The sequence below is a fragment of the Cupressus sempervirens genome, chromosome 7, assembly GCF_028749045.1.
Source record: "Cupressus sempervirens isolate cs-2001-9-10 chromosome 7, ASM2874904v1, whole genome shotgun sequence".
Classification (NCBI taxonomy): domain Eukaryota; kingdom Viridiplantae; phylum Streptophyta; class Pinopsida; order Cupressales; family Cupressaceae; genus Cupressus; species Cupressus sempervirens.
Window position 1 is genome coordinate 547,021,583 of NC_143124.1, and position 144,179 is coordinate 547,165,761.

The 144,179-nt window shown below is 32.5% G+C and overlaps 2 protein-coding genes and 1 long non-coding RNA gene across 4 annotated transcripts; 2 read left to right on the forward strand and 1 right to left on the reverse strand.

The window, feature by feature from the left end:
• Nucleotides 1-4,788: 4,788 nt before the first annotated feature.
• Nucleotides 4,789-88,526, forward strand: LOC149547937 (uncharacterized). The gene is made up of 3 exons (XR_016353939.1): nt 4,789-4,934; nt 5,043-5,103; nt 88,292-88,526. It is a non-coding gene; the product is annotated as an uncharacterized LOC149547937 (long non-coding RNA).
• On the reverse strand, nt 86,016-87,789 carry LOC149547938 (uncharacterized). The gene is made up of 3 exons (XM_089791975.1): nt 87,448-87,789; nt 87,179-87,308; nt 86,016-86,982 (listed from the first exon to the last, which is right to left on the reverse strand). Exons 1-3 carry the CDS (start codon nt 87,584-87,586, stop codon nt 86,319-86,321), a joined length of 933 nt encoding a protein of 310 aa, XP_089648101.1. The 5' UTR covers nt 87,587-87,789; the 3' UTR covers nt 86,016-86,318.
• A 10,129-nt stretch (nt 88,527-98,655) lies between the features above and the next one.
• LOC149547939 (transcription factor MYB8-like) lies at nt 98,656-117,409 on the forward strand. Of its 2 annotated transcripts, XM_089791978.1 has the most exons (4): nt 98,656-98,694; nt 116,038-116,150; nt 116,303-116,432; nt 116,560-117,409. In XM_089791978.1, the coding sequence occupies exons 1-4, from the start codon at nt 98,690-98,692 to the stop codon at nt 117,158-117,160; spliced, it is 849 nt and encodes a 282-aa protein (XP_089648104.1). In that variant the 5' UTR covers nt 98,656-98,689; the 3' UTR covers nt 117,161-117,409. The 2 variants fall into 2 exon arrangements, with proteins under 2 accessions (XP_089648104.1, XP_089648102.1); XM_089791976.1 differs by lacking the exon at nt 98,656-98,694 and having other exon boundaries at nt 115,458-116,150.
• Nucleotides 117,410-144,179: the final 26,770 nt, after the last annotated feature.

Consider the following 144,179-nt stretch of genomic DNA (forward strand, 5'->3'; position numbering starts at 1 on the left):
TTATGTTCAATGCTTATTTCTATGATGATTTCATGGTCTTGACTATACCCAGTAGATGATATTACTATCCATGATGATCATTGGTTAAATTGAAATGTTTAATGAATATGTGATGTATTTTTTATTAGGTAATATTGACTCATTATGTGTTGGTGACTGTCTGAGTTTTGTAGGTATGAAGGCGAGAGTGTGGTTGGGGTAGAGGAGGCTAACTCCTTGGAAGGGTTGGTATGAGATCATCTACTTTACACATGCACTTTAGATATAATATGCTTATTGATATTTGCACAATGTATCACTAACCCTAATCTTGAATTATCATGTGATTAATTTTAATGCATGATTATATTGAAATAAAATTCAATTTAGATATGTGGTCTATCTATTCTTGGTATGGACATGAAGTACACTCTAAGAAAATATTGGTTTAGTTAGAAAGATTTTATCTATTTAAATAGTTGTGATAAAAATAAAAGAATATATGTGTGTGTGTGTGTGTGTGTGTGTGTGTGTGTAATTCCTTTAATAAATTTATCTTTGAAAAAGTAAATTTAAGTTAAAAGAGAATAGTGTGAAGTGGTGGAGATTTAATTGTGCACATAATGAACAACTAGATAATACGACTCATCCCTAGTAGATGGGAGTTTAAAAAAATAAGATAATGGATATTTATTAACCACTATGACAGTTAGAGGAAAAATGCCAACTGATTTTTGAGAAAATAGTGGTATTTCATAAAGATTAGGAGGCACTTCTCCAATCATATACGACATGTTAGTTAAGAGAAATGGATGCTAAATGGGAAACTGGGAGAACTTTTGAACACACGTGTGATTGGAGAAGGGGAAAATAAGTCTAAAAATAAATGAGAAAATTCAACTACAATGAGTTCCATTTCTAACCCTGTGACATCTTATATATGCTAGTTCATCAACCAGGATTGCAAACACAACTAGGTTCTTCATCATGAACTTTTGTTGATTGTTTTCTTAGTCATTTATAGAGGAAATGATTATTTTTAGAATGTTATGAATGGAAATCATATTAATACAAAAGGAATGGATGGAAAACCATATTATTTTCACGTTAGACTCTCCTTATTGTGTAGATATGTTCTAATATCAAAACATCACCTTCTGTACTTCTTCTTCATGCCTATGTAGATGAAAGTACTAGAAATTTATTCTTTTCCATTTCTATTTATTATGTTTTAGGCTAGTGAGTAGGAAAAGAATGAGACTTTGATCTAGATTTGCTAGTCTTTGACCTAGATTTGGCGAGTATAGCATAGTTTCAACTAAAGAATATTCACCCCTGACTATCATTAAAAAAATTGTACTATATTTTTAAATCTTGATTAGAAGAACTACAAAGGAAATAACTGTATGATAGATATAGAAAATATCTTGTTACAAATGATGTTCTTGGTAGGAATTTGTGTACTTTCTCTTTTCTTTGAGCTAATAAATCTCCATCATTCTTATCATATAACCATAAAACAAAAGGCATATAGAGAAAGATCTTTTATTTGAGAATTCTTCCCAAAGGTTGTTTTATGGAAGTTAATAGAATTTATTTTACCTCAGTTTGGCACCAATCTACTTAGAGACTTAACAGATTTGGAAGGATTGGCATAGTGCTCCAAAAAATTGCACTAAAGTAGGTAGTAGAAGTGAGAAAAGAATTTGCTCATGGCTTCTTGAAACCATATATGGAGACTCCTAATCATAGACAAACATAACTGGGTAGGAAATTAATGTTGCTCTATGTTTCCTATGCTTCTAATAAATTATCTTTTTCAGCTATATCTCACACTAACTATTTTGTTGATGGAATTAAATACAAAATAAAGAATGCCAATAGTGATTTTGTAGCATTTAAGAGACTCTTAAGAACTAAAGTGATAGGCTTTGTTAGAGTGGTGTTGTTGTTGCACCAAAAGACCAATTTGTCAATGCCTAATACAATCACTCAAGTTATAGCACACATGAGTAGGTTAAGGCCTTGTCATGAATCCCAAGAGGAGTGCTCAACCAATTTACCCCTTAGTGTTACCTGAGGGTGTGAGGACAATTTCCCCCTTAGAGTTACATGAGGGTGTGAGGATTAGAACCTATGAACAAGATTTGATACCACTTGTTAGAGTGGGGTTGCCATTGCACCAAAAGAATGATCTATCAATACCCAACACAACCACTCAAGTTATAGAATAGAAGAGCTATTTAAGCCCTTGTCACAAATCCTAAGGGGAATGCCGAACAAATTTCTAATAGATTTGAACTGTGTGGAAAATGGTTTTTTAATTTATAATTATATCTTACTCAATTCTGCTTCCTAGTTTTCCATTGATGGGATGCTCTCAATGAGTAATTAAATAGCTAAGCCCATATTATTTTCTAATATCATTCTTCATTAAGAAATTATACAATATCTCTATGTACTGAAAGTTTTTAGTATTACAAAAAAAACCATTGACTATCAGATGCCATTGTTAGGCACACCCTTCAAACTTATAGTAGATTTTAATTTAACTAATATCTTAACATAGTGAACAATTAGATTGTTGGAAAAAATATACTAAAATTGACATACATTGTGAAATGATGTACATTTTTCATGTTATGAAAAGTCTTTTGACTGCAATTTCATAAGATATTTTCTTTTTCTGGGATAAATTTTTATTATGGAGAAGTGCTCATTTATCTCAAGGACATTGTGAACGAAAGGACAAACTATTAATAGTAGAAAAAAATCTAGATGTTATTTTTCACTGCTAAGAATATATATATATATATATATATATATATATATATATATATATATATATATATATATATATATATATATATATATATATTTCAATTGTAAATATGTGCTTGGCTTAATGAAATTTCTTTAGTCTATAAATTGTGTGAGTTGTACTTCTTATGAAAATAGCACCGAAGCAAGGAATCTTTATTCTTAATACTCTTATGCATGAATTTTTCTTTTTCTAAAGAGAAATGTTTTAGTTTTTTTTTGAAATGGGTGAAATGTTAAAGGACTAGTTTGGCACAGAAGAGGTATCTTTTGCTCCCAAATATCATGTTTTGTTGCTATATTGGAGCCTTAAAATGGAAGGGTGTCGAATGTGGAAAGTATCAGGGAAGGTTACTTCAATTTGAAAAGATAAAGACTTCTTTTATATTCATTGCTACCTAGTAGTTTATTTTTGGTTAGATGCTTTTTCAAGCCGATAAAATTATTGCATATGTTTGAAATGAGTGGTTATATTATTTTGTAATTACCACATCTATTTGTATGTTTTCTACTAGGCATATGTGCATGTAGAATTAGATACTTGGCTACATTAGATCCATTTGATCCAATCATCCCAAGTTTCTAGGCTTCTCATGCCATGATTGGGGAGTTTTTTCATTTTAGGAAGAACCCTTGGAGAGCTATCCACTCCATGGTTGGGTGGTAAAAGCACCTGAGCAACACTCTCATCTTGTGATAGAATATGGACTTTGATTCAAGGGCTTTGAAGACAAGGATTAATGTAGAGAGATAGAGGTTTGACGGTGTATTTATTTTATGTATTTGTGTTATATCATGATCTTGTACTTATATGAGGTACTCATTGTGTAATGTTCAATGTGTAGGTCGCCATTCCTCTTGGATATATTATTTACTTGTAATGTCATATGATGACATGTTAGTTTGACTATTTGGTTGGTTACTTCATGGATTTTAAACTTTTGTGGTGAATGATATAAACAATCATGTTTTGACACTGGTTGACTTATGTACTTCTTAGCATGAGATGCAATTTATGAAATTTATTCAAGTTATTTGATGGGAGATCAAATTTTATGTTCTTAATGTAAATCTAAAGGAAGAATGAATGTTTTAGAGTTAGTGCATTTTCAGTTGACTTTTCAAACCGACTCTTTCCACTTTATAAGGGTATTTGCATATGTAGCATTGGGAAAGAAAAGTGGTCTTTAGACGTGGTTGCAAGTTTACTCCAGTTTCATTCTCTCAATTTTTTGTCTATTTTAGTTTTAGTTTTTCACTTTTTGTGTTGGTTCTTTTTAGTAAGGGTTGTAGACCTTTTTCTTCTCATCTACTAAACTTGGTTTTTAAGTTTTTGTTAAAGATTAGAACCCTATCTCAGTTTACTTAATTAAAAGATGTACATCAATTCTTCTTTATATTTCTAAAATCCTTTATTCTATTAGCTTATAGTTTGCACGAAAAACAATAAATTTTATGCCTTTCAATATTAGTTGTCTAACTAGAATATCTGTGGAGGACATCTCCATGCCTAAACAAAAACTACACTCAATGATTGTCGGTTGGACCGAACGTAGAGGTGTCTGACTATTGTTAGAAATGATTGATAATAGATGAACCGTATATACTCAACACTCTGGGACACTTCACTTCACTCTTTCCATTATAATTTTATAGCAAAAGAGACGTCATATGAAGTGATGCATTATGAAACGTAGAATTAATATATTCAATCAGGGAAAGTTTATTCTTTATCTGATATCTATTTCGTGAAAATGAACTAACTTGACTGTGCATTTGAGATCTTAAGTACAACGACCGGTCAGCTCGCTGAAGAAACGGTCAAGTCTGCCCTTCCTTTCCAACAATTATACTTCATGCCCGATGCCTACCATTCCGATTTGATGGACAACAAAAATATTTGTGGTGGGAATTAAAGTTGAAACCCACTGACTGTTTTGTAGTTAAATTTATTATTTTCGTGTCCTTTTCTCTAAGCTGACAGTCAAAATCTGTATGCTTTTCCTCCATTGTATGTTCAGTTTGTATTCTTCCTAGGCTTTCAATGCTCTTAAATTTGGCTTAATCCAAGTGAGATTTATGTTCGTTATCAGCTGGAATGTGTCTTGTTACTCGAGACAGTGAAGGAACAGCAAGTAAGTTGCTATTCGTTTTTCTTTCTTATATTATAATAAGCTTGGATTCTCAATTCCTAGAATGACTTGAAATTTTTTTTGTTACAATTATCAACACTCAACTCTCAGTCTTTAAAACATTCACATGGATCGCAAGGTCTTCAGTGCATTAGTTGCATCTTGGAACGAGGTAAGTGTCTTTGATTTTAAATGGTTGATTCCTAGTTACCGCCAGTTTTATGTTTTCTACATACTGGGTTATTGAAAGATTTTAAATCTTCGGTTATGTTATGACGAGAGTATTCCGTTCTGCATATTTTTATGGAAGACTATCTCAAGGATAATGCATTTCAATTAGAAGCTTTGGAATGAAATTAAATGGAGGAAAAACTAGTTTATAAATGTCATGTATTATTACCGACAATATGGGCTTTACAATTTTGCTTTCTTGGGACAAGTTGAAAGGTTTTAGGTGAAATGAGCCGATAAAGGGACCTTTTTTTTCCGATGATAATATAAATAAAAGGATGGAGCTTAAAATTGAGAACTATGGATAAACAATATTCTAACAGCAATTAGATTGAGAAGGCATGGTGATATTGAGTGCTATCATTATGCAAGATATATTATATCTCAACTCCAATCAAGACTAATAATACTAATAATTCATTATGTAGTGTTTGGAGGAACCTTTTTCCTCCTCAAAACCAGTGTCAGAATGATCTCGTCATTCTTATCAATAAGGCATGGCAAAAATGGAATAATGGAAGAATTAAAAATCTACTTCCATTTGGAGATGCCAAACAAAATGGAGAAAGACTAGATGGTTTATCTCTAATAGAGACCATCAAAATAGACACATCAGCTAGACTTAGGTAGTCACCTTGACAGTAGGCTGCGACAATAATATATACATATTTGTCTTACGAATGGACTTAGATGTCAAAGGCAAGTTACTTGACAAAAATTAGAGCTGAAATCAGGATAATTGATTCTAAGATATTGATTTCACACAGTGTCTGAAATTAAAAAATGGGCCTAGAGGTCAACAGCAAGTTGCTTTGACAAAAAATTCAGCTGAAATCAGGACAATTGATTCTAAGATATTGACAGAGTGTTTGAAATTAAAAACAAGTATTGTTTTTTTTACATTTAATTAGTTGATTTAATTATGTTATTATTTTTCCTATAATTGATTCTAAGAAATTAATAATGTTGTTACGGAGAGTACTCTATATTCATTATTTTGAGCAAGATTTTAGGAATGATTAAATCTTTTAATGAAGTTTTGAGAACTTAGAATAAATTACAATTGTATTTAAGATTAGTTAAAAAAATAGTCTGTAATTTACCTTTTTATACTTCAACAAATTTGATCCAAATATAATTTAACTATTTTCTAATTTAGTTATGAAATTTACATTGCAATTAATTTATTTTTACATGATAATTTATATTTATATTTTTTATAAATCTTTATTTAAAGATTGATAAATTAATTAATTGATTAATATATAATCAAAACTATATTCTTAATAAAACTAATGATTTTAAAATATGCCTCTATTTAGCAATCATATATCTTTTGCTCAATCTCCATCTATTATTTTCCCCTTAACATTTATATATACCTTGTCAATTATACTAAAATGTTATGGGTAAAAGTACAAAACTATGTTACCTATTATAAAGGAAAAGGATATCAGAATTTAAATGATTAAGCTTTAATCACATAAAAGTGGCATTTGTGTTTAGAATTTGAAATGATGTAAACTAATGAAATGTGTAAAATTGGATGAAGTTTTAGTCTATAATTTCTTTAAAAAAAATTGAGAGAAACTTTTTGCATTTTCAAAAAAAATTAATGTTCATTTTCCAAATTTTTAAATGATAAAAATATAGAGTTTTGTTCCTACAAAACAAATATATACAAATGATCATATTTTTCTCTGATTTCATAATATGTTATAGTTGAAATGCATATCTAGTTGGTAAAAAACAAGAAAGTTTCATTTTTGTTGTATATTTCTAAAGTTATAAGTGTTCAAAGTCAAACTTATTAGAAATTGATAGGTCTTTTTCCCACCAAATTTTTTCTATCAAATCTAAATATTTTTGAAAACAAGTTAAATATTCTTGAAGAGGACTATCTCTTTATTTATTATTTATTTTCCTTTTTTGAAGTCACACCTTGAATCTTAAAATACCTACTTGTACTATTTTAGGCGTATAACATATTATAACTACTCAAAAGACTATAAAATTTATATGACCATAATCTTGGCTCCGTGATCTACAAAGGGTATTTTTATTTTTAGAATGAACTTCATTTTTAATGGAGAAATTAGTCTTAGAAGTGAATTTTTTTTTTTTAAAGTTCTATTTTTTTCTTATGTGGTTGCCACATAGGATGACACATAGACAATTTCTATCCAAAGGGTTTTGTTAAACATGTAATCTCAATCTAAGAATATTTATATAAAAAATTTTATTCAACAAATAATTCATATTCTTGGGACAACATTTCTCCCATTAAATAAAGCTTTCAACTTTAATGAATGTGCAAGATATTAATTTCTTATGAATGGAATAATTTCACATGATAAATGCAAGATGAATTTTCACCACAATAAATTACACTGGATACAACCAATAATTGGGAATAACTTATATACATTTATTTTACTAAATCATCACTATACATTTGTGAATCTAAAGATTGGGGTACTTTGTATATTCTAATATTATTAATAATAGAATAACTAAAGATCATTATGAACCATACAAAATTTCACAAATTTAATCACTCTAGATTTAATGATCAAGATAAAATTAGAATTTAGTACATTATTATTGGAGCTTGCTGACATAATTTCTAAATATTCACATTTGAAGAAACAAACATGTTAATAGTTTATCTACAATTTTATTTCACATTGACTTCAATGCGAAATCAAAAAATAGGTAATAGCAAAGGAGAATAGGCAAATGGAAGATATTTTTATTACACTAAGTAGTGAAGAGAATAACATTATATCATAGAGTGTTTGAACTTATAAATTCTCTTTTATTTTTTCTAACATCAAATTGTATAGAATATTAATGATATTGGAAACCCTTAACAAGAAAGAAAAATAAGAAATCAAGATCATAGTAAGTAAAACATGTTTTTCCCTTTGAAGATAAGAAATTATGATGTAAATAAAATAATAGAAATGTTGTTGTAGCAAAAACTGTAGATTGACCAATAATATAGCAACACCACTAAAACACCAATAAGACAAAAAAATATGAAGGGGACATGAGTGCTCCTATAGTAAATACTATACCAACCAAGTATGGATAAAAATATAAAGGAGAGAATCAATGTTGCTGTAGTAAATGCTACAACAAACAAGTATGAAAAAATTCCAAAGGAGGGAATTAATGTTGCTGTAGTAAATGCTACATCAATTAAGTATGTGTACATCTTGTAAAACATTACATTAATCATATTCCTAAATATACTATATTATCACCGTTCTCCCAAAATTAATCTTATACATGCCATAAAATAAGAATGCTAAATTATTTTTACCTAGTCATTTCAAAGCTATACATATTTTAAGCATTCATTTGTAAATCTAATGATAACCATAAAGACAATCAACAACTAAAAAAAAATAGAACTACATCCTAAATAATTACAAGGAAAATGATAACAATTTTGGATTTTTCCATTGCCTGGCTATCTTCTCTATCCATTTACAATGGTTTCCTCTTATTACTAGAAACAACAACCTACAATGGGCATGTCCAAGGGGCTTCAAAGAATGTTTCCAAATATAATGGATGAAATAAAATAGGTCAGAGGGCATATTTTGAGGTGATAGTTACCATCATTATTGGAAACCATACCTATTGAACACTAGCATAGAAAAAAATGTTAGGCATAACACACCCAAAAATAGAAGGAACTATGATATCTTTGAGGCAATGAGGAGGCATAACAATCAGATTATTCAGAGGATTCAGAGTCTACTTTGACTTTAGCCACTACTCTCCCTCTGGGAATAGATGAAGGAATATGGAAAACCTAGAGAAGATAGACCAGAGTGTCAAAGAAACTAGAGGTAGGGAAGGAGATGAAATTGGATGTGGGAAGTCAATGAAGTAGAATAAAAGGACCAAACAGATAACAAGGGAGGTGGCTAGTGGTAGGAAACCAACCCTGGAGGTTATGACCAAGGGTAGGAAATGATCGCTCTATCTTGGAATATGAGGGGATTGAATAGCCCTTAAAAGTAGTTTTTAGTTAAACAACTAAATAATATTAGGATAGATATTTTACTTGTTCAGGCAGTTAAAATTTCCCTTGTAAATCTGGATAATATTGTATGTTATATTTGGTTGGGGTCTAGTTATTGTTATAATGAAGCAGATGGAGCTTCAAGAGGACTGGCCACCTTTTGGAAGCTTAGTATGGGGAAAGGGAGCTTTATTCATAGTTCTAAGTACTACCTTATTACTAAGCATAAGAAGGATGCACAGATCTAGAATGTCATTAATTTGTGTTCCCCAAAATCAAGACTTAGAAGATTTTAGCTCTAGGAGGGATTGTTAGACTTTATTTCCCATTCCAGGAACTTCTTTTGTATGGGAGACTTCAACTCTCCATTGTACCCCTCAGAGAAGCTTGGGGGAGTGATTGATTTTATTGATAGTATGAAGGATTTGGCTGATTTTATAAATTCAAATGACTTGATGGATTTGGAGCTAAGAGGTGTTAAGATAACTTGGTCAAATAATAGGAAGGGGGAAGACCTCATTCAAGTCAAACTTAATAGACTCCTTGTTCTAGCTGGTTGGATTGGGATAACTTCTTCCACCCTAATAGGACTTCCTAAGACAGTCTTGGATCATGACTGTAGGTATGAAATAATGTGGCAATCTCACCCAAATTTTAGAAAATGCATCAAGGATTGGTGGAGTATAAATATTGAGGGTACTGCTATGTTTAGGTTCTCACAAAAAAGTTGCATAATGTGAGAAGGAATGTTAAGCCTTGGAAAAAGAGATACTTTGGTGATATTTTTAAGATCAAGAAGGAGATGGAAGGTAAGTTGGAGAATCTCTAAAACATGATGGGGGATGGTTCATCCTTAGATGATATGATTCTCAAAGAGGAAAATTGTAGGATGGTGTGGATAGACACTATGAATAGGGAGGAAATGTTCTGGAAACAAGGATTGAGAATCTTGTGGTTAGACTTGGGAGACAGGAACATGATGTTCTTCCACAAGTCTACCTCTAAACATAAAAGGAGAAATAAAATTGATTTTTCGATGGATGACCACAACAATAAAATGAAAAAGATGGAGGAGATTGGTAACTGGGAAAGTAGTTATTTCCAAAATGCTTACAAGGATGAGCATAGGGTTTTCAATAGGGATCACATGAAGTGGTTGATTGACATCATTCCTAATGTGTTAATAGTGGAGGAGAATATTGTCCTTTCTCATTAGGTCACAGAGGAAGAAGTGAGTATAGCTATTTTATCCATGAAGGCTATGAAATCTCTAGGTCGAGATGGCTTCCCCTGGCTTTCTCCCAACATTTTAGGGACGAAATAAAAGTGGGTGTGGTTAGAGCTAAGAGAGATTTCTTCAGGACTGGGAAGATGCTCAAAAAGAATAAAGAGAATGTTTATAGTTGTAGCCTCAAAAATGAAGGACCCAGTGGCTCTCTCTAACTTTAGACATATTAGATTATGCAACACAATCTATAAGATCTTCTCTAAGATATTGGTGAACTACCTGAAGCAGCTGCTTCATGAATTTATTGGTAAATTTTAGAATGCATTTGTCCTAGGCCGCCAAATCTTGGATGCTACTATTACTACATATGGGGTACTTCATTTGATGGAGAAGAGTGGTAACTTGGGTATGGCTTTGAAGCTAGATATTTCAAAAGCTTATGATAGGATCAACTAGTTCTTCCTATATGAAGTCATGGATAAGATATAATTCAACCATAAAGTTAATGAAATCATCAAGTCTATGATTAAGACTATGAAATACTCAATATTGGTGAATGGTTCACCCTAGGGGAAACTTAATGTGGAAAGAGGCCTCTGATAGGGGGACCCTATTTCTACCTATCTATTTATTATGGTTGTTGAAGTATTGGGAATAACATTCTTGAAGATGGTAGAAAGGGGAGAGATTAAAGATATTAAACTGACCACCTCCCTCCTAGTGGAGGTTATAAAAAAATTTGTGGATGATACTTTCCTAAGTGGAGATTCCTTAGTTACTAAAGCTAAACCCTGGAAAAATGTCTTAGAGATCTATACTACGAATGGAGGCCAAAAGATTAATCTAGATCAAAGAAAGGTGTTGTTCTTCAATATAGAGCCTGATATTCAAAGGAGGGTACTTATTATTCTGGGTTGCAATACGACCTTCCTTCTAGACACTTATCTAGGGATCCCACTAATTGTTAAGGAGGTAAGTAATCAATTTTGGAATACTATTTTTGAAAATTTGTAGAATAAGTTAATTGGTTGGAAGGGTAAACTCTAGAGTAGTGTGGGGAAACTCCAACTTTTGACGTCCTCCCTATAGGTCATACCTGTTTACTTCCTATCCCTATTCAAAATCACTAAGGCTATGGTTGAGAAATTAGAGAGAATCCAAAAGCTTCTCGTGGTGAGGGAGGGAAGGATAAGAATTGCTTGAACTTGGTAAGTTGGGATATTGTGTGTAAACCTAAGAGAAAAGGTGGTTTAGGAATTAGAAAGATTATTGCTTGAATAATGCTCTCCTTAGTAAATTCAGATGGAAATTGTCAATGTTGAGGCTGGTTGGTGTAGAATCCTTAAAGCTAAGTAAATGAGAAACATGAATTACATCTATGGCCTCTAGGAGAAGGATCTACCTGTGGGGTCCAGGATTTGGGTCAATATAATTAGAAATAGAAGTCTACTTAGAGGAGTGAGATGGTTGTTGGGTGAGGGTAGTCAAGTGAGATTTTAGGAGGATTCTTGGTTGGTAGGTAAGCCACTTGTCCAATCAAATTTTGGTTCCCTAAGGGACTATATCTAGCAAATAATGGGAAATAAGGTGATGGACTATATTGGGACTGGCAAGAGATGGTGAAAGATTATTTTTCCTCTAGGTTATCTAGATGGGGGAGTCTGGTGGAGGAACTAGAGGATTTTTTCAAATAATACATAATACTAGGGTTGGCTCAAGAGGATACTTTCATTTGGAAGAATACTTTGTCTAGGGAATTCTCTATTAGTTTAGCTTATAGGATGATTTTTGGGAAGGATATGGAGCCTAATATTTCGCAAAATATAGGGCTCAATCATTTGATTATGAAAGTTAACTTCTTCAGGTGGGTCACTATGCATGGGATGATTCTAGTGATTGACAACCTTAGAAAAAGGGGCTTCCTATTAAAATGTATAGTCCACTGATATAACTGAGAGGAGGGGAGGGGGTGAATCAATTATCCAACTATTATCAAAATTATCAATATTAAACAAGCTTAACCATATGAGTAATATAAGGTAAAACCACAACAAGATACTCATACACAATAACACCAAATATGTTAACTAGGGAAACCCTTGATCAAAGGGAAAACCCTAGTGGGGATGGTATGTACACAAGATGATGTACTAATATAAATGTTCCTTGTTAAATGATGGACCCTGTTAGGAGTCTATGAATACATTCAATACATATGAGTCCCTCTGGGAGAATTTGAATCCCTTTTAGGAGATTCTAACCCTGTTAGGAGTTATGGAAGATAGCTAGACCCACTTCCTAAATAGCTTCAAGGGCAAGACTAATGAATACACTCTCCAAATGATCACTGTATTATTCCTTGCAGAATAATATAATTTTACTATACTATTCCTTCCTCTTTCTTTTTCTTGTCAACCAGACTTTAGCTTCTTTTGATCTTGTAACTAGATCACAAATTGTGCATCCGATAATCCCTTTGATCGCTTACATGCATTCAGTAGGCACTCTGCTTCTTTTTCATAGTTCACACTTTATACAATGATCACCACACTTTACAAACAAGGAAAATATGTTTTCTTTATACCATATCTTCATAATAATTCCTTGATTCTACCTTAAGGCTTTCCTAATTAATTATAATAAGATATTGAATTAATTACAATTATAATGGCATTATTGGCTCATAGTCTATAAAAAGCTTCACACGTGTGATATTAGGGCATGCAGACTCGCTGACATCATCAATTGACTAGCCTTTATCATTGCTTGACCACACATCTTCTTACTAAATCTCAAAGGTAAACTAGCAAGAAAATATCAGGAATTGCTTTCCCAATACTCTATCTCTGAACTGTTACTATAAATTGGGTACAACTTCCATATATCTTTGACTTAGAATCTATGCACTTAACAATGCCAACAAGACATTGTGTTGAACATGTCCATAACTTTACATCACTAGAAAATCAAACCATTGTCCATGCCATCAAGATCTTTATCTGTTACTTAGCCATTCTTTACAGAAACTGTGCTATGTTGACATCAATGAAAAACATAGTCATGAATATAACATGTCAATACTCTTCAATAATTAGAATATTCCCCCAATGTAGTATCATCAAAATTCATGCTAACAATCTCCCCCTTTGGAAATAATGGAAACATAGACGAAAAAATTATATAAGTTCTAATAATACCAAACAATGTTCTGCTACTGTTGCTAACAAGCATCAGTTGTTCACACACTAAAAATAATCTTAAAACAAAAGGTGTACAATAGGTGCATACTCCTTCTTAGACATCAATGTTTACTTCACACTAAAAATATAACAATACATCAGATGTATATTCCTGCTTCCTTTCATGAATATTTCTAAATCACTCTAAAGAGATATCTCTCCTCCATGCCTAGGAGATGTTCTCCCCCATTGACATCAATGTCAAGGACCTCAATCTCTATGTTACTTCATACCAATCGATAAATACCAATTGCAAATGAGATGCTCCAAGTCTAAAACTAGCTTGAGTGTCCAAAGACACTATTCAATACAAAATACTAGGATTCCTCAATGACTTAGATCATCATAGATACTCTCCCATACAGGAAGCATCAATATTTAGTCTAGGCCAACAATAGTGCTCTATACCATTGGACTAATGCACTCTCTACATCATCTACTCAGAAGTAGGTAGGGGCATAACCCAAGCATACCTCTCAAGTACTCAAATGTATCTTTAGGCAATGGCTTTGTAAAGATATTTGCAATCTGATCTTTAGTACTCACATACTCCAATCTAATCTCCTTCTCTATTGTTTTCTCTCTTAGGAAATCATACTTAATAGATATATGCTTAGTCTTAGAATGAAATATGATTCTAAAATATACTCATTGTGGTTGTTTTATCATAGTAAATGATAACATGTTCTTCAAACTCAATTTTGATATCCTTCAGCATCTTCTTATCCATATACCTTGATTACAAGTATTTACTACTGTAATAGACTTTGCCTAAGTAGTACTCTATGAAATACAATCTTTCTTCTTTCTTAACCAAGAAACCAATCTTCCTCCAAGAAAGCATGCTCCACCATTGGTTCTCTTTCTATCATCCATACCTCCTGCCCAATTTGCATCGATATATGCACATAGAGTGAAATCACTCAATCTGTCATACAAAATTCCATAGTCAGATGTCCCTTTCAAATATCTGAATATTCTCTTCACTACTATGAAATGATACTCCTTAGGATCAGTTTGAAATCTAGCTACAATCCCAAATGTATTTGCTATATCTAGTTTGGTGTGGGCCAAACACAACAAACCTCTAATCATGGATATGTACTTCTTCTGCTCTACTATAGGTGTTTTATCTTTTCTAGATAACTTGTGACTAATTATCATAGGTGTACCAATAGGTTTATGAATTTCCAAACCAAACCTATTAAAATTTTTAGTAAGGCTTTGGTAACAAAGCAGATTTGGAGAATATACTCTAAGGCAAGAGAGTGGAATCTTATCTGGAAAGGGAAATACTTAATTTCCTTTCTTTATGAAATTTATTTTCTTCTCACAATGTTTAAGGTGTTTCTTATATTTGGATGGCCATTCAAGACTACAAACAAGTGGACAATAATAGGGTGAGGTGGAAACTAGGAAATGGGAGAAAGATCTATGTTTGGAAGGATAGTTGGAGAGAGGAGGGTCCTTTAAGGGAGAAGATTGAGGAATGGGAGAATATAGAGAAATACAAAAGTATCTATGGTAGTCATGCTTCAGATTGGGTGAATCTAATGTTGATTAGTCCCATCTTAAGTTGCATACAATTAAGCCTCAATTCTTAGAAAGTCTATGGGGATATCTCTAATTTTATTGTTTGGGGAAAAATCTCAAATGACCTCTAATCTTTTCCACCAGTATTATTGAGTGTCACTCTCAAGGAAGCAATCCCTTTTGGATTTCTTGCTAGATTAAAGGTATTAATCCAAAAGTGGGTATTTTTTAGTAGATTATGGTTTAGAATAAAAACCTTTCTTTAGATAATCTTTGTAGAAGGGGCTTTAATATGGTCAATAGGTGGTGTCTATGCAAAAAAGATGAGGAACCTTCTTTTCATATAATTTTGTATATCTCCTATACTTGTAAAGTCAGGAGTCACTTTCTTGCAGGGTGGAACCTATTAGAGTAATAAATTTTTTTCTTTTTAATTTTATTTTTCTGAAGCTAAACTTTAGATATATAATAATTAATTCTTTTATTAATTATTATTATTATACAACCTAGGTTTTACCTTTTAGGGTTTTGATCTGCTTTATAAGGATAGATCTCTCTTGTAACAACACCTTTTGATTAATAGAAATTTCTCTTTCTTCTCATCAAGAAAGTTTTCTCTATGGATCTATAAATCCAACCTCCATATCTTTTGCTTCTTTCTTTCTGTGACAAGTGTTGGCATGTAGTGATTATTGGGAGCTATGGGGTTAATCTTTCATTAAATTTAGCATAGTATTAGAGCTTTAGAACTTCATGCCCCAATTCTACTTATGAGGTTTGGCTCAGTTTTCATATCTATGGTTTTTTTTTTTTCCTTTCAGAGGGTTTTAAGTTTTAGAGGTGTTTTATGGGTAAAAGTACAAAGTTGTGTCACCTTTTAGGTTGACTTATCAGAATGACAGAATTTGAGTATTTCTATTTGAAACTCAATTATGTTCAAACCTATGATCTTGATAAATTTATTCTAGCTAAATTATATACGGTCTCACACTTTTCCAATTAGAAATGTCTATTAAATGCATGTTTTTATACTAGTTAGTATCCAATTACTAAAGAAATATAATTATTTCAGAAAACTTACATTTCAATAACTCTTACTATTTTTTATGATGTCTTTTGAATAACATATAAACACCATACTATAGAGCTCAAAGTCAAGAATATTCACATATAGAGTTCATAGTATTTTAATTAGATGTAGTATTTTGTAATAGAAAATTCTACAGGTACGTATTTTAACACTAGGGTAGATGTTGATTTTGAGAATGAAAAAAATAAAAATAAATTAAATCAATAAAAATTAAAAATTATATGATTTTCTAGAGGGGAGAGTCCTCTTACAAAATTTATAAGTTTTCTTTTGGTTGGAATAGAATTATTTTGAAAATTTTGGTGGGAGATTAAAACTATCAATTTTAATAAGTTAAAGTTTGAATCATTATAAAAGAGAAAATATAGGTTTAAAGCCAATTTTTATTTTTGATTGTTCTAGCTACATATGTTATCTATAATATAATATGAGATCAAAGGGAAAAAAGTTTATTTCCATGAAGTTTTGTGGTGGGAATTAGATCCCTAATTTCTAGCATTTTTTAGCAACTAAAAACTTATCAATAAAAAATGGGAAAATATATCATTTCTTATTGCAAATAATTATTAAAAATTATAATCCTAAACCTCATCCATTTCTACACATTCCATTAGTTTACTTAATTTTCAAATTATAAATAATAATACCAGTATTATGTCATGGAAGGTGAATAATTATACTTTTTTTAGCCTTTTCCTTTGTAAAAGGGTGACATAGGTTTGTGCTTTTACCCTTATATTCCAGATTCGGGGTTCTTTTTTTTGGTTCACATTGAGGCCAAACAAACATCACTATTGAGTTCAAAGCATCCAAAATCCCTTCTTTCCATCTAAAATTTGTCCGGTTTAGATGTTGTTGGATTCTAAGGAAAAAACAATTTAACCCAAGGTTGTACAACCTCGGGCTCAAAAATTGAGATGGTTATATTTTTTATTTTCCAAAAAATAAATTTCCAATATTTTTTAGAATAAATAATGCTACAATTTAAATTAGGTACATGTGATTTGGAAAAGTGCACATGTAATTTATTTTGGAAAATACAAAGGAAGGCATTGTTTGTTTTTTCAAACAAAGCATTTAGGTAATTTTTTATATAAAAGGGTGTGGGACCTTTATGCAAAAGAAGCCCTCTATGTGTGAGACATATAGTCAATACTCATCCTTTTGACCTATTCACATGGAAGGTCCATGCCTTGGGATTTGTAATAGTTGGTCAATGCAACTAGTGGTCCCACCTACGTATGTGCTGTCAGACCATACATTGCGCAGTATTGGTGCCATCACAAAATTTTCACAAGTAGATGTTTTGGTGTTTTATGCCAAAATTTTCAATGGTTTTATTTGTTGGTTTACCATTTCTCGAGGTAGTTTTTCATTTTTTTAGCATGGTGGTTTGCCAAGAATTTTCAGTAGTTATCCTTTGAATGACAGTTTCAATTTTTAAGCTTGCTGATTTTGGCTCATCTCTGCATTTTTTTTTGCCTATTTATGGAAATTATTTACAACATGCTTATATTGTGGCCACTAGTTAATTTAATTGGCTCTGACTTTCAATTTTTTCCACTAGATTAGTATTCCCAGTAACTCAAATTTTTTCAGGGATCCAGTGTCATTTTTTAGGCATTTTTTTTGCCTCAAACACTATTTGACAACCAATTATTAGCATAAATAATGTTGGTAGTCCTATGGGGGAGTATACTAACATTGCTAGAGCATTTGGAATATTATTGGTATTATTAAATATTATATTCATGGCAGTGTTTGCCATTGATGTCAATATACTAGTTATTCTATGAAGAGTGATAGAGCAATAGATAGAGATTGAGATGGTAAGGTTTGAGGATTGATGAGGAGGTCAAGTAGTTGAAAATATGTTCTATAGGTTATCTTGATGATAAGGTTATGAGAACATGCCAAAAAATCAAAGACTGATGACAGATTTTCAAGATTTACTGAATACAGTATACAAATAAAGTTCATGTTCTTGAGAAATAGTTTCTCATTATTCGATTATATCTTCTAACAAGGATAAAATCTGGTTAAGAAAAGTTAGAAAAAGGTAGAAGACATCATGATGATGATGTGATTAAGCATATGAAGTTCAAGGGTGCATGTGTAAATATTTGTGAAGATTGTGAGCCAAAAATATTATGTAATTATAAAAATATGTAATGTAAAATGTATTATTTTATCTTAATAACATCTTAGGATTGTAATTGTAAATTGAGAAAGCCTCAAGGCCAACTCAATAAACTAATTAGAATATTTTGCATAAAGGAAACTTGTTTTCCTTGAGATTAGATATATGATGAGTATGAATGTAAGAAAATTGTAATTGTAAAATACATGCAAGGGAGAAATCTAAGGGATTTGTGTGATGGGAGTTTATGGATCTGGTATTGAGATCAAAGTAGTCTTTAGTGTAGTAGAGGCATAGTAAAAGAGAGAAGTGATTATATTTGGTAGAGATTGTGAGTGGAAAGTTGATCATTTCATATTTTTCTAAAAGGAATATTACTAAGGCCAGTTGGGTTGTGAGTTTGATGGTCTTTCTACTAAAGCTATTTGGATAGTGTATCCTTTTGTATTCCACAACTCTTAATAGGGTTGATACAACTCCAAATGAGGTTGGAATCTCCTCATAGAGATTTAGAGTCTCATAATAGGGGCTGTTATGTATCGAATTTATTTCATTGACTTCTAATAGGGTCCATCCTTTTGCAAGGAACCTATATGTTAGTACATCATTTTGTGGATAATATCTCCACTAAGGTTTCACTCTGATCAAGGGTTTCCCTAGTTTAAAAAATTGGTATTATTATGTATGGTTATCTTCTTATGGTTAAAGCACTTTCTGATTCAATGTTTTAGATTTAATAAGGTTAATAAGAATTGTTTTATTGGATAACTGACTCACCACCACCACCACCCCCCAATAGCTATCTTGATGGACTTTACTTTCTAACAATGAGTATCTAAGTGTTAGGTCCTTGAAGGTAAATTTTAAAAACTTAAGGAGATCTATAGCGAGTCATTTTAGAAGGGATAGTTTGAAGTTTGATGGAACCAACTATGACCATTGGAAAAAGAAGATGAAGACATATTTTCTATGCACGGGCTTAGTGTATTGGTTGATTACTATGTCTGAGAAAGAAGTAATTGAAGAAGAAAAGGTTGAAGATTCTATTGAAAGATAGAGAGAACTATTCATGTGCAACATGCCTAATATAGAAGCACTTTTGACAACCCTTCCTGAACATGAATACAATCATGTAAAATTTTTAAGATTATCACATGAAATTTGGAATTCTTTGTAATCTACTTATGGAGGTGATAAGCATGCTAGGAAGGTTAGATTGTAGAATTCGATATGTTTATTTAAAGAAGCAAAAATGATGGAAGATGAATTTGTAAGATTCTTTTTTGGTAGAATATTAGAAACTGTTGCAGGAATTAAGGCTTTTGATGGAAAAAAAGATGAAGATAAAATTGTATGGAAGATTTTGAAAACTTTGGAACCTACATATAAGAAGACAATGTAGATGATTGAATGCATGAAGAAGTTCAAAAGAGATACCCTTCTTGGAAGATTGGAATAAGTAGAGATAAGATTGAGACAAAGTGGAGATTTTCCTAGAACTAAAACTACATTGAGCGCATTAACTGTATGACTTGCATTGATGAGGAGCATGAGTACTAGTGGAGATTATGCTAGCAACAATAGAGGAAGATCTAGGGAAGATAGAAAGATTGAAGAAGGAATCACCTTACTTGTGAAAAGAGAACCTCAAGGTAAGGATTTTTTTAAAGATTGGACTTGTAATGAATATGGTCATTTTGCTTCTAAATTTCCTAAGTGAGTAAAGAAGTATAGGAGGAATTTCAAGGCTCAGAGACCTAGAGAATGTCTTTATGCAAATGATGAAAATATTAAAGCTAGTGTGGAAAAATTCTTAAGGGAAAGTGATAATGAGAGTGATGAATTAAGATCTGTTGCAATTAAGGGAAGAGTGTCGTAAAAAATAAGAAGTTAGAGAAGAAAAGGAATTAGTGTCACAATTTGAAAAGAATAAATTAGATTGGATCATAGATAGTGGTTTTTCACATCATATGATAGGTGATATGAATAAATATTTTGAGTTCAATAGTTGTGATCAAGGAATTGTTATATTTGGAAACAAAGAAGCTTGTCATGTAAAGGGAATAGGATTTATTATTCTTGATGGTAAAACTAACACTGATGCTAGTTACTTTGTTGATGGTCTGAAATATAATCTTCTGAGTGTTAGAGAGTTGGTTGACAAGGGATGTTAGTTACAATTCATAGAAAGGACACTCATTATCAAGGATAAAGATGGTAAGATGAATGGTACTAGTATAAAATCAAGAGGTAATATTTTTTAGTTAAATCCTACATAGATGAAACACTTGCTTGCTAAAGTTTATAACAATTGGTTATGGTAGAAGAGGTTTTATCATATAAATTTTGATAACATTGTAAAAGTGAGAACTAAACTTGTTGTTTGATTTTTTCCTAAAATAGTAAAGCCTACTAACATGATATGCAAGGAATGTGTTATGTCAAAGTAGAATAAATCTTTTTTGAGCAAGTAGTTTATTACATAAGAAAACTTGGAGCTAGTTAACATAGAGTTGAGTGGTCCTACAAAAAAAAGAGCGCTCTATAATGAAAGCTACTTCATAATTCTTGTGGATGATTTTACTAGGATGATGTGGGTAGTATTTCTTAGAGAGAAATATAAATAATTTGAGAAGTTTAAGGTATTTAAGAATAAATTTGAAAATGAATCTAGATTAAATAATACATGTTTAAGATTTGATAGAGATGGAGAGTTTACTTTGAATGAGTTTAATTTTTTTTTTGAAGTAAATGACATTAAAAGATAGATTTCATCCCCTAAAACACCTAAGAATAATGGTATTGTAGAAAGGAGAAAAAAATCAATAATAGGGCCAAAAAGAGCTATGATGTTTGAGAATAATAGCCCATAGAAATTTTGCTAGAGAAAAATAGTTGACACATCAATGTATACAATAAAAAAGTTCTTATCAAACAAGGTATTTGTAAGACACCTTATGAGCTTTGCTTTGGACATGCACCCTTAGTTAAGAATTTTATAATTTTTGAAATTAACTATTACATTAAGAGAGAAGATGTGATTGGAAAATGTAACCTAAGAATTGATGAAGGTATGTTTCTTGGTTATTCATTGACGAGTAAAACATACAAATTTTTAATCAAAGAAACAAGACTATTATTGAGAGAAAAAATGTGATCATTAGAAGTGATCACATTATAAGCCTTAATAGGCCAACTTTATATTGTAGTACTTAAGCCTGTGGGTATCATCCCCGCCCCAATTTTACTTTCTATTTGGAAGGTTTCGGGGTCACCAAATTGTGTGTAAAAGTGTTATGAATGCTTTAATGTTTTTAGTTTCTCATGCATGCAATTAGATCAGAATACTCATAAAGGATTAATTTTTAATTAAGGATTAAGTTTTATAGGTTATTGATTCACCCCTCCCCTCTTAGTAACTTAGCCTATCATAATATTTCCAACAATTGGTATCAAAGCTTTGTGGTTCTTAGGAATGAAGTTTAATAGTTTGAGCAAAGATCAAATGCTATGGAGGTATTTAGACTTGAGAAGGCTATTGACAATGTGAAACTAGATTTGGAATTGGCTATTGGACAACTTAAGAAAGCAAATGAGAAACTCTCTCAATCCCTAAAAAGAAGAAAAGATCTTGCAATCCAGATGAATGACCAACTCTACATTGAAGAAAGAATTAAAGACATCCATTCAAGTGATTTAGATGAAGCTGATGAAGCAATCAAAGAACTATTTGAAAAGAATAGTACTCTTCAAGAAGAAGTAAGAAAACTAAGAAGAGAGCAAGAAACTCAGTCAATAAGATTATGTAAAGTCATGGAAGAGAAAAACAAGATAAAAAAAGAGATAGAAGGAAACAACAATGAAATTAAACACATATCCCTTCAATAGATAGACTTCACTAATCAGCTCACCAATGTAAATGAAGAAAACATGAATCTAAGATCAAAGAATGAAAGATTGTAGAATGATCTAAACACTGAGAGGAAAACCAATGAGAGGATGATGAAATCTCAAGAAGACATAAATTAATTGAATGAGAAAAGCCATTATAGACAAAATGGAAAAGTAGGAATTGGATATATAGAAGAAGGTGAATCATCCAAGCAAGGAGCTCAAAAGAATCAAAGACCTACTTGCAATCACTATGGTGAGATAGGCCATACATCAAACAAATGTTGGAGCAATGGGAAAGGTAAATTCAATGGAAAGTGCTACAATTTCAATCAACATGGTCATAGGGAAAATGAATGCAAAGAGAAACCTAAGTTTGAAGGAAAATGTCATAAATGTAAGAAACATGGTCACAAATCCTCAAAATGCAAAACTAAGATATTGAACCCAGTAGAATAGATTGTGAAAGCTATATTTGGTTGGGACTATAACACTTGGTGCAAATGTCAATACTATGGATAATTTAGACACATTGGAATGAGTTGTGTGAAACATCACATGAGGAAAAGAGGTGTTTCCAAAAGATGTTTCATTTGTACATAACTTGGTCAACTTGCCAAGAACTGTATGAATATTGGAAGAATTGAAGATGAAAAGAAGGCAAAAGCTGATAACATCATAAAGTAGATGAGATGACAATGGGTTCCAAAATCTTCTAACAGTACAAGTTTGAGCAATAATGATAATGTCACTGAAGAATTGGGTCACTCCACCATTTCCACTTGATCTCTCATAGGAGAACTAGAACTAGGATTCAAAAGATATCTCACATCAGTTCCAATTAGCAAAATGAAAGATCCAAATCAACATTCAAGATGTAAAGGGATCACCAAGTAAAAGATACAAATAATTACCAAGTATGGTTAGGTTGCAAACCTTACCGAGCGAAGTCAGGTTGTAATACCCTACCAAGCAAGGTCGGGAGCTACTATATTTGTTGTCTGGTTACCAAGTCATGGAAGAGTCTTTTGAGAAATCAATGCAAGTGAAGTGGATAATAGTCTATCATTTGAGCAAAAAATTGTACTAAACATTTATGGAAAAAAATTATGAAAAGGGAGAAATCGAAGTCATTTCTCACAACAAATTATTGAGAGCTATCTATGCAAGGTGATCCTTAGAGCATTGAAGCAATTTGAGGGAATTATTATTAAAGATTTTTGTATTCTCTAAAACTTGCCAAGTGAAGATGACATCCACTACCAACAAATTTGAGAAAGGTTGAGTCATGTTAGTTCAAACCCTTGCCGAGTGGGATGGAAGGGGAATGAAGATTAGCTATGTCATAGATATGGAACTCAAGTTCAGGATAGATGTCATCGCTCACAAGATTTATAGCTTGAATAGATTTAATAGTGTGTTATGTGAAGCAATGGATTTAACATACAAAGTGGTCAAGATTAACTTATCACTTGACCTTGCTGAGTTGATTTTGAACTAGTTCAACAAGAACATAGAGAGTATAAGAACTTCCAAGAACAATCCTTGTAAGCTCGGTTCACTTTTGGCTTGTCTATTTTTCTATGTACAAAAGTTCTTCCCATATAAAGGTACAATAGTATGGAGGAAGGATGTACCTATTATTTATCAAATCAATGAGTATATAGCTGAAATGGGAGAGAACTATGTAAGTATTATGGAAAATCACTTTGATGCATTCAAAGAGAAGATGAATAAAAGATTCAAGATTCCCAAAAATTAGTTGATGATTACCAAAATGATGTTTGTTTCATGGTTGATAGTGACAAAGTATATATTTAGGCAATTAGACCAAGGACAATATGGGTAAAACCTCTTGGTTATGAGGTAAACGTAGATGAACCCAAGGACATTATTGAGGCAGTGATTAATGAGCCTGTTGACCCTAAAGTTACATGATTTGGCACTTATAATGAGGAAAAAGGTAGAATTAAACTTGAAATCAAACTCCCTTAGGCAGTCAACAAAGGAAAGAAGAGAATTGCCAAACTGAAAACCAGTTCCACTCTTCTGTTGACTAAAGGAAAAGGGGATACTGTTGAGGATGAAGAAGTAGAAGATGAATAGAAATCAGAGGATGAAAAGCCACTGAAGAAGAAAGGTAAGGGTAAAAGCAAAAACTTGTGTTACCCTTTTGTAAAGGAAAAGGCTAACAAAAGTATAATTGTTCACTTTCAATGACATAAAATTGGTATTATTATTTTGAATTTGAAAATGAAATAAATTAGTGAAATGTGTAGAAATGGATGAAGTTTACGATTGTAATTTTTAATAATTATTTGGAATAAGAATTGATACATTTTCCTAATTTTTAAATATGAATTTTTTAGGTGATGAAAAATGCTAAAAATTAGGGGTCTAGTTCCCACCACAAAATTATACAAAAATAAACTTATCTAACTTCGATCTTAGACTATGTTATAGATAACATATATAGCAAGAACATTCAAACATAAAAATTGGCTTTAGATCTATATTTTCTCTTTTATAATGATTCAAATTTTAACTCACCTAAAATCAATAGTTTTCATCTCCCACCACATTTTTCAAAACAAATCTATTCTAACTAGGACAAAAATTATATATTCTAGAAGAGGAATCTCTCCTCTAGAATGCCATATAATTTTAAATTTTTTTTGATATGATTTAATATTTTTTTCTTTGTCAAAATCGACATCTTTTTGAGTGTTAAAATACATGCATGTAGATTTTTTTAATTACAATATACTATATCTAATTAAAACATTATAAAATCTATATGAGAATGTTCTTGAATCTAAGCTCTATAAAATGGTGTTTATATGTTTTTAAAAAAATATCATAAAAAATAGTAAGAGTAATTGAAATGCCAATTTTTTAAAATAATTTCATTTTTTAGTAATTGAATACACACTAGTATAAAATGTGCATCTAGTAGACATTTCCAATTGGAAAAGGGTGAAACCATATATAACTTAGCTAGAATGAATTTATCTAGATCATATATTTGAACAAAATTTATTTTTAGATATAAATACTCAAATTCCATAGTCTTGATATGTTGGCCTGAAAGGTGACACAACTTTATACTTTTACCCATAAGGTAATTATTACAAAGCCTACCAAGACATCTACTATTGTGTTTACAAGAAGATCATCTAGGAAGAAAGTGGATAATGAAGGAGGAGATGTAATCTTCAAGATGCCTCTACCTACTTTTGAGGAAAGGATGAAAGATTTAGAATCAAGATCTAGCATAATAAATTTCAAGGGACTGAAGCATGAGACTATGACTATAGAGGAGTAGAAGAAAATAGAGGACTTGATAATATCTAAAATGGGTAAATGAAAGTATTATCTAGACCAGCTTACTCAGCACATTCTTGATATTCTAATGGAGAAGATCAAGCCAAGATGGGAGAATACCATGAAAACTACAATAGACATATATGAGAAAACCTTGAGGCAACTCATGCCAAGTTTGGATGACAAGGAGATAAAGGAATCTTTGAAGAAAAATGAAGAAAAGATTACTTTGAGATTCAACACTTGTCTTGTACTATTCAAAGACATTAAACATGTAGTGAAGAATGCTATAGACACATGGAAGAACATTTATCTTCTTCAGAAGCTGAGTGACTTTGTGGTTAGTGTTAGTGACAAAGATGAAGATGATGATGAATAAAAAAAAGATGAGGAAATTGACAATGAAAAAGTTACACATTTTGACAATATAGATGATGAGGAAGAAGAATAGGGTCATTAAGCTACTAAGGAAGATTTACCAGATGTTCAAGATTCTGAGGAGATTGAGCCAAAGAATTTTTTTGCAATGGTCATAGCCTCACTTCCTCATTCTCCAAGAAAAATACTAAAAACATCAATCCCAAAGAAAGCTTTGGTAGGATTGATTGTGACTAACACTGAAAGTGCAAGAACTCAATCAATATTTGCACTTGTCCGACTTAGCACCACATTGACTTAAGTGATAAGCACTTCATCTACCAAGTAGTGAACACTTCCCTCTACATCAATTTTGGTAAATCTAGGTATTTCTACTATATGTATTTTCACAATAAGTGTAGTATCTATAGCTAGTCCTACTATTTCTACAATTGTTTCCATTCCTGGCATGCAATTAATAAGTACAAAGATAGTTAAGACCAAGTCTCAACTAGTACAAAATTTTTGGGTAAAGTAAAATAGAAGGAAGAAGACATAGATATTGATGAGGAGATTGTAATTCCAAATTAGGACATCTCAAATCTTAATCTTGATTAGATGCATGTTTTTGGAAAAATTCTTCAAAAGAAAGCCAAGTAGCAGAGGATTCGAGAAGAAAGAAAAAAGGAATTCCAAATAATAGAAGATGCAAAGAATATCCTTGGAGAGGCATTAAATATAGAGGTTGATACTTCTTAACCAATTTTAACTAGTTAGCAAAGGTAGTCCAACAATTCAATGATGATTTGAATGGACAAGAGAAATTATTGTAGAGAGCTAAGAAGAAGTTTGAGAATAATTTTTTGGAACTTATTGCTCAACATCTACTATTCTAGGCTCATTTGAGACCTCTTGCAACAATGTGTCTTCACTATTCAGTAAACTCTATGATTACTCAAATTTCACTAAGGAAATAAAAGATAAATTGTCAAAGATTGATGAAGATCTGAAGGCAAGTGCACAAAAGTTGCAACTTGACCTGAGCTATAGCTCTTCACATTACAAAAAGATCAGATTCCTAACTAATATGTAGGTAGAATTGCTAAGAGAAGATGCAAGAATAAGAGCTACATTGATAGATATATAGGGCATGATTCTCCCAAACATGGATGCATTGAAGAAATACATTGCATATGCTAAAATGCTCATCCATGACAACAACTTCTCCATTGTAGACCACATGATAGAAGTATTAGTAGAAGTGAAAATTGCATTGCACACATGCAAGGTGTGGCAAGATAATTGAGACAAGACATTGGCATTAATTTTGAAGTACATTCAATTTTCTTGTCACATTTTGGCATTACTATATAATATATATAGCATAAATCTTTGGCATTAATGTCAAAAAGGGCGAGAATATGTATATTGTAGAGAAATTATATATTGTGTAAAGGGGATAAGATGTATAGAAAAGAGGAGAAAATGTATATATCAGATGTGAAAAGATGTATAGTATACTATATATTAAGTATGGGGCAGTATTATAATATTATTCATGTACAGATACTTAGAGGTACATCTCTTACAAAACCAATTTTGAAAAATCTCAAAAATAGTATACTAGATACTGAGTTAGAGACATAAGGTGTTGGATAAAAGATGTTATTAATCATTTTGAATTTAGTTTTGACTAATAAGTGTTTTTTTCACTAATGCCAAAGGGGGAGATTGTTAACATTATAGTCATGTTTGTTATTAGTGACTTACACTTATTTAGATTGTAAGTATCTACCAAGCACATTATATAGTTAATAGTGTTAACCAAGCATTTTAGTATCTACCAACTTCAACAGTTACTACTGAGTCCAAGCAATAGAATTCAGTTTGCACTGAGCAGTTACTACCAAGGTGTTTATCAGTAGTATAAACTAAGCATCTTAGTGTATGTCAAGTTTATCAGTGCAAATTGAGTTGTGTAGTGCTTATCAAGTTCATAGTTGATGTGATGTGAGTCTAGTTTTAACCAAGCCACTCAGTGTTAACCAAGTAACTCAGTTTATACCAAGCTCGTAGTGATAGCATTGATTGAGCTATGCAGTATGAATCAAGTGATTCAATTTATATTTCAAGTTTCATAGTATTCACTAAGTCACTAGTGTAGACCAAGTTCAATAATGCTTGGAAGTGATTAGAATAGATCGAGCTTCTACATCTACTAAGTGCATAATGATGCCAATCATTGACAGTGGATGTTGAGTATCAGAACCTCACCTAGCTAGTCTTTAGAACCTAAGTTCTTGCAATTGGGTTGACTTTGTGGTTTTTATGTAAACTTGTATTATGGCCGACTTTGTAATTTTTAAATTAGATTGGTATATATGTAACGTACAAGTATCACATCCAATGTAATAAATGAAAGTAATGTAATAATCAAAAAATAACAGAAGAGTGAATTACGAGGGCTACAACAGTACAAGGAGCAGCAAAGATTTATCTATCACAGAAAGGTGAATACTATACTCAAAGGAATCTCATTCAAACAAACCAAGTTGCAAATCAAAGATCAACTACTGTTTCATCCTAATAGGTGAATCATTCAAATCCTTTCACAAGGTAGATTTAATAGTCTTATGTAAATCTCTTTACTAAGTGCATACTTCATTGTATGTTTGTAAATCCTTTTGCAAGGTGGACCTAGTAGTCCTTATTGCTCCTAACAGGGCAGATCATCAAAACTGATCATTGTAAGCCTTATCAAGTAAGCTTTATACTATAGTACTAAAATTTGTGGGTATCATCCCCACCATAGTTTTAATTTCTATTTGGAAGGTTTCTAGGTCACCAAATTGTGTGTAAAAATGTTATGAATACTTTAATGCTTTTCAGTTTTTCATGCATACAATTAGATCAGAATACTCATAAAGGATTAATTGCTAATTAAGGATTAAGTTTTATTAGTTACTAATTCACCTCTCCCCTCTCAATGACTTAGCCTATCATAATATTTCCAAAAATAGTAACCTATATTTTAAGGAAATTGAGAATGGTTTACTAATTATTTCAAAGTATTTGTGGATGATACAATCTTTGGAGTTGTTGATGAAGCAAGTGAGAAATTTGCTAGTGAAATGAAGGAGTTTGCAATGAGCATGATTGGTGGGATGAAGTATTTTTTAGGCTTGTAGATTGTGTAGAATAGTGATGGTATTTTCTTATCACAAAATAAGTATTTGGAAGACTTTTTGAAAAGATTTAGTTTGGAAAGTTGTAAACATGTTGGTACACCTATGGTAACTAGTCATTTAAGTTATCTAGCAAATATGAGACACCTACTATTGAGTAGAAGAAAGAGGTTTTCTATATTTGACTCATACAAGACCATATTAGATAATGAAGTCAAGAATTGTTGTAATATTTCAATTTGATCCTAAAGAATCACATTAAGTGGATTTTTAGATATTTGAAGGGTACACCTAATTTTGAGTTATGGTATGATAGATCAAATGAATTTATGTTATGTGCATATACTGATGTCGATTAGGAAGGTAAAATGGATGAAAACAAGAGTACAAGCGATTGAGTATTTTTCTTAAGAGGAAGATTAGTTTCTTGGCCAAGCAAGAAATAAGATTACATTTCACAAAGCATAATAGAAGAAGAGTGTGTAGCAGCATCAAATAATTGCAATTAGATCATGTGGATGAAGAAAATGTTGAAGGATATTAGATTTGATTTTACAAAGATCATTATCATACATTGTGATAACACAAGTATATTGAGTATTTCTAAGAACCCTATGTTACATTCTAAGACAAAGCACATATCTATTAAGTATCATGTTTTGAGAGATAAATTTGCAGAGAAAGAGATTAGACTGAAGTATATCAATACAAAAAAGCATATAGTACACATATTTACAAATCATTTTCCAAAGGATACATTTTTGAGTATTTGAGTGGTATTCTTGGGGTTATGCCCCTACCTACTTCTGAGTAGATGATGCATGTATTGCATTGGTCTAGTGGTACATAGCACTATTATTCATCCTGACTACACCTTGGTTGCTTCCTCTATGGGGGAGTATCTTTTTTTGAGGTGAGTCATGAATGACTCTTGGTAGCTGGTATTTAACAATATCTTTGGACACTTTATCTTAATGAAGATATTTTTTACAGCAAAATTGACATAAGGACACCTTTATCATTGATGTCAATGGGAGAAAAGATGTACATGAAAAACATCTTATGATACATTGAAATGAGGGAGAAGATGTAAATGATACAAGGAAAAAGATGAAAACATGGGAGAAGATGTAAAGAGTATTGATGTTAATAGGAGAAGTATATCAATGGGGGAGAAAAAAAACTGATGGAGAGTTGTTCCTAAGATTTTGATTTGATCGATGAAAAGGATTTGAAAAGAAAGAGTACAACAATAGAGTTGTTTGGTATTCATGGAACTTAGTTGTTTTTCATCTATATTGCCATCAATGCCAAAGGGGGAGATTATTAGCATGAATGCTGATGATATTCCTATGGGGGGTATCCTAGTATTGCAAGAGAATTTGGGAGATAATTGGTATGACTATATGTTCCATTCATGGCAATGTTTATCATTGATGTCAACATTGTAAGTTATTCTATAAAGATTGACAAAGAAGAAGATAGAGATTAAGATGATAAGGTTTGAGAATTGAAGATGAGGTCAAGAACAATTGAGGATATGTTCTATAGGTAATCTTGATGATCAAGTTAAGAGAACATGAAGAAAGTCAAAGAATGGTAACTTTATTTGAGATTTATTGAAGATACTATAGAGATAAAGATCCTAAGAAGTGATTTTTGGTAATTGGATAATATCTCCTAATAGGGATAGGATCTAGTTAAGAATAGTTATACAAAGGTAGAAGACATTATGAGTATGATGTGATTGAGTATGCAAAGTCAGAGATTGTACACATAAATATTTGTAAAGACTATGAGTCAACAATGTTATGTAAATTTGAAAATATGTAATGTAACATGTATTGTTTTATCTTAATAAGGTCCTATTGTTATTGTAAATTGAGAAAGCCTCAATGTTGACTCAATAAATTAATTAAAAGTCTTGGTAGAAAGGAACGTTGTTTTCCTTGATATTAAATATATCATGGGTGTGAGTATAAGAGAATTATAAGTGTGAAATACATGCAACTGGGCAATCTAAGGGATTTATGTAATGCAAGTTTATGGATTTTATATTGAGATCAGAGAAGTGTCTGTTACAACTAAGACACAATAAAAGATTGAAGTGATTATATTTGGTAGAGAGTGTTAGTGGATAGTTGATCATTTGGTATTATTTTGAAAGGAATAATTCTAAGGCCAGTTGGATAGTGAGCTTAGTGGTCTTTCCCCTTAATATTTTTGGATAGTGGGTCCTTCTATCTTTCACAACTCTTAGAAATAGTGTTGGAATATCCTCACAAGGATTCAAAGTCTCCTAATAGGAATTGATATGTAATGAATGCATTTTATTGACTCCTAACACAGTCCATCCTTTTGTAAGGACCCTATATATTAGTACATCATTTTGTGGGTACCATCCCCACCAAGGTTTTCCCTTTGATCAAGGGTTTTCCTAGTTAATAAATTTGGTGTTATTGTGTATGGTTATCTTCTTGTGGTTATTTCACTTGTTGATAACATGTTTCAGATTTAATAAGGTTAATAAGAGATATTTTAATTGGATAACTAATTGTCCCCCTTCCTCCTCTTAGTTATCTTGGTGGACTTTACTTTCTAACATGAATTTTGGTGTATCACTTGACCCTGCAAGCCCTTCTAGCTCAGTTTGGACCTATCTATTATTTTTCTTACTCATATCCTACTCATCCATAATCCATTTTTGGCAAAGGAGATATTATTAGAAAGCTAGTTTTGAGCCTGTCATTTGGGTTTAGGTATTTTTAGTTTTGATATATATGTTGAACATCCAATCTTCAATCTAGGAATGATTTATATAGTTGGAAAGGTCTTTTAGAGATCTTTCAAGTGATACTATTTTTTGCTAGATTTTGAATCGGGTACATTTTGTTCAATTTTTTACATTTTTGCATTCTAGTGGCTATCTTGATTGTTTTAGGTACATGGATTTATTTTGTTGCTTCAAAGGATTTTTTATGGGTTGTACTATCTATTGTACTAGCCTTATGTCTATTATGATCTTTTTAGACATCATTTTTATGTAGTCTAGAAAATATAGTCAGATAAAGTGCTATATTGCATCTCTATTTTATTTTTAATTATTTTGCCTTATTTTGCCTTTTGATTCAAGAAGTGTCTTTTGAAGACACTCAAAAAAATTATTGTATTCTTGGGATTCACCATATCTTATGCCTTATTATACATGCACTACTCTAATTAAAGTTTCATGGGGGGTTGATGTTTTTCCTTTATTTCCATCTTCGTTTGTTAGTGTATTTTCCTTCCATGATGTTAGCCTCATAATGTGTCTACTATTGATCACCTGAGTACACACGTATGTTCTTTTGTGCATCTTGAACATGGTTCTTCAATATGAAGTTCTGTTAGCCCACTTTTCAAGCTTCCTGTCACCTCATCCTTGCCTGCATTAGGAGGGATGCTTCTATTGGTTCTTATATATTCTTTCTTGGTTTGATGGAGTGTGCTATTTATTTATTACTTATTCCCATATAAGTTAGGTAGATGTGGATTTCTCTATTTCTCCTCTTTACACATATTTGGTTGTGCTTGGGTACCTCATTAGGCCTTATTACTAGGAGAGAAATTTACTTTCATTAGTAGTCTCTACATTTTTAGCTACTCTTTAAGTTTATCTTAAGGGTGTAAGGTGTTTTCTTATTAACTCTATTTTACTTAAGCTAAATCTTATGCATATAATAATTAATTATTTTATTAATTGTTATTATGCAACTTAGGTTTTACCTTTTAGACTTTTGATCTCCTTTATAAGGATATATCTCTCTTGTAACAAGAACACTTTTTTATTAATAATTTTTTAAATTTTTCTCATCAAGAATTTCTCCTCTATGGATCTATCAATTCCAGCCTCCATAGTTTTTGCTTCTCTCTTTCTATGATAGGTGTTTGCATGCAACAATTCTTTGGAGATGTAGGGTTGATCTTTAATCAACTTCAACAAAACTTAAATGGGATATTTCATACTAAAGTCAAACACTTTGATTGAAATAATGATTTTTTATGGAAATTTGTGCAACATTGATCCTCTCCTCATATATTTTAGAATATTAGGATAGAAAGAAACCTTCATTTTTAAATGACAAGGAGGCCCTAGCTTAGGTGATTGCTAAGAAAGTTATAAGGGGAATTAAGGAAAATTGTATTATCATCAAGAAAAAAATGTCCCAAGAATGAATGATTTTCTTAGGATGCACCATTACTCTATGAATTCAATATAAAGAATGTTAAACACAAGCTAACAGAAGGTGTGATATGGTGTAGCCCACTTGATGAATGGATCAAGGCTAACTTTAATGGGGCCACAAAAGGAAATCCTATGGAAGAAAGATGTGGAGGCATAATTAGGGATATGTATGGAATTTGTATTGATATTATGGCATGTCCACTTGGCATTCAAATTAGGCACATGGTTGAAGCTAAGGGTGTCTCCTTTTTATTAAGTTAGCTAAAGACACTAATTATAAAAATTGGGTGGAAGGTGACTCAAATAATATCATCAACTACTAAAATAATAAACCATGCCAACATGGAATCTCAAAAAAATATTAAAGAGTCAAGACTGGTCAATTTTAAATTCTTTTCATAATGTCATAATTTCCTATACGTACTGTGTGGCCAACTTAGTAGCTAATTACATTTCTAATTTGGGTGTATGGGTAGTGTTGGATCCCAAAACCATAGATTGGAATCCTATGAGTATTGCCAACTTGATGCTGGGATGTCTAACCAGTTATGGCCAACTTGGTAGAATTGAACAATGAAATTTGAGTTCCCTACACTTCTAGCTCTATGAGGCTAAGGCAATTATACTTGATCTTGAATAAATCACTCAAGTACAAGGATATTTATAGTAGATTGGTAGAACATGAATATAATGAAAGCTTCCTAAATGGCATGAATTGTAGAGAGATTTTAACTTTCAAATTATGAATTGAGAATAATAAATGAACATATGATTTTTTATTTTAAATAAGGGTAAGTATAGATTAATGCAATAAATGAATATATTAATTCTTCAAAGGAAAGAAATGAAATAATTGCCAGCATATGGATTATGAATCAAGAGTTATATAAAGCCCAATGCTTAATTGAATGGGAAAATAGAGTTAATATTATTAGTTAAAATACATAACTTTATAAAGTTCAATGTATTTAAACTATAAAATGATTAATAATCAAGACACAATGGATCAATTATACAAACACAATTGTAAACTAGTCTAAAATGCATTTTAACTCCTATAGTTTAGTGACAAACCAAACACAGATACATAAACAATTGAATATTTTGCAACATTTAAGATTATCAAGTTTAAAATGCAATAAAGACCTAATTCACTTATCCAAATATTAAAATATTTATAAAAAGTAAATAAAAATATTCATAAAGGATACAACTTAATAATAATTTAAATTCTTAATTTTTTATGCAAATAAAATAAAATAAATATTTCTTACTAATCATGCTAGAAATAAAATTCACATTGGAGACACTCCTTATGGATGATCCATTCGATGCAGTTTGACTCTAGAATCACATATAAATATATTTAATCAATAATCCATGATTCACGAGCTTAGTTTAAAAATTCATTCATTTTCCAATGGAAGAATAAAATATATCAAATGTGCATGTATATTAGCATGTAAAATTATATATGAATATGAATTATATTTTTCTATCATATATTTATAAGAAGAATCACACCTTTTTGTAACAAATAACTGAATGTATGACTTCATAATGTAATTTTCATTTTATATAATTGGAAATTTCATAACTTTGGCATGAATAATTTGAATATTTTCCTAACTATAATCCTCTACTTGAATTTTATGTATGTTTTTTCTTCTCCTCAAATCTTCTTCCTTGAGAGCCAAGGGTGCATTTGTTTGTACATAGGCTATTCTTTTCCAATGTACCACAGACATGCATCCTACACGAATTACCATTAGACATAAATCATTGAAAAATATCTACTTAAAAATTATGAATAATGGTCTTGCTTTCTATTGATTGGAGGATGATTCTTTGACGACATTTGAGAATTACCAAATTCCAAAAAAAATGCATAGTCGGGAATGACCTTCATACCATGTCAATTTATCCATGCGTGTATTCCTTAGAAATGTCTAGGCTGATTATTATGCAGATACATATCATATTTGGTATTGGTTTTTTGATGCCTTTGATAATAATATCCTTGAGCATGATTTACACAACAATTTGTGTGATGTCTTCTCTTGGATTGTGAACTCTTGACGGTAAAATTATTTGACCACTTGTATTTATATTAGACTTCCACATATTCCACATATCATATTTATCTTTCATCTAGATTATATTTCTACTAAAATACACCTACATTCCTCATAGAGTCAGATTATTGGTTTTCAACAACGGTATAATGTTTATGCTGCATATTATTATCTCTGGTAGTCACTGATCATACTTATATTTTCTCTCCATCAAAATATGGAAACCATGCTTAGTGTTGCTAGAAGTACTATCTTGATGATCTTTGTAGCATAAGGGAAGATTTAATGCTATACCCATTTATGTAAGCATTAGTACCTTGCTTTGTCTTGGCCTAGTTTTTCACCTTGTTGAGATCCTCAAAATTCATTGTGAAAATCTAATTTTTCCCATCTAAGAAATTAGGGTTTGAAATTCTCATGTTCATTTGTGCCCTAGAAAATCCCTAATATTTGTGCCATATTGTCTCACAATTTCATTAATTGTTTGAAAATTTTAGTGGTCAAATCTTTGTTAGGGTGAGAGATTTGAAAAAACCCTAGATATTAATGAAAAAATACTTTGAAAATTCTAGTACCTTTCTAAGTTTATTCTATAAGGCTTTTCTTTTTTATTTTTGAAACTTTTCACAAAATTATGTTTTTGCCCTAGCCCGTGATTCTATTTTCAACCCATGTGGTAAGCCAATTTCCTACAAATTCCCTATTTATAATCCTCCTGGTGAGCTATTATTGTAGCAATTGATCTCCTTATAAATCTAAAAATATCGCATTCTTGCAATTTGAAGATGCAATATAGTTACCTAAAGTGAGAAAGTAAGGGAGCAACACCTGTTCTGTGGGACCTAAGGAAATGCAGAAACTAGTAATTTAATAACAACCCTATGATCTTTCCAAGATCAATGGTTTTCTCATTCTTAGAGGATGAAAGTGGTCGAGTTTTAACTAAATTAAGAATGCAAAAAATTGATGTGTGTCATTATGGGGCCTGTAATATGTTACCTTCAATGTTCTATTGTAATGTGCTAGTTATCACACTAGGATTGGTTCCTAGGTTAGACTGAGTTCTCTTTTTAGGTTGTTTCTTAATCATCAATCTAAGTGAAAATCAAGGGTTGTCAAATACTCACAAGATGAAGATGTAAGATATTCAAAGAGAGTGAGAATGTGATGGGTTTTCATGTGTCCTTATGGGTCCCCAAACTATAGAATAAAATGTATTTTTCCCAACCATTAATTAGAAGGTAGATTGTGTTGGGTGATGCGGCGCGCTCCCCTAACCACAGGTGGTTAATTATGTGGTGTTCCATGTTCACTAATAGTCATGGCTTTTTGGTGCAACGGCAAATGGACACTACAATTGGTATCAGAGCAAGGTTGTCTTTCAGTTATCCTCTGCAGGAAAGTCTCACGGTTAAGTGGGAGTCTCATAGTTGAGTGGGAGCAATGGCAGATGAGGGTAAGTTAAGGGTTGACAGGTTAAATGGGCAGAACTTCCAGTTATGGAAGATGCAAATGGAAGACTATTTATATCAGAAGGATTTATGGAAGCCATTGGAAGGAAAAGCCAAGAATCGGGGAACTATGTCAGAGGCTGAATGGGATCTTTTGGACAGAAAGGCACTCGGAAGCATTCGGCTATGCTTGGAACCATCGGTGGCATTTAATATTACAAAAGAAAAGATGACAGAAGATTTGATGAAAACCCTAGCGACATTGTATGAAAAGCCCTCCGCTTCAAATAAGGTATTTCTCATGAAGCGTTTATTTAATATGAAAATGACAGAAGGTGGATCTGTTGCAGATCATTTAAATGAGTTTAATACTATTACTAGTCAATTATCTTCTGTGGGTATCAATTTTGATGAAGAAATTAGGGCTCTCTTGATTTTGTGTTCTTTGCCTGAAAGCTGGAATGGCTTAGTAATGGCAGTGAGTAATTCTGTTCCTGGATCTAGTACCCTAAAATATGATGATGTGATCGGTGTTATTTTAAGTGAGGAAACTCGTAGAAAATCCTCAGGTGGATCTACATCAGGAAGTGCTTTAAATGCACAAAGCAGGGGCAGAACGACTGAAAGAGGAAGTAACTCTGGAAATCGTGGGAAATCAAGAGGAAAGTCAAAGGGGAGGAGGTCTCAATCGAGAGGACCAAATGATTGCTGGTACTGTGGGAAACTAGGGCACAAAAAGAAAGATTGTTGGACTCGAAAGAAAAATGAAGGAGATAAATCAGATGGAGACAAAGAGGCAAATGTGGTAAGTAACAAATTCGAAGAGGATGTTTTGCTTCTGTCTTTAGAGAGTGTTGATGATTCATGGGTTTTAGATTCTGGTGCTTCTTTTCATGCTACACCTCATAGAGGTTATTTCATTGATTATGTCCAAGGGGATTTTGGGCTTGTTTATATGGGGGATAATGAACCCTGTCAGATTGTTGGAAAGGGAAAAATTAAGATTAAGTTACAGAATGGGAATCATTGGCTACTACATGAGGTAAGACATGTTCCAAAGCTGAGTAGGAATTTAATTTCAGCAGGGCAACTCGATGATGAGGGTTGTGTAGTTACTTTTAATGATAAAAAATTGGAAGGTTTCAAAAGGTTCCCTTGTAGTAGAAAAAGGTGTGAAAGTAGGCACCTTATATCTTTGTACAGGTCATATTGTTCCTTCTACTTTGATTGTTTCAGAGAAAAATGAATATTCAGGAATAATTACTTCAATTGAGCAGGGAGAACAAATAGCTGCTGTAGATTCTGATACAACGTTGTGGCACAATAGACTTGGGCACATGAGTGAGAAAGGTATGAAAGTACTTCATTCAAGGAAAGTTTTACCAGGTCTAAAATGTGTGAATATGGATTTCTGTGAAAGTTGTGTGTATGGAAAACAAAAGAGAGTGAGTTTTGTAAAGACTGGGAAGGAAAACAAAAAGGAGAAATTAGAGCTTGTGCATACAGATGTATGGGGACCGGCTCAGGTATCTTCCCTTGGTGGCTCTCATTATTATGTTATATTTATTGATGATGCACCTAGAAAAGTATGGGTTTATTTCCTTAGACAGAAATCTGATGTATTTCAAACTTTTAAGAAATGGAAATGCTTGGTTGAAAATGAGACTGGTAAGAAATTAAAATGTCTCAGATCTGATAATGGTGGTGAGTATTGTAGTCATGAATTTGAAGATTATTGCTCCACTAATGGTATTCGTAGACAAAAAACTATTCCAAGGACTCCATAGGAAAATGGAGTGGCTGAACGCATGAACAGGACTATAATGGAGCGTGCAAGGAGCATGAGGTTGCATGCTGGGTTGCCCTTACACATGTGGGCAGAGGCTATCAATACTGCAGTATATTTGAGTAATAGAGGTCCCTCTACTCCTTTGGGCTATGGTATTCCAGAGGAAGCATGGACTGGTAAGAAGGTGAGTTATTCTTTTCTCAAGACCTTCGGTTGTGAAGCTTTTGCTCATATAGACTCTGAAAATAGAACCAAGCTAGAAGCTAAATCAAAGAAATGTGTCTTTTTTGGATATGGCATTAATGAATTTGGTTATAGGCTTTGGGATTTTGAAAATCTTAAAATTATTAGAAGTCGGGATGTCATATTCAATGAGAAAGTGTTGTACAAAGATCTGTTGCAGCAACATGAGAAGAAAGAAGATGATTATGTAGTGCTGGATGATTCTCCAAAAGTTGATGTTCCATCCATTCCTCATGATGTGCACAACTGCAACAACAAATACCACACACACCAGTGAATGTTAGACGGTCAACAAGGCAAATTAGACCTCCACAAAGGTTTTCTCCCTCTTTGTATTCTATTTTACTTACTGATGCTGGTGAACCTGAAAGTTATGATGAAGCTATGCAGGTGGATACTAAGATTCAGTGGGAGTATGCAATGAAAGATGAAATGGACTCTTTGCTGAAAAATAAGACATGGGATTTGTGCAAGTTGCCTGTAGGTAAAAAGGCTTTACAGAATAAATGGGTTTACAGGTTGAAAGAAGAGGAAGGAGGTAAGAAAAGATTTAAGGCCAGGTTAGTTGTAAAAGGATTTGCACAGAAAAAGGGAATTGATTTTGATGAGATATTTTCTCCTGTTGTTAAAATGACTTCTATTCGTACTGTTTTAAGTCTTGTGGCTACTGAAGATTTGCATTTAGAGCAGATGGATGTTAAAATAACCTTTCTTCATGGTGATTTGGATGAAGAAATATATATGGCTCAGCCACAGGGTTTTGAGGTCAAAGGTAAGGAGAACTTAGTGTGCAAATTGAAGAAAAGTTTATATGGCTTGAAGCAAGCACCTCGGCAATGGTATCTGAAATTTGACAGTTTTATGCATGAGTATGGATATAATAGGTGTCATTCAGATTACTGTGTTTATTTTAAGAGGTTGGATGATGATAGCTACATTATTTTATGTTTATATGTTGATGATATGCTTATAGCTGGGTCTAACATGGATCATATTAAGGGGCTGAAACGCCAATTAGCACATGCATTTGCTATGAAGGATTTGGGGGCAGCAAAACAAATCCTTGGTATGAATATTTGCAGAGATAGGAAGAACAAAACATTGACGCTATCTCAAGCTAATTATGTTGAGAAGGTGTTGCAACATTTCTCTATGGAGAATGCTAAAGCTGTCAGCACACCTTTACCTGGTCATTTGAAATTGACTAAGGAGATGTGTCCCAAGACACAGGAAGAGGAGGATAAGATGTCCAAGGTACCCTATGCTTCAGCTGTAGGAAGTTTGATGTATGCTATGGTATGCACTAGGCCCGATATTGCACATGCAGTGGGAGTCGTTAGCAGGTATATGAGTCATCTAGGATTTGAGCATTGGAATGCTGTCAAGTGCATTCTCAGATATTTGAGAGGAACATCCAATAAGTGCTTACACTTTGGGGGCTCTACTACTGATTTACAGGGCTATGTTGACTCAGATTTGGCTGGGGATATTGATACCAGGAAGAGTACTACAAGTTATGTCTTTACTGTTGGTGGGGTAGCCGTGAGCTGGGTTTCTAGGCTACAGAAGATTAATGCTCTCTCCACTACAGAGGCAGAGTATGTTGCTGCTACAGAGGCAGCCAAAGAGATGATATGGCTTCAGTTCTTCTTGGAAGAATTGGGACATCCTTAGAAGGACAATTATTTGTTCACAGATAGTCAGAGTGCCATTCATCTTGCTAAGAATTCAGCTCTGCATTCTTAGACCAAACACATACAATTGCGGTACCATTTCATTCGGTCAGTTTTGGAGGATGGACAGTTAAAGCTAGAGAAGATACATACCAATAAAAATCCAGCAGATATGTTGACAAAGGTTGTAACAAGGGAGAAGCTGAACTCCTCTTTAGCTTCAGTTGGTCTTTTAGACTAAATGTGAATAAAAGAACAGTAGAGTCCAGGGTGGTTTGATCCAGTGGGAGCCCCATGCGGTAGTTGTATTGCTACAGGATCAGTCTCCAAGTGGGAGATTGTTGTTTAGTGTGGAGCCTGATCAGTCCCCAAGTGGGAGATTGTTAGATTGTGGAGCTTGATCAGTCCCTAAAGCGGTTTAATACTTGTATAAAAAGGGCTTAGGGTTGGGTATTTTTATGTGTGGTGATACGAAATTGGTTCTTGCGGCGGTATTGAGCTGTAAGGGATTACAGATTGTAATCAGGTTGTAATCACTAGATTGTAATAAGATCGGACTTGCTATTTGGTGGACATAGCCCAGGGATTGGGTGAACCACATTAAATCTTGGTGCCTTGTGTTCTTTTTTGTGTGTTCTATTATTTTCTGTTATTGGTTATATTTGCATGTAGTTTTTATTTCTGTATGTGGTTTATCCTAACAGATTGATGGCCCTTACATTCTCACAAAATAAAGATACAAACAGTTTAAAATGTTCTACAATATGAGAAACTGACAAGTTTCCTTGTGGGCCCATATTATGTTCAAGTAGCCTAAATAATGAGCATCTTTTTAGCTATAGTTTTAGATGAATATCAATGGTGCTTGTATTCTTGCAAAGTCAAAGTGTGAGAGCTTGATACATAGAATTTGTGGGTCTAGTTTGTGTTATGAGTTGCAAAAAGGATGATATCAGCATAGATCTCCAGTTTGCATGCTTTGATTAGTTCTACATACTATGTATGAAAAAGATTAATAATTTCTCCTAGCCATCAGATCAAGTTAAGATCAACAGTTCTTGCATCCTCACAAAATAAAGATATTTGAAGTTTACCCAATGCAAGAATGCGAGAATTCATCACATTTCTTATTGATATGAGATTATTTTGAAGTGAAGAACCTATAATGGAACAATCATTATTTAGTCAATGATGTCAAACCTGCTACCTATTGGTGAGACAATTGCTTTTTGGTCTGAAAGCTATCATTTAGTTGACTAATAAAGAGGATTTGAAAAGAGGAGATAACAATAGTAGCTAGAGAAAGATTGAGTTATTTGGTAGATAAAAGAAGCACTAAGACCAAGTAAGACATTGATACTATAGTGAATGGTTTATCTACTTAAAGTTTGAAATGAAAGGTTTCTCAAGTTAAGACTAGAAGAGGATCAAGTATGAAAAGTGTCTACCAAGCCTTGCCAAGTAGAAATCAGTGGATGTTGAGTGAAAAATAAGAGGTGCCAAGTAAAGATGAAAATTAGTGCATGCTAAGTGATTGTTAGGATATGCAAGTAAAGTTTAGTTGATGTCGAGCATGAATAAGCTTTAGTATTCACTGAGTAAACTAGTGTTGATTGAGTGGAAGAACAACATAGAAGTTGAGTGATAGCATATTGATGTCGAGTGTCAGTATTCATGTTAAATCATAGATTTGACAAATTTGAATTGATTATTTTATTTTTTTGAATCCTGTGAAGCATATGGAAGATAACTATGATAATTTGGGGGCATAGAATTCAAGGTAAACCATTTTGTGGTGAATTCAAGGAAGATTGAGGAGGAAGTTTCTAGAAGAACCAAATAGAAAAGTGGGTAGATTCATTATATCCTACCTAATCCTACCTAACCCTAAAATAGATGATTATGGTCAAGTAGAAAAAGATCTTAAATCTCCATTTATAGAGAAAGATGGCTAGAAGAAAAGGTTGTCATGTGTAAGAACCTAAGAAATTTAGTAACTCTAGGGTATTACTTCATTCAGTGAATAGAAGCAATTGCAATTGGTATATAAAGAAAGAAGCCTTAAGAGTATGAATGTTTGAAGGGTGAAAAAGCTATCAGAGCTGAAGTGTGTGAAAGCCAAGTAGAATGAAGGACTAAAAAATAGATCTATAATTTCCAAGTGAGTTCTAAATTTTTATCAGGTCAAGCCTTACTAGTACTATCTAATCATTGTATTAGTCTAGGGTGAATCCTTTGGATTAAGGTTGACCTAACAATCATTTGTAAATCCTTTAACTGGGTGATATTCTAATGGAATGGTCTAAAGTCCTCTAAAAAGCTCACTCCTAACAAGGTGATTGAAATCCTTTAACCAAGTCACATTACAGTTTGTATTGTATCCTTTAACAAGGTTGGCCTTTTACAAGGCATCATTTTAGAAGAGTGAGAATTAGTAGCATGTTACTGGTGGTTTTTCCCAAATTGGGTTTGCATGCAAAACCCTTGTGTCAAATATGTTATTGAATCTTTTATGTTTTGTTTTTACATTTTTGCAATGTTGCTTTGACCTAGGATAGTAACCTACAAAGTTTAATATTTGTATGATTTAATAGATGCATGCATAATAAGGCTTTATGGATATGGTACTACTAACCATTGAAAAGTTTTATTTGTACATCTAGACCTTGGATAACTGATTCAACCACCTCCTAGTTATTCTAAAGAATTCCAATAGTTTCTATGTGGGTCCATTTTTTAATAAAGCAACAGGAAAAAATCATAACCATCCATTGCCTGAGGGATCTATGGTGCTTGCATTTTTGCATAAAGAAGATGCAAGGTTTTTAGTCAAAATGAGAATCTGAGGGGATCATACATGTCTTAGTGGGCCCATTTCTTAAAAGGAATGTAAGGACATTGAGAATTTTTTTTGATCAAGGGATGTAAAAGGATCAATGGTGGTCATATTCTTGCATAATAAAAGTGTCTAATGTCTATCCCACAAGGTAAAAGGTAATGCAATTTTAAAGTTTGAATCATAGCCAACAGAATCTTCCCAAATCAATTACCAGTTTTCAAATTCTTAACATAACATGTATAATTTGATAGTTAGAGCATTAATGGTGTTTCAAGGCAACCTCAAGTGAGAATTCTACATAAAGTTTGTAATTTACTCCATAACCTGTTACAAAGTGAAAGAGATTTGAATCATACTAAAGAAAAGCTTGGATTTTTTTTTTCCATAAAGTGAATTGTTTTGAATAGATTGTCTAGCTGAGATCAAAAATTTATGAGTAAGTGCCTCAACTTTTGTTGTCTAAAGATTTCTTATTCCAAAATTTGTTGAATTGATAAAAATGCCCCCACAAAGAGATTTTTCTAGAAAGGTGGATTATCAACATAGGAATGTATATGATGCTTTCCTTGAACAATTGTCCCTCTCTACCAGCTAAACAACAAAAGGAAAGGAATTAGTTCCTAAGAACCCTAGACTGATAATTAGTAAGGTTCTCTATGACAAGGGAAACTGGTCGAGAGATGGAGAGACATCAATAGTCAATTTAGATTTATTTAAAAAATGGTTTTCATAAAGAAAATATGATACCCCATTGAGTAATGTTTGGGAATTTGACATTGGAAAGTTGGTTATCCTTGGTGTTTTTATGGATGATGACTTATTGAAAATGTTGGCAAAAAGGTATGATCCTATGTTGATGGTTGTGAAGGACCACATTGAAGATAACCTTTTTAGGGTAAAAATTAAGGTGATTACATAAGTCTTTATGCTGAACCCTAACCATGCAATGCATGCACAAATTCACTTGGATGATCTGCAATTAAGGTATGATGCTTAGAGAGTATACCTTCGAGCAGGACCATTAAAAGAACACTTTGTAAATGTAGGACATCTTTTATTGGTAACATCTCACACCCTAGAGCCCTTACTAAAGAAGTACTTCAATCCTAGGGTAGATTCCCTTTATATCACCCTTTGCAAAATCTTTGGCATGGATGAGAAAGATCACATTTAAGGCTCTTTAGTCTTTATACTTTCTCAAACTTTACATTATGGTACGAGTTCTATTTTTTATTCTAAATATTACTTAGCTGAGGAGTTACACAATGGGTTGGTTGGCATTAGTAAGGGAAAGGTTGATAAGCTCTTTTGTTGGTATTCAATTTTGATGTACATGTGCTTGTACAAGGGAGCTTCTTTCTTTGCAAAAGGCATGAAACTAGAGTTAGAGGAGAATGGGGAGAAGCTATTGAATCATCTTGGAAGTGCAAACATGATTTGGGAAGTCACAGATGCCAGTTTCCTCCATTTGCATAGATATTTTGTTTCAAGGATGAGAATTTTGTTAACTGGAGATAACCTTAGGATTACCCAACCCTTATTAGATCTTATCACACCTAAAGATCATGCTAAGGGTTTGAAAGATAGCCACAACTAGGGAGATGTTATCCTTTACTCTATTTCAAATGTATTTAGAATCTATGGTTTCCAAGGGAAACATCATGTCCTGCCATACTAGGTGCCCTTAAAGGTAGAAATTGTTGAACTCTTATGGTAGGTAGGAAGACTTGAAGAGAGGGATTTGGTGGGAAGATCTAGGGGAACAATCTTTTCAAATTTTATAGTCATCCACAATTTTGTGCTTACTAAGGGAGAATTGAGACACTTAGGTAAGCTCCTAGACAAATATCAAATGGCCTAGTCTCATTCTCATTTTATCGATCTAGAAGGTTTCCATGATATGTTAAAAGAAAGGACTAAGGCCAAATCATATGAACATATTGTTTACTCTCCTAAAGATATTATTAGGAATGAATTTTCTCTTCAAAAGAAGGAAGTAAAGAAAGAAAAATGGAAGGTATATAGTAGGGTTTTAGATTTTATCAATACCCTAGATAGGAATTATGATGATTAGTTGATACCAAATAATTGGGAGATAAAATAAATAAACTCATTGCACATTTTTTTGGGATTATAAAAACTCTAAATGAGAAGAAGTAAATACTAATAAAAACATACCTAGATCAAGCCAGGGAGGTAGAAAAGAGAATGGCTAATAAATTAATAATAAGCCTAGGTTAGTACACCTTATAGAGGAAAGAAGGCTATGTAGAGGCTAGTAATATAGTTGTACATTGTGTTCTACTCTATAAGAGGCAACATTAAAAAATGCAACCTTCAACACCAACATAAAAAAGGAAAAAATTTGAGTGGGGATCTTCATCAAAGGAAGAAGAACACTCCCCATCTCAAACCCTATTCATTTTGACAGTGAAGACTCCATGAGGGAGAAATTGGAGTAGATAGGGGGGCATAGTTATGTTCTAATAAAAAATCAGGAGTAGAGGAGGGAATTCTTGAAGAACCTCCCATGCCACTCTTAGCCCTCACAGTTGAATACTTCAAATGGAAAGAGATGGATCAAGTGATGGAGCAGGCTACTAGGAAATTTTTGGATGATGACAATTTGATATAATCCAGGTCTATCATATTTTTGTGGAGAAGCAATATTGAAATTTTGAGGAAAATTGTAAGAAAGCAAAATAGAGAAACTTAACAGACATGAATCTTATATGGTAGAGGAAATAAAGACTAATTTGATGCAAGAATTTATTCATATAACCCCTTTAGGAGGAAGGAAACTACTGAAGGATTTAGGAGTGCTCATACTTCTAGAATGGGAAATTGTTAATGCAATGATTTTTGATGCAGTGAGAAAAGAGAAGGAAACCAAATTCAATACTGAGGAAGAGGTCAATGAAGCCCATAAAGGCATGAAGTATAGCAATGATCAAAAGGCCTTTAATAATATAGTCTATATAAAAGATAGATCAAGCAAGAGTCTAAGAAGTTTCAGATGTTGAACACATGAGAAGCTTGGTGGTGTATAGGGTTGGAGAAGTGGATAGTGAGAAAGTTGGTCAAATGAATAAAAAAGTAGCTGATTTTAGTATGGAGGTAGCTACAAAAGACAATAAAAAAGTTCTTGACCTAAATAAATAATTTGAAAAATTACTAGAGCCATATGGTGAAAGGGGAAGAAAAATTTATGGAATGGAAAGAATAATTACAAAATTGTACAAGCAACAAGGAAAGAGAAAAGTAAGTGAAAGACCGAGGTAGCTTCTAATTGCAACTTCCCCTACCACATGAATTCTCACATTTAGAGTTTGGTGTGCAACATGAAGATAGGATCAGAGACACAAATTTTTTTGGGTGGATCATAAAATAAACTAGACTCTTTTGGTTTTAGAGTTGTCAAGGTTAGTAGATATTGGGAAGAAATTATACAACAATGAGATTAGGGAAATTTTGAATAAGTGAATCAGTAGGCAGGATCATATTACTAATTTGTGTTTTATTGTCATTGATAAAACCAATGAACAGATTAAAAAACTATATGACCAAGCCAATGACCTACTAATATTTTTCCAAAAAAGAGACATGTTGCAAATAAAATTAAGAATATTTTTCTCAAAATATCTCAGTTGGAATTTTGATCTTTTTTCCCATGTGCTAAAGTGCCCAAGTATCATAAAAGGTAACTTGGAGGAGTGGGGAAATGAGCTAAAGGAACTAATGAGTATCATAATGAATGATGTAGTTAATAAAGAAAACTATATTTGATTTGTAAGAACTGTTGAAGAAGTTGTTCAAGTCTTTTTTTTTTAATTCTTTCCAAAAAGATTTTGATGAGTCAAAGAAATTGGGAAAAGATATCCTAACAAAAAAAAGTGAAATCTTGGATTTTAATTGGCTGGATGACACACTTTTTCAAAAAATAGATGGAAGAATATTCTTCAACTACACAACTACTATAAGTGGCATCTGAGGATAGGTTTGTAGATAAGGCAATAGTTGCAAAGGAATTGCAATTAGTTGACAAGGTTGTCTAAAGAGATGATAAAGAAAAGGATTAGAAAACTAAAATAGATATCCAAGTGTCAAAGCCAAGTATAACAAAGGAAGAAAAGGTGGTCAGATAGCCTAATGAAAAGAAAGAAGAAAAAGATCAATCACCAGATACAATGGAGGAACAAGAAAATGCCAAAATAGAATTGACCCCACCACAAAGAAATTAATGAAGGAGTCATTATGTTATCGAACAAAAGGTCACAAGTATTCTAGTTTTTCTCATGCAACATTTGAAAGTGACATGTTTGTCTTACATGCAATTCTGTTGTTCTAAGGACAATTGTCCTTTTCCCTCTAGACTTGAAGCTTGTTACAACTCACACTATATAAGTGAGTTTCTAGGGCTAGAGTAGGTTTTGAGCTTCTTTTGCTAAACTAAGTTTTTAATTTTTGAGTCGATCCATACATACTGTAATTCTATTCCAAAATTGAATAGGAAAGTTAGCAGTTGCTAGTCTATTTGTGTTATTTTTTATTGATGGGGACAATCATTCAAATTGTATACAATTACAAAGAAATCAATACAAATGTAGAAAGATAATTGTTCATTATAGATCTCATCTCTTCTCTCATTTCCATTTTGTTCTTTGAGACTTAATAAGAAATGTTTATTAAGTTTCAATTCTAATTCATTTTGAATTATTTTTCAATTTGCTTTTTCTGATAATATAATGAGTTATGTAAATGCATAATGTAAATTGGAAGAACTTCATGGTTTTCATTGAAGATATGATATGTATAACATCTAGAAATAAATATTGATAATCCTTTCACAAAGTGTCAAGATAAGATCTAGAAAAAGATGTATTATCTATGTGAGTTTATAGCCCAATAGATGAGGCACTGGTCATTCTTAAGAGTTGATTTAGTTAGGATGTTTTAAATGATGCAAAATTTCATATCAATCAATATTTTATTCTATTATTAAATCTTAAAATGTAAACCTGTGCTTGACTCATGAGATTTTAGGGTTTGATAAAGTAGCTTTTGTCATCTCTTTACTATTCTAGAGTTTAAAGAAAGAAGATAAACATCGATTATTCTGGAGTTCATGTTGAGAATTTGAATACTATTGAATAAGAATGAATTCCTAGGTAAAACCCCCTAAATCTTGCAGAATTCAAAGTGGAGAAGACCAGAAGGTCTTGTTATTTGGTTTTTAGCTAATTCTTAGGTTTTTTGACATTCTAAAAGGTTGTTAAAATTTTGTCAAATTAGAAGCCAACAAAATGGAAACTCTGTTGGGGAATATGTGAAGAAGCTCATTACTTGAAATATTGGAGTCTCTGGTATAAAGTTGTACATTTGTAGTCACATTTTTAGTAATGTCCTGCCCATGCTTGTATGGATTTCTTTTAAGAGAAAAACCTTGGGAATGTTATAATACCCACATACAATAGGAAGTACATGACATGTGTTATGTCTAAGTAGTGCCTTATCTACAACATAGAGTTTTCATTCCAAAAAGTGCATAGTATAGAAGTTCTTCTGTGTTGGGCCCTTATGTCAAACCTTTTAAAAAAATTTCTCTTCCCATGAGATCTTTCATGTATTTTAGACATTTTAAAATCTTTTTCCCTTCATTGGGTGGTGACTCGGTCAAAGGTTTTGTAGCTAGCACTATACATGTTAAGTAATTATTTCAAATGGTGAACATAAGGAAAAATAAAAGAGCATACATGTAGGCCAATCAAGAAGTACCTCTATAAATAGAATTGCTTCATGTGGGTAGGAAGAACTAGGTGAAGAAAAAGGGAGATCCTAACCACACATGGAAGCCTAAGATAGTTTGTCTACCCATTCATAATATCAACCAGTGAAAGAAACAAAATCTTCTTCTCTTAATTCTGAATATGAGAACACTAGACTACTAGGTGAAATATTCACAACCCCACTACTAGAAGAGAGGATCTACCAAGATAAAATTGTATCTTCTAGATAGGAGACATCTCTTTTAGGCCTAATGTGTCAAAAGAAGAAAACCATAGGTGGGGGTATAAAAACACCTTGAACATTAGACCAAATCCTAGACAAGTCCCATACATTGAGAGGAACCTAATAGATTTAAATGATCTAGTAGATTCAAAGATCACCTCTGTAGACCCTAATGAATTATTGTTAGAAATTGAAATCCTTAGTAAGAAAGTTGTAGAGGAAGATGCCAAATTCATTTGTTTGGAAAAAGAAAAAGAAGATATCACCATGAATGCTCTTATAGAGAGAGAGGCCCTACTTAGAAGGATGAAAGCTCTCAAAGAGTAAAATAGAATGTTAGAAGATAAATCTTCTACTTTGCATTCTTATTCTTTTGGAGATGCTGGAGAAATAAGGCCAAAAATCCAAGACCAAGAATGTCTTCTAAGAGAAAAGGAAGGACCTGTCATCTCACAACTCCAACCCTATAAAACTATAGAGAAAAATTTCATAGATCTGACAATTAAAAATCCTGATAAAGGAAAGAAAAAGGTTGTAGGAATACAAATAAATGAACCCCAGGTTGCCTCTAAAAATCCTGTCATTTTGAAGCTTATTTTGGAGTTAGAAAGAAAAAATAAAGAAAGAGAAGATTTAGCTAGTCCTATAGCAGCTAAACAAAATATCTTAGTCAATACCAATTTCTTCTTCCATAAATATTGGTCAAATATCCCCTACTTATCAAGCTCAAATCTCTATACAAAACTAAGGGGTTGGACCTAGTAACTCAAATGCTCTAGGTTTCTAGAAAAGGCCCATCTACATGGAAATATACAAGAAAATGAACTTTGTAGGTATCCCTGGATTTCCCCATCCAATCTCAAATGAATTAAGAGATAATGTAACTAGATTCTCAGAAAATAATGTTATAACTAGTGAAAAACATCTTAGAAAGTTCACTGATATGTTAAATTACTATGAAGTAGAGCATGCGGATGTGAGCATGAAATTGTTTGTGCACACACTTACTGAAGATGCAAGGGATTGGTTTAGAAGGTTACCTGATGACACCATTGGTTCTTGGGATGATTTAGAGAAACTTTTTAAGGAGTAGTATGGTGGCAATACTAATGCAAGTTTTATGTTGAATGAGTTTATTAACATAAAGAAATATCTGAATGAGTCAACATTGTAAGATTCTAGAAGGGAATCTATAAATTATTTTGAGTCATGATACTAGGTGAGAATGTGTGTCTCACTACATATTTCAATTCTTTTGATGGCAAGATGACCTATTTCTCAAGAGATAAAGATCCCAAAACATTGAGAGATGCTTTCAAGATAGCTATCAATATTGAAAACAATAGAAAAGCATTTGGTAAGTTGGGAAGGAGAGATGATCCAAAATTGTTCAATCTTGGGGGAAATAAGAAAGAAGGTGACAATCATGTTACAACTAAGAAGCGTGATGAAGACAAAATGGATCAATTTTAAATCTACTAAGGAATTTGAATCCTTCACCAAATTTTGCAAATAAGCCCACTACTGGTGAGAAGCCTCACTTCAATAACAACTACAATAAGAATACCATATTGTATAACTATCCCTATACCACACAATAGAAGAATGGCAATCCCATTCCTAACTCTACCTAAATCCCAAAGCATAAGGTATACCATATCCACTACAGAGAAATTCTATAAATATGATGGAGGACATGCCTTGGTGTATTATATGACAATCTCATTTTGCCGCATATTGTGTTGCTTCCCAACCATTTTCTACAAACCAGCAAGCATAGCCTAATAAGGGGAGAAGAACCATGAAGATGTGGTATGTAATATGATTAATTTATGTGATAATGGTGAAGAATCTAATCTAGAAGAGTCTGAGATTGATGTTAATAATTAAAGATATATGTATCAACTACATCATCATTAGGTATTTTCATATCATGCATATCAAGATGATGATAGGATGTGCAACATGATATTAGATGTTGAGCATATGAATTTAGGAAGCCATCTAATGAAGAAATTGATAGAATAATTGGTGAGATGGTTGCCCAAGTTCACAACACCTATAATCTCATAAATAGAATAGTAAAAATAATGCTGGAAAAGAATCTGGTATTTTTAGCAAGTATATAACTCATAAAATGGATGATGGAAATAAATAAGGTAATCTAGGGATAGGCAAAATCAAAGATAGTAAGAATAAGAAATGGAAACCTAAAAAGAAAGTGCAATTCCAAGGTGTAGAGTCAACAAAGATGAATACACATGTTCAAAGAAATCAAATCTTGATGCTATTTGACAAGTGGAGGATGCTACTATTCAAATAAAAGTACCCAAACATAATCTGTTCAAACCTATTGCATATGATCATGTAGACATGATCTATATGTTATCACAAATTATTGTTAAAGTCTCTCTATTTGAAATGTTTAGGATAGAAGAACATAAGAGTAAAGCCCTCTCTTGGTTAGGAGGAAGAAAAAGGATTCATGTCCCAAATACCTCAAATGTATTTGGATAATTCATTTGCAGCACATATAGAAAATGTTGATCCTTTCTTTCTTAGTCTAATTATAGATAGAAAAGCTTTGAAGAATTACATGATTGATTCAAGAGCTAGAAATACTGTCATGCAATTTAGGATCATGGAAGGCCTTGGTCTGAAAGTAGATACAAAGTAGGCTAGGTGTAGAGCCATGGATGCTAGAGAGGTCCTTTTCATAGGAACAATCAATGATTTTCCTTTTAGACTTGCTAGTTTCCCTGATGTTGACTTAAGAATGATTATCTTAGTAGTTGACATTCCTCCACAATATGGAATGTTTCTCTCAAGAAAGTGAAGTGCCACAATGGGGGTAAGCCTACAATGTGATTTGTCTTATGCCACATTTCACATAAAAGATAAAGCCATTATGGTTGATAGAAAGCCAATAGTTATGCACATGATTGAAGATAATATTGATACAAATGCTACTTGTTTTCTAGATACTTAAGTGAATTCTTAGTGAATTCTTTTAGAGATGAAATCACCATTTAGGAAATTGAAAATATTGTTCCACTAATTTTATAAGAAGTAGAAAAATGCATAGATTCTCAAAATCTTTGAACTTTGTATTTTGACAGAGCTAACTCAAAAGAGGGGTCAGGGGCTGGAGTAGTCTTCATATCTCTAGAGAAAAATACATTCAGGTATTCATTCACCCTATATTTCACTTGTACCAATAACATAGTAGAGTATGATGCACTTTCACTTGGGCTAAAGGTGGAAGCAAATCATGGTATCAAAAAAATGCATGTTATTAGTGATCTAGAATTAGTTATGTTTCAAATTAAGGAGACATATGCATCCAAGAACAAAAGTTTGAAACAATACAAGAATGTTATTAGGAATCAAATTGAATCATTTGATACTTTTGGTATTTCTTGGATGGATAGGAGTCACAATAAGATGGTTGATCTTCTGGCTAATGTAGCCAATAACCCTGATGATATATCATTTGCTGGTGTTTCTAAGATTAAAATGCAGAACAAACCATCCATTCCTGACAATATAGAAAATTGGAAAGTATTTGAGGATGATAAAGATATTTTGAATTTTCTGCTTAATGAAGAAAAATACCATGACCAAGAACTGGATTGCAACACTTTGGTTAGAATATAGATGATAAAGAAACTATTTTTGAACAGGAAATTTTGCAATTAAAAACAAACAAAGTGCCCAAAGGACTAGTGGTGCCAGAGAGTATTTTTGACAACTGGGATAGAGTTCATTTAGAAGTCAAAGACAAAAAACCATAGGAGTTTGAAGAAGTAAACCTTGGAATAATTGAATCACCTAAGAAGGTATACATACATAAAAATCTATCTCCTATTATAAGAAAATCTCTAGTTGACTTGCTAAGGATATTTAGGCATGTTTATGCATGGCCATATGATGAACTTAAAGCTTATAGGGAAGACCATTTTCAGCATGTAATATCCATAAAAGAAAATGTCAAGCCTTTTAGATAGAATAAAAGACCTGTTAATCCCACATTAGCCCCCAAGATGCAAGAAGAGCTTATCAAATTAAGGGATGGGGGGATTATTAAGCCCATTATACATTCTTCACAGGTATCTAACCTAGTATCAGTTAGGAAGAAAAATGGTGACATTAGGTTATGTGTTGACTTTAGGAATCTGAATGTTGCTTCCCTGAAAGATAGTTATGGATTACCAAACATGGAAGCCATGCTAGAATAGGTAATTGGATTTGAATGCATGTCCATGATGGATGGTTTCTTTAGATATAACCAAGTGTTGGTTTATGAGAAGGAGTAGTTCAAGACAACCTTCAAAAATCCTTAGGGGAACATATGTATATGTTTGGATGACTTTTGGCCTAATCAATATAGGAGCTACATTTGAGAGAGCTATGGCTATTGAATTCAAGGAATAGATGATAAGTTCATGGTTCTCTATTAGGATGACTTGACAACTTATTTGAATATGGTTGAAGACTACTGTAGGCATCTAGAGAAGATTTTTGTAAAAGATTTGGAGTATAGAATTTCATTGAACCCAAAGAAGTGTACCTTTGGAGTAATAGAAGGAAAAGTGCTTGGCCACACAGTATCCAAAGATGGATTTAAGATTGATATAGAAAGGGTCATCGCAATTGATAAAGTTCCTAAGCCTAAAAATGTCAAAGGTATTCAGTCCTTCTTTGGCCAAGTCAATTTCTTGAGAAGGTTTGTGATCTGAATTAAAGATTCAGATAATAATACCTAGTGTGAAACCTGTGGTATTAAAAAACAATAATAATGAACAATAAGATTGCCAACCAAAAATTGAAAACTCCATTCTATTCAAAATATGAGTTTATACAAATATGGAGGATCTCAAGGGTCACTAGAAGCCCCTTGAAAATGAAAATGAAGAGTCATTGAATGTTTAATACAAATAAACTTATTCAAACTACCAAGATTATCAAAAAACTATATAAAAAAATAGGTCCACTTGGATAAGGCATAACTTTCTAGTCCTACCTCCGATTTGTAAATCATTTACTTCGTTGGAAAGCTGGTCAAAAACTCAAGAACCAAGGTTAGATGTCCTCGAGGAAGATTGTCCCAGAAATGCTCCAAAGGCCTTCAAAAATGCAGTTTACTGAGACATAAAAAAAAAACTGAAGAATTTTTTTATTTTTTTATTTTTCCACTGCCAACTTGATCAGTTTGTGACAAATTTTGTTGAGATTAGTAGACTTATTTCCAAAATGCTTAAGAAAGGAAAAGTGTTCAAGTAGGAAGGTGAACCATATATTACTTTTCAAGAAATCAAAGATGCCATAAAAAATGCACTAGTTCTAAGAACACTAGATTATGCAAAGCCAATTCATGTATATTTTATTTTACCTCTTTCCACACTGTAGCAACAATTTTACTTTAGAAGAATGAATAGGGATATGAAAAAACCAATGCATTGTTTAGAAAATTAGTTCAGCCTGTAGAATTTAAATATGAGATTATTGACAAGAAGACATATGCACTTGTCAAATTTGTAAAAGCCTTAAGATGTTATCTAGTTGGTGCCATTGTTATTGCATTTGAACCTAGTGCAGTAGTCAAAGATATATTCTCCCAACAATAAGTGTCTAATAGAAGGTGTAGATGGATTAATAGAATCCAAGAGTTTAACATCAAAATTCAAATTACTAAACTAGTGAGAGGCCAGCAGTTAGCAAAGTTTATGGCTCAATCAAATTTGGATGCTAACCAAATAAATGTTGTAGATGAAGACCACAAATTAGAAACATGTGATATAGATGATTGTGATTGGTACAAGAATGTTATATACTATTTTCAGCATATGGAAGCTCCATCTCATTTAATTGATAATGAAAAAATGTCCATGAAGTTGCATGCAATTAGATATATCATTGTTCATGGAAGCTTATGGTGGAGAAATTTTGAAGGGATACTATTAAAATACATTGATCATAAAGAGTAAAAAAGGGTACTCATTGAAATGCATTCAGGAGTTGTTGGCATTATGTTATATTTGTCATTAGTGACAACACTTACTAAACTCTGTATAGTTACTGAGCTCATCACTCAGTATACAATTTATACCAAGCATTCAGTGGTTGCCAAGTAAGTTCATTAGTTAAGTAGTTTATACAAAGCATTCCAGAAGTTATCGAGTGAAAGCAGATAGTGCGCAGTCCAAGAGTTATCACCAAGTAGTTAGTGGTCACTGAGCTTTGTAGTACTTACTAAGTCATCAGTTACTGTGATGTGAAGCTAGTGTCTACTGAGTGATGGATGTGTAGTTTTTATCGAGTGCTAGCAAGGTAAACATAGTTCAAATTAGTTTCCACCGAGTGATACTATATCTACCAAATCTCCAATGGTCATCAAGTTCGAAGCTATGTTGTGTGACTAGTATGGACTGAGCCTCTACTTCTACCAAGTGCATGATGATACTGAGTAATGCAATGGATGCTAAGTATCAAAATCTCACCAAGTCAGCTTACAAATCCCAAGTTTCTACTATTTGGCTGACTCAGTAATATTTTGTTTACTTGTGTTTCAAGCGACCTCATAATTGTAAATATTGGAATGGTATATATGTAATGTATTATATTCTTTGCAATATATGGATGTGTGGATATGTAATGTTTTAAGAAGAGTGAATGCAAATCAGCAGCAGAGCAGGTATTCAACAAGGTCTACAAGGAGCATTAAAGTTATATCTATCACAAGAGGTGATCTGTACTTCAAGGATCTAATCAGAAATGAAGTTGTAAGTTAGATCTACTATTTCATCCTAAAAGGTGACTCAGTTTTCTAAATCTTTTAACAAGGTAGACTTAATAGTCTTTCTTCAAATCTCTTAACAGAGTGCATACTTCATTGTATGTTTTGTAAAACCTCTAACGAGGTGGATCTAGCAGTCCAAATTTCTCCTAATCGGGCAGATCATCATAAATGGTCAATGTAAGCCTTAATAGGCCAACTTTATATTGTAGTAGTGAAGTTTTGTGGGTATCATCCCCACCCTAGTTCTACTTTCTATTTGGAATGCTTTTGGGTCACCAAATTTTGTGTTCATGTGTCATGAATGTTTATCTTTCATTTTCTTATGCATGTAGTAAAGTAGATCAAGTAAAGATGAATGATTTACATTGTTAAGTGCTGGATTTATGAAAGTTTTTTTTAAGGTTATTGATTCACCCCTCCCCTCTTAGTAACCTAGCTAGTCTTGATTATTTCCAACAATTGATATCAGAGCTTTGTGGTTCTTAGGATAAAGTTTGATAGCTTGAGAAAAGATCAAGGACAACGGATATATTTAGACTTGACAAAGCCATTGACAATGAGAAGCTAGATCTGGAGATGGCCATAGCTCAACTCAAAGAATCAAAAGAGCATCTTTCTCAATCCCTAAAAAGGAGGAAGGAACTTGAAAAATAGATGAATGACCACTAGTATGTTGAAGAAAAGATTGAATATTTTTTCCCCTCCAGCAGTTCAAATGAAGCACATGAGGCAATCAAAGAACTCCTAGAAAAGAATGGCTCTCTGCAAGAAGAGGTACAAAAATTGAAAAGAGAATATGAAATTTAGTCAATAAGATTGTGCAAAATCCTAGAACAAAGAAATAAGGCAAATGAAGACTTGGAGACAAGGAACAATGAAACTCAAAGTCAATCCCTTCAATAGAAAGTCTTATCAATTGGCTCTCCAATGCAAATGAGGAAATTATGAGTCAGAGATCCAAAAATGAAAGTTTAAAGAATGATTTAATCAACGAAAGATTGAAGAATGATCTAAATTCTAAAAAGAAACTCAATGAAATGATAATGAAATCCCAAGTAGACATGGATCAATTGAATCAACAAAGTGAGCAAAATCTCTATAAGCAAGAAGGTAAAGCAGGACTTGGATACAAAGAAGAAGGTGAATCTTAAAAAACAAGGTTCCCAAAGGAATCAAAGACCTACTTGCAATCATTATGGTAAGTTAGGTCATACATCAAACAAATGTTGGAGCAATGGAAAAGAAAAATTCAATCGAAAATGTTACAATTGTAGTCAACATGGTCATAATGCTAATGAATGCAAGGAGAAACCAAAATTTGAAGATAAATGTCACAAATGCAAGAAACAAGTTCACAAGGCATCTAAATATAGATCGAAACCATTCAATCCAACTGAACAACTTGTAAAGGCAATATTTGGTTGGGACTACACTACTTGGTGTAGATGTCATTATTGTGGAGAATATGGACACATTGGCATAAACTATGCAAGGCATCACTTGAGAAAGAAGGATACTACAATAAGATATTATACATGCACTGAACTTGGTCATATAGCTAAGAACTACATGAATATAGGAAGATTTGAAGATGAAAAGAAAGCTAATGCTGATAATATCAGGAAACAAATGAGACACCAGTGGATTCCCAAATCTACCAAGCAAGACAGTTCCAATGATGACCATGTCACTTAAGAAGTGGGTGACTCCACCATTTCAATTAGATTCTTAAAGGAGGAACTAGAACTGTATCTTCAAGTCACATCTCAAGTAGCTCCAAATGAAAGAATGTAAAAGATCCAATTTAGTATTTCAGATATAGAGGGATCACATGAGATCAATATTTATCGAGCAAGGTTGGTCATAGACTCAATTGAGCTAAGTCGAAAGTAATAAAATTTTGTTTAGTCATAGAGTCACAAGCTTGTACCAAGCACAGTGAGTGGATGACAGTCTGTCACACACTACATTATGGTACCAACATTAATGGATAATTTTCATCAAAAAGGGTAGAATTTGACTTCATTTTTCACCGTGACTTGAGAATACTTAGAGCAGAGCGATTTCCAGTGCTTCCAAGCAATCTCAAGCAAATTTGCAGCGAAGATTTGTTCAATTTTTTTTTCCCTCATTTACTATGCAACCATGGCATTCGAAAGTAGCAGCATTAGTAAGGCAAAAAGAGGTTCTGAAATGTTGGTAAAAGGCATGGATTAGAAAGCACCCAATTTCAAGTTAGTTCCAGCAGTTGCGGAGTCACTAGATCCAAATGGAGCTCAATCTCAAATTCCTCCAAAAGTACTCCTAATTAACAATATTTGCACTCATTTTAAGTGTTTTGTTCAAGAAATTAGAACCCTAGAGATGGACAGTGCCCTAGGAGAAATGTGTGTTGATGGATCATTGAAACCCGAGCATAAGCATCTAGAGGTCAAAGGGTTAACCCATATTTTGCATATGCCAAGGAATTTTCAAATTAAGTGGATTAGGTATATCCTCAATTGTGTGCATAATGGTCAGTTGTGGTTAGAACAGTCAGTGTTGATCATGAAGAAAATGATACATAAGACCATAGGTCTCCTTATGCTAAATAAGGTCAAAACTACCAAAACCCTAGGTTGAGATGAGCTTCAAAAGAAAACCCTAGTAGAATGGGATGGTAGAGGTTTGAAGATTAGTACAATATTAGACGTAGAATTAAGGTTTGGTATTCACATCATTGCACACAATATATGTAGCTCCAATCATTTGAATAGTGTGTTGTGTGAGGCAATTGATCTGGCATATAAGGTTGTAAAGAAAAAAATTGAATTTGATCTATCAGAGTTATTGTTGAAGCAGTTGAACAAGAATATGGATAGTATCAGGACATCAAAGAACAACCCCTGTAAATTTGGTTCTTTGTTAACATGTTTTTTCTTTTATGTTCAAAAGTTCTTTCCATCAAAAGGTTCAGTAGTATGGATGAAAGATACTCCAATTTTGTATTAGACTAATGAATTCGTTATAGAGATGGGTGAAAATATTGAAAGTATAATGGATAATTATTTTGAAGTGTTCAAGGAGAAAATGAACAACATGTTTAGGATTCCTCCTAAGCTAGTTGAAGATTATAAAGATGATGTATGCTTTAAGGTTGATTGTGATAAAAGTGTATATCCAGGCAGTCAAGCATAGAATTGCATGGGTGAAACCTCTTCTATATGACATTAATATTGATGACACAAAAGATATTATTGAAGCCCTAGTCAATGAGATAGTAGATCCAAAGTTACCTATTTTTGGAACATACAATGAAGCCAAGGCTAGAATAGAGCTTGAAATCAAGCTACCTTAGTCAATAAGCAAAGGTAAGAGGAAGGTAACCAAATTGAAAATTGCAAGTGTTGCTCTCATGCTTACCAAGGTAAAAGGAGAGGATGAAGAATAATTTGAAGAAGAAGAGTAGGAATCTGAGAAGGAGGAAGAGCTAGTGAAAAAGAAGGGTGGGGTAATTATTACCAAGCAACCCAAAGCCTCCACAATTGTATTCACAAGGAGATCCAAGAAGAAAGGTGGCAAAACATTTGTGTTCAACAAGCCCCCACTTACCTTCGAAGAAAGGTTGAGGCAAATGGAAGAAGGTACATGCATCACAAACTTCAAATCCTTAAAGTTTGAAACTAGAATAGATGCTAAGAAGATGCAAATTAAGGAACTAGTGCTCAATAAGATGGGAAAATGGAAATATTCCCCTGATCAAATTTCCCCTCTAATTTCAAATCAATTATTGGTAAGATTGCAACCAAGATGGGAATCAGCTGTACAGACAACAAAAGATATATATGAGAAATATTTGAAAAAGCTACTACCTAATCTTATAGATGCAAAAGTTAAGGCAGCAATGAAAAATAATGAAGGTAAACTAATGATCAGATTTCATACATGTTTGATTTTGATCAAAGACATTAAGCATTTTGTTAGAGATGCTACAAACATATGGAAAAACATCTATCATTTGCACAAGCCCAGTGAAGATCTAGTAGAAATCAAGGATGATGATGATGATAGTGACAATGATGAAGAAGATAACACTCGATGTGTTACTTTTGATGTTGAGGACTATCAGACATTAAAGAATGATGATGAAGAGAAAGAGGAAGAAGTTGAAGAGGAAGACAAGGAAGGAGATGAAGAGAATGATCCAATGAGAATAGCAACACAAGTTATAGCCTCTCTTCCTCACTCTCCACCAAAGACTGCTACATCATCTGGGTTGGAGATAGCTTTGAAACAAATATGATCGCAACTAGAATAGACACATCATCTATTCAATCACTATTTGCTTCCTTTCAACTCTAGGTATCAATAATGGAGGTGTCTACCAATTCATCTATCGAGAAACAACCCTCCTCTTCATTACCTCCTGAGTCAACAACATCAGTAGCATCCAATTCTAGAATTTTGTCAAATTCATCAGTAGCATGTACAGTAAGTTCACCATCATGTTCTATAGTTTTGACTACTATAGCTTTGATAGAACAAATTTTTATTCTAGTAATTTCTTCTATTGTAAGTACTCTAGCTTGTGCTCCACCTGTTGTCACCTCAATTTTTGGTAGCACATCAATTTTGGATTCTTTTAGCACACTAGCAAGTATCTCTTTAGTTGGTCCTATTCAAGTTTTCTCTGCAAGTACAACTATCTCTAAAATTATTTTTATTTCTAAGTCCAAGGAAGTAAGGTTAGAAGTAGAACCAAGGACACCTCTAAAACTTCTACTTACTAGTAAGGAAATTGATGAAGACATAGATCTAGACAAAGAAATTGTAATTCCTAAATTGGATCTGGATACTACTACAGTTGAGGAAATGAGACTAGTTAGCCAGCTTTTGAAACAAAAGGCAAGGTAGAAGTAGTTAAGAGAGGAAAGAGACAGAGAATATCGAATAATTGAAAATGAAAAGAATATACTAACAGAGGCTATAGGTGTTGATGTGGACTCATCTCAACACATTTTCCTACAGTTGGAAGAAGTAGTCAATAAGTTCAATGAGGATACTTCTGGTCAAGAGAAGTTAATTGAAAAGATAGAGAAAAAGTTTGATAATAAGGTGATTGAGCACATTGCTATTAACCAAGTAGAGCTATCTTCAATTTTGAGTAATCTTGAACATTCTTTTACCAATGTAACATCTCTTTTTGGCCAACTATGTGGTGTTATCGAGTACACCAAGGAGATAAAAGAGAAATTGAATATGATTGATATAGATATGAAGGCCAGTTCTCAAATTTTGCAACTTGACCCCAGCTCAAGCTCAGCACATCACATTAAGGTGAGATTTTTGTCAGATATGCAGGCAAAATTGTTGAGAGAAGAAGCAAGGATCAGATCCACATTGATAGATATCCAAAACATGATTCTTCCAATCATGAACACAATGCAAAAACATATTGCATATTCAAAGACATTGGTCTAGGATAATAATTTCTCAATTGTAGACCATATGATTGAACTTTTAGCAGAAGTTTAAGTGGCACTCTCCACCTACAAAATTTTGCAAGACAACTAGGATAAGACATTATCTCTTATTTTCAAGGTACACTTCAAGTTTCTCTCACATTTTGATGTTTCTATTTGAATATATTGCATAACTCTTTGGCATTATTGTCAAAAAAGGGGAGTAGGAGATATGTGGAGACAAAGGGGGAGAGAATAGTTTGATTTATGTACAGAATAAAAGAGAGAGACTATGTATATATTATGACTTATGTATGAAGGAGATATATGCAAATGTATATACAATAGCTTTACAAAGATAAATTTTGAAAAATCAAAATTAGTATGTCAGTGTACATAAGTCTTGGCTTATAAGTGTTTTTGTCACTAATGCCAAAGGGAGAGATTTGTTGGCACTATGTTATATTTTTCATTAGTGACAACACTTACTCAACTCTATATAGTTACCGAGCTCATCACTTAGTCTAGAGTTTATACCGAGCATTCAATGGTTGCCAAGTAAGTTCATCAGTTAAGCAGTTTATACTATGCATTCCAAAAGCTACCGAGTGAAAGTAGACAATGCACAGTCCAACAGTTATCACCAAGCAGTTAGTGGTCACCGAGCTTCGTAGTACTTACTAAGTCATTAGTTACCATGATGTGAAGCCACTTTCTACTAAGTGATGGATGTGTAGTGTTTACTAAGTGCCATCAAGGTAACATAGAAATTAGTTTCCACTGAGTGACACTATATCTACTAAGTCTCCAATGATTAGCGAGTTTGAAGCTAAATTGTGTGATTAGTATGGACTGAGCCTCTACTTCTACCACATGCATGATGATGTCAAGTAATGCAGTGGATGTTGAGTATTAGAAGTTCACCAAGTTAGCTTACAGAACTCAAGTTTTTACTATTTGGCTGACTCAGTAATATTTTGTTTACTTGTGTTTTAGCTGACCTTGTAATTGTAAATATTGGAATGGTATATATGTAATGTATTGTATCATTTACAATATATGGATGTGTGGATATGTAATATTTTGAGAAGAGTGAATGTGAATCAGCAGCAGAGTAGAGTATTCAACAAGGTCTACAAGGAGTAGTGAAGTTATATCTATTACAAGAGGTGATCTATACTTCAAGGGTCTAATCAGCAATCAAGTTGTAAGTTAGATCTACTATTTCATCCTAATAGGTGACTTAGTTTTCTAAATCCTTTAACAAGGTAGATTTAACAATTTTTCTTCAAATCTCTTAACAGAGTGTATACTTCATTGTATGTTTGTACAACCTCTAACAAGGTGGATCTAGTAGTCCAAATTGCTCTTTAAAGGATAGATCATCAAACATGGTCAATGTAAGACTTAATAGGCCAACTTTATACTGCAGTAGTGAATTTTTGTGGGTATCATCCCCACCCTAGTTTTACTTTCTATTTGGAAGGTTTCTGGGTCATCAAATTCTATGTTCATGTGTCATGAATGTTTATATTTTAGTTTCTTATGCATGCAGTAAAGTAGATCAATTAATGGTGAATGATTTACATTGTTAAGTGTTGAATTTATGAAAGGTTTTTTAAGGTTACTGATTCACCCCTCCCCTCTTAGTAACCTAGCTCGTCTTGATTATTTCCAACAGGAGTATGTGAATGTCATTACTGGAAATGACTATTGCCCATCAAATAATGAGAGTTGGCCTCTAGTGGCCAAGCTTATTTAAGGATGAACATGATCTAGTTAGGAAATGTGATTCTTGCCAAAGATTCTTTTGAATGTTGAAATTCTTTGAAAATACCCCTTTGAAGTTAGTAGGAGTGAAAGTACCTTTCCAACAATGGTGAATGGACTTCAGAGATGAAATATCAACAAAGTTTAGTATTAGTTATTCATAGATACTAGTAGCAATAGACTATTTCACAAAATGGGTGGAGGCCATTCCTACCAGAAAGGCTACTAGTAAAGTGGTGAATAATTTATTATTAAATAATATAATAACTAGGTTTGGGTATCCTAACAAGATTATGATTGACAATACTGTGCATTTTAGATCAGAAGAATTCATAAGATTTTGTGACAAATATAATATTAGAAAGTCAACATGATCTCCCTATCATCCACAAGGGAATGAGAAGACTAAATCAACTCATAAAATTCTATTGAAGATCATTAAGAGGACATTAGATGATAATAAAAGGCATGGGATTCCAAGCTTCACTTGTCAGTTTGGGCTAGCATAGTGATAGTTAAGAAAGAAATAGGTTCTTCACCATTTGATTTAGTATATGGAATCCAAGCTAGTATGCCTCAAAATAATTTAATAGGCCTATATAATTATATCTAGATGTATGATGATGATATCATAGATGACATGCAAGAGAGAATGGAAGAATTGGTAGGATTGACTAAAATCGGGAAGGAAGCCTATGTTAGAAATGCAAAGTTATAGTTGCATGCCAAACATTTATATGATAAAAAGGCAGTGGCTAGAAAATTTGAGCTTGGAGATTTGATCCTAATGTAGAATGCAAGAATTGAAGAGAAAGGCAAGCATGGCAAGTTTGATCCAATATGGCTTGGTCCATATTTTATTGAATCTACATGGGGCAAGGATTCATATATTTAGAAAAGAATTATTAGGTGATATTCTTGATTTTCCAGTTCATAGAAAATTCTTGAATAAGTAATTCTATTGAAGGTACCCTTTTTTTCATGAACAGTAGTTTAGGGCTATGTAAAAATTATAAATCTTTTATAGTTGTTTAGCTCTCTATATCTATTTATTGTGTTTCCTTGTGTGTGTTTCTCTCTAAAAAGTAGTTAATTTTGTCAAGTGTGTGGTCTTCTTCTACCAAAGATTCTAAGCCCTCGTATGAATATAGATTATTCATCATCCCTAGATAGAGTCACTGTTTGCCTAATTTTTCACCTTGATGAAATCCTCTAGATTCATTGTGAAAATCTAGTTTTTCCCATCTAAGTAATTATGGTGTGATATTCCCATGTTCATCCATGCCCTAGAAAATACCTAGTTTTTGTGCCCTATTTTCTGACAATTTCATTAAGTATTTTGAAAATTTTAGTGGTCACACCTTTGGTTAGGGAAGGATGTTTGAAAAAACCCTATATATTAGTGAAAAAGTACTTAGAAAATCCCTAGTACCTTTTTAAGTTTATTCTATAAGGTTTTTCTTTGTTATTTTTAAAACATTTTCATAAAATTATATTTTTACCCTAGCTTGTGACTTTATTTTCAACCCATGGTTGTGTTGTGGTTAGCCTATGTCCTTCAAGTTCCTTGTTTGTAACTCTCCTAGTGACTTATTATTGTAATTGTTGATCTCCTTGGAAATCTACAGATATCACATTCTAGCAGTTTGAAGATGTAGAATAGTTACCCAAAGAAAGAAAGTGAGGGATCAACACCTATTTTGTGGGACCTAAGGAAATGTAGAAATAACTAGTTTAATAACAGCTCTATGATCTTCCCAAGATCAATGGTTGTCATATTCTCACAAGAAGAAAGTGTTTGAGTTTTAATTAAAGCAAGAATGCAAAAATTTGACATGTGTCCTTATGGGGCCAGTAATATGTTACCATCAATGTTTTGATGTAATGTGCCAGATGTCACACTAGGATTTGTTCCTAAGTTAGATAGAGTTTTCCTTTTGAGTTGTTTCTTAATCATTGATTTAATTTAAAATTAAGGGTTGTCACGTCCTTGCAAGATAAAGATGTAAGATGTTTAAAGAAATTGAGAATGTGATAGATTATCACATGTCCTTATAGGTCCACAAAGCATGGAATAAAATGTATCTTTCCCAACCATTGATCAAAAGAAAGATTGATGGCCCTTGTATTCTTGCATAATGAAGATGCAAGTAGTTTAAAAAGTGTGACAATACGAGAAACTGACAAGTGTCCTTGTGGTCCCATATTATGTTCAAGAAGCCTAAAGAATGAACATCTTTTTAACCATAGATTTAGATGAAGATCAATGGTGATCATATTCTTGCAAAGTCAAATTGTGAAGTTTTTAACTAAAGCGAGAAAGTGAGAGCTTGAAATATGGTATTTTTAGGTCCATCTTGTGTTATGAGTTTTATAAATGATGATATCAATGTAGATTTCTAGATGGCATGCTTTGATTCATTCTATGTACTGAGTATGCAAAAGATTAATAATCTATCCTAGCTGTCATATAAAGTTAAGATTGAAATGGCTATCGCATCCTTACAAAATAAATATGTTTGAAGTTTACCCAATACAAGAATACAAGAATTTTCCATGTGTCCAAGTGGGACCATTTTTTAATACAATAGCAGATGGAGATCTTAACCATACATTGCTTGAGGGGTCTATGATGTTCACATTTTTGCATAAAGAAGATGCAAGGTTTTTAGTCAAAGTAAAAATGTGAGGGGATGATGTGTGTCTTAGTGGGCTCATTTCTTAAAAAGAATGTAAGGAAAACAATGATTTTTTATGATCATGAGATGTAAAAGGATCAATGGTGGTCATACATTCTCACATATTAAAAGTGTTTGAGATTTAACCAAAGAAAGAATATGAGAGTTCGACATGTGTACCACTAGGTAAAAGGTGTTGAAAATTTGAATTTTGAATCACAACCATCAGATTCTGCATAGATCAACAGCCAATTTTAAAATTCTTAACATAACATGCACAATTTGACTGTTACAGTATTAATGGTGCTTCAAGGAAATCTTGTGCAAAAGAATTTTTATAAAGTTTGTAATTTACTCCATAACCTCTTATAAAGTGAAAGACATTTGAAGCATACTAAAGTAGAGCTTGGATTTTAGGTTTCTACACAATGAATTTTTATGAATAGAATGTCTAGCTAAAATTTAAAAAATCGTAAGTACCTGAACTTTTATTGTCTGAAGATTTAATGTTCCAAAATTTGTTGAACAATAGAAATGCCTCCACAAAGAGATTTTTTTAGAAAGATAGATTATCAACATGGGAATGTGCATGATGATTTCCTTGAACAATTTCCCCTCTCTACCAATGAAATAACCAAAGGAAAGGAATTGGTTCCTAAGAACCCTAGATTGATAATTAGTGAGGGTTTCTATGACAAGGGAAATTATTTAAGAGATCCAAAGACATCAATTGGTGGTTTGGAGTTATTTAGAAAATTATTTTTTCAAAGAAAACATGACAGCCTGCTGAGTAATGTTTGGGAATTTGACATTAGAAAGTTGGTTTTCCTCGGTGTTTTTATGGATGATGTCTTGCTAACAATATTGGCAAAAAGGTATGATCCCATGTTGATAAGCTGAGAACCACACCAGAGATAACCTTTCTTGGGTGATAGCTGAGGTGATTAGAGAAGTTTTTATGCGAAACCCTAACCATGCATTGCATGAACAAACTGACTTGGATGCTCTAAAATCAAGGTATGATGCTTAGAGAATATAAATTTAGAGAGAACGATTACCATAACACTTCATAAAGGTAGGGCATCTTTCAATGGTAACATCTTAGACCCCAAAGCCCTTACTAAAGAAGTATGTCAATCCTAAGGCATAGGCCATTTATATCTCCCTTTGCAAAATCTTTGGCATGGATGAGCATGATCACATACAGTGGTCTTTAGTCTTGATTATTTCTCAAACTTTATAGTATGGTATGAATTCTAATTTTTAATTTGTAGCATACTTGGCTTGAAGGAGATACATAATGGGCTGGTTGGCATCAGCAAGGGTAAGGTTGATAAGCCCTTTTGCTAGTTTTCATTTTCTATCTACATGTGCTTGTACAAGGGAGTTTATCTCTTTGCAAAAGAAACAAAACCTTAGTTAGAAAAGGTGTTGAGATTTGATTGAAAAGATCATTTTTGAGAGATTGTTGAAACTAGATTGAAAGAGTGAGATTGTTTAAGAAGATTATTTGCTTCAATCATTGTTTTTTCATTGATGTCAAGCCTACTATTTTTTGGTAAGACAATTGCTTATAATATTCAAGTACTATCAATTATTTGATTGATGAAGTGGATTTGATTAAAATATGTAACAATAGCACCTAGAGGAAAGGTTGAGTTATGATTATGTAAGGAAGTACAAGAATCAGTTAAGACAGTGATGAAATGATATGTTGATAATCTACTTAAGGTTACAAATTTTTCTTACACTAAGAAATATTAGAAGAACAAGTTACACAAAGTTTTTCTGCCAAGCTTGTTTGAGTTGATAGTAGGTGCCGAGAAAAGTAAGTGCAAGTGGAGCAAAAAATTAGTTGGAGCCAAGTAAAAGTTCATTCTAGTGTATGCCGAGGAGAATGGTAGATGCTGAGTAAAAATTAGTTGGTGCCAAGTACCAAAAAACTTTAGTTTGTGCGAAGTGATTTCATAGTGGATGCCAAGCAATGCAGTATGTGCTGAGCATTACAAGCTTGATAATGTTGAGCTGCTGCATTATTTAAAAGATTGAGGATTCGATGAATTTGAGCCAACATATTTGTTTTCTTGGATTATGTGAACTAGGTGAAAGATAAGGTTGATGAACTAGTGGCACAGATTTCAAGGTAAACCATTTTTAGGTGACTTCAAAGTGGATTCTAGGAGAAGTTTCTAGAAGAGATATGAGATATGAGGTAGATACATTGTATCCTAGACCTAATCCATTTGAACCCTAAATTGGATGATGAAGAATGAGAAACAAAAGACCTTAATTTTCTAATTATAGGAATGGCTAGTCATGAAGCAAGGTTGTCATGTTCGAGAACCTAAGGAAGACAAGGAGTCAACAATTTTGCTTCATCAAGTGACCTAAGAGAAGAGCCCGAAATGGCATGTTAAGCAAGAACGCTTAAGGAGATGAATTCTTGAAGGGTAAACAAGCTATTAGAGCTACAAAGTATGAAGACCAAATAGAATTGAGGATTGAACAAAGATCTGTAATCTACAAGTGAAGTTGTAAGTTGTATCAGATCAAAACCTTATTGTCACTCTCTAAGAATTGTATCAGTCTAGGGTAAATCCTTTGGATTAAGGTTGACCTAACAGTCATTTCTAAGTTCTTTAACTTGGTGACATTCCAAGTGAATGGTCCAAAGTCCTCTAAAAAGGCTCACTCCTAACAAGGTAATTGAAATCCTTTAATAGGGTCACATTTAATAGTGTGTATTGTAACCTTTAATAGGGTTGGCCTTTCAAAGGACATCACTTCAAAAGAGTGAAAAGAGTAGCATGTTATTGGTGGGTTTTCCCAAATTGGGTTTCCATGTAAATAATTGTGTCAAGTATGTTGATGAATCTATTATATTTCATGCTTTACATGAGTAAAAGCATAATCTTGTGTCATCCTTTTATAAAGGAAATGGCTAAAAAAAGTATAATTGTTCATCCTCAATGACTTAAATTTGGTAGTATTATTTAGAATTTAATAATGAATTAAAATAATAAATTTTTTAGAAATGGATGAAGTTTAGGATTGCAATTTTTAATAATAATTTGGAATTAGAATTGATATATTTTACTAATTTTCAAAGACAATTTTTTACTTACTAAAAAATGTCAAAAATTAGGGGTCTAGTTCCCACCACAAAACTATGTGGAAATAAACTTATTTCCCTTCAATCTTAGATTATGTTATAGATAACATATATAGCTAGAACAACCAGAAATAAAAATTCTCTTTAGAACTATATTTTATCTTTTATAACAATTCAAATTTCAACTCACTTGAAATCAATAGTTTTCATCTCCCACCACATTTTTCAAAACAAATCTATTCTAACAAAAAGAAAACTTATACATTCTTGAAGAGGACTCTCTCCTCTAGAACATCATGTGATTTTAAATTTTTTTATATGATTTAAGATTTTTTCCTTTCTAAGCATTGACATCTTCTCGAATGTTAAAATATGTACTTGTAGAATTTTTTAATTACAATATACTATATCTAATTAAAACACTATAAACTCTATATGAGAATATTCTTGACTTTGATCTCTATAAAATAGTGTTTATACATTATTAAAATAATTGTTAAAAATATTAAGAGTTATTGAAACATCAATTTTCTGAAATATTTTTATTTCTTTAGTAATTAGATACAAATTAGTATAAAACATGCATTTAATAGACATTTCCATTTGGAAAAGTGTGAGACCATATATAAATTAGCTAGAATGAATTTGTCTAGATCATATGTTTGAATAAAATTTATATTTAGATAGAAATATTCAAATTCAATTGTTCTAATAAGTTAGCCTGAAAGGTGACACAACTTTATACTTTTACCCACATTTCTACAAGTTGCTTTGATAGTAACCTACAAGTTTTAAGTGATTTCATAATATTATGGATGCATGCATGAGTACAAATGTTTTATGGGTTCACTAAGCTATGAGAAGTTTTATTTATACATATGGACCTTGGATAACTGATTTAGCCCCCCTCTAAGTTATTCTAAATTATTTCAAAAATTGTTATTAGAGTCATCTACTTGAGAGAACTAGTTTAAAGGTACTAGAAGCACAAAGATCGAGATGTCTAAAAGAGAAGTACCCAAGCTCAATAGAGATAACTTTCTTGCATGGAAAATTTTGAAGGAGCTACACCTTAGAGGACTTGGAGATCGTGCACAATCTACCATTTCTGTGGAGCATGTTGATTTTGTTGGTGCCTCAACTACTAAAGATATGAAGAAGAAGAAAGAACACAACAAGGAAATGTTGGAGATTGCCTCTACCCTAAGTTATGCTGAATTTGATGATAACAAAGGTCTTGATAGTGCAAAGAAAATGTGGGATGCCCTAACCATGATCTATGGAGGAGATGCAAACATTCTAAGAGCCAAAGCCGAAAGTCTCAAAGGTAAGTTTGATGATATGAGAATGGAAGAAGGTGAGAATATTGCTCAATATGTTGAAAGGATAAAAGAAGTTGTCAATGCAATAAAAGGACCTACTGGTAATATAGATAATGACACTATTTTAAGAAAAGTTTTGAGCACATTGTTACCTATATATACTATTTGAGTTTTTGCAATTCAAGAACTAAGATGTATTCTAGGGAATAAGTTATCACTTGAAGGTCTGTTAATTAGACTCACTGCTTTTGAGCTATCTAACTTTGATAATTACAAGCTTGAAAAGATTGAATCTACTTTCAATGCTAAAGTATCATTAAACAAACTTGATGAGAAGAAGAAGAAGAAGAAAAAGAAGATGTATGTGTTTAATAATAGTGATACAAATGAGGAGGATGTCGAACTACTTGAAGCACTACTGGCAAAAAGATTCCACAAAGGTAAAAGAAAATTCAAAGGTAAGTTACCCATCATTTGTTTCAATTATAATGAGGTTGGTCATATTGCTACTAGATGTCTAGAGAAGAAGAACTACAGAGGTGGTGACAAGTACAAGAGTAGAAGAGATCAAGATAGAAAAGATTACAAATACAAAGGGAAGGAGTCCTATTACATTGCTAAAGAGGAAAAAAAGGATGATTTTGACAAACATGATGACGAGGTGGTATATGTTGCAATAAATGAAAAATTTGATGAAGATGAGGTAACTACACTTGTGACTTGTGTGAACAAGAATGATAGATGGATCATTGATAGTGGATGTTCACATCACATGACTGGAGGCAAACGTAAGTTCATTACCCTAAATTGTTATGATGGAAATACTGTAAAATGTTGGTAATGATGCACCATGCTTGATAAAAGGAAAAGTTTTTATCAAAATCACAAATAAGATTTTATGTGACAATGCTTGCTATGTTGAAGGATGTAACTATTATTTTTTGAGTGTGTCACAATTGAAGAATTTGGAATGTAAGGTTGAGCTTGAAAATAATATTGCTAAGATATATGACACAAATGGGAAACTAGTTGGAAAGGGTGATCAAACTAGAAGTAATCTATTGTATCTTGATATAGAGGATGCTACTTGTCTTGGTGTAAAATTTGATGATGTATGGCTATGGTAAAAGAGGTTATGTCATGTTAATTTTGATAACTTGGTTAGTATCAATAACATGAAGAAAGTTAGAGGTTTTCCTAAGTTGAAGAAGCTTGATAATGTAATGTGCAAACAATGTTTGTTAGGCAAAATGAAAAAGTCAAGTTTTAAGAGTAAAACTTATACCTCTAAAGGAATACTAGAGATTTTTCATACTAACTTGTGTGGACCAATTGATGTACAGAGCTACAAGGGAGATAAGTACATTATAGTATTTGTTGATGACTATTCTAGGATGATGATAGTTATGTTTCTGAAATAGAAATCTGATGCCTTTCAAAATTTTAAGTGGTACTTATCAAGAATTGAAAAGGAAACAGGTAAAAATTTGGAGTGTTTGAGATTTGACAGAGGAGGAGAATTCACATCAAATGAGTTTGAGATGTTCTGTAATGACAGAGGGATCAAAAGATAGACATCTACCCCTAGAACACCTCCACAAAATGGAATAGCTGAAAAGATAAATAAATCTATAATGGGCTGTGATAGAATACTCATGATGGAGAAGAATATTGCTTTGGAATAAGAGAGAGAAGCTATAAGTACAATTGTCTATACCTTGAACCATGTGTAAATCAAGAAAGATACTCCTTCAACACCTTTTGAACTATGGTATGGATACTCATCCAATGTAAAATACTTTAATGTATTTGGAAGTAAATGTTACATTCTTAAAGATGTTAGGAATGACAAGCTTGATGAAAAAAGTGAGGAAGGTATATTTCTAGGATACTCCATAAGAAGTAAAGCTTATAAATGTTTAAATATTAACACTAACAAAATCATGGGAAGTGCAAATGTGAACTTTGATGAATAAATAGAAGTGTATGAGGATGAACCTATGAAAGAACTAGAAGAATAAAAATCATTTCTATACATTTATGAAGGTATGCCTTCTGAAGAAGATGTTGCAAATCAAGTTACAAATCAACAACAAGTTTTAGTGGTTGTCGAGTCACACCCCATGAATGCCAAGTTGCATTTAGGAACCAAGCTATATTTAGATGCCGAGTTACAAAATGAATTAAATGCACAATCTAATTTTGAGATTAGTGTACATGAAAGAGATGTTGAACTACCTAAAAAAGATGTACACAATGATACTCAAGTTGAAAGAAAAAAATGAAGAAATAAGAGCTGAACCAAGATTGTCCAAATGTGTCAAAAGATATCATCCTGGTGCTCAAATAATTGGAGAAAAAGATACTAGACCAAGGACAAGAAACAGATTGAGAAGTGAAACATGTTTGCTAAGCATGGAGGAACCCAAAATAGTGAGAGATGCATTAGAGAATATTGACTGGAATAAAGCCATGGAAGAAGAGATTGAAGAAATAGAGAAGAACAAAACATGGAGTCTAGTTCCTAGACTAGAAGAAAAAAATATGATTGGTACCAAGTGGGCATTCAGAAATAAGCTAGATGAAAATGTTGAAGTCATAAGGAACAAAGAAAAATTATTTTGCAAGGGATATGCACAAGAAGAAAGAATTGATGATGGAGAGACATTTTCCCCTATTGCTAGATTGGAAGGAGTAAGAACTCTACTTGCTTATTCTGCATACAAAGATTTCAAAGTTTATCAAATGGATGTTAAATCTACATTTTTGAATGGTATATTAGAGGAAGAAGTTTACATACAATAGTTAGAAGGTTTTGTTGATGTTAATAGTAAGAACATGGTATGTAGACTACACAAGGTTTTATATAGTTTGAAACAAACACCAAGAGCATGGTATGAGAGACTTTATAAGTATCTTGTGAAGATTGGATTTGAAAGGACTAACAATAACAACAATTTTTATATGAATAAAAATAAAGGAAAAGGTATTTTTTTATCTGAAATATTTGTTGATGATATCATATTTGGAGGTCAAGATGCTTTATGTAAGAATTTTGTAAATCAAATGAAGCAAGAATTTGAAATGTCTACATTTGGAGAGATCAAATTTTTTTAGGGTTTGCAAGTATATCAGATGAAATATCGTGACATGACACAAGTACACCTATGGTGACATGACACAAGTTTTCAAAGAATGATGATTCAATTGAGGTAACTCAAACATTGTATAGGTCTATGATTGATAAATTGTAGTATGTAGTACATGGCATACTTGATATTGCATTATCTATAGAGATAGTTGCAAGATTCTCTACTAATCAGAGGGAGAATCATTTAATGGCTATGAAGGGAATAATAAGATATTTGAAAGGAACATAAGAGTTTGGTCTATACTACAAGAAGAATGAAAAACTTGAATTGAGAGCCTACACTGATGTTGATTGGGTTGAAAACATTGATGACAAAAAGAGCACCAGTGGATGAGCATTTTTCTTAGGAAAGAGACTAGTTACATGGACTAGCAAGAAACAAAATTGCACCACACAATCTATTGTAGAAGTTGAATATGTTTTTGAAATAAAAGCAGCCAAAACAAGGGGGCTATCCCATTACAAACAAGTTGGATGACTACTAGTAGATAACCATCAGAAGAGAACTAACCCCTAAAGCTTTTTAAAACAAAAATAGAATTTTATGCTATAATAATTATAGTAACTACATGCTTTAAATAAAATGCATGTTAGAAAGCAACATAAGTAAATAATAAAATTATAGAGCTAACTATAGGCTATAAACAAAATGTTTGTTAACCAATAGAAGTCACTTAACAAAAACAAAGGTGTCATAGCCTTAAAATAAAAAAAGTCTATAAACCAGCAGATTAAAAGTATGCAAAAAAAAGAAGGGGGAGGAACCCTTAAGATTTCTTGACCTCTTTCTTCCCTAGGAGGACATTCACCTAGTCTTCCACTAGGAAGTCATAAAGTAGCTTGGAGTCCTCCTCGAGTAAGTCCCCTTCAACTTCCCTCAACAGGCACAAAGTGGTAGCTACCACATTAGTGACTTTAACCGTAAACTTAGTTAACAGTCCCATTCTTTCCTCTAGCACCTGGATTCTCTCCAACACCTCATTGCCAGCCTTATCTGAAGTACCCATACTACCATCTGTGCCAGCCTGCGTATCCTACATAATAAGGGGGTTAGTGGCCTTTTTAGATCCTACCTTGATAGGGGAGTAGATCATAAGAGGGGAAGGTATCTTGTCCACCATTTCAGGGAATTGATCTTTAGTTAGGTCCACACACCAGGGCACAACCAACATCGAGACATGTGACACCTCCTTATTCTCCTTGCCATTACTCGAGATTGACCTAGAGGAATAAAAAATCTCTTCTTCAACCCCCTTCATACCTCCCTTACCAAAGTTAACATTTTTCTCCTTCATTCTTTCTTTGTGGCAGCCCAAACCTTCAGAGTCTGATTCCTCCTCATGTGAGGCTTCCTCCCTTAACTTCCTCTTAGCCTGAGACTTAGCCAATCTCCCCAACCTCCTCCTTCCCCCTCTCTCCTCATCCTCTGACTCTATTTTCATTTTCTCCTTACCTTTTCCTTTTTTCCCCCTTGGGGAGGGATTAACTAGGGACCTATTTGGAAAGGACTAAGGGGTGTGGACTCTGGGGCTAGTAATCCTAAGGGGGGCCATTTGGGGCTTGGGGTTCAAGTGAATAGGAATATCAACTTCAACAGTCCTATGGGGAATTAGGGCAAGATGAAATTGGTACAGCCTAAAAATAAGACCTTGATGCAAAATAGTAAAATTAACCCCCCTTCTCATTTTATCTCTCACATCAACAATAGAATCTTCAAGATCATGCAGTAGGAAGAAAGGAATTGAGATGCTACTGTAAATTACAAAAACATTGTGTGGATCAAATAGCTACTTGAAGGAATGAAGGAAGAGATCATAGAACCAGTGATACTATATTGTGATAATATAAATGTTATCAATATATCAAAGAATCTAGTGATGCACACAAAGACAAAGCACATTGCAATCAAGTATCATTACTTGAGAGAGTTTTTTCAAGATAAAGAGGTGAAGATGGAATATGTCAACACAAAGGAACAAATTGCTGATATCTTCACAAAAAAATTACCTAAGGATGCTCATGATTATCTAAGAGGTAAACTAGGGGTGATACCCCTATCAAAGGCTATCTAAGTAACAAGAGGAGTGCCTTACATCAAACAATCTAATATTCATATGTTACACATTGATACAAAGGATCTTACTTTAGGAGCTGCCTAAAGTAATCAAAGAACTGAAATTTCAAATCAGTCACAAGCAAGGTGACAAAGGGAGAAGCTAAAGAAACTAAAAATCCTGTATCTACATATTAAGATGACAAGATTTGGCATATGTCTTTGGAATTGTTGTCAAAGAGGGAGATGATATTGATGATCAATAGTATGATTATTGATCAAGAGCGAGATATCAAGAGTATTGTCAAAGAGACTGAAAGTGTTACTAATCTTAGAAGGAGCTAATTGATGATATTGTTGATCAGAGGAGAACAAAAGTATGATGAGGGAGATAGAGAAGAATATAAGAAAGAGGGAGAAATCCTAATCTATCTAGTAAGAGGAAGATACAAGAAGAAACATAGAGGGAGTTGTAGAATTTTGTAACCTAATTAGAAGATGGAAGCTGCTGATAGAGGGAAATATTTCAATACAAGGAATTATTTTCTTGTTGGTATTGTCTTATTGTTTTAATCTAGTCAGTTTGGTTGAACAAGATGTTTTCCATTTGAGTGATTTAGTTGATCAATTTGGTTTGCCATCAATTCCAAAGAGGGAGATTTTCCAGATTTGATTGAAAAGATCATTTTTGAGAGATTGTTGAAACTAGATTGAAAGAGAGAGATTGTTGAAGAAGATTGTTTGTTTCAATCATTGTTTTGTCAATGATGTCAAACCTACTACATGCTAGTAAGATAACTACTTATAAGATTCAAGAACTATCACTTATTTGATTGATGAAGAGGATTTGATCAAAAGATGTAACAATAACACCTAGAGGAAAGGTTGAATTATGATTATGTAATGAAGTAAAAGAATCAGTTAAGATAGTGATGACATGATGTCGTGATAATCTACTTAAGGTTACACAGATTAGAAGAAGAAGAAGTTACACAAAGTTTTTTTGCCAAGCTTGATCGAGTGGATAGTAGGTGTCAAGAAAAGTTAGTGTAAGCTAAGCAAAAAAATAGTTGGAGCTGAGTAAAATTTCATTCTAGTGTATGTCAAGTAGAACAGTGGATGCCAAGTAAAGATTAGTTGATGCTGAGCACCTGTAAACTTTAGTTCATGTTGAGTGATTTCATAGTAGATGTCAAGAAATGCAACATGTGTCGAGCATCAGAAGCTTGATAATGTGAGTTGCTGCATTATTGAAAAGATCAAGGATTCAATGAATTTAAGCTAAAAGGTTTATTTTATTGGATTATGTGGACCAAGTGGAAGATAAGGTTGATGAGCTGGTGGCACAAATTTCAATGTAAACCATTTTTAGTCAAATTCAAAGTGGATTCTAGGAGAAGTTCCTAGAAGAGATATGAGATATGTGGTAGATACATTGTATCCTACCTAATCCATCCAAACCCTAAATTGGACAATGAGGAAAGAGTGGCAAAAGATCTTAGTTTCCTATTTATAGGAATAGTTGGCCATGAAGCAAGGTTGTCATGTGCGGGAACCTAACGAAGACAAGGAGTCAAGGGTTTTGTTTCATCAAGTGACCTAAGAGAAGAGTCTAAAATGACATGTTAACCAAGAAGGCTTAAGGAGATGAATGTTGAAGGGTGAACAAGCTATCAGAGTTGCAAAGTATGAAGGCCAAGTAGAATTGAGGATTGAACAAAGATCTGTAATTTGCAAGTGAAGTTGTAAGTTGTATTAGATCAAAGCTTTACTATTATTATCTAACAATTGTATCAGTCTAGGATAACTCCTTTAGATTAAGGTTGACCTAACAGTTGTTTGAAAATCCTTTAATTGGGTGACATTCCAAGTGAATGGTCTAAAGTACTCTAACAAGGCTCAGTCCTAATAAGGTGATTGAAATTCTTTAACAAGGTCACATTTAATAGTGTGTATTGTAACCTTTAACAGGCTTGGCCTTTCATAGGGCATCACTTCAAAAAAATGAAAAGAGTAGCATGTTACTAGTGGTTTCTCCCAAATTGGGTTTTCATGTAAATCATTATGTCAAGTGTGTTGATGAATTTTTTATGTTTCATGCTTTACATTTCTGCAAGTCAATTTGATAGTAACCTACAAGTTTTACGTGATTGTATAATCTTATGGATGCATGCATGAGTATAAATGTTTTATGGGATCAAAAAGCTATGGAAAGTTTTATTTATACATCTAGACCTTGGATAACTAATTCACCCCCCCCCCCCCCAACTTCAATTATTCTAGAGTATTCCAAAAAAAGGATGGGACAAGCTACCAGTTCAACTTTAGAGTGTAGACATGACTTTGGAAGTCACAAATGCTAGTTTGATCTATTTTTTATAGATATTTTGCTTCAAAGATGACAATTTTGTTAACTGGAGACAACCCTAGGATTTCCTAACCCTTGCTAGATCTGATTAGACCTAAAGATCATGCTAAGGGTTTGGAAGGTGGCCACAACTAGGGAGATGTTATCATTTTCTCTATTTCAAATGTATTTAGGGTATATGGTTTTCAAGGGAAACCTCATGTTTCCATACCAAGTGCCCTTAAAGGTATGAATTGTTGAATTGTTATGGTAGGTAGGACTTGAAGAGAGGGAGTTGGTGGGAAGATCTAGGGGAACAATCTTTCCAAATTTTATAGTCATCCACAATTTCATGCTCACTAAGGGAGGATGGAGACACTTAGGTAAGCTCCTGGAAAAATATCAAATGGCTCTATCTCATTCTCGTTTTATTGATCCAAAAGGTTTCTATGATATTTTGAAAGAAAGGACTAAGGCCCAACCTTATGAAAATATTATTTACTTTCCTAGAGATATTATTAGGAATGAATTTTCTCTACAAGAGCAGGAAGTAAGAAAGAAAAATTGAAGGTATATAATAAGGTTTTAGATTTTTCCAAAGGCACATTTTGCTAGGATTATGAAAACTCTAAATGAGAAGAAGGAAATACTAATAAAAGCTTACTCAGATCAAGCCAAGGAGGTAGAAAAGAGAATGGATAATAAAGTAATAATAAGTCTAGGGTAGTACACCATATAGAGGAAGGAAGGCCATATAGTGGCTAGGAATATAATTGTACAACCTATTCCACTCTATAAGAGGCAACATTTAGAAAGCCTACCTTCAACACCAATACAAATTTTGTAGAAATTGAAGCAAGGATCTTCATCAAAGGTAGAAGAATACTCCCCATCACAAACTCCTATCTATTTTGACAATGAAGACTCCATGAGGGAGCAATTAAAGCAAATATTCGGGCATAATGTTGTTTTAATAACAACATAAGAAGTAGAGGAGGGAATGTCTAAAGAACCTCCTACACCACTCTTATCCCTCATGGTTGAAGACTAAAAAGTGGAAGAGATGGATCCTAGATGGAATACGATACTAGGAAATTTCTAGATGATTAAAATTTTGTAAAATTCAGGGCGGTAATCCAATTTTTGTGGAGAAGCAATATTGAAATTTTTGAGGCAAAGTGTAAGAAAGCCTAAACAGAGATACCTAATAGATAGGAATTTGATATAGAAGAGGAAATAAATCCTAATTTTATTCAATAATTTAGTCAAACAACCCCTTTAGAGGGAAGGAAACTACTGAAGGATTTAGGATTGCTCATAGTTCTAGAATGGGACATTGCTAATGCAATAATTTTTGTTGCAGTGAGAAAAGAGAAGGAAACAAAATTTAGTAATAAGGAAGAGGTCAAGGAAACCCATAAAGTGGTAAATTATAGAAATGATCTAAAGGCCTTAGTAATATGATCTATACAAAAGAGAGATTAGACAAGAGTCCAAGAAGTTTCAGATGCTGAATACATGGGAAGCCTAGTGGTGTACAAGGTTGGAGAAGTGGAAAATGAGAAATTTGATCAAATGAATAAAGAAGTAAATGATTTTGGTGTGGAGGTAGCTGCAAAAAATAAGAAATTTTTTCTTAAGCTAAATTAAAGATTTGAAAACATGCTAGAGGTATATGATGAGAGGGGAAGAAAAATTATGAAATGGAAAGAATAATATTAAATTTGTAGAAGCAATAAGGAAAGATAAAATAGGGGGAAGGACACAACCAAATTCTAATTGCAACTTCCCCTACCACACCCCTTCCCATTGGTCCTATTATGTAAATCCCTAGCACACTCTAGCATCTAGAATTTTTTACTACAGATGAACTAAATGAATAGAAGGCAAAAATTTGGGTGTTGCATGTAGATTTGGGTGTGCAAAAAGAAGATAGGATTAGAGATAGAATTTTGTTTTAGGTGGATAGAATCAAGGAAAGAGAAAAGTGAGGGAAGGACCAAGGCAACTTCTAATTGCAACTTCTCCTATCACACCACTTCCTGCATTTAGAGTTAGGTGTGCAACACGAAGATAGATTAGAGACAGAATTTTATTTTTGGTGGATAGAATAAATTGGACTCTCTTCTTTTTAGAGTTTTCAAGGTTAGTACATATTTGGAAGAAATTAAAGAGAAATGAGATTACCCTGACATAAATTTGGAATAAGTATATCAATAGGGAGGATCAGATTACTGCTATGTATTTTACTGTCATTGATAAAAATAATGAACATATTGAGAAAACATATGGTCAAGCCAATGACTTACTAAATTTTGACTAAAAAGGAGATATGTTGAAAACAAAATTGAAAATATGTTTCTCAAAATATCTTAGTACAAATTTTGATCTTTGTCCCCATGTGCTAAAGTGCCTAGGCATCAAAAAAGGTAAGGAGGAGTGGGGAAATGACCTGAAGGAACTAATGAGTATAAGAATGAATGATGTATTTAATAAATAAAATTGTATTTTTTTTCAAAGAATTGTTGAAGAAGTTGTTCAAGTCTAGTTATTTTGTTTATTCTTTCCAACACACTTTTTATGAATTAAAAATATTGAGAAAATATATCTTTAAAAAAGAGAGAGAAACCTTGGATTTTAACTTGCTACATGACACACTTTTTAGAAAATGGATGACATAATATTCTTTAGCTATACAACTGCTACGGGTGGTATCTGAGGATAGATTTTTAAGCAAGGTGATAGTTATAGAGGAATTATTGTTAGTTGACAAGGTTATCCAAATAGATGATAAAGAAAAGGATCAACAAACTGCTACAAATATCCAAGTGTTAGAGCCAAGCATAATAGAGGAATAAAAGGTGGTCCCATAGCCTAAGGAAAAGAAAGAAGAAAAAGATCAATCATTAGGTACAATGGAGGAACAAGAAACTACCAAAATAGAATTAGATCCACCAAAAAGAAATTAATGAAGGAGTCATTCTATTATCAAAAAAAAGGTCATGTAAATATTTTGGTTTTTCTCATGCAACATTTGAATGTGAAATTTTTGTCTTATATGTAATTCTTTTGTTCTAAGCACAACTATCCTTTTCTGTCTAGACCTCAAGCTTGTTGTAACTCATAGTATATAAGTGAGTTTCCAAGCCTAGAGGAGGGTTCGAGTTTGTTTTGCTAAAATAAGTTTTTAAATTTTGAGTCGGTCCATCCATACTATAATTCTATTCCAAAATAGAATATCAAAGTTAATAGTTGCTGGTCTATTTGTGTTATTTTTGTTGATGGGAATAATCATTCAAATTTAATATAGTTTCAAAGAAATCAATACAAATGTGGAAAGATAATTGTTCATCATAGATCTTGTATCTTCCCTCATTTCCATTCTATTCTCTAAGATTTAATAAGAAAAGTTTATTAAGTTTCAGTTGTAATTGAATTATATTTCAATTTCCTTTTGTTGATAATCTAATGGGTTGTGTAAATGCTTAATGTAAATTGGAAGAACTTCATGGTTTTCATTGAAGATATGATAAGTGTAAGATCTAGAAATGAATATTGATAATCTTTTCACAAAGTGTCAAGATACAATCTAGAAATAGATGTATAATCCCTATAAGTGTATATCCCAATAGATAAGGCACTAGCCATTGTTAAGAGTTGATCTAGTTGGGATGTTTTACATGATGTGAGAATTCATATCAATCAATCTTTTACTATTATGTTACTAAGGCTTGAAATTTCAGCCTATGCTTGACTTGTGAGATTTTAGGGTTTGATAAAGTAGATTTTTTCATCTCTTTACTATTCTAATGCTAGAAGAAAGAAGGCCAAACCATCTATTAGGCCCCATTTGGTTGGGGAAGATGATTTTTTGACATAACCAGGTTATCTTATAACCAAGTTTTCGAAAACCTGGTTTTGTGGTTTGGAAAGCTAATGGTCCGTTTGGTTGACACAAAAGATGAATATACTGTGGACCCCACAATATTATTAAAAAAACTGTCATAAAATTCAAAACTTGGTTTTAATTTCAAATTCCACCTTTTTGTTGGAAGAAACTTCTTCCAATTTTTGACCAAAATTGGAAGATGAAATTGAAAACCAGGTTATAATTTTAACCAACTAAACACCAAAGTTTTTTTGCAAAACCTGGTTTTGCCTTTGATAACCCGGTTTTGGCCCTCATCTTCCAGCAACCAAACGAGGCCTTATTTATGGAGTTCATGTTGAGAATCTGAATACTATTGAATAAGAATGAATTCCTAATAAGTCTACCTAAATCTTGGATAGTTCAACATGTAGAAGACCTCAAGGTTTTGTTAGTTGGTCCTTTTACTTTTCTTCTCAGAGTACTCATAATGGTTTTGAGCTAATTCCTAGGTTTATTAACATTGTAAAAGATTGTTTAAATTATGTCAAATTAGAAGCCAACACTTTGCATTCCTATACTTTTTGTCATACATGATCAATATTCAAATTTGGTCACCATATCTGAATAAGATACTTAAGAAACTTCAACAATTACTTTTTGTAAGAACTCTAAATAAGGCCCTTTTGTTACTCCATTCATTAGCACTGACCTTGACTGTTATTTACATCATTATTTCTTTAATATCAACTGGTAGTAAAAGTCAGAAAGTATTACTGTAGGTGCTCAGGACATACAACTATGCAAAGTTAGATATGTTTGAAATATTTTCTCTAAGAAAACTTCTGTTTTTGGTTGCCATTTAAATTGTTCCCATATTGACATTAGAGAGTGGATTAATGATCTAGGAAAGTTCTTCAATCTTGACTTTGCTAACCATAAACATATGTTAAAATAAATATAACTTTAAAATAATATAATTTTTTTTAAATGTAAAAGATGTGTTACATTATATACTTCTTCTACTATAAGGAAAATAAATTAAATTTTGTAAATTTTTGAATTAGTTAAGGTGGTCACACACAAGAGTTTTTTTATTTCAAAAATACTATAGTAGAAAATTCATAATTAATTATTTATTTTGAATAAAAATTTCCAAAAATATGTGTCACATTTGGGCATGAGTCTACTTCTTATATCTAGAATATTATTAAAAAATATGATTATTTTATTTTGATTAAGGTGGCCAGTAATATGCCTACTTATTTTTATCCTAAAATTTTTGTACTATTGCATTAAAATTCAAAATTTTGACAAATCATTTTTTTCTTTTGATATGTAGGAGATATTTCTAGAGCAATATAAATAATGATATTGTTATAAGGATTTTAACTATGTAGTTTTTGAGTCAAACTCATTGACCCATATTTCATGAGTAATTCAACATGATTCCATCTCTCATGAGAATAAATAGAACACTTAACACTCATTAGATCTAGGTGATGCTCATAGAGGTGAAGCACCGAGACTTTCCAGGAGGTCACCCATCCTAGTACTACTCCAGCTTAAGTGCGCTTAACTATGGAGTTTCCTCCATGGTTAAACCCACTCTGCTTGTAACCCATTTTCAAAACCTTCACCAAGTGTTGTGCCTTATGAACCAGCCCTTACTCTTGATGAGTTTACATTCAGGAATTTTGGGGCATCTTCGTGGTCCTCGTGTGGATGACTTGACTATCATGGCAAGTTCTTGTGCCCTACTTGAGGATTTATAGGGATTTCCTATAGATCATCAATTTATTGAATTAATTTCTTACTCTTTAAATTCATTATTCTTATGTTGGTATTTCTATCTTTCCATAGAAGTATGCCACAATAGTTTCCTTAGAGATTTGGGATGGATAATTACATGTGAACCCATAGTCCTTTTCAATTAGTTTTGTTTTTTTCCACTAGTTGCACTACTCCATGAATTTATGATACCTTGTATTAGAAAATTTTTTGGCATCTTTTGTTTACACAATCATCATGATATTTCATTTGTATTTGGTCTAGTCTCTCATCTATATCAAGACCCTCTCATAAGTCATTGGAAGGTATCCAAGTATATATCTTAAGGTGCATTAAGAGAGCTACATAGTTTTGCATTTTCTAAATATCAAGTGCTACTAAGACTATTGGTTTTCTTAACTTATATTGGGCTATTGATGTTGATGATCAAATATTTCATAGTTCATTTTCGTTTTACTTTCTAATTATGTTCAACAATTTAAAAGTTCATTTTGGTTCTTTCTATTCTTGTAAGATTAAATTTTCTATTTTATTATCAGCTAGTGAAGTTGAGTATTGATGGACAATCCTTGCTAGTCAAGAAGCTCTTTGGCTTTTACAATTGATTATTAATTTGACTTTTTTGAATCATCACACTGCTCTTTAGAATAATTTAAGTTCCATACATATTTCTTGCAACACTATAGAACACCAACTTACAAATCATATTGAGACGCACATGCACTTCCATTGAAAAATCAATAAAGATGGTATTCTTTTTCTTGCGGCATTTGCCTATGGATTAGTAGGTTGTGCATAAATCTTCACAAAACCTTTAGCTGTTCCTTGTTATCACTTGTTCAGATCAATTTAAGGGGTGAATGAAGAAGTGGTTGGGGACTCTTGATGAAAACTTGTTTCTTTTAAGTTTTGGCATCAATATTTTATTTTATCTATTTTTCAAGAGGACTTTTTCTCTCACAAAGTTTTTGTCCTTTTTTTTTATTGTGAGGAATTTTCATTTTTTTGCATTGTAGTTATACATTAGTACCCAACACATCAATTTTTTCAAGATCCACAATAGATCTCATTTTGTGTTTTCATTTGTTAATTGTATCTCTTACATATTTCTTCCTATATTACACTTAAATGGAGGTATTCCTATATGCATTTTATCCATACACAATTTCTTGATTTACTTAAGAAATATTGTTTATAGTTTTACATTAATTAGGTCAACATTTTTAAAACGTGAAATGGTTACTTCTTACACCAGCTCTCTACTCTCTTTTCTGCTATATAAGCATTACGTCTTTACAGTGTATAATATCTAATTCTCCAATGCATTTGGAGTGATGAAAAGAATTCTCTCGAACCATTTCTCTTCTTCTATGAAGGTTGTAAAGCTATAAATATATATATATATATATATATATATATATATATATATATATATATATATATATATATATATATATATATATATATATATATATATATATATATATATATATATATATAAAGCTTGGTCATTGCTTCTATATCTTAGCTCTTCTGGTCTCTAGATTTCGATGGCGGTGGATGTGTGAAAAAACTTCATTTTTATTACAGCTATTGGCTGGAAACCTTCAGTGTAATTGCTTTCCAAATTTATTTAATAAAAGAAAATAAATAATTTTACAGTTATCTACAGCTCTATTTTGAAGGTTCACACATTAATATATGAATTTCTTTCAGCAGGCATGGCATAAAGGATAAAGGTAAGGCAGAAAAGAAAACTAAGGAAATGCCTTGAAAAACAGAAACACACTAATAACAACCAGAAACTTAAAAGAAATCACTATAGCTATTCGCTTTGTCTATGGACCAGCAATGTCTTCATAGAGAACTCCAGAATTTAGCGACTGTCTCAGACTACTACGTCCGTCATAGCTGTTGAGTTAGACTATCTTCAATTTAGATTGGAATTATTACCATTAATTATTTGCTTCATTGGAAAAACTGGAATGGTTATAGCAGGAAATTGTCCACAGATAAATATTTTAAGCTAATCAATATTTGACCATCAAACTATCATTTTGTTTGAAGGCCGCAATTCGGGAAAAAGAAAAACTTTTTTGACCAGTGATACCGCAAAGCAGATATTGCAATTTGTTTAGCTAGGGTATAGAAGTACCAATTCAAATCCACGAACTACCTCAAGCCACTGAACTTTTACAAATCAAAACTGTTTCTATACCATAGAAATAAATAAATCACAGGTACTTTATAGAAAAGTTGGTTTCAAAATAAGAATAATGAATAAAATCTTTGTGCCTATTGCAATTTCTGCACAGTTGAAGGTTTTATGCTGGCGGGACAAGAAATGTGGACATCGTCCAATCTTATGAAAGTGTGAAATAGAGGAAAGTATACCACGCGACACACTTATATACATTTAAGTGGGCACCGTAGGTGCTCAAAACATTTTATTTTCAAGAAAACAATCACAAAACAAACCCATGATACTCTTGTGTCAACAAGATGGATGGTAATGTGTGGTGGGAGAGCGGAGTGTGGACCAGAAATGATAGCTAGGGCTTGGAAGTTCAGATTCATTTGGGCATGACAGCTCTGAGACAGAATTGAATCCAGCATTAGCGCCCTCTCGCAACTCAAACTCCTCATTGATAAATGATTCCAGATTCCAAGGGTTAACATATGAACTTGTATTTCCATAAGTTGTTGCCATTGGAGTTGCAGGAAGGGAATAAGGAAACCAGGTACTCTGTGTTTCTTGTTTTAGGGTCTCTGAACAATTGGATTCACTGATTTTAGTGTAGGAATCCTCTTCACCTACGAAAGCGAAACTGGTGGGTTCACTAGTCTGTGGATGAGAGATTTCTGCTGGAGCTGCTGAAGAAGAATTCTGGTCCAACTTAGGATCTGCTATTGTGAAATATAAATCTTTGTCATCTATTTCAGGAATGACACTTGCCTGTGTTGTAGTGTATTGGAGAATGGTTTCCTGCATACTGCTGGCTTGAGGGATCCACCATATGTCCTCAGATTCAGAGAGTGGCCTGTGTGTACGAGGATCAATGCCCTGGCTAATAAGCTTTTTGCTTAGATGACTATGCCAATAATTTTTTATATCATTATCAGTCCTTCCTGGTATACGTCCCGCGATCAGAGACCATCTGTAGCAATTTGAAACACGAAATGTTTTCGTACTCTTTTAGTTTCAGTCTGATTTTATAATGACTTGCTTCGATTCAAAAGGAAAGTTGACACGGGAAATGTTTTCGTACGCTTTTGCTTTCAATCTTATTTTGCAGTAACTTGTTTCAATTAAAAAAGAAAGCCAAAAAAAAAAAAACGGTATGATTTGAAGACCTGTTTCCCAGAAGTCGATGGAGCCTGAGAATTAAATCTTCTTCATCAGGTAGAATATGTCCTCGTTTGATGTCAGGTCGAAGATAATTCATCCATCGCAATCTACAGCTTTTTCCCGACCGAAGCAGGCCTGAGATGAATGAATCTATGAGAAATTAACTTATAAACAAATTTCAAACCCTAAAATGTCAAGGCAACGTAGACCCTAATCCTAATTCTAGAGTGATGACAACTCTAGATATGGAAAGAAAGAATCAACCAATTAGAACCTGCTTTCTTCGAAAGAGATCTCCAGCGGCCTTCGCCATGAGCTTTGACATAATTTGTTAAACGCAGGTCTTCTTCAGGCGTCCATGGTCCCCTTTTAAGTACAGCTTTTCTACTGCAAGGACTCTGGCAGGTCACCATGTATTTCTTCTCTTGTTTTTAATACCAAGCTTAGCAAACTGACCAAGCTTTACAGGCCTAGAGATGCACAAATCTTTCAGCGAAAATACCCTCGTTTTCTAACAATGAGAGTTGTATTTAACAGTTGCAGTAAAATTAAACACGCTTGTAGATCATCTCTTCTCGATAGGCGGCGGGCGGTGATAACTTATCCAGTTGCGTAGGACATTCTCCTATATAGGATTCCTTGAATGAAATATAATTTTAGAAATATGAAGCTCCTATTACACGTATGCATTAGCACCAGAGTAGCCTTTATTAATGTATACTATTTTTTAACAAACGTTAATTGCGATTTTGATAAAGATATTTTGGTTTTTGAAAGCACCTCGAGGTGCTTTGAAATGAGCTATACATATCCAAAAATGTAAGTGGTTTAATATACAGTTCCTTGGGTACCATATCTATAAGGGGCTTCACAATAGATGGAAGTGTATATAAGGTGCTTTTATAATGGGTATTGGTGCTCAATCTTAGTTAAAATGTGTTAAATAATAAAGCTAATTTTTTTTTTTCTGATTTTTCTTTCAACCTTGAGCATAGTTATGTCTTGGTTTTTTCTTGATATCATTGTGAAGTTTTACTGTTATCTTGATCCAACATACATAATGTTCATTCTTTGTTGTCTTGGTTACAATCCTAATCAAGCGTCTATGAATTTTGAAGGGTGTCTAATGGTTTATGACATTCATAGATGTCTATGACCATTCACTTGATGTTGGGAACTTCTTATCTTCTTATACATGTATTATTATAAAATGCGGTCTTATTTGTTGTTAATCCAAAGTGTGGAAATATGTTTTGAATTCATGGAATAGATTTTTTTATTTTATTTTATTTCCTCCAAGAGATTATGAGATGATTAACTTTGAAGAGAATATATGTTAAGGTTATTTGAGTATCATAATATTGAATTTGGACAAGAATGATGATGAATATAAGATAGAACTTAAGTATTTATAAAAAGTCTTTGTAGATTAAGGCATTATTATCATGTCATAATATAGAAACATATACATTCACATTGAGAAAAGTAGAATGGAAACATATCTATTTTTGATGAATAATTCTTAGGCAATTTTATTTGGTTCCTAGGATCAGTTTTGGTACAAATGGTCAATTTTTTTGATGTCCTATATATATTTAGATGTATAGACAAAGATGGTATTTTTTATTTTGATTAAATATATTTTTGTTATTTTTTACAATAAGATATACTCATTCAATTTACCTCGTTGATGTTATAGTAATTTATAACTTTGTATCATGTTTTGTACAACACAATGTCTTATTTTTCTTCAATGATGTATGGTGTATTAGGTATGTAATGGCTAGAAAATATCAAATATTATGAATATGTATGTATGAGAAGTTGTAGATAAGTGTAAAGCTAGTAAGACATAAGAAGTTTATCAATGAGATGGCATAATTAGTGAGATAGTTGTAGAGCCAATGGAATGTTGAAAATACATTTTTCAGATGAAGTCTTTTAGACGTTTCAAGTAGATTTATTCTACAAGAATTTTTCCATTGATTACACATATTATTACAATTTTATGTGCATGTCTCATCTTTGGATTATTATCTCCATTCATTTCACTTAGCTTGTTGTATAAATTTGTCTTTAAAATTTTATATATTGTTATGATTAGATAAAGAGGGATAGGCCTCGAAACTTTGGACTTCACAAACATATCGCTTGTCTGAAAAATATAAAGATAAAGGTTCTTAAGAAGTGAGACCTAACAAAACAAAACAAAACAAAAGAACTAAACTACTAGAAAAATGACTAAAAGGAACCTATAAGGACAAAACCAACAAATAACATGAATACTAAGACCAAAAACCACACACAAACATGTACACCTAGCCCAAAAACTACAACTCTTGACCACTACTTTCTCAATTCCTTGAGCTTACCCAAAAAAGAGGGCTTCTTGGAAGGCCCAGATAAAGACACATCCCTCACATTGACATCTTTCTATTATTTCTAGCCTAGTTCATAGTTTAATCACCCATGTGAACTTGAGTTCATCTTGATGGTCAAAATCACATTTTAAAATTTCTTCCTCATTCTATGCAGTTGGTTGACCCTTTGAGGCCCAATCTTTGAATCATGTTAAGGCATCATCATTTTTTCATTCATTCATCATTTCTACACTTCTTACCCACTTCAATTCATTTCACTTCCATATCATCCTTGTACTTGATTTGACATAATTTTATTGCTTTATCATCCTCGGTCAAATTTAGTCAAATTGGGGTATTCTATCACTCCTTAGTGGCCACTCTTGGATTTCAATAACTTATCTTTCATCATGGACCTTGCTCTGTCTTTGTTTGATCATATCTTTCTCATTTCTGCATCCCCTCTACCTCATTTTGATTTTGATCCTGAGGGGCCGAGAATATTCTATAATCACTACGAATTTATTGCTATGTCTATCTATTCCTCAAGAGCATATACTTGAATTTTTCATTTTCTCTTGATCTATCTTCTTTTCTTGATGTTAGTACTCTTCTTGAGTTTTGATATCATCCCCCTCTCTCTCCCCCAATGTTCAGTATTGTTACTACTAGGTTGTGCATTTAGGATTTTCTATCTCACTCTACATTTCTATCTTCAAAGTTAGATCTCTCTATCCATGGTTGCCTACTCATCTTCTTCATTCTTTGATGTAATTTGTTCCCAAATCGATCATACACTAGTCAAAAAGGGCCAAATGTAATCACCCAAAAATGGGCATCTAGACCATTAGCCCACTTCTTAGCATTTTTGCTAAATTATTAAATCATTTACCTAGATGAAAACTTTTAAAATCAATTCATTTAATTTTATTCTATAGTTTCACCACTATCCTAAGTTCATATTTAATTAAATGGAACATGTCCCTCTTTATTTAAATAAACGACCCCTTTCACTTCTAATCCTAAATTTCACACATAAAGTCATTTTTCCATTTTAAAAATAAAAGAAAAGACTTTTAGTCTCACATGGAGATGGAGAAGTCAACTCTTTCTTATTGGTGGAAATGATCTTGCACATGGATCATGCAAAACTCAACCCTCCACCCTTGATTGGATCTTCTTGTTTCATGATCTCAACCATCCATACTTATTTAAAATGGAGAGCTCTCTCCTCATCTAGGATCCATCTTCTTTTCATTTTGTGTTCTGCTGCATGTTCTTCTATAGATACTCATGGAGCTTGTAGAGGATCTTGTGGGTTCATCTTCATACTTGCATAGCATTATAATTTAGTATCACATATAATTAACATAGTTTACTTTATTTATAAGAATAATACACTTAGCTAATTAGAGGGGTTGTAATAATTTCATATTATTATCTTAGTTAGCATTCTTTGCATTTCATATAATCTAGTTGCATTTTGCATAACATTTCATGGTAGTTCTTGGACACTAGCACTCTTGAAACTCCCATTTCATAGTGTACTTACAAGGGGATGCATCTCGTAGGCTCACGTGAGAGCCCTTTATTTATATTTTTCATTCCTTTGCACTGCATGACTAGGGTGCTCTAGGTCTCCATTTGAGATCTCTCAAATAGAAGGACCTAGAGGAGTGCACATTCTAGAGTGTACATTTAGAAGATGGTTAATGTAAGAAAGGATTTGAAGGACATATATGAGATTCAAATAAAATTGTTAGAGATTTCAATGGCTAGGGTGTGAGAAAAGTTTAGGGTTTTTCATAGTTAGTTGCAAGGTAACTGAGAACAACTTTGACAAAATCATGAAATTGAATATCAAAGATAAAAATTGATGTAAGACCTTTCCAAAGACGCATCTAATTCTCCTAGGGTAGTGTGAAATCAAAGAGCCATGTTGTTAATGAGAAGATTATTGTAGTTAAGAAGAAAGCTTTTACTACTTTTTCAAATCTAACCACTAGACTTTAAAGCACCAATAAGTGTGTGACTCTGATTCACACTATGGTTAGTAAAATCTACAATACCAATGATGGCATTGTCCAAAAGAGTGAAATTTTAATGAAATATCATTGAGGTCTTTGGGATTTTTTTTTCCATATTTTCTTTTACTTTGTCCAACTATTGGTTAGAGTATATCTCTTTCTAATGGGATGTTCTTGCTCAAAATATTTTTGGGTCCATTCACAACATATTTCCCTTTAATACAAAATAATGAATGTTACTAGAGTTGGAAAATATGTTAGAGATTATTTTTCTAAAAAAATTTAAATAATAATAAAAAGATCACCCCTTGTGTTTTTGGGGATTATCCACTTTGCAAAGATATTTCATGGATGATAGATGCTTTAGGAACATTTCTCAGACACCATAAAAAATCTTATAAATACTCAGGGATAGTGGGTCATCCTTGAGATGCATTGGAGATGCCCCACACATCCCAAATATTTGAGGGACAAAAAACAACCTCTTTTTTTCTCACATCTAACACATTGTGCAGCTTGTCATTATTTTCCCTCAAGTTTTTGGGCTACTAAGCCAAGTTTGTGTCATCAAAATTTTATTTTCATCATTATGTTTAAAGTCATTTTATGTTTGTACTGAAACTTGTAGGCTTTGAGCATTTTAATATATGTTATATTATTTATATCATATGTACATTGACTTAAATAGTACTACTCATTTGTTTGTCTCTCATAATTTATGTGAACTTTATTCATTGTGGTTTATTAAGAGCAATATTAAATTTGATATTTTAATTGTTTCCAATTACAATAGCACTTTTATAATTGAAGAAAGAATGATAGATACTATCTATAAAAGTTGCACATTTGAGAATACTTATTTTAGCCTCAAAATATTTATTGAATGTTGAATTCAACATGTACACCAGTACTGGTTTTATTCCAGTCTTGTTCTCTCAAATTTTTTATCTATTTTAGTATCAATTTTTAACTTTTTATACAGCCTCTATTTGAGCAAGGTGTCACTAGTTATGAACCTTTTTCTTTCCGTCCACTAAACTTAATATTAAGTGCTTAATCAAAAGACACACAACAATTATTCTTTATATTTAATATTTCTAAGATATTGTTTAATACGATATTATTCTAGGTTAAAGTTTTCACATATAACAAAGAGTTCTACGCTTTTCAATATTAGCTGACTAATTAGAATATTTTTGTAAAAGATATGTATGCCTTCGCTAAATGATTGTCGGTTGGATCGAATATAGAGACGTATAACTATTATTAGAAATGATTGATGATATACGAACCGTATATACTCAACATTCTGGGACACTTCAGTCCGCTCTTTCCATTATAACTTTATAGCGAAAGAGACGGCACATAAAGAGATGCATTATGAAACGTTGAATTAATATACTTAATCCGTGAAAGTTTATTCTTTATCTGATTGTAGAAACACGTACGATGAGTATTCCGTGAAATTTCCAATTCAGTTCTCAACTGAAAGAACTAAATTTGTACATAATCGCCATTTGAAAAATAAAATTGGTATTTGATATCCACGCATTCTACCTAAGTACAACGACCAGTCAGCTCGCTGAAAAAAAACGGTTAAGGTCTGCCCTTCCTTCCCAATAATTATACTTTGTGCCTGCTGCCTACCATTCCGAATTTACGGACTATAAAAATATTTCAGTGGTGGGAATTAAAGTTGAAAGCCACTGACATTTTTGTAGTTAAATTTATTATTTTCGTGTCCTTTCCTCTAATCTGACAGTCAATATCTGTTTGCTTGTCCTCCATTGTATGTTCAGTTTGATTCTTCCTAGGATTCCAATACTCTTAAATTTCGCTTAGTTTAAGTTAAAGATTAATGTGTTTCTATTATAAGAGTGCGTTGGAGGAGTTTTTCAACATGCTCTGGGCAACTCATAATTTATGTATCAGCTGGAATCTGAGCGTTAGATTGTGGTGACTGATCAGGAAAGTACTGCACATAAATTTTTTTTTGGGAAGTAGCCGATATGGTAGCCGACATATTATGGCCGACATATGGCCGACATGTTATAATCCTAAAGCGGTTTAATACTTGTATAAAAAGGGCTTAGGGTTGGGTATTTTTCATATGTGGTGATACGAAATTGGTTCTTGCGGCGGTATTGAGCTGTAAGGGATTACGGATTGTAATCAGGTTGTAATCACTGGATTGTAATAAGATCGGACTTGCTGTTTAGTGGACGTAGCCCAGGGATTGGGTGAACCACGTTAAATCTTGGTGCCTTGTGTTCATTTCTGTGTGTTTTATTATTTTCTGTTATTGGTTATATTTGCATGTAGTTTTTATTTATGTCCGTGGTTTATCCTAACAAGTGGTATCAGAGCAAGGTTGTCTTTCAGTTATCCTCTGCAGGAAAGTCTCACGGTTAAGTGGGAGTCTCACAGTTGAGTGGGAGCGATGGCAGATGAGGGTAAGTTGAGGGTTGACAGGTTTAATGGGCAGAACTTCCAGTTATGGAAGATGCAAATGGAAGACTATTTATATCAGAAGGATTTATGGAAGCCGTTGGAAGGAAAAACCAAGAATCAGGGAACTATGTCAGAGGCTGAATGGGATCTTTTGGACAGAAAGGCACTCGGAAGCATTCGGTTATGCTTGGCACTATCGGTGGCATTTAATATTACAAAAGCAAAGACGACAAAAGATTTGATGAAAACCCTAGCGACACTGTATGAAAAGCCCTCCGCTTCAAATAAGGTATTTCTCATGAAGCGTTTATTTAATATGAAAATGGCAGAAGGTGGATCTATTGCAAATCATTTAAATGAGTTTAATACTATTACTAGTCAATTATCTTCTGTGGGTATCAATTTTGATGAAAAAATTAGGGCTCTCTTGATTTTGTGTTCTTTGCCTGAAAGCTGGAATGACTTGATAATGGCGGTGAGTAATTCTGTTCTTGGATCTAGTACCCTAAAATATGATGATGTGATTAGTGTTATTTTAAGTGAGGAAACTCGTAAAAAATTCTCAGGTGGATCTACATCAGGAAGTGCTTTATATGCACAAAGCAGGGGCAGAACGACTGAAAGAGGAAGTAACTCTGGAAATCGTGGAAAATCAAGAGGAAAGTCAAAGGGGAGGAGGTCTCAATCGAGAGGACCAAATGATTGCTGGTACTGTGGGAAACCAGGGCACAAAAAGAAAGATTGCTGGACTCGAAAGAAAAATGAAGGAGATAAATCAGATGGAGACAAAGAGGCAAATGTAGTAAGTAACAAATCCGAAGAGGATGCTTTGCTTCTGTCTTTAGAGAGTGTTGATGATTCATGGGTTTTAGATTCTGGTGCTTCTTTTCATGCTACACCTCATAGAGGTTATTTTATTGATTATGTCTAAGGGGATTTTGGGCTTGTTTATTTGGGGGATAATGAACCCTGTCCGATTGTTGGAAAGGAAAAAATTAAGATTAAGTTACAGAATGAGAATCATTGGCTACTAAATGAGGTAAGACATGTTCCAAAACTAAGTAGAAATTTAATTTCAGCAGGGCAACTCAGTGATGAGGGTTGTGTAGTTACTTTTAATGATAAAAATTGGAAAGTTTCAAAAGGTTCCCTTGTAGTAGCAAAAGGTGTGAAAGTAGGCACCTTATATCTTTGTACAGGTCATATTATTCCTTCTACTTTGATTGTTTCAGAGAAAAATGAATATTCAGGAACAATTACTGCAGTTGAGCAGGGAGAACAAATAGCTGCTGTAGATTCTGATATAGCGCTGTGGCACAATAGACTTGGGCACATGAGTGAGAAAGGTATGAAAGTACCTCATTCAAGGAAAGTTTTACCAGGTCTAAAATGTGTGAATATGGATTTCTATGAAAGTTGTGTGTATGGAAAACAAAAGAGAGTGAGTTTTGTAAAGACAGGGAAGGAAAACAAAAAGGAGAAATTAGAGCTTGTGCATACAGATGTATGGGGACCGGCTCAGGTATCTTCCCTTGGTGGCTCTCATTATTATGTTACATTTATTGATGACGCAACTAGAAAAGTATGGGTTTATTTCCTTAGACAGAAATCAGATGTATTTCAAACTTTTAAGAAATGGAAATGCTTGGTTGAAAATGAGACTGGTAAGAAATTAAAATGTTTTAGATCTGATAATGGTGGTGAGTATCGCAGTCATGAATTTGAATATTATTTCTCCACTAATGGTATTCGTAGACAAAAAACTGTTCCAAGGACTCCACAGGAAAATGGAGTGGCTGAACGCATGAACAGGACTATAATGGAGCGCGCAAGGAGCATGAGGTTACATGTTGGGTTTCCCTTACACATGTGGGTGGAGGTTGTCAATACTGCAGTATATTTGATTAATAGAGGTCCCTCTACTCCTTTGGGCTGTGTAATTCTAAAGGAAGCATGCACTGGTAAGAAGGTGAGTTATTCTTTTCTCAAAACCTTCGGTTGTGAAGCTTTTGCTCATATAGACTCTAAAAATAGAACCAAGCTAGAAGCTAAATCAAAGAAATGTGTCTTTGTTGGATATGGCATTAATGAATTTGGCTATAGGCTTTGGGATTTTGAAAATCATTAAATTATAAGATGCCGGGATGTCATATTCAATGAAAAAGTGTTGTACAAAGATCTGTTGCAGCAACATGAGAAGAAAGAAGATGATTATGTAGTGTTGGATGATACTCCAAAAGCTGATGTTCCAACCATTCTTCATGATGTGCAACAACTGCAACAACAAATACCACACACACCTGTGAATGTTAGACGGTCAACAAGGCCAATTAGACCTCCACAAAGGTTTTCTCCCTTTTTGTATTCTATTTTACTTACTGATGCTGGTGAACTTGAAAGTTATGATGAAGCTGTGCAGGTGGATACTAAGATTCAGTGGGAGTCTGCAATGAAAGATGAAATGGACTCTTTGCTGAAAAATAAGACATGGGATTTGTGCAAGTTGCCTGCAGGTAAAAAGGCTTTACAGAATAAATGGGTTTACAGGTTGAAAGAAGAGGAAGGAGGTAAGAAAAGATTTAAGGCCAGGTTAGTTGTAAAAGGATTTGCATAGAAAAAGGGAATTGATTTTGATGAGATATTTTCTCCTGTTGTTAAAATGACTTCTATTCATACTATTTTAAGTCTTGTGGCTACTGAAGATTTGCATTTAGAGCAGATGGATGTTAAAACAACCTTTCTTCATGGTGATTTGGATGAAGAAATATATATGGCTCAGCCACAGGGTTTTGAGGTCAAAGGTAAGGAGAACTTAGTGTGCAAATTGAAGAAAAGTTTATATGGCTTGAAGCAAGCACCTCGGCAATGGTATCTAAAATTTGACAGTTTTATGCATGAGCATAGATATAATAGGTGTCATTCAGATTACTGTGTTTATTTTAAGAGGTTGGATGATGATAGCTACATTATTTTATGTTTATATGTTGATGATATGCTTATAGCTGGGTCTAACATGGATCATATTAAGGGGCTGAAATGCCAATTAGCACATGCATTTGCTATGAAGGATTTGGGGGCAGCAAAACAAATCCTTGGTATGAAGATTTGCAAAGATAGGAAGAACAGAACATTGACACTATCTCAAGCTGATTATGTTGAGAAGGTGTTGCAACGTTTCTCTATGGAGAATGCTAAAGCTGTCAGGACACCTTTACCTGGTCATTTGAAATTGACTAAGGAGATGTGTCCCAAGACACAGGAAGAGGAGGATAAGATGTCCAAGGTACCCTATGCTTCAGCTGTAGGAAGTTTGATGTATGCTATGGTATGCACTAGGCCAGATATTGCACATGCAGTGGGAGTCGTTAGTAGGTATATGAGTCATCCAGGATTTGAGCATTGGAATGCTGTCAAGTGGATTCTTAGATATTTGAGAGGAACATCCAATAAGTGTTTACACTTTGGGGGCTCTACTACTAATTTATAGGGCTATGTTGACTCAGATTTGGCTGGGGATATTGATACCAGGCGGAGTACTACAGGTTATGTCTTTACTGTTGGTGGGGCAGCTGTGAGTTGGGTTTCTAGGCTACAGAAGATTAATGCTCTCTCCACTACAGAGGCAGAGTATGTTGCTGCTACAGAGGCAGCCAAAGAGATGATATGGCTTCAGTTCTTCTTGGAAGAATTGGGACATCCTCAGAAGGATAATTATTTGTTCACAGATAGTCAGAGTGCCATTCATCTTGCTAAGAATTCAGCTCTGCATTCTAACACCAAACACATACAGTTGTGGTACCATTTCATTCGGTCAGTTTTGGAGGATGGACAGTTAAAGATGGAGAAGATACATACCAATGAAAATCCAGCAGATATGTTGACAAAGGTTGTAACAAGGGAGAAGCTGAACTCCTCTTTAGCTTCAGTTGGTCTTTTAGACTAAATGTCAATAAAAGAATAGCAGAGTCCAGGGTGGTTTGATCCAGTGGGAGCCCCATGCGGTAGTTGTATTGCTACAGGATCAGTCTCCAAGTGGGAGATTGTTGTTTAGTGTGGAGCCTGATCAGTCCCCAAGTGGGAGATTGTTAGATTGTGGTGACTGATCAGGAAAGTACTGTACATAATTTTTTTTTTGGGAAGTAGCCGACATGGTAGCCGACATATTATGGCCGACATATGGCCGACATGTTATAACCCTAAAGCGGTTTAATACTTGTATAAAAAGGGCTTAGGGTTGGGTATTTTTCATATGTGGTGATACGAAATTGGTTCTTGCGGCGGTATTGAGCTATAAGGGATTACGGATTGTAATCAGGTTGTAATCACTAGATTGTAATAAGATCGGACTTGCTGTTTGGTGGACGTAGCCCAGGGATTGGGTGAACCACGTTAAATCTTGGTGCCTTGTGTTCATTTCTGTGTGTTCTATTATTTTCTGTTATTGGCTATATTTGCATGTAGTTTTTATTTCTGTCCATGGTTTATCCTAACACTGAGCAACTCATGCTCATAGTTATATAATGTATCAGCTGGCGTCTGTCTTGTAATTTGGTGTTTGTTTTTCTTAGCTAGGTGTATGTTGTAAATAGCATGGATTCTCAATTACTCGTATGACTTGAATTTGTTTAAAATAGTCACATGGATCCCAAGGTCTTCAGTGCTATGCTAGCATCTTCATATGAGGTAAGCGTCTTTGATTTTAAATGGTTTGATGCTTACTTACCGCCAGTCATATGTTTCCTTCATACTCATCTTTTTAAAGGTTTTAAATCTTATGTTATGACGAGAGGATCGAGTTCTATTCTGTATATTTTTAAGGATGAGTATCACAAAGGAAAATGCATTTCAAGTAGAGGATTTATAATTAAATGAAAGGGAGAAAAAGAAAGTGTATAAAATGTGATGTATTATTACTTGCAATTTTTCTTTTTGGGACAAGTTCAAAGATTTTGAATTTTTTTCCTAGAATTGGTAATAAAATAAAGGGGTGGAGTTTAAAATTCAGAAGTGAAGAATTTAATTACTTTAATTAGTACAGATAAACAATATTCTAATAGCAATCAGATCGAGAATGGATAGTAATATCAGGTGCTATCATTATGAAAGATATATTATGTCTGAACTCCAATCAAGATCACTTCAAATTAGCAGCAAGGAATAATGGCCTGAATAGTCATTGTAGGAACCTTTCTCCTTCATAGAATCATTGTCGTCAGGCCCAATGCATAGCACTAATTATTAGAAGTAGTCAAACTCATGTGGCTGGTTAGTTACAACAAAACTGCCAGTCTGTCATACTTCCAGCCATTGACTATTAGTGCTGTCAAAATAATACCAGATCCTCTGCAATGTACAAGGAAGTTAGTTTATTTTCAACATGAATTCAGGGAAGCTCTACAAACCTATAGGTGTTGGAAGTCTCTATAAATAGAGAGAAATTGTAACACATTGTGTGCAATCAGATCAATGAAATAATTTTGTTATCTGCTGTCACCATGTTTCTTTTTCGTTTCTATTTTTTAATACTAATAGCACTGATAGAAGTTAAAAATCTACTTCCATTTGGAGACACTAAACAAAATGGATAAAACTATATGATTTATCTAAAATAGAGACGATCTAAGTGGACACATCAACTAAATTTAGGTAGTCAAATTGACAGAGGGATGTCAAAACAATATAAGCATATTTGATTCCGAGATGCTTTTAATATTAAAAGCAGCCGAAATTGGGTGTCTCGGCCAAAGAATACATACATAGTGCAAGAGTCATTGCAGACAAACAGATTAGAGAACCATAGCCAACAGACTATACACCAATATATAATATAAAAATAATAGTATTGAGCATCAACATACTAGCAAAACAGGACCTGCAGATAGCAAAAACTAAAGCCATGCACTCTAAACTAACAACTAATCTAAATATAGTTTCGAGAAGGTCCATAATTAGAGTCATTAAAACTATAATAAGATTGTTGTAAAGCCAGTCATGTAGGGCTTGAGAATTTAAAGAAAAGTAAAACATAACAGAAATAAAAATTATGACATAGAAAGGGGATAAATCCTCAATCATTTTTCTCCTCTAGTTTGGGCTTAGGCATCAACACATCAATCCAGTCATCAGTTAAGAAACAATAAAGCTTCCCCGCATCATCATTGTCTATATGGTCCCCCTTCTCCTTCTCTTGTTGTAGGAGATAGAGGGTAGTAGTATCAACATGCATGAACTTGACCCCATAATTAGCCAAGATTGTGAAAGGGGTCTCTATCGTGATCATTCTATCCTTCTGCTTCCCCAGCTTGATCCACATCTTCTCCAACTCCACTTCAACCCGCTAGAAAAAATTCTTGTCCAAACTAGTAGGGTGAGAATTTGTGATAGGGGGTTGGAGTAGGGGATGAATTTTGGTGGGGTACGGGGGAGGTAGTAGGGCAGAACGAATTGGGGAGAGCGATAGGAGGTTGGGGCTTGTACAGGATTTAAGATTTCGTTTTCTCAAGGCAAAGGTAGCAGTTAAGGGGGAGTCCAAAGTTTTATTTTGAGCGGTTGAATCCATAGTACCGATGCTAAAGTAGGAAAGACATGGGAAGGTTCTTGAGAGGCATCTTCAGTGTTAGCAGGAGACTTAACCGAATCATTATTATCCTCCTGAAAGTAGTTAATCCTCCTAGCATTATATCTATGATGGGGTTGTTTCTTTTCTTCCTCACTATCTTTGGACTTAGAGTCTAAATCAACCTCCTTAGTGCTTTTTTATTTATTTATGTATATCTTTCTACTAGGACTATTAAGCAAGCAATGGGATCTCCTCCTACCTCTCATAGACTCAATACTAATATTTCCATGGTTGGCCTTCAACTTAGGGTTTTATTTAGAGAAAAATACCATGTGAGTGCCCTTAGTTTTCCTGCTACTATATAGAGAGGAAGCTTGAGACACACTAGGATAGTAGAAATAGATAGAGGAGAAGTTTTATGTCCTAGAGGATGAGTTAACATAATGCTCCTATGAGGGCATATAGCTCTATGAAAATTATATAATTTAAAAATCAAAACCTAGTGAAAGATGTTTTAGTTTTTGCCTCGAGCCATACATTTTCTAACATCCATAACTGAAACTTATAAATCTATTAATAAGAAGAAAGGGAACAAATTTCATCATGATAACGGAAGTGATTCAATAGAGGGAAGTAGTAATAATAACTTACTTTATGTCTCCCTCAAGAATGAGGTATTTCATTATCAGGAAGCAGACATTAGCCCGTGAGCTCGACAATTTCTCTCTGCTAAAGCCAATATAAAGCTGAATTGACGCCTCACCTTCTTTAAAGAATCAGTTCATATTGATCTTGTTTACTTTCTTAGTTACCCTTCTCCATTTCTTTCACTTTATAGATAACACGGTAGCCTGGGCTATAACTTCCTTATTAATATCAAACATAATGCCACCAACGGTGACATGTCATTCTTGCCAAGTATTCACCAATTGCATAGAAACCAGCTTGTCATTTCCTTCCATGGCCTCCATAAATAGAAGGAGGTTACCTTTCATAATCTACATCCACACGCACACCATATCCCACTAATCTTATTTGATATGTCACAATTTTGTCCAAATTGTTGCCCATGTCGACCAGGACTTCCTGATCTTCAAGATCGTCCAGCTTGGAATTTTTAATAATATCTCTATTAATGGTGTTTTTGGTTTTGCAGAATAAACTAGCCTTATCCAATAAATCATTTTTTTTTATTTATAAGAATAGATCTTCAAAAAGGTTTGGCTAACAAAATTAGGATTCTAATCATTCTACAAGGAAGAATGATAGCACATTGGCCCTAGAAAAAATATAGAGAAACATGCCTTTGTCATAAATGCTTCAATTTTGGAAGCCAATATAATCATGCCATTGTAATCTTTTTAACTTATCATTAAATTGATCCCACCTTTCGTAATTAATGGTTTTGTTCCAAAACTTTTCGTGATCATTTTTGGGAAGTTTCCATAAAGGCTTGTAGGTGATGTCATATTCTCCCCTCATATTTATGAACAACTTAAATTTTCCATGCTCAAATAAATCCAAAAGGGTGTAATGCCGCTAGCTATAAAGATTCAATAAAATCATGTTCTGCTAGTCGTGACTTGTCCTTCACTCTCAATGAGAGTGATGATATCAACAAGGATCAAAACTAGTTGTCTCCAACATCAAAGACTTGCCATTTTGAATCCCAAACAAGCCAACTTGTTCACCACATAGTTTCTCTCCTAAAAGGTTTGTCAAGCTATCTACACCCTCATTTTATCAAGATACATCTTGGCATCCAATTAAAAACCTATCAAGGACCAACTCATCACTGACCACTAATTGAAAGCTCCAACAATTAGGTTAGAATCCCTTTCCATTACTACATTAGTCCTTCTTGAGTGGGTTGTAGATTTGATACTCCATTCTAGGTCCAAGTCCTCCACTGTAATAGAATAGTTATTACCAAAACTTCCCACATATGCTAGAACCATTTTTTAGCTGCACCATCAAAGTTGATATTGATCCATCCACCTAAGGGGGGACACCATTTCATCAATTAGTCCTAGCCTCTTTTTTACAATTATCAAAACCTTTAGCCTTGTGAGGTAGGTGCCAATCCTTTGTCACCTTACAATCCCAAAGGGACAAGGTTCTATCATGCTTTCTCCAAGATAACACCTCAAATTTTTCTCTTATCTACTTAACTATCAGAGTAGTAACACTTTTTGCATTTAACTTAGTTTCCCTAAAGGTCATATTATTCCTTTCCTTCCATATGCACTAGAAACCAAGTGGGGAAATGATTCTACAAATAAGGATAATGAGAGGATGTATGGAGGATGGACCCAATCCATAAATTTATGCATGCCATTCCACCAGTCCCATGAGTGGTTAAACTTTTGCAAAATAGTTGCCCATATATATGCTGCAAATGTGAAAGAGACAAAAAAATGGTAGATATATTCCTCCTCCCTCTTACAAAGGAAACATCTATTAGGGAAGTGGAAGCCTCTTCTCTTGAGGCTATCAATATTTAAGATCTGTTCATGAAGCACAATCCACCAGAAGAAGAAGTTTATCTTATATGTTAACTTTTCAAACCACACCTTCTTCCAACAAAGTCTTGGAACCTCTATATCAATATATAGAAGGTAGGTATATCTAAAAGAGAATTAACCTATACTATTTTAATACCATATTATCATTCATTACAGGGAAGTGTAGGGATCCTAAAGGTGTTGATCACTCCTTTAGTTCCTTAATTAGAGATAAGTCCTAAGGATTACCTCTCCAATTTATATTGACAAAAAAAGTGGAAATCAAGTCCATATTAAGTCAACAAAAGAATTAGGATTATTATACTCTAGGACGACAAAACATCCACATAATTAGTTTATTCATGTATTTAAGCTACAAGGAAAGGGGAAAATTCAAGATATTTCTACACATCTATATTAAGGATTTTTTCCTTCCTCCACTATCTACTGAATCAGTATCCATGTCATCCCCCACTTCACCATCATCTTAATCTTATAGATTTTCCTTCTACTTCTTATTCTTCCTTCCTTCCCTTTTGGGTGTTTTAGTAGACATCTTATTTCAAGAGATTGAATCATTTCCCTTCCCATTAATCTCATTAAATGCCTTCCAAGAGCCTTTATAATAAAAATACTCCACCAATCACTATCAGAAAAATGCTCCTCCTCTTACCCATTAGATAACTTAGTATCATCCTCAAAGGTAGAATGATTAGATATATAGTGATTAATAGGGTTATCTTTATAATATTTAATAATTAAGAGAATGACCCTTTAATAAAGAGTGGGATTAATATCCTCTTTATCCCTAATAAGTTCTTTATGCTTGCATTAAGGAAACAAGACAAATAATATGGAAGAGATTCCTTTTGATTATGGAAAAGATGGTTGAGAAGGATAGAGTTATGATAATAAACCTATATGTATGTATCATCCAAAGTTTTATTATGGATGAAGGCTCTTAACATTCTCCTACTTATTTATTTATAACCAATGGTGATTCATAGGTCTTGTCAATTTTAACATTTTTTTCCCTTTAGTACTATTCCATAGGGAATTTCTTAATATCCTAGTTCATCAACTTCATATCTATATAAAATTTATCACCTTTACATGTGATACTTGTAAATTTAATAATTATCCCTTCATAACTTTTGATTTTCCTCTCACAAATCATCATCTTATGATCTTTCCATTCCTTCTTGAATAACTTTGTAATAGTACAATTTGAGCCATGGATAGAAGTACTCATTTGACCCATCAACAGAATCTCCCAAACCCTAATTTTATTGTTCTATTCCTTGTACAATAAAGGAACCTTTCTCTTACTCTAGTTCCCCTTATGATAGTTATACTACTCACTTACAACATAGAGAAAAGGCAGAAAACTATCACCTAGAAAAAGCTTACAACATAACCTAACAAATTTGGAACTAAGATTCCACATAAATGAATAAATAAACCACAAAGTGTGTGGTGTATCATATGAATTTCTATCTATACTATGAGAAGAAAAATGAACTTTAATCTTCATTATGTCTCATACTATGAAGAATTTTATTATAATCATCAGATAAAATGTCAAATTTGTCATGTACATTATCATAATTCAAATAAGTCTTCACTTTAATGGGAAGATCTGGCTCACCATATTATGTGCATTGGATACTTGATTTCACTATGACATTGGATACAAATATACCCATGACATTGAATTTTCTATAACCATATAAATAAAATATTTCTCAAATGAATTCATTAAAGTTAATGCTTCATAATAATTTTATTAATATATCATGAGAGAGGGGAAAGGCCCTTGATTGATCTAATAATACTACTTGAATAACCTTGTAGATAAACCATAGTGAAAATCATATCATTGGTTATCATGAGAAACTAAACATACCCCATATCTTCAGTAAGGTGGTTGGTCTAAGATCTCAAGGGGAGCATTACCACTACAACACATTTTCCAAATTCATTTCACATCACTCTTCCACACCTAGTCACCCAAACATTACCTTTTCCCTCCCCAACAAAATTAACTTTTACCCATCCTACTTGTGTGTATCTACATATATATCCTTCCCATTCATTATCCTCGAAGTGCAAAGAGGATTTAAATATATTCCATAAACCTTTTCTAATGTAGAAATTAGAAGAGGATGATTTTTTAAAAAAAAATAATGATCTTCTGTCTTAATTTTGCTACATACCACCTTAAGTGGAAAAATTTGGTGCTTGGAAATTTAATTATTTCTCTCCATCCATATTCTCTTATTGCACTATTTGGAAGAGGACAAAAGAAATCATTTGGCAGAACACTCCTAGACAGAAGAGTGAAATATACAACACAAATCAATCTTACTCAAGGGGTGTGTGCTCCAAGATAGTGTACAATTTAGTCGACACCCAAAAAAAAATGTAAGTAACTCGATCAGGTTATATGAATTATTACAAATAAGCTAGGCTTGGTTACAAGCCTAGGAAAAATACATAAAAAATAATACCTGATCAGGTTTTAAAGAAATAAAAAAGGCTCCACTCTAGAAGCCATAACTTTCAGATCTAGACCTCAATTGACTCCATTTGAAATGCATTGGAAATCTAGTGAACATATATAAAACATAATTAAAGTAAAATGATAGTAGGAAATAAATATTTTCTTTTCCATCCATTATAATCAATCATGGTCTAAAATATATAGTCATTATTTTTCGAACATGGATCAAATAGGTAGGTAGGAGCATTATCATAGTTTTAATCTTTCTATCACATATCTCCCTCTCTCACTCCCTCCATCTATTTCTCACACAAAAAATCACTCACTCATTTACTCACTAACTCCTAATATCTCTCTCTTAGTAACTCTTATCCTCTTTCATTCTCACACCAACTCCTAACTCCCACCTCTCTCTCTCTCTCTCTCTCTCTCTCTCTCTCTCTCTCTCTCTCTCTCTCTCTCTCTCTCTCTCTCTCTCTCTCTCTCTCTCTCTGGCATAAGAGAGAGAGAAGGGTTAAGAGTTAGTTAAATAATGCAAGAGGTTAGGATGTAGTGAGAGAGATAACTTAGGATTTAATTAGTGAGTGATTGTATATGTGTATGTTTTTTTGAGAGAGTGTAATTTAAAATGTGTTAGCATTTGTGTTTACCTATTGATTACACATTTGGATCAAACAATGACTAGTTGTTTTAAATTATGTTTAATTTGAATTGATGGAAACCAAAAATTTTAATCATGTGGGATTGTTCTATCTATATCATATTCTAGAGCTCTTCAATAGCTTTTCACCATATTTTGAAAGTATTCAATTGGACTCTGTATGTGAAAGTTATGGCCTTCAAAGTAAAGCCTACTTTTAGCTCTTCAAAACTTGACTAGGTTTTGAAAATGTAAATTTTACTTTTTCAAAACCTAATTGGGTTTTAGATGTTCTTTTCCATTTTCATAACCCAATTGGTTTATTCAAATCCTAGAAACCCAATCGGGTTATGGCTTAGTAATATCGTAGGGAAACATTCCAAAGGCTTGGGAGACTATTTTCCCTTAGATTTTTTTTTTCCTTCAGACATTTTTTCATCTTCTAAGATAAATTCTCATTTTTCTCTTCATTAGGTTTGCCAATGGTAAAGTGGATATCTCTAAAACTACTACCATAATATGACATGTCTTTGTATCTTTCTAACCATATAAATTTTAATATTTTTGGACAAAATTAACATTGCGAAGTTTCATTACTTTTACCAATGCCTTGATATTCCTCATAGACATATTCTACCATATTTTAATGCATTTTGATATACTTAACCAAATTCAAAATAAATTAGATATTATTGTTTTACACTTGATTCTATACCTTTATTAAAAATAAAGTTTCCATTTCTGATTATTTTGATGAAAGTTATGCTCAACAAACGAACAAGTACAAAAATTACAGGATGTAGCAAGTTCAATAATTGATAACAAAAAAGTTCTCATCGAAAAATAAAAATACACAAATTTTACATATGACTCTTAACTATCATCCTACCAAAGGTGTATACAAAATATAAATATGTCTTTTGTCCTGTGCACAAAAACATCTATGTTATATTTTCTAAAAAATTAGGAACTATTTTTCGTGTGCATAGGGTCTAACCCACCTTATCTTATCAATTTTGTAAAAAATCTAGCATTTTAGAAAGTATATTAAAAGAACTACAATTATTTATATTTTACACATATTTTCATTTTGGGTGGATGAGCCTCAAATGTCTTGTCCAAGTTTAGATTTACTTTATTTTGAAAAAAAGAAAAAAAGGAGTCCACTTATACCTCCCATTTTTGTACATCATCTTGGTGCACTCACCGCAAGATGATGGACTAGATAAAGGAAGAAAAGGAATAATAAAAATATCCTCATTCATGTAGAGATGACATTTGAAAGGCAAAGAGAAACCTCAAAGATAAATATTGTAAATGATTAAAATCTAGTTTTGAAGAAGGATCCCATTTTTGGAATGACCTCCTTAATCAAAGAATTTTCCGAACAGGGAGAAATATCATGGGGAGAAAATGGAAAAAGGACAACTAAATCTAGAAAATTGTTGAAATTGAAGAGTCTTCTATCTAATTTTCTATATCCTTAGTATTAGGGTACATGAAAACATAATTAAGAAGATTCATTATGGGACTAAAGAGAGGACTTATTGAAATTCAATAAATCAACATAAATCCAATCCAACAATCCTCCACCTTTAAGCTATATCTATCTCTAAAGAGGTTAATAAGGGGAAAATGATCTCAAAATCTCCTAAAACATAACTAGAGGGCCAAAAGTATTCCCAAACGTTCATATATATTTTTTCCCTAGATTTTAGCTAAGACAAAGGGAGAACTTGATTCTATCTTTTAATATCCTATTCCAATAAACCTTGCTTGGGAGCACCTAGCTTGAGGAAATCAAGTTATGAAAGGGAGACATGAAGTACAATTTTTTTCCCTAAATATAATATGCCATTCTCTTGAGCTGCTATATATATGACATATTTTATTTTAAAGATGTATTCTTCATTAATGGATTTAATACTTCTTAGGCCCAAGTCACCAATATTAGTTGGTCTATAGAATTCTTTCAACATAATTATAGGCAATATATTTGTAGCCTACACCCTCATCCACGTAAATGATTTTGAAATATTCTGAATAGAATCAAAAATTTATATGTAATTTTAGAAATAATCTTAGCATCAAGGGGAAGACTTTGTATAATAGACTTTTTCAGTTTGCCAAATTCACTTTAAAAATCACCCCTCCAACTAAATTATTTCTTGTGGAATGTATTAACTAAACCAGTCCATAAGGCATCTTAGGGATTCCTACAAAGATGGAGACCTAAATAGGAAAACAATAATTTCTTGATATGACATCCTAGAATAAGAGAAACTCATCATTGTCTATTCTTCGTGGCATCTATAAAGAAAAGGGACATTTTATTTGAGTTATTCATCTCACACAATGCCTTGCAATAACAACTCAAGTCCATACTAAGATTTCTTTCCTCTTTGAAAATTGATTCACCAGTAAGGATGGTTTAATCAAAAAAATTATTTGTGATAATTGATTAGATTACATGAGAAAGGTCTAGTATCAACAAGTTGACCTTTACTAGCAAGGGTTGAAATATATCTTCCCAAGCATCCAACCATTACCACAAAAAGGATAGGTGAGATAGTATTATCCTATCTTATGCCTCTTGATAGTAGAGAGAAAGGTATAGCAGACCCATTGACAATGATCAGAAGAGAGGGAGTAGAGATCAGTTAAAATATTAAATGGGAGATCTTATAAGTAAACATAGAGTCCAAGAGAACCTTAAGGAGAAAGCACTATTGAACACATTCATAAGGCTTGGAGATTTTAACCTTCATGAGAGAAGCTTGGTTCCTAGAATCCTGTTAGCCATAATTGATCATGTTGATTAATGTATATGTAAGAATCATATTAGCTCTTATGTTCTCATTGATGTCAATCCTTAGTTGGTTAGACATTATGCTAATTCACTAGAGTTCTATATCATTTGATTGATGAAGAGGTTTTGATTGATGAAGATAATTTGAAGAAATGATTATAATGTAAGTTTTGATAAATGTATGGTATTAAATAGGCACTTGAATGAGTTAGACTCTAGCAGTACAATGTTGGTTCAATTAGTTTACATGATCTTAAGAAAGATGTATATGCAGGATACTTTCATTAGTCAATGAAGGAATACAATATTAACCAAGATACTATAGTTATCACAGAGCACCTAAAAAAGAAGTGATAAAGCTTAGTGTTAACCGAGTAATTTTAGTCTTAATTGAGTAACTTATTGATCGAGAAAGTTTTAATGATCACCGAGCATGAACACAAAGAACAAGTTTGTAAAATATTAATCTAAGGAGCTAATATTTCTTGAAAAAAATGAGAATACTTGAGAAGCATAAAAGATAAGGAAGAAGTTAGTTATGAGATTAATAATTGAAGAGATTCAAACAAGATCTAATGAGGAAGATTTAAAAAGGAAGTCTATTTTTTGAGTGTCTAGATTCATTGAATTAAAATCTGATGGAGATCTATGATTGTAATTAGGTCAAAAAATCTAGAAGATTCTATAATAGAAAAAGTTATTTATTTAAAGGGATGAAAAAGATGTTTATAGTTGCTAATCATTGTTGATTATTGTTGATGCAAATTGAAGTGGAAGAAGAAAGAAGAAGGTAAACTGAGTTTAATAATAGTGTGAAGATCAAGCGGAGGAAGTGCTAAGTTAAAGTGTGATTGTGTGAATCATCCAGAAAGGGAGCGGAAGGAATACATAGAGAAAAGTATTGATTTGAATAAGAAAGTTAGTGCTAAAACCTAACAGATCATTTCATTGTTAATGTCTTACCATTATAGAAGAAGAATATTTCAACTAAGTGGACATAGCAAGTCTTTAAAATCCTATATGGTAACATTCAATATTAATGTTTGTAAGTCCTTTAGAACATGTCACTCTTTAGAAATGTCAAGGAGTGATAGATCTCTGAAGATCTTTGGTGAAAACCCTCTAACAATATCAGATTAAAAATGTGTCTATAACCTTTAACAATTTTGGCTCCTAATAGAGATCATTTTAGAAGAGTGAAAATATTCGGGTTTCTAGTTCTTGTGTGATTTTTCCCTCTACAAGGTTTTGACATTAAATTCTTGTGTCAAATGTGTGATTATTTATTGTGTTGAAAGTTTATTTCATGTTAACTATTTACTACTGCAACTTGGTATAAGCAAGATGATTACTGTGATACTCAATATATTAAGAAATAGTGAGATAATAGTTTGATTTAAAGTTATTATAAGTTTGAATTATGTTGGTTGATGTGGTTACCAAAATATTGATTTGATTTTTTAGGAAGTTGAAGTTGGTATAAAATTGTTTTTAAGGCTTGTAGTACAATTGGTGATAACTTACTCACCCTCCTCCCCCCCTCCCCCTCTTAGTTATCTAACAATTGGTAATAGAGTTGAGTGATTGAAGAAATAAGTTTTAATGAACTAAGATAAAGATCCAAAGCTACATAAGAGAGATGTACGAAAGCTAAACAAGGAGAATTTCTCCTCATTACAAAGGAGGATAATGCTTTATCTATTCTCTATTCTCTCTTGAAAATCAATACACCCCTCCCATTATACCTCTAACAGTTGAGAAGATGATCTAGAAGAAGGAACACAATTGTCTCATGATTGATATTGCTTCTACATTAAATGATGTTTAGTTTTATGATGTTAAAAAATATACTACTACTAAAGAAATATGGTATAGGCTGAAACTTGTGCATGGACATGGTGATAATGTTCTCAAATACAAAGTGAAAAGCTTAAGAGGAAAATATGATGACACAGAGATGAAAAATTGAGAAAATATTATGCAATATATCAATTGAGTGAAGGAAGTTGTTAGTGTTTTCAAAGTTATTGGAGGTACCATCACCAATCAAGAATTTTTAAGTAAAGTTATAAGAAAACTATTTTCTATTTATGCTATAAAAGTATCTATAATTTAGGAATTCATAACTATTCTTGGTAATGATCTTTCTCTTGATGATTTAGTTAGTTTTTTTAATGCATTTGAGTTATGTAATTATGATAATAGTGCTCCTAAAGATTGAGAATGATTTGAAGTCATCACTAACCATTAGAAGTCCAAAGAAAGAGAAGAATACTAAGGATGAAAATGATTAAGAAATAGAGGTAGAATTGGATAAGATTGAAGCATATCTTGCAAGGAGGCTACCAACAAGAAAAGAAAAATTCAAAGGTAAATTTCTTGTGATATATTTAAAATGCAATGAAGTTGGTCATTTTCCTCCTAGTTTCCTAACAAGAGAAGGAGTGATAAAAATGATAAGAAGGTGAAAAAATAAAATAATAATAAGGACTACAAGGACAAAGGGAACAAGTCATGCTACATTTATGAAAAAGAGCACACTGAGTTAGACATGGAAGATAAAAAGGAAGGTCTCAAAGAAGTGGTGTATGTTGTTGTTGACGAAGATCCCTAATGAATAAATGTATTGAGGAAAAATAATCCCTTATTTCTCATGTTAGTAAAAGTAAAACATGAATTATTGATAGTGGATGTTCACATCACATGACTAGAAATATAAGTAAGCTTGACAAACTTAAGGAATATGACGGTGGAACTATTAAACTTGGAAATGATGTTCCATGTCCTATGAATGGTAGACACATGTTGATGCTAAATGATAAAATTAGATGTGATGATGCATATTGGGTCCAAGGATTAAAGTATAACTTGTCGAGTGTTTCTCAATTGAATAATAGAGGTCAGATGATGGAATTTAATAATATAAAAGTAATGATCTATTATGATAGAGAAAATATCATTGATATTGAAAAAGAACACAAAGTGGTCTATGTTACCTTGATCCTACTATTAGTACATGTCTATTTGCAAAAGTTTAAGATTTGTGGTTGTGGTAGAAGAAACTATGTCATGTCAAATTTGAGAATATGGTCAAAGTAAGAAGAAAGAAGAAAGTAAGAGGCTTACCAAATCTGCATAAACCTTAGAATGCTATGTGAAAATAATCTAAACTCAACAGGATGACTAAATCTATTTTTTCAAGAAAAAAACATCCAACTAGTGATATTCTAGACCTAGTTCATAGTAATTTGTATGGACTAATCAGAGTTTAAAGTTATTATTGATATTTCATAGTATTTGTTGATGATTATTATAGAATGATGAAAATAATTTTTTTGAAGTTGAAATATGGTGCTTTTCAAATATTCAGATGATATAAATCTAGAGTTCAAAAAGGAAACTAGTAAACAATTAAAATTCCTGAGATCTAATAGAGGTGGTGAGTTTGTTTTAGACAAATTCACTAACCTCTAAAATGAGAATTTAATCAAGAGAAATATATATAAAGACATCTACACTAAGGAATCCATAAAAGAATGGGATTGTTCAAATGATAAATAGATAAATTGTTAATTGTGATAGAATGTTGTTGATTAAAAAAGGTATTGCACAAATGTTTTAGAGAGAATCCATAAGTAGTGAAGTATATACCCTCACCCAAGTTCAGTTGAAGAAAGGAACAAGAAATACACCATATGAAGTATGGTGTGGTCATACACCGATGTAAGTTATTTCAAAATATTTGGAAGTAGGTGTTATATCTATAAAGATGCAAGGATTAAAAAATTTTATTTTAAAGGCGATGAAGGCATATTCATAGGTTACTCTACTAGGAGAAATTCTTATATGTGTTTCACTAATGATAATAATAGTATGATGGAGAGTGCAAATGTGATATTGATGAGTGTGCTGACTAAAATGTTGAAGAGAGACAAAAGGAACCTGATGATTAAAAAATGTTTTTTTATGTGTAAAGATGAAAATTGTACCACACCCAAGTAGAGAGCTACTAAGTGTTACCCTACATTATCCAAGTCACAAATTGAACAATCTGAGAAAAATGTTGAGCCTCAATTGAGCAATGATAATGCTCAAGATCAAAGAGTTGAATATATCCTAGCAAAGTATATCAGAAAGAACCATTCACCTAAAAGAATCATTGGAGAAAAGAGTGTTGGAGTAATGACTAGTAGTAAGTTGAAGGATAATACCTATTTGCAAGGTAAACTTTAAGAAAGCCACCTCCAAAAAAAGATATAAAATATTGGCGAATATTTCATTATTTTGAAAGAAACAAAATTATTTATATTGGCAAAACAATCAATTTTTTATTCTAAATATGATTAATTTTGGTGATTATTTTTGAATCATAATTTTTTTATTATAAAATATTAGCGAATCTCAATAATAATAGGAAGTTCATTAATCACCATGGAATATTACAAATCAAAATTGAACATTTTTTTACCTTGTGGAATGTTATGAGAATCGTTACATATACTTTAAATCAATAGTGAATAATAAATATTGGTGATATATCCCTAAATTAACTAATAATTATGATAATTATTGGTGTGTTCAATTTAATTTCTCCAATAATATATTATATTTAGGTTACTCAAATCTATTCATGTAATGAATATTGTGGCAAATATTTGAGTTTAAATTTTTCAATAAAATAAATTCTTGAGCGATTTTAAATATTCTAGAATTGAATTTTATAAAACTATGGTGATTTAGGTTGTATCAAATCTTAAATTATTAGCCAATATACTAGCCAAAAAATTCTAAAATTAGCCAATTTACGAATATTAGCCACTAAATTATACCCTACCTATTTGATTATTGATTTTGAGCCAAGAACTATGTGAAATAGTGAGTACTATTTCATATTTTAGAAATTAATATTGTTTGAACTTATATTATTAATATTATAAATATATTTGTTACAATTGTCTCACCTATCTTTTTATTTTATAATATAGAGTTATTAGAATTTTTTGAATTGAAAATATTATATGTAAACTACAAATATTATTATTAAAGATTTTGAGTTAAGAGGATCACATTCTTTTTAATATCTACTAGTTCAATGATTAGAGATAGATACTAGAAATATAAAAATTGGATATAAGATGATGTTGTCTAATATGATGCAATGCTAATATTAGAGTATTTGTTTCATGTCTTTAAATTTTTCTTTTTAATTTCTATATATAATCAATGGATTCCTAGGTTTTCTTTAATTTCTAGCATGATTTCAAATGAATGATTGGTTGTTATAATTCCAAATTAAAATTGTACACATATGTTCTAAACAATTATAACATGGTATACATATGCATATGCATTAGGATATCTCAAAAATAATTATAACATTGAGAATAGTATAAGTTTTGATTTTAAAATTCAATTTTGTAGTTAGAAAAATTGAGAAAATTTAACTTAGAATCGTGAATAATCCATGAATTATGAAAAATCTTCAAGGATAAATGATTATAATATCAATACATGAGGATATAATGCCCAAGCTTATGCAAGAATATCTAAACTAGAAATTAGTTATTACATTCACAATATACTAAAAATGATATCAGTAAAAATCCATTAATTTTTGAAAAGAAATATATTGATTTATATGAAAAAAGAAAATAAACCATCAATAACATCTTAAAGAAATCTATTGTACATAAAAAATTACTCAACATGTAAACACTTTAAAAAAATATTAATAAATTTTAATGGCAATAAAGAATAAATAATTTTCTAAATTTAAAGTATTTAAGTGCAAAATTATAAAACCTTTCTTTATTTGATTAGAAAAGTAAGAATCCAATTTTAAGTCTCTAACCTATCTTTTGATTAATATTTATAAATTTTTATTTATACTAGGCATTTCATCGTTAAAATTTCCTCATTTCATTATCTTGTTATATTTTTAGTGCCTATAAATATTATTTTCAATTTTTTTCAGTTGTAAGGATCACATTCTCTTTAATATCAACTATTTTAATGGATTTAGAATGATAATTGAATATGGATAGTAATTTCCAAATGCACATATGAGAAATTAATTTGTAAATGTGAGCAATACAATCCTAGGTTTTTTATTTCTAGCATGGTGTCATATAAATGATGTGATATAACTCTGTACGATATTGTCTACATTTGTATTAGTATAGCTTAAAATTAGTATTGAAATAACCATAATAGTATAAGCTTGATATTTAAAAAAAGATTATGTTTAATATGTACAATTTAAAAATGGAGGTAAGTTATAAATAACTAATTTGTGAACTAGGATCAAGCTTAAGGATAAATGATCGTTGGATGACTAAAGATATCATCTAAATGCAATGTTGAACAAGATGAAAAAAATGGAAAGGAAATATCTAGATTGATATGCATAAAATAAGACTACCATCAACATCTTTTAATAGAATATCTTCAGAATCTTCTACACATCTAAAACTATCCAAATCCAAAGCTCAAACATTTGGAAAAACTTTAAATATATTTAAATAATTTTATTGAAAATAAAAATATCCACTTGCCTAACCTCACATTATTTGACTAGGAAAATTAGAAATCCCCACTTAATGTGACAACAAAGGTTACCTAATCTATTCCATCATAAAATATCGTTCTTAGAATAAGTTTGCACGACAAAAGTAACCTTGTTAAATGGAGATAATCCATGTCGTGTACGGCAGTTGCAGTAATTGCATGTTCTAGAGCCAATAGTTACGTGTCTTACGATGGCACAACGAACAAAAGAGTGCACGAGCTTGCAATGGGCGGCAATGCATTGCCTCGTACGCAAGCCGCCTAACAAGAACACATAAAGATAGAGAATCACAATTCATAATTCAATTATTGCAACTATTAATATGCAATACAAGTCTCTGTACTGTGTGAGATAGCACGGGCATTTCCTTTCAGAAGTGATCTTATCGACAGTTGGGTATAAAGCTTGAAAGAAATTAAATCCATGGGACGTATTCCTTGCAGCAGACAAGTCAAATTTAAGAGAGGACCATGGACGCCTGAAGAAGATCTCTGTTTAACAAACTATATCCAGGCTCATGGTGAAGGCCGCTGGACATCTCTTTCCAAGAAATCAGGTTTGCTTGTTTTTAAATTCTTTCGAAGAGCAATTACTTACAATGTTTGAAGATTCAGGTTTAGGGTTACGCCTACGTCTTACAGCTGTGTTCCAGTTTTAGGGTTTAGGGATTTATTTGATTTTAGGGTTCTTTTCACATAAAATTTTCAGGTCTCCTTCGATCTGGAAAGAGCTGCAGATTGCGATGGATAAATTATCTTTGCCCTGATGTAAAACGAGGACATATTTTAGCTGATGAAGAAGATTTAATTCTCAGGCTCCATAGACTCCTGGGAAATAGGTCAAACTTTTTCCATTCAAAACATTCCTTGATTTTGTCTTCGCCTTCTTCTTTTTGGATATTTGATAAAAAAACAAGATTGTGTATTAAAGTATATGAAATCATTTCATGTCTTAAATGATCTCAGATGGTCTATGATAGCTGGACGTTTACCAGGAAGGACAGATAATGATATAAAAAACTACTGGAACAGCCACCTGAGCAAAAAACTTATTAGCCAGGGCATAGATCCTCGCACACACAGGCCTCTGTCCGAATCTGAGGACATTTGGTGGATCCCTCAAGACACCGATGTCCAGGAAAACAATAAATCACAAGAAAACACCAATCCAGATATAAATGACAAGGATTCAAAACATGATCAGATTAATTGTTCTTCAATGGCTGCACCAGAAATCTATTGTTCACAAAGCGCACCCAATGCTGAGGAGGTTCCCAGTGTTGAAATGAGAAAGTCTAATTGGTGTGAGAATCTGAAACAAATGTCAGACGGCAGCTGCTTTCGTTATTCTCTTCCTCCTACTCCAATGGGAGCATCTTATGAAAATGGGAGCTCATATAATATGTACTCTTCGTTTTTGGAGTCACTTCTCAATGAAGATTTAGAGCTGCCAGAGCCAAGCGTTGGATACAATTCTGTTTCACAGCAGTCTGAGTTAGCAAGCCCTGGCTATGATTTTTTGTCTGCACTCCAATCTCCAACTATTCATTACCATCGTTCTCATTGACGTAAGGATATCACTGCATTGCATTCTAGATATGGTATTTTGTATTGTTTATTGTATTGCTGTTTATACTGTTACAATTGAAACTTGAATTATCCAAGGGCTTGTCCTTTCTGTTCATACTGTTAGTTTGGTTACTTATTGTGTTTAACTCTTTCATAACCTCAATGAAGTGTAAATTTTCTGCTGAAGAAAACAAATTACATGCAATTTGCAGGGAATACAATTCATGTTGGTCTTGGAAAGTCCAAATTGATTTTCTGCCTGCGAAAAACACAGAAAATATAACTGTCAATCTTGGTATTTCAGAAGGCTTTATTCATTTTTCATGCTTGAAGATTCATTCAACGATTTAAATTGGCTTTTGCTTTTGTAAAAGCATAATGTTTTAAGGAATTTAATTAGCTCTTAGATTTGAAATGCTACTTCCGAACAGTAGATAAATTGACCGCAGGTTGCATTTTCATATTTCCGGCACAGGATTGGAATGTCACTGCCCATTAAAGGTGACTGACGTAGGTGTTCTTGAAGTGGATGCTTCCTGGGATTACAAAAATAAAACGTGTTTAAAAAATCATGACTATTCATGTTTATCAGTTATCTTGTAGTAGTTTAGGTGATAGTAATTTGTAATTTTATGAATAAGTTAATTAGAGAGATTTAAAACTATATGATTTTAGAAGAAAATTCAAAATTTAAAATATTTTACTTATTTCTGATTAATGATGATTTTAAAAATATGACTAAAATCAATATAATAAATATTAGTAGTAAGAACGTCTTTTTTGTTGAATTAATATATTTTAAATAATTTTGTAGTTATAGTTATTATTATAGACTATTAATAAGTTTTAAAAATATTATTTTTAAATTTTTATTTTTATTATCAAAGATAATGCAAAATGTATTAAATATATTTGAATGATTTTTTATTTATTTTAAATTTATCTATTTTCATATAATTACAATGCATCTTTTATAATACAGAAAATGAGGATAGTCTCCCTCCATAGTACTTGTGATCTTCCAAAATATGGTTTAAGATTTTACTGTGAACAAATGTATGACTAGATTTCCTTGAGAGCTAAGTTCATAACATACATTTAGATATCTCGACAGTAGATAAACCCAAGGAAATATTTTATAATTAATAAGGAGAAGAAATGTTTTAGTTGCAGAGATGGGAAGAGCAAATAGCAGAGTCTCTTTGATTTATTCAGACTATAATAGAAGACACTAACAATGTGATGAAAACCCAAGATTGTGGTTTAGATTACTCGGAAAGAATACAATTTTAAATATAATAAAAGCTACTATAGAGAGGAGAGATTTGAATGTAGAATACGGGCGGGAGGTAGGTGACTGCAACAGGACATGACAGTGCTAAGTCAACACTGACTTTTTAGGGATCAGATTCTAATGGAACCCATTGGATGGTGTGCTCCCCATGAACTAGGTAGGAAAGATGGAGAGGTCCTACATCATAATGTCAACAAGATATAGGCTATGGAGAATCCAGTTTCTACAAAGAAGTGGTCCTCTCTTTTGGAATTAAACCTGGGACGAAATCTTCCGTTCCTCCCATGACTTGTAAATTAGATCAGAAAGTGGGTGAGTTTTTAAATCTTTATACTTATAATTGATCCTTTGATAGATCATTGTATTTCTATTATGGGTATTGTGTTGGCTGACAAATTTCTTTGGCCGGCATCGAACGTAATAGTTAGGTCAACGCTTGAAGGAAAATAGAAACTCGAAGACCAAAGACCAAGTTGACATTTCTTCTCTCCCGAAGGGTTTGCTTTCATTTGTCTTTTCAAATAAGGAGGACCTCAAATTTGTTCCTTGTCGGATCCCTTAGGATATTTGGAAAGTTGGCTTTGGCTTTTAAAAATGGGGACCCAAAATGGACTTCATTGATACTTATTTCCACATGCCTCTAGTTTGGGTTCTCTTTCCAGAAACCTTTTTGAAGTTTACGATGAGGATGTGTTGAAAATTCTGGTCTTTTAGAGAATTATATCTCATAGATCTCATAATCTCATGACTATGTCTGAAACTAGGATTGTTTATGTTCTTACTAGTATTAATATTCTATTGAAGAAAATTGATATTGTGTTCAAATTTGAAAAATAAAACCAAGAAGAGGAATTGAAGGACATGTTTCTATTGTAAAAAATCTTGGTAGTAAGAAACACATTGTCGAAAAAGGTGATGATTATTGCAAAAAATTTCAAGCTACATATAAGGATTGTCCCTACACAATCAATGCCACATCAGCAGTCTCCAGCAGTCTCCATAAAATATGGGAAATTTAGCAAGAGTTAAAGTCATTTGAATGTTGACCAATCAACATTAGTTGATTAACTATCATTAACTTTTAAAAAAATGATACATATACATATAGGCTCAAATTCAAGAAACCATAATCTCATACTAGATTACCAATACTATATAGTCGAGATAGTCGATACTAGATGGTCTAACCATGATGACCAAGTTGAAAAGAGCTCTAGAACCCGTCTAAGAACATAAGGGCGAGAATATTGTAGGAGTGCTTTACCACCCTACCATGAAGTTGCTAAGCTTCCCTAGAATCTTTTCTGACATGAAAGATACCCAGCCTGACATCGAGGGAGACTAAATAAGTAAAAGCAAGAAAAGTAATGGAATTGTGCAATACTTTGTCTACAATTCAACCAAACAAATAACACATCCTTGCAAGACAGGTAACATAAATTTTTGTACCCAAATGCATGATAATATATTTTAATCATTTACATAGGAAAACTAATCAAGCTCAATAGGTTTCTTCTCACAAGTTCATCAGAAAGGCATATCACACATTAAGGAAAACTCTTTCCAAAAACTAGGACTTCGTTAATGGCAAGTAGCAAAATACATCAACCAACATAATATTTCATCCTAACTTATCTACAATAATATCATAGTTGATCACACATCATCAAGAATAACTACTGCAAGATAATATGACTTTCATATATTACATTGTCATGAAAATCCTATCATGACACACACATTGTATTAACTAGACAATACAAAGACATTCTTCATACACATGCTAAGATAATTTTAGTGTTATTGAGGTTACCAACACCACTTCACTAGTGTGAGGAAATACACAACTTTGTCATTGAAAAGTATATATTTTAACAAAAATTCCTCTTCGACTCCTTGGAAGACAAAAGATTGCACTCTTCAAAATTACAAATCAATCACTTCAAACTGGATTATATCTATAGCCCTCATAGCTCTTTGCTATCTCTATGTAGTTCAATGTTGTTTCAATTTTGAACCTCTAGGTTTGAAAAGAAAACATCATCAATGTGTCTATACTGATTCCAATTCAGCCACACATGCATCATGCAAATATGAAAATGAACATTCCATTATAGAATAAGACATGTAATAGATTTATTCAATGTCTGAAAATCTCAATTTAAAAACCATGTTGTAGACAAGAACTAATATCTTCTCCCTAACCTTGCTAGTAGTAGACACCAATAGTTTAATTCCTATTTACCAGTTTGGATACACTCTTAGGATAGGTCAAAGAAGTTTTCATAAATAGTTATACATTCCCTTTAGTTTATGTTCACATATTTTGAAGAATCTATTTGCATCTTTAAAAAAAAAAAGTCGTCTCCCTAAACAGACTTACCAATACTACACATATACAGAAGTAGAAATAAATTTTTAAAAAATAGACTAATAAATGCTAAATGCTACTCAATCCATTTCAATTCTTTGATGTTGTTTTCAGTTCTAGCTCAATCCCTCAACTCTAGGCATGTGATGTTATAAATAGTAATCCATTACTGATTTGTTCTTTGAGTATCACATGAAAGAAATTTGTCAACATAGCTTTCTAGGTTACTGAAGCTGTTTATCAATACAAGTTTAACCTACAGTTTCTAGCCAAGATGACCATCGTGAGTGATTCCATATTGCATCGACCTTAGCTGATTGTTCCGTTATCAAATTCACTAAACGTGTCTCATTCACTAAACATGTCTCAAATTCTATTCTCCTTGGCATTGCTCAATAGTTCACCTAGCGTTTACACATCTAAATCATGTTTTTGGCAGTTTCTTTGGCTTCTAATTGATTCCAATCTCTATTTTGTCAACCATCTATCCAAACCATTCTTAAGATGGCAATGTTTTAGATGTTTGAATCAATCATGGACATTACTTTACTTGAAAACTGATGAATTAGTTAAGGTTTTTAACAACAAAGAAGATGGAGCAACATCGGTATACTAGTCCTATATCAACAATTATGTAAATATATCCTTATATTTTCTCCCATGAATACCACAATATATCATTCAAGGCACCAGACGACTAATGCAAGTTTGTACTAATGGTCGAGCAATGAAAAAGAATGAAAAACTTGGTAAATTCATTGTTTCCAATAACCCCCCTTTCTATGTCATCTCCCAAAGCTTTCTTCCTCCTTCCAGTCGTCACCAATGTCCCCATTTCACCCTATCGGCTACTGTAGAAGAGAGATTATGTTTTGCTCACTTGGTTGGGAGCACCACCACTGCCTCATGCAAAAAGAGGATACACAAACATCATCAACAAAACAATGTCAGATGGCCACTCTACTGGAATTGGACACGTAGATACCCCTGCAATTTATGAAAAGCCAAATGGTGATTCTGTCACCTTCTCCCAAATGCCCATCCTAACAACCAATATTGATAGTTCAAACAGGGCTTAAACCCCTGACATTGTTTCCCTCAATTTTGATGAATTTCAAACAATTATTCATGCTCTTCATTTTATTTTAGAGTAGAAGAACTGGATACATGGGATCGAAATTGACTACTTGTTGCATGTTCTATAGCTTATTATAAATATGTATCATGGAAGAGAATTAGGATAAGGGCATCATGTTCCAATAACCACCCTCCTTCAATTCTTTATTAGTGCAACTGTATTTGCATGTGACAACCAAGATGACTTGTCCAAACTGAATGGTAACTGACCCAATCCACTATATCTAGAATTAACAATAACAATTTCTAATCATTAATTATAATTATAAAATTGGTTCATTTTGCTATCCATGTGGAAATGTGATGCCGATTATTCAGCAAGAAGAAGTTGGTTGTGACATCCTTCCCCACTTAGAGAATGCATCATCCTAATGCAGATATGTAAAATTTCAAATTCATACACAATTATATATACAAGGTAATGAATCTACAAGATCAAGATCTAACTTCCATTTACACAATAACACTTGCATCTACATTCAATTCTATAGAAAAATATTGATTTTTAGCTAGTGTAATTAAAATAAACTTTTCTTTTCCTTATATGAAATCCCCATTTCATTAACACACTAACTTTCATGGATCTATCTCTTCAAAGACAATATTAACACATAGTTGAAGTAATAAGTAAAGATAAAATAACACACATTTTATATAAGCACATGTATAAGTAATCATTTGAAGAACACTTTCTATGTGTGAGTGTGTGAATTCCATTGCCATTCTATAGTTTTACAAGGATTGGCTACCTCTCTTTGACAATATTCTTGCCTTTCTTATAATGTGTTGTTCCCTCTGTTGTATTATAGGAACAACACCAAATGTCAGTCCAACATATATCATAAATCAAATCAATTTTCCAATGAAACATATAATCAAATACTTCCTTCTTTTAAGAAGTCTCAAAATTAGTAACATATTGCTTCAAAATCACATGATATCACACAAATACCTATGCACTTACCATACCTTAGCATCACCTATGGATTTTTCCTTGCTAGTAGGTATGTCTTATCTGCATCCTACCATACTCATGCACTCACAATACCTTTAGCTCATTCACAATATCAGTATCTCATGGAGATCAATTCAAATATTAGGAATCAAAATTTTGTTCAACTTTATGACTTCTTAACTCATTCTTTTAATCACATCTTGATCATGAGTAACATAAATAATCAGCCAATTATACTATATGCACCATCTAATATGTGGTGCTTGCTAAGTGAGTACTCATCCACATCAATAGGTCAGTGCCCACAAAATATAATCAAGTGATGAAATCCCCTTACATCTAATTCATCATCATTTGATTCATCATGAAATATAACGACATGCACATATAACATCATCAATTTAATCATTATACATCTAAATGTTTGCAAAATTTGACATCCATATGTATTTACATTATAATGCATCATTTAGCTCAATATTAATGACATGTATCCAATGACTATGAAAAGAAAATGAATGATATAAAAGCCACAGTGTGAAATGTATCATGCAACATTGAAGCAAATTTCTTCATCATTAGATAATAAACCCAAATCCCAATCATATATATCGACCAAAGGTGTAAGTCAAAGACATAATTACCAAGTCTATATCTAACAACATCTCGACTAAGAGTCCAAAACATACAACTCAAGATGACCAAATCATCGATTGTCATTCATCGACCAAGTTGACTTAATAAAATGAGTCAACAACTAGAAGTCACATGCATGGTGAATCATCACATGTTCATAACACCAATGAAAAAATTATTAAAATAGATAAAAGAGAGATTTATACATACCTTTTTGCATTCTCATAGGGAGACCACATATCCATACACTTGGCACATAGGCCAAAAAGTCAAGTCAGGGTAGTCAAAAGTTTACTACTAATAGTTGAATCAACAAGTAGATACAATATCTTCCAATTAATGATAAAAGTTCATTCAACTTTCCAACTTATATGTTGAAATGATAGGTCAGCCAGTAATCATTACATTTCATAAGCCAATTATCGACCAAATTGTCGAGCACAACATATCATCATGTGAATATTCCATACATGAATATACTGAAAAAGTTGACATACATGTCAATCTTTATTTAATCATATGTAAGAATAGTGTCTGCTAAACAATTTTCAAATCATCAATTGTAAGAAATATAAAACTAATCAAGAAAAACCTTAGTTTGAATAGTCAGCAACTATTTAAGTCATCATAATCAAGGATTACAAAATAATTATCCATTTAGGAATGTAACACATGACATTATCTAAGGATGTTGACCTACATGTCATCCATCCATCAAAATGCATGATTAAATAAATACATGAAGTATAATTTAAAGCATCATACCTCAATGGGCATCATAGAAAATGTCAACCTACACGTCAAACAATAAGCACATCATACAAGTGCAATATCATCTATCATATGATCAACACCATTAAGTAAATCATCTAGGTATGCTCACTAATCTCTTACAAGGATCAGTAAATCCAATTTTTCTATCAATCTAGTGAACTTAGGCCCTCAAGCCCATCTTGTCACCATAGTGCGCTTAACCAACATATAAGCACATGTTGTGATGTATGACCTTCTTACCATGAAATTAGATGTCACATAATATATGGTTGAGGTGCTTTCCTACCCAACCATGAAGTGAATACTTCCCCTAGGATTCTTCCTGACACAAAGAATACCCCAAACCTGGCATGAAAAGCCTAGCTTCCTGGAACAAGATGGATTAGATGGATCTGGTGTAGTTGTGAAACACACTACATTGCAACCATGTTCCTAGTAGCCTAAGTAGGGAATAAAAAATAAATAAACTACACATCTACACATATATCGTAAAACCAAATAAGCATAACCATTTACATATATGCAATATCTGGAAAACAAATGGCTTGGCCAAGCACTTAAAAACCAGATTTACTTGTAGAAGAAACAAGAATAGCATGTATCCATTCTACAGAACTGGAAAATAGAGAAACTAAATGTGAAGTATCCATCTCTCTATCCCATAATTGCTACATTACACCCTTCCATGAAGGAAAATACATAACATTTTTGTAGTACCATTGTTACACTGGTAGGTAGATTGGAAAAATGAAAGCAAGACTTCTATCCCTCCCTATTTGTCCACATTCGACACTGACACTGGAAGGTAAACTCTCCAAAATAATAAAAATAACATAAGATAAATGCAAAAGGAAGAATAGAATGTTCTTCATAATCTACTCCCTTATACATCCTATCAATGCTCCACAATGAACATTACAGATGACATCACTTCCAAATCACAGGACTAACATAATGAAAAAATATGCACACACCCTAGCCACCTCAAGATCAAAGAAATCTTGAAAACAAGATTCATAATTCTCAAGTCAAAGTCCAAAAAAGAGATACAAAACCAGAATAAAAGTGAACAAGAGTCATAGTAAATAGGTCACATAAGAAATTGGTGGCTTGGTGTTCACAAAGAACATAAAAATTTCACGATAGTCCTTCATCACATCTAAGTTCATGAAATTGAACATAATAAAATGAAAACCCAATTCACTTCAAGCACAGTGACTCTCACTTGTCACCAAGAGGGAGTAGATGTTTAACGACACCTTGCATCCAAGGGTTGCTAAGAACATAACCAAACTTCTCATGCATCAAATGCAATTTATCTTGATGATCACACATTTCTAAATCCATAATGGAACATGCAATACTTTTGCAAATGAAATCCACGTTCTTCCTACTTAGAATACTAGGTTACTCAATGAACCTCATGAATGTGGCATAAAATAGAAATAAATTCTTGCACAACATGTGCATCACATGTCATCTACATAATAAAAAGACATTTTTCATTGCTATCACAAGCCAAATCTTCATTTGGTAGGCTCTCATAACCTAGTGCAAAAGTCAACCATCCTTTGACTATCTCAATAGTTCAATTTTAATAATACACATATTATACCATCACATGGTTTAAAGTAAATATAATCATAAACATATGAGGTACACAATTTTCTAGTCATTCCATAAACTTTCCATTTTGACAATCTTTAAAGGAATGCAATTTTTAATTCACAATCATGACATGCATAAGGAACATCATATCCTTCTATGTCAAAGGTAATCATAGCTAAGAGATGCAATATGCAACCCATGCCATCATTTCATACAACATAAAGTAAACTAGTTGACTTACAATTGTATGTCTAGCATAGTGAACTCAAGGCCCAAGTGTGGAAGCAAGAGCTCTAATACAATATGCAAGGACTGCCCCTGCACAACCAATACCACATCAGCAATCTCCATAAAATGCGAGAAATTCAATGAGAGTCAAAATCCTTTGAATATTGAATAGTCAACATTAGTTGATTAACTATCATTAACTTTAACAAAAATAATACATATACATATATGCTCAAATTCAAGAAACCATAATCTCATACCAGATTACCAATACCAAATAGTCGATACCAGATGGTCTAACCATGATGATAAAGTTGAAAAGAGCTCCAGAACCTATCTAAGAACACAAGGGTGAGAATACTATAGGAGTGCTTTACCACCTTACCCTAAAGCTATTAAGCTTCCCCAGAGTCTTTCCTGACCTGAAAGATACCAAGCCTAGCATTGAGGGAGACCAAATAGGTAAAACCAAGAAAAGAAATGGAATTGTGAAATACTTTGTCTACAATTCAACTGGACAAATAACACATCCTTGCAAGATAGGTAACATAATTTTTTTTTAGCCAAATGCATGGTGATATATTTTAATCATTTACATAGGAAATTTAATTAAACTTAATAGGTTTCTTCTCATAAGTCCATCAAAAAGGCATATCACACATTAAGGAAAACTCTTAAAAACTAGGATTTCATTAATGGCAGGTAACAAAATCCATCAGCCAACATAATTCTCCATCCTAACTTATCTACAATAATTTCATAGTTGACCACACATCATCAAGAATAACTGCTGCAAGATAATATAACTTTCACATATTACATTGTCACAAAAAACCTATCATGACATACACATTGTATTAACTAGACAATACAAAGACATTCTACATACACATGCTAAGATAATTTTAGTGTTACTGTGGTTACCAACACCACTTCACTAGCGTAAGGAAATACACAACTTTGTCACTAAAGATATATATATATATATATATATATATATATATATATATATAAACAAAATTTTCTCTTCGACTCCTTGGAAGACAAAAGATCACACTCTTCAAAATTACAAATCAATCACTTCAAACTGGATTATATCTACAGCCCTCATAGCTCTTTTCTATCTCTATGTAGTTCAATGTTGTTTCAATTTTGTACCTCTAGGTTTGAAAAGAAAACATCATCAGTATGTATATACTGATTCCAATTCAGCCACACATCCATCATGCAAGTATGAAAGTAAACCTTCCATTATAGAATAAGATGTGTAATAGATTTGTTCAATGTCTAAAAATCTCAATTTAAAAACCATATTGTAGAGAAGAACTAATATCTTCTCCCTGACCTTGGTAGCAGTGGACACGAATAGTTTAATTCCTATTTACCAGTTTGGATACATTTTGAGGATAGCTTAAAGAAGTTTTCATAAGTACTTATACATTCGCTTCAGTCTATGTTCACATATTTAGAAGAATCTATTTGCATCTTTTTTTTAAAAAGTCATCTTCCCAAGTAGACTTACCAATACTACACATACAGTAGTAGAAATAAATTTTAAAAAATAGAGTAATAAATGCTAAATGCTACTCAATCCATTTCAATTATTTGATGCCATTTTTAGTTTTGGCTCAATCCCTCAACTCCAGGCATGTGATGTTATAAATAGTAATCCATTAGTGATTTATTCTTTGAGTATGACATGGAAGAAATTTGTCAACATAGATTTCTAGGTTCCTGAAGTTATTTATCAATACAAGTTTAACTTATGGTTTCTAGCAAAGATGGCCATCATGAGTGATTCCATATTACATTGACCTTAGTTGACTATTGCATTATCAAATTCACTAAATATGTCTCATTCACTAAACACGTATCAAATTCTATTCTCTTTGGCATTGTTCAATAGTTCACCTACTGTTTAGACATCTAAATCAGGGTTTTGGCAGTTTCTTTAGCTTCTAAATGATTCTAGTCTCTATTTTATCAACCATCTATCCAAACCATTCTTAAGATGAAAATGTTTTAGACATTTGAATCAATCATGGACATTACTTTACTAGAAACCTAATGAATGAGTTAAGGTTTTTAACAACAAAGAAGATGGAGCAACATCGATATACCAGTCCTATATCAATAGTTATGTAAATATATCCTTCTATGTTCCCCCATGAATACCACAATATATCATTCAAGGTGCCAGATGACTAATACAAGTTTGTACTAATGGTCAAGCAACGAAAAAGAATGAAAAACCTAGTAAATTCATTGTTTTCGATAACCCCCCTTTCTGTGTAGTCTCTCAATGGTTTCTTCCTCCTTCTAGCCACTGCCAATGTCCCCATTTCACCCTTTCGGCTACTATAGAAGAGAGACTATATTTTTCTCACTTGGTTTGGACTACCACTGCTACCTCATGTAAAAAGAGGACACGTAGACAACATCAACAAAATAGTGTCAGATGGCCACTCTACTGGAAATGGACACATAGATACCCCTGCAATTTATGAGTATCTAAATGATGATTTCATTACCTTCTCCCAATTGCCTATCCTAACAACCAATATTGATAGTTCAAATAGGGCTTGAACCCCAGACATTTTTTCCCTCGATTTCAATGAATTTTGAACAATTATTCATGCTCTTCATTTTATTTCAAAGCAGAAGAACTAGATACATGGGATCAAAACTGACTTCTTCCTCATTGCATGTATTCTAGCTTATTATAAATATGTATCGTAGAAGAGAATTAGGAGAAGGGAATCATGTTCCAATAACTTCCCTCCTTCAATTCTTTTCTAGCGCAACTATATTTGTATGTGACACCCAAGATGACCTCTCCAAACTGAATGGTAACTGACCCAATCTGCTATATCTAGAATTAATGATAATAATTTCTAATCATTAATTATAATTATAAAATCGGTTCATTTTTCCATCCACGTGGAAATGTGATGTCGATTATTCTGCAAGAAGAAGTTGGTTGTGACACTAGATGTGAAGAAATCAAAGAATAATATAACTTAGAAACCTAAAACTTTTAAATTTGTAGCCTCAAAAAATAGTAATCAGATGAAAAGAAGAAGCTTAAACTAATGGTGATAAAGAGGAGCTCTTTTTTTCTTGTAGGAAAGGAAAAAATGACAAAGGAAAATATGCTTGTTTTCCTAAAGCTGAAGGTGGGGTGAAAGAGGCACAACCTAAAATAGATAAAGGGGAGATTTATTCTTACCTCAGGGGAGGAGGCATGGAAGAAGAGATACCTCTATCTCTACAAACAAATAATGAAGAAATTGCACTGGTAAAAGGTAGAAATTAGGAAGAATTAAAGACAATCTTTGAGATTGGAAGAGAAGGACAAGGGAGTGGCCATGTTGGTGGATCTATTGATGAGGCCAAAGATTTTGGGCAATGTGAATGAACCAAAACACACTATGGAAGAGGGGGAAAAAGAGAATGACCAAAATCAAGAAAATATGTTTCCTTCTGGAGTGGGGTACTTATTGGGCTTTGATAAAAAATAATAAAGATTAATCACTTGATGAAGCCAAACAATTCATCAAAAAAATTTAGATCTCATAGATCTCTTTACTATGTCTAAAACTAGGATTGTTTATGTTTTTACTAGTATTAATGTTCATAATCTTACAATTCTATCTAATAAAATTGATATTATGTCCAAACTTGGAAAATAAAACCAAGAAGGGGAATTGAAGAACATGTTTCTATTATTAAAAATCTTGGCACTAAGAAACACATTGTCCAAAGAAGGCAATGATTATTACTAAAAATTTGAAGCCTGATGTAAAGAAATCAAAATATAATGCAACTTAGAAACCTAAAACTTCTAAACCTATAGCCTCAAAAAAGAATGATCATATGAAAAGAAGAAGCTCAAACTAATGGTAATAAAGGGGACATCTTTTTTTTCTTCTAGGAAAGGAAATAATGATGAAGGAAAATCTTCTTGTTTTCCTAAAACTGGAGGTGGAGTGAAAGAGGCACAAACTAAAAGAGATAAAGGGGAGATTTATTCCTACCTTGGGGAAGGAAGTATAGAAGAAGAGATATCTCTATCTCTACAAACAAATAGTGAAGAAATCACACTGGTAAAAGGTAGAAATTAGAAAGAATTAAAGAAAATCTTTGAGACTCGAAGAGAAGGACAAGGGAGTGACCATGTTGGTGGATCTATTGATGAGGCCAAAGATTTGGACAATGTGAATGAGCCAAAAGACACTATGGAAGAGGAGGAAAAAAAAAATGATCAAAATCAAGAAAATATGCTACCTTCTAGAGTGGGGTACTCATTGGGATTTGATAACAATGATAAAGATTAATCACTCAATTAAGCTCAATAATTCATCAAACTTTTTTTATTTTCTTTTAGAGGTGGATATTTTAATTTCATCAATCCTATCTAATGATTATTCTTCCAATATTCGAAATAAAAAAAAAGAAGAAAAAAACAATATCAGATCATTATTGAAGGCATAGAAGGGTTTTCACAAAAATAAGTGGGAGAAAGAAAAAGGAAAAGGAGATTTCTTCCTCCTTGTCATCCCAAAGCGGTATGGCTAGTAGGGGAAGGATAAATTTTTGTGTTAGATCCCCAAATAATTTCCTTGGTAGAAGATCTACAAACCAAATGGGGGAAATAGAAAGCATGCATAATATAGAAGATGGTAAACAAGTGACCATCCTTGACTATGTACTCCTAAAAATGAGGTTTTTTCTATGAATAGGGGATTGAGTAGCCCCCAAAAATAGGATATATTTGGAAATATGATTAGATATCATTAACCTAAGGTGGGTTTAATTCAAGAAACCAAGATGGATAAATGAAAGGCATAAAAACTCAAGATGTTAAAAAATTGTGGTGTGGGTGGAAGAAGCTCTAATGGTGCATCTAGAGAAACTATCTTCAAAGGTAAAGTTTTTATGGTTGAAGTCTTTTTTTATTTTTGTTAAGCTTTAATATATTATATATGAATTCACCTAGGTGGTCCCTAATATTTATGCACCTAGCAATAAAGCTACCAGGAAGAAATTTTAGAATAAGATTGCACTGTCATTTTTTATATTAGTTGGTTAGTGATGGGTTATTTTAATACCCCTCCTAGAAATTGTGACAAAGAAGGAGGAGTTTAGAATCGGCTATATAGAGGACTTAATTTAATGGAATTTATAAATTAGGAAGCTCTTATTTTTGTTGATCTCCAAGTGATTAACTTAACATTGTCTAACACAAGACTGGAATAAGATATGATTCAAGCTATCTTCGATTGAGCCTTGATATCTCATGATTGGATACAATAGTATCTTTCTCCTCTATCCTCTTTCTCTAAGATTGGTTGTGATCACCTTCAAATTATGTTTCTAACCAATCTTTATTTTAGGAAGAAAAAAATTCTATTCATATTTGAAAAATGTAGTTACTTCACCCTCACTTTTAATATATTCAAAACTTGGTGGCATATTTATGTGGATGGCATTAATATGTTTACGGTGGTTTAAATATCAAATTATATTAAATATTATTTTTAAAAATGGAATAAGAAATATTTTAGACACATTTTCAATTCCAAATCCAATATTTAGATTGATCTTAAAGATATTCAAGAAAAAATCTAGTGGTTGGGCTATTTTCCTATCTTGAGTGATGGAGAAAATGAGGTTTTGGCTAAGTATCATGACATCATTAGAAGGGGGGGAATTTTTGAATGTAGCATTCAAGATACATTTGTTTGAAGGAGGAAGAAAAGATTATTAAATTCTTCACATAAATAATTTATTGATAATAGGGTCCATAAGATGTCTTAATAGTTGTCATTTATGGCAACATGTACTCATCATTTCATTTATGTATTTCGAGTTTGAAAATTGTCTAAGTGTTAGATAGTTTGCAGCAATACAAAGACAAATGTGATGTGTATGGATGACACACTTCAAGTTCTCTTATGCACAGTTGAGGAAAGCTTTGTGATAATTTCATGATGACGTGTGCCAGTACAAAGTTGTGTATGGATTGTACAATGCAAGTGTTAATTGAAACACTGGTACGAGTTTTTGACAGAGTGAGACATAGTATATTTGTAATATGAGTTGTATGGATTAAGGAATTAGTTTGGTTACAAAATAATTACTAAGTCATGATGAGTTAACTTTGTGGATACTAATCCATAAGTTATTTTATATTATGTCAAGCTTGTGAAGATAGAAAGGTCGACTAAGAAGTGGATTACTAATTTGGGAAGTATAAGTAATGATCTTATCTTGCGTAGATAAGTGAGGAAAATATGAAAGTTGTATGACATGAGAATTATTGCATGAATAACTTGAAAGTTATATAAGTCTTATGTGATGCAAGATCTGATGTATGATCAGAGAAAGTGTAAATTATAGCAGTAAAAAAGTATTATATGTATTTTTACTCTTACGAAGAAACTTTATTGTATAAATGCATGTTAGGGTAGTGAGTTGTTCTTGGATATATTGTATTTGATATACCAACTCCTAATAGGGTTGATGCAACTCCTAATAGTGTTGATGCTTCTGACAAGGCCTACATCTCTAATAGGGACACAAGACACTATATATACTTCATAGAATCCTAACAGGGTCAATATCATTAATAGGATCATTTTGTTAAGTGAATCATCTTGTGGGCATCGTCCCCACTATGATTTTCTCTTGGCTAGGGTTTCCCTAGTTAACAAATAATGGTATTATGAGTTATCTATGTGTATGGTTATATTTATTGTTCAATATTGTTGGTTTACTTTTATATGCATGTTATAAAGTAATTAAAAATATTCAATTGTGAGCAAAAGTTTGTAGAATACTAATTCAACCTCCCGTTTCTTAGTATTATCTATTTCTAACAATTGGTATCAGAAAATAATTACTTTGAAGAGGCTTAAAAACTTGAGTAAGATACCTATGAATATGGAAAAGTTAAAGAGAAACCTAGAAGAATATCTTGAGCAGATTGACCTTCTTACAGAAGAAAGAGATAACCTGCAAGATTGGTATGAAGTTGCAAAAGTGTACATTGGCAAATTGAAAGACAAGATTGATGATTTGAAATGTAGTAAAGAATAAATTATGTAGAATAGTGATAATGATGAAGTAAGAGATCTCAAGAAAGAAAATAAAATCTTGAAACATGAGCTGAAAATTATTAAACTTAAGTTGAGTCTTAAGACAAATGATGGTAAAAGTGAACCTAATCTAAAATCTAAGGATACAGACCTTAGATCATGGTTAAGTCAATTGACATCTAAATTAGATTATATTAAGATAAATCATGTTGAATTGGAAAAGTATAACATTATTGTAAAAGGAGAGTTAACACAAGCCAAGCAATAATTAGAGAAGCTTTATACAAGTTTTGAGAAAATTGATGAGCAAATATTTCACCAGAGACCTTTTAATGATAAGATAGGTCTTGGATACCTTATTGGAGAAAAATCATCTAAGAAAGTTGAAATTAGAAGAAAAACATATCTAATTATTGAATCTCCGAATGGGTCTAATCTAAGGTAAAATCTAGAACAATTGCATTTGTGGTCAATACACATTTCATGTGTAGTGCAATTTGAAATGATTTAAGGATCGTGAACAAGATTCTATGTACCATTTGTTCATGCAAAGTGTCTCTAGTGAATTGAAGAGCAATTTAACATCGAATTGAAGTGCAAAAAGAAGTGTGTGAAACACAAAGTTGTAGAATCCCTAAATGTAGTTATAAAGGTACTTTATGAAGATTGAATTAATATTTTTTGGTGCTTATAGTCACATTAGGATGGCTAGTCAGATAGTTTACGATGTTAGTGAAAGACCTAGATATGTATTCAAGAAATATCAATTTATTTCACTTATAGACAACCTATTAGGCACATTTTCACAAGTTTTTATAGAATGTGCTTCATGTTGAAGATACTAGAAGCTATATCCACTATAAGATTGAGAGTATAGGTGATGAAGATATTAAAAAGGATTTAGGAGTCATGTGCAACAATGACCTAGAACTCTAAAATTTGAGTATGAACACCTAAGTGAGTTGAACATAGTAAAGTATAAGTTTTATACAAAGTTTGATAATCATCATTGGACCCAACTCATTCTAAGTACGGTACATGATGAAATGTTTTGGTTAGGAGATGCACATTTCATAGTTGATAATGACCTAATTCACAAGGTCATAGGTTTGTGTAGTGCCTACCCCTAGTTCGCATTTCTGTTATCATTGTCAAATTCTTTTAGGTTGATTTTATGCTTTGATTAGCTTTAGAGATACTAGATTTGTAATATTATGATATTATTTCATGACTTTGATTACAAATGTATCAGTTATTGTTGCTTAGTTGATTTCATTCATGTGTCGTTAATGATGTCTTAATGATTCCTAATTAGTAAATGTGGTTTCTTTTGTAACAATGTTAATGTGATATCTTTAATGATGATTATGTTGTATTGATAGAGATGCATTATTACATGTGCGCATTTGATATTAGACTTGTGATTTTTACGATACTTACCCCATACTTGCATGTGTATGGTGCGCGTGTTTATTTTATCTTTCTGTCTGAAGTATTTGATGTGGTTAAGGGAGGGAGTCGTAGTCACCTGCTAGTCGGGATCTACATGATGAACCACTCCCTGCCATTGTCTGTTTAGTTTAGATATATTATATACATGTACATGCTCATCTTTTATGCAGGATGTAGGTACCGGGCATCGAATTCCCTGAATTGCCAGGAAGAGCGTGCCCTATTACAAATACTCAAATGGTGAGAATGGGAAGATAATGATCAGGTCTAATCCTAGCCTTAAGCCTATAATACTTGTCCTGCAAGGAGGACTCGTAACAGACTGTCTACCCTTTTTAAACTCGTGAGTATTTTTTTGCGTATGTTGTTTTGTGAGTCTTTGATGTATTTTCTATTAATTAAGTCTAATTAATAGATTAAATTAATAATTTAATTTAATGGAGAATTATTATGATATTATGAATATTTAATTAATTGAGAAATTAATTAAATATAAAGAATTGGATTGGAAGATAAAAGTTTTAAGATTAAATTTAGAACATGATAATATTTATTTAATTTATTAATAATATATATTTAGAGTTCATTTTTAAATAAATGCTAAATATTATTGTTATTTAAGTTAATAAATATTTATCAAATTAAACGTTCAAAATATATTATAAAAGAAAAAAGATATTAATTTATGGAAAAGATTTAAGTTCGCATGAATGAATTTTAAATATAAGAGATTAATTTAAAAGATAAAAAAACATGTGAACTTAATAAAGTTTTTCTAAGAAAGTGTGCATGAGATTTTAAAAGGTTATTAAATTAATTTAAAGTAAAGTAAAGTGGAAAGTTAAATAAAGTAATTTAATAATTCACTTAAAGTGCGTGAAGGAATAATAAAAGAATATTTTAATTTAAAAAGGAAATTAATTGTGGATGAATGAATTAATTAAATAAGAGACAATTAAATATTGGAGATAAAAGTTAAAGTTTAAATTTAGAACGTGATTATATTTATTTAATTTAATAATAATATATTTAGAGTGCATTTTTAAATAAATGCTAAATATTATTGTTATTTAAGTTAATAAATATTTTATCAATTAAGTTTCTAAAAATGAAATTTAAAAGTGAAAAAATATTTAATTATCATAAAGATTATAGTTCGCATGATTTATGCATGAGTTGAAAATAAAAGAAATTAATTGAAAAGATTAAACATGAGAAATTAATAAAGATATTTAATCGCATTAAGTGCACATGAGAATTATAAGTTATAAATTGATTAAAATAGAAGTTGAGTGGAAATTAAATAAAGAGATTTAATAATCCATTTAACGTGCATGAAAATATGAAAGTTAAGATAAATAAAGGTTGATTTTAGAGTTAATGAAAGGGGATCAAGAGACCTCTGGGGTAAACACACAATTAGTGCCCCGATTTTAGGAAGAGAACTCCTTATCAAAATTTGAGGATTCATTTTTCAAGAGAGATTTTTGGGAGACAAGTTTTCGGACACAGGTTTTGGAGAGCAACTAGAAGGGTTTGGAAAAGAAGAGAATTTGTCATGGCTTGAAGATTTTGCGTAGGAATTTTCATCTAGCTATCAGAGTTTAGCATCAATACGAGGTAGGATTTGAAATCCCGTGAATGCATTTCAATTGAAAAATATCTGTTTGCTCTGTGTTTGTTTGGGTGTTTGAAATTCTATTTGTCGTCTTAATTATTTTTTTTTCAAATCTGATTGATTGAAATTAGTCTCTCATCATTTCTTTTTACAGAAGAAAATTGTAGAGAAAATTAATTTAAATCTCGTAGGGTTTGAAAGAAAAAGGAAATTTTAATATAGCAAAATTTGATCATTGCCCATAATCGTCCCATCAGATTAAGATGATAATTGTTTATTTAAAAAATAAATAAATAAATAAATAAAATAAAATAAAATAATTAATTAATTAAATAAAATAAAATAATTATTTTTCAAATATATTATAAAACATTGGGTTGTTTAGTTTTATTAAATTATGGAATTAATAAAAAAATAAATTAGTATTGAAAGAAAAGAAAAAAAAAATGTTTTACAAATATCATATATATTTATATATAAAAAAAATAATAATAATTAATTATATTTAATTGGGGAGGGGCGGTTAAACCAACCCCAACCCCCTTACCTGTTCAACGCAGGAGACTGTTGTACGTAGTCATACCTGCGACTGCAGTCGTAGGGCCGACTACGACAGCACCCGTGCGCTGCGACTCGTTAATGAGAGCAGACAGCGATTAAAAATCGCTTTATTGTATGTTTTAAAAAAAACAAAATTTTTCTATACGCATTTTTTTTAGATTCAATTTTTCATATGTAAATTAATCATATTTATAATAAGATGTTAGTATGAGATTTTAATATTATTTAAGTATAGTTATTAATAGATTTTAATATATTTATTAATTTAAATTATAATACATTTTAGAATATAGTTAGTAATTAATGAAATTATTCTATTTATAACTGGAGATTAGTGAGAGATTAATCTAGGTATTTATGTAATTATTGATTAATTAATTCAATTGTAATTAAGTTAATTAATAATTGAAGTTACTCAATGAAATTTTAGTTTATCGATAATATTGATTTAATAAATTGTGAGTCATTTTAATTTAAATCAATATAATTATTCCCCTAGTTATTCTTTTTGGAAAATTGATTTAATATGATGAGAGGATAATTTTTATATTTTATTCAAAGAGATGAATAGGTTAATAAGGGTAAACTTTTAAACTTATTACTTGGAACGTGTTTTAAATGGGAAACTGAAACTTTACTTATTATGTCTTTTCAAATCAAACCCAAACTGTGAAATTGTACTGTTTTCTATGTATTGTCTTTACTTGTGGATTTTGGGGTTGACCTAGTTTGACCAGTTTAGGATGTACACCAGAGGCTTTGTCAAATTTCTATTTTACCATTTATGGGGTTGGATGTCATGATGTGTTTTGACTTTCATATTTGAGATTATATTTATGAGTTTTATTTGTGGAGCTTTTATGTGTACTCGAATGGGAGAACCTTCTTGTTATCAGGTTGCCTATTAAGGAACCCAGTTTGATCTTTATGGGTGTTGTGGTATGGGACACAACTGTGTTTTTATGTGCTTAGGAGAGGTTGTTTAGGTACGTGACTTGGGAGTAGCTTGCATAGGGGTCCGGGACCCAAAGTGGTCAGTACCAGGGTAACCTAATGCAAGTTATGTAATAAGTGATAACCTAGTAATTAAAACTTTTGGGGGGAGAACACACTAAAAAGATAAATTAGAGATTTTTGATCTACCCATGCCTTTAGTGCTTGTATAGACTAAGGATGGGAATGAGATGAGTGCCTCGTCTTCTTAAGAGGGCTTTCTAGTTTCCATATGTGTGATGTTGAGGGTTCAGGGTTCAGAGTAACCAGTCCAGGGTAACTCAACGCTTGAGGGTCCGAGGTCTCTTAAGAGATCAGTCTAGGGTAACTCAAGCAGCCATGTGATGAAACTCCCTAGTATGTAGCCTGAGTCTCCTTTGTAGATCTTTGTGGATTTTGTGTACCTCTGGTGCTGTACTTATTGTTGGATGTGGTGTACTTTTTATTGTCGCATGTGTTTATTATGGATATTTACTTTCATTGAGGATGATTGGTGATTCATGGATGTTGTACTTTTGACATGTGGCTTTTGACTTGAGGAGGATTATCTTTTGTTGACTTTATCTTGTGATTTTGGTATTTGGTTTATACTTGGTTCGTGTATGATGTTTGGTTATGTGGTGTCGGTATTGGATTGAGTGTTCTTACTTTTGGATTATTTTATCTTCTTGAGTAGCATGTGTTACCTTTGAGGTAGTTTTGGCTATTAGGGGTACCTTGCCTAGGAATGTTTTATGTTTGATAGCCGTATGTGGATCATTCATTATCTTCCCTGCACGGTGGGAGTGGAAGCCTGACTAGGTAACCACGCAGTTGGGAGGTAGTGCCTTCTTACCATTTGGGTCCCCCTTCACATTGCTAGCTGTTGGATGTTCGTTGCAGAAGATGTACCTTTATCATTCTTATTTCTTATCTTAGAGACTTCTTTTCAAATGATGTATATATGTTATCATGTATTCTGATGTATTGAATATATTCTCACATACCCTGCGACATGTGCAGTGGATGTTATTAATTGGATGTACTTTCATTGTATTGTTTATACTTATGCATTTGCTTATGCGAATGTGTATCTGTTATTCCTTTATGATCTTGAGGCATTGTACTTGGAACTTAAACTAATTAATTTAAAATTATTAAATGTGACTCAACGTAAAGGAATCCTTGAGGAATTGAAACTGTATCTGTAATTGCAAATGTGTATTTGATATGTATGTTCTTATTGCTTCCACATTAATGTTATTTGATGTTGTTTAAACTTTTAAAAAAAAAATAGTTCAGTAAACATTGTAACATCTTAGGTTTAATTCTCTTGGGTTCCCGAGCGGGGCGTTACAGTTTGAGTAATGAGGGATGCAATGGTATAAATGATAAGAATGTGAGAAAGACTATTGAGGCCAACCTATTTACAAAATTTTATGGAAGGAACATGAAGGTAGACATGATTCAAGATAGAGGAGTAAAAGTTTTGAGTAAGATATTAGGGTAAAACTTTGACCATGGGTCGAGGGTTAACTCAGTACCACTTGGATTCTTGCATGGCGCATATGTAATGGTAGTTTAGGGAAGAAAATTAAATATGTGTGAAATTATCAAATTACAATTGTTATACAACATTGCCAAACTGAAGAAGACCAAGATCATTTATTTATCTATGCAACAAAGAAGTTCCCAGGAATGAATAATTGGGAGAGGAATGAGTGTGAAATGAATATGGTGACTCAATGCTATAGATAAAGGGTAGGAAGTGTTAGAGACGGTGACATTGATAGAATGATGGAGGACTTCTAGAATAAGATGAAATAAATGTACAAAATACCTTCCTCCATGGTGAAGAAATACAAGGGTGATATATTCTTCATGGTGGAAATTCATAACACCTACATGGAAGCTATGGAATCAAAGGTAAATTTCATAGAGCCTATGGGATATGACATGAGCCCAAAACTTATTGAAGGGTATGCATAGATCATACTCTAATTTGAGGATACTGAGTTCCCTAGATAAGGAACCTATGAGGAGAAGATGAGAATAGCTTATTTGGAATTACACAACAAAGAGATTAAGAAGAAATTGGAGAAAGTAATTGATTCCATTATTAAGGAATTAGGTATGAATCATGAAGAAATCAATGAGGTGAAAGGTATTACACTAGAAATGAAGGCAAGTGGGAAATTTGAAGTGATAGTAGCAACCCCAATTGTTGTTGTAGGACCTTTAGATGATGTAAACATTGCAAAAACATGTGCACAAGCCCCTATAGAAAAATATGTAGTAGTGGTGTAAGTGCAACTAGTTAGGACAAGAAGCGATCAGCCAAGGAGGTAGCCAAAGGGGGAAATACTTGTTGCATAGAGGAAGCTAGAAAGACTAGTAAAAGTTAAGCAAGGACTAACACCATCCACCAAGAAAAGGGTTGAGAAAACCTCAACTAGACTAGGAAAGAGAAGGAAGACACTAAACGTCAGTGATTCTAAGGATTCTAAGGATGAAACTGAAGATAGACCAGTGGAGCAAGCCACACAAGAAGGTAGACCATTAGTGGGGAAGAAAGCATGCAAACCAAAGGTAGAAAACCTTAATGTGCAAATTATTAATGATGACAATTTTGTATAGTTGAATAAATATAATAGTTTGTACAATAATATGGATAGAAGGCAACTAGTGAATGACATAGTGAGGAACATGATTCTAAGGTATAAGAGGTTTGGAAATATTGAGAATAAGATGCTAGAATACAATATATAATACATTATTTATTAGGAAAAAAAGAGTTACAAAAGAAGACACAAAGTTGAGAGAGACTATGATAAAAAATTGTGTGAAGTAAGCTCTAAGGAGGATTTAGAAAATTTTTTGAAGGGTGTTGAGCCCTTGCCAAGGAACAAAAGAAGAGAAATTCTTCTGATGGGAGGAAAAACTATGAGGATGTGAGGAAAAAAACATAGGAGGTCACTGTGAAATACATGACCTCTATGCCTACAGTAGCAAAGGTGAGTGTGTAGTTCAAAGTTGAAAGCCCAGTTTATGTGCAAGCAAGAACAACTTCTAGTGATGAGGAAGACTTATAAGAGACACAAAAGGCACTCTCACCACTACACATTGTTATGAGTACTAAATCCATGCAAGTAGAAAATACACATATCATAGTGGATATAAAAGAAAACCCATTTGCAGCTTATGGCTAGTCCATTATTAGCAATATCACAACATACACCAGCTCTGAAGAAGAAGAAGAAGAAGAAGAAATAGGTTGAGGAAGAGAAGAAAGAAAAGGAAAAGAGGAGAGAAGAAGAGAGAAAGAAAGAAACAAAGAAGATAGTAGAAGAAAAGAAAAATAAAGAAGAGGAGGAAAAGAACAAGTAGATAGAAGAAGAAAAGATAAAGAAAGAAGAAGAGGAAAAGGAAGGAAGAAAGAAAAAGCAAGAGGAAGAAGAAAAGAAAAGGAAAAAGGAGAAAGATGAGAGAAATAAGTAAGAGGAAGATGAGAGCAAGAAGAAAGAGGAAGAGGAAAGAAAGAAGAAAGAAGAAGGGGAAAGGAAGAAAGCAGAAGAAGGTACAAAGAAAGCAGCTGAGAAATTGGAAGAAGAGAAGAAGAAGTCCAAGGAAGAGAAGAAGATTGAAAAGCTAAAAATAGTTACATTCATTCTCATAGTAACTCTAGTAGAAGAAGAAACAATAATAGAACCATCTAAAAATAATGATGATCAAAAGGGATTGATAAGCTCATTGAGAAAATTGTTTGAGAAGAACAAATCAGTAAAGTCTTTGGAGAAGACACTACCTAAAGTCTTGGATAGAATGTAGAAGAAAGTTACCACAACTGTACCTAATCTGGACTTATAGTCAAAGGCCAAGGAATTTGTGAAGACCTTTGATGAGCAGTTCACAACTTTAGCTAAGTTAACTTCAATGTAAGCACAAACAAAGCATGATACATCACTATTTGCTGTAGTGTGCACAAATGTGAGAAATGACTTGAAGAAACTGGATGTAAGAATCAAGGAGTTAATGAAACATATCTATGAAGGTAACAAGTTGTATGGATAGTGCATACTATTATACAAGTACCTGATAGACTTTTGGAGTCAGATAAAGGGTAAGTTGAGTAACCTTGATATACTTACTACAAAACTATAGCTCCCCAAGACTAGTATTGAGGAATATGGAATAGAAGTGGAGAAGATCCATAGTGAGATTAGAGGCTTGGAGTTTGATCAGGAAAAGACAACAAAAAGGTTCTCTAGTCTTAGAGAAATTATGTCATTGAAGATAATTATTTGGTAAAGGCAACTGGAAGAATATCTTACAACAAAGGCTTCCTATGGCAAGTTTTTCTATACTGGCTTGAGTGTATTTCAAGTAGTATCTTATGCACTATGCACACTAATCAATATTTATGATACAGTGAAGGAGAATTATAAGAAGTGGATAGATTAAAAATTGTATATACAAATTATCTTTCAAGGATATCAATTTGATCAACAATAGGCCAAAATTTGTTTTGCATATAGTTTTTGACACCTTTTCCATTGATGTTAAAGGGAGAGTAATTATGTAAAGAAAATTATATGTTTTTAAGTAGTAAAGGGGAGAAGTAATATATGTAAGGTAATGTATATGTAATGGAGAGTATACCTACGTATCATTGTAATGTAAATGAATGATAAGGAATGTAATGATCCATCAAAACATTAATACAATTGTTATGTTTTGAGGGAAATTTTGTTTAGTTACTTTTATTTATTTTTGTTATGTATACATCATTTTTGGGAAATAGTCAATTTTCCCAAATTTTGCCACTAATGTCAAAGGGGGGAAATTTTTGGCAATATGGTTAGTAAGATGTCTTGATAGTTATCATTTATGGAAATTTTTATTCAACATTTCATTTATGCATTTAGAGTTAGCAAATTGTCTAAGTGTTAGATAGTTTGTAGTAGTACCGAGATAGATGTGTTGTGTACAGACGACACACTTAAAGTTATATTATGGGAAGTTGAGGAAAGCTTTATGAAAATGTCATGATGATGTGTGCCAATGCATAAATGTGTATGAACAATAAAGTGTGAGTTAAAATTGAAACACTAGTATGAGTATTTGATAGAGAAGAACATAGTATATCAGTAATATGACTTGTATGACTTAAGGAATTATTTTGGTTACAAATTAATTAATAAGTCACTATAAGCCAACTTTGTGGATACTAATCCATAAGTTAGTCAAGATTTTGTCTTGCATAGATAAGTAAGGAACATATGAAAATTGTAAGACACACAAACTATTATATAGATAACTTAAAAGATATATGAATCTTATATGATGTGAGATCTAATGTATGATCAGAGCAAGTGTAAATTAAAGTAGTAAGAAAGTATTGTATGTATATCTACTCTTGTGAAGAAACTTTATTGTATAAATGCATGTTAAGGAAATGAGCTCTTCTTTCATACAATGTATTTGATCTACCAACTCCTAATAGGGTTGAAGAAACTCCTAAGAGGTTTGAGGCTTCTAACAAGGCCTAGTCCTCTAAAAAGGACTTGAGATGCTATATGTACTTCATAGACTCCTAATAGGGTAAATATCCTTAACATGGTTTTTTTAGTGAATTATCTTGTGGGAATCATCCCCATCAGGGTTTTCCCTTAGCCAGGGTTTCCCTAGTTAACAAATAATGGTGTTTTGAGTTCTTTATGTGTAATGGGCACCCTGGAATGCCCAAAATCTAAACCAACTGTCGAAATAGATTTTTCATTGCAAATTGAAGATGGAACCGATGCTGAAATTATATTCATTCTCAAAATAATCAAATCAAGTACAAATAAATGTATTCCAAAGGCCAAACCCCAAGGGAATGATGTCTAGAATGTTACAAGAGAGGATGGACATCCTCTATTGCCAAGAAAGATATGTAGCTCATACATCCAAGATCTTATCAAATGTCATTTACAAAAATCCAATGCTCAACAATGAGACTCTCACCCCTATTTATCGTTTCCCTTCACCCTTCTAGAAGGAACTAAAACATTAATTAATTGCAAGTGCTAGAAGCTTCCCCCTTCCAATAATTAATGCACTCTCTAGAAACTCCTCCCTTGCAATAGAAAAATTAATTGTGCTTCTACAAAATTAAATTACTAGAGGCTTCTACCTTTCCAATAATTAATACACACTCTAGAAGCTTCCTCCTTGTAATGCAATAATTAATTAAATATAAAGTCACCTTTTAATTTTTAATTTTAATTTATTTAATGAATTTATAAGAAATTAATTTAATTTCCACTTAT

Excerpts from the sequence above, each read along its gene's own strand:
- LOC149547939 (XM_089791976.1), top strand. The coding sequence starts at position 116,018 with ATGGGACGTATTCCTTGCAGCAGACAAGTCAAATTTAAGAGAGGACCA. Across the intron at positions 116,151-116,302 it reads ATCTCTTTCCAAGAAATCAG|GTCTCCTTCGATCTGGAAAG; the intron begins GTTTGCTTGTTT and ends TAAAATTTTCAG. Across the intron at positions 116,433-116,559 it reads CATAGACTCCTGGGAAATAG|ATGGTCTATGATAGCTGGAC; the intron begins GTCAAACTTTTT and ends AAATGATCTCAG.
- LOC149547938 (XM_089791975.1), bottom strand. The coding sequence starts at position 87,586 with ATGGTGACCTGCCAGAGTCCTTGCAGTAGAAAAGCTGTACTTAAAAGG. Across the intron at positions 87,309-87,447 it reads ATCTCTTTCGAAGAAAGCAG|GCCTGCTTCGGTCGGGAAAA; the intron begins GTTCTAATTGGT and ends CATTCATCTCAG. Across the intron at positions 86,983-87,178 it reads CATCGACTTCTGGGAAACAG|ATGGTCTCTGATCGCGGGAC; the intron begins GTCTTCAAATCA and ends AAATTGCTACAG.